General features: G+C 41.5%; 6 protein-coding genes and 1 long non-coding RNA gene across 10 annotated transcripts; 5 read left to right on the plus strand and 2 right to left on the minus strand.

Annotated features, from left to right (window-relative positions):
• Positions 1–18,958: 18,958 nt before the first annotated feature.
• LOC311018987 lies at positions 18,959–27,336 on the minus strand. Its single transcript, XR_014597771.1, has 4 exons — positions 26,823–27,336; positions 24,261–24,333; positions 19,876–19,971; positions 18,959–19,250 (listed from the first exon to the last, which is right to left on the minus strand). It is a non-coding gene; the product is annotated as an uncharacterized lncRNA (long non-coding RNA).
• Positions 27,337–27,950: 614 nt separating this feature from the next.
• On the minus strand, positions 27,951–69,771 carry LOC311018991 (uncharacterized protein). Of its 2 annotated transcripts, XM_084018132.1 has the most exons (9): positions 69,627–69,771; positions 65,688–65,966; positions 63,821–63,981; positions 54,748–54,933; positions 47,313–47,357; positions 44,583–44,705; positions 44,371–44,386; positions 31,401–31,487; positions 27,951–28,030 (listed from the first exon to the last, which is right to left on the minus strand). In XM_084018132.1, exons 2-9 carry the CDS (start codon positions 65,932–65,934, stop codon positions 27,966–27,968), a joined length of 930 nt encoding a protein of 309 aa, XP_083874258.1. In that variant the 5' UTR covers positions 65,935–65,966; positions 69,627–69,771; the 3' UTR covers positions 27,951–27,965. The 2 variants fall into 2 exon arrangements, with proteins under 2 accessions (XP_083874258.1, XP_083874259.1); XM_084018133.1 differs by lacking the exons at positions 27,951–28,030; positions 31,401–31,487 and adding an exon at positions 41,468–41,512 and having other exon boundaries at positions 44,375–44,386.
• Positions 69,772–73,050: 3,279 nt separating this feature from the next.
• Positions 73,051–77,607, plus strand: irx5b (iroquois homeobox 5b). The gene is made up of 3 exons (XM_084018131.1): positions 73,051–73,507; positions 74,799–75,201; positions 76,756–77,607. The coding sequence occupies exons 1-3, from the start codon at positions 73,277–73,279 to the stop codon at positions 77,367–77,369; spliced, it is 1,248 nt and encodes a 415-aa protein (XP_083874257.1). The 5' UTR covers positions 73,051–73,276; the 3' UTR covers positions 77,370–77,607.
• Positions 77,608–91,177: 13,570 nt separating this feature from the next.
• On the plus strand, positions 91,178–94,256 carry LOC311018508 (uncharacterized protein). Of its 2 annotated transcripts, none has more exons than XM_084017506.1 (3): positions 91,178–91,971; positions 92,696–92,813; positions 93,266–94,256. In XM_084017506.1, the coding sequence occupies exons 1-3, from the start codon at positions 91,193–91,195 to the stop codon at positions 93,710–93,712; spliced, it is 1,344 nt and encodes a 447-aa protein (XP_083873632.1). In that variant the 5' UTR covers positions 91,178–91,192; the 3' UTR covers positions 93,713–94,256. The 2 variants fall into 2 exon arrangements, with proteins under 2 accessions (XP_083873632.1, XP_083873633.1); XM_084017507.1 differs by having other exon boundaries at positions 93,269–94,256.
• An 859-nt stretch (positions 94,257–95,115) lies between these two features.
• rbl2 (retinoblastoma-like 2 (p130)) lies at positions 95,116–110,211 on the plus strand. 2 transcript variants are annotated; one of them, XM_084018128.1, is made up of 22 exons: positions 95,116–95,421; positions 96,585–96,715; positions 98,235–98,435; positions 98,526–98,590; positions 98,957–99,085; positions 99,907–100,067; positions 100,940–101,004; positions 102,682–102,853; positions 102,948–103,111; positions 103,331–103,443; positions 103,529–103,632; positions 104,266–104,403; positions 104,796–104,960; positions 105,045–105,153; positions 105,451–105,699; positions 105,778–105,977; positions 106,357–106,533; positions 106,614–106,685; positions 106,897–106,996; positions 107,353–107,609; positions 107,942–108,115; positions 108,259–110,211. In XM_084018128.1, the coding sequence occupies exons 1-22, from the start codon at positions 95,284–95,286 to the stop codon at positions 108,424–108,426; spliced, it is 3,252 nt and encodes a 1,083-aa protein (XP_083874254.1). In that variant the 5' UTR covers positions 95,116–95,283; the 3' UTR covers positions 108,427–110,211. The 2 variants fall into 2 exon arrangements, with proteins under 2 accessions (XP_083874254.1, XP_083874255.1); XM_084018129.1 differs by having other exon boundaries at positions 107,356–107,609.
• A 1,895-nt stretch (positions 110,212–112,106) lies between these two features.
• On the plus strand, positions 112,107–116,414 carry sall1b (spalt-like transcription factor 1b; the record flags this gene model as incomplete). Its single annotated transcript, XM_084017880.1, has 3 exons — positions 112,107–112,176; positions 112,605–115,576; positions 116,190–116,414. 3 exons carry the CDS (start codon positions 112,107–112,109, stop codon positions 116,412–116,414), a joined length of 3,267 nt encoding a protein of 1,088 aa, XP_083874006.1.
• A 7,501-nt stretch (positions 116,415–123,915) lies between these two features.
• snx20 (sorting nexin 20) lies at positions 123,916–130,974 on the plus strand. Its single transcript, XM_084018378.1, has 4 exons — positions 123,916–124,050; positions 124,708–124,771; positions 125,241–125,383; positions 126,171–130,974. The coding sequence occupies exons 2-4, from the start codon at positions 124,714–124,716 to the stop codon at positions 126,840–126,842; spliced, it is 873 nt and encodes a 290-aa protein (XP_083874504.1). The 5' UTR covers positions 123,916–124,050; positions 124,708–124,713; the 3' UTR covers positions 126,843–130,974.
• The last annotated feature ends 13,154 nt before the right edge of the window (positions 130,975–144,128 follow it).

Genomic DNA, 144,128 nt, shown 5'->3' on the forward strand with positions numbered 1-144,128 from the left:
AAGCTTCCTAAGAACTTCATAATTTCTGTCTGCAGTCACATCCTGAACCGTCTGGTTCCCCCTCAACGTAACACTGCCAGGTCTCTCAGCACCTTTGTCAGTTTGTATTCTTACACATTTAACAGTTAGCTATAGGTGCTAGCCGCCGGCTGTGTGGATGTTCTGGCCTCTCGCTCCCTCTCATGTCTGATGTTTTTCCTTCCGTCCTGTCTAAAATGGTGGGACACTGGTACATGGTATACTACCTGTTTATACCTGCCCCCACCACAGTGAATATTCTCATCTACCACAGTATATTTTACTCCTATACATTAACAGTGTTTTGTGTCTTTGTCATTTTTACTGGATGATTTTGAAAATAAAAAATGTTTTTTTTATTGATGTTCATATTGTAAGTTGTAGGAAGCGTTTTTAGTCCTAGCTTCCTAATATGGTTTCCACCTCCCTCCCTTCCTGCTCCTCATCCACACCGGCTCACATCTCGGCTCATGTCCTCTTCCATCTCTATAAGACGGCCCTCTTTGTCAGGCAGCCGTCACACGGCCTCTGCCTCACCGCGATAACCGTCCTCATCCGTGGCTGAGCTATGGAGGTTCAAGCTTTAGCTCGCCATCACTCTCAGCCAAACAGACAGCCTTTATGCTCATTGTGTCGGTGTGCGTTTCCCCCTCAGGAGGCCTTTACAGGCTGCCAGCGTGGACAGGGAGCCGGTCTGTGTCATTATTTCCTATTAGATAAAGAAATAAATGGCTTTGATAGAGACAGAGGAGGTGACAGGTGATCTTTGCGGCGGAGCCTCATCTCCTGTTTCATTAACGGTCACATGAATTCATCAGCAGAGAAGATGAAGATTAATACTGGCATGTAACAGAGTACTTTTACTGCAGTACTTTACACCAGTAGTCATCCATAATTCCAATACTCTATTCTGTTCAGTAAAAGTACTAATACAACAATGTAGAAATACTCATCGACAAGTCCTGCATTCATAGTATTATCAGCTTCATGTCAGCAGTAACAGTACAAGTACTATACAACACATTCTCCCTCACAACTGTCCAAATACCGACAAACTATGATGATCTAGGATCAGTTCTGGACAATTATCGTGGTTGAGTAACGTGTAAAACATACAATGATGCTCTCCTCAAAGCCAACAGACTCCAGTCAGAAAACATTTTACTTTGCTGGTCATTGTGAAACACACTTCATACAAACTCAGAAACAGAAAGAAACTCATCAAAACCGCCGCTGTTCCTCTCAACTGTTCCAACAATCACCAACTATGGTCAAAAGAAACCCTTCATTCAGAGAGTTAGACGTGAAAAGAAACAGCTCTCCTCAAAGCCACCAGACTCCATTGACAGAAACAGTCATTTTACCTCACTGATCATTGTAAAACACTCAGGAACAAATACAACTGATCAAAAGCGCTTTGTTTGTGTGTCCACAGTTTCAACCGTCACCAGCTCTAAGTCAACGCTTTAAAAGAGAGACTGAAAACATTTTTATAAAATTAGAAACCATACTTAACATTTTCACTGTTAACCCTGTTTTCCGTTGAATGTGACACATCAGAAAACAACAAACAGAAAAACATTGCTGCTGCACTGGGGAAACGCCTTTCCCCTGATTTAAAACACCTGCATGTACGAGCTTATGTGGGGAAAGACACAAACAGTACTTCATTTACTGTTGCACTAGTACTGGAGTACTTGGGTGTCAGGGTTATCGCCAGCGGAGCGCCGCTTCCATCATCTTAGGTCACATACTGAACGCTCACTGTGTTAGTATGCGTTTGCAATCACAGTCAGTGTGTTGACGTGTAAACGGGCGGCGTGGTGAGTCCTGACAGGCGGCGCTGAGGGAGCAGCAGCTAATGGTGCATGAAGGGAGCGTATGGCTCGCCAGACACCGGCCCGTTATTTACATGTGACAGATATAGGCCTACGTCCGAAACCTCGTTTCCACTTATTATCATGTCAGCCAGATTGACTCCACTCCACTCTCGTCGCTCCCTCTCAAAAGGTAAATTAGCCGCAGTTTGATTTACCTCCTCATCGGCGCCATAATGCAGCAGCAGCTTCACGGACAATGAGGCAGATTGACTTTGTGGTGGTTAAGCAGCAGATGTGAGCGAAGAGAAATCACTCCCATCATCATGAAGAGGAGCAGGGTGCCGTGTTTTACTCTAATTCTTCTGTCTGTGACAAAGTGGATCATTATGTTGGGCCTTCGTCGGGTCAGAGGAAGAAGCTCGAGGCCACAGTATACGAGATAACATGCAAATACACACAAACTGCTGGCTGTTATTTGTAATGTTTCCTCCTCTGGCGTCGGCATGATTACTTTCTGCTGGACAAAGAGAAAGTTGTTATCAAGTCATCAGCTGTTTGTGTTGGAGCTTCGCTCCTCTGATTTTACGGTTTTAGATGAACAAAATTTGGCAAAAAAAGAGGAAATTCTGCTTCTTTCTTAATCATCCCACTGCAGTGTGTTTACATGCAGTTAAAGCCTCACTAATTCATGTTTTTGATATTAAGACAATTAAATAATAGTAATCTGATTTATAAGGACGCCAAAGATGACGATGAATGATGAAGGAAGTCACATGAATTCATTATTCACATCGCCTAGTTTAAATTAAGGTCTTTGCGTACATTTTTTTTCAGCAATTTCGATCCATCTGACTTCTGGTATGGAGATGTTAACAAAGTTAGTTTCCATGATTCAAGGTCAACTTTATTGCCTTGGTAGGAACGGTAGCGGAGGCCGCGGTGACCTGTCAATCAAAAGGTAGCCCCGCCCTAAAGCATAGAGCATGGCTTTATGGACTATTTGACTCTAAATGGACCATAATGTACTAAATGAACATCATGCTGGATTGAAGAAGACTTGAAAATAAAGATTTAGACCATAAAACTCATGTTTACCATATATACTGATAATATATCAAGTGAGAAGTAGGGTCATTTTCTCATAGACTTCTTAACAGTCAGAGAGGAGTCTCTCCCTGATGGCCACCAGAGAGAATGCAAGTTCAAGGCACTTCAGGATTGGCTTCACTTTTCAGAACAGGAGGTTGAAGTCAACAACATTGTCAAACAGTAAATATAATCTGACAGTGTTGTGGAAAAATGAATCTGCCCAATAAAGATCAACAACCAGGATCAGCTTTTTCTCCGAGGTTTATTCCACTAAGTATTCTCATCTGCAGAGGAGAATACTTAGTGTTCACCCCTGCCTTCTGATGCAAAGGTTCAGAATCAGCAGGAACGACCCTGAGTCCAACAACAGTCTCCCTTTTAAGGAGGAGGAACCAAAGGACGGATCATGTCCTATCTTACAAAGACAAGATGTACAGGCAAGGTCAAGATTTACAGAACACAGGCGTCATAGTCCTGAAATTATCTTATGTCAATGTGGCACTCATGTTCATATCATCTACAAACAGGCATTCATTTTCGTCATAGCATAACAGTCAGATGAGGAGATGCGGATCGACGTCTGGCCTGACAAATATTCTGATTATAAAGTACAAACATCCAAAATTCCAATTACAACAGTATGTTTAACAACAACAGCCATGTTATTGTCCATACATTTACAATACTTCCACAATATTTTGAATAGCATAATACTTAGCATAAAGCTAGCGTTATGGTAGCAAGATATAGGCTAAAGTCAATAGTGTCAATAGCTATTATAATTTGACAGTATGTTTAACAAAAAGACTAGCTAGCTATCTAGCCATGTCATCGGCCCTAAATAAAAATCGATATTTTCACGATAGCATAATGCTATCATAAAACTAATGTAATTGGGGGCCCTGAACGCCTCTAATTCACAATGCAAACAAGACGAACACTATATTGCTATGAAGTTCATGTATTCTTCATATTAAAAGGGAACTCTTTTTATTCTGTCATTATTCTCTGAGAATACAGGGCAGGTTTCACCTCAGCGGAAAAATCGATATTTCTGTTTCCTGTCCTACACCAGCCCACTCTCTGTGCAACGTTTCTGCAGTACATATTTCAGAGATTTGTGTGTAAAGAAAGAAAGTTTTCAAGCAACTTCTTGACTGTTTTCATGCTTTTGTCCAGCGTTAGGAAAGTTTCTCTGAGCCAACATCGTGATGGTAATTAAGTTAGTAAGCAACGCTGCACTTCACACCGTTTTATAACTGTGCTGTAATTACAAGGAAAGCCTGAACATACGCGCCTCAAAGCAACATTTGTTTCCTCTCTGACAACATTTATTCATCAGATGCTAATTTCATCCGACAAGTTCCTCAAAGGGAAGAGAAATGAAGGGAACATATGTCAGCTGTTTGATTCCCTGTGTGAGCACATTTGGCTGTCAGCGAAATCTGAGGAGCTCTGAGCAGCGATTGATCAGGAAGAAATTGGCCAGTCTCCACATCTCGAGTTGGCCAGCGTGTTTCTACCAGAGCAGCTGATGAGGCCGGGAGGTCAATGCGTTCATGAAAGAGCGGCCTGACAAATCTGTACGGAAACATAGATATATGTATATTATTACGATGTCACGATCACCAACACCAGCGTCTGATTCATGATCAGATTAAATGAACAACATGAAATGAAACGAAAACTGACAAGAAAGACACCAAATCGACAACAAGGAAAATGGAGCCGCAAAGCCAACAGGCCTCAGCGACTTCACTGACGGAGGTTTAATAAAATCGCTGTTTACATTATACATCAGTGAATATTTGATGTGTGAGAGCTGCAGCCAGAGGCTCATCATCATATCAGCTGTGTGCATCTTCCTCCACAACGACACACTCAGAGGATCCTCACTAATCTGCTTAGTTTCCCTTTATCTTCATTATCAGGCGACGAAATCAATCTGTGATTAAAGACATGAAAAGGTTTCTTACACATGTCACACACTGTATCCAATTTACTTTACACAATGTTTATGCTTTCGTATCTCCAAATTTGTGTGTATTTTTTTAAGATTAATAATTCAGTGTCTATTTGACCGCTCGTCAACTCAGACACATATTTTGCCAAAACATTAAACTATGACAAATGATGGTATCGATGTAAAAACACACCCGACGGTGTTCTACGAGAAAAGGTCAAAAGTTTAAACACATGCTATCGTTATGACATGATTTCAAACTGTCACACTTCACATTCAGATTATTGTCTGTTAGATTTGCATTAAATGGAAATACGTCTTTGGTAGTGGAATAAAAGACAACACACCAAGCTGCAGGAACAAAGAACGTGCTGTGTGGACTGTTGTTCGACTGGCATGTAGTCCATTAAAATATCACAAACATGATACGCTAATAAATAAATAAATTAATTAATTAATTAATCACGCTTCAGTGATATTACACAACCATGAAAAATGACAGTGCTGATGTTATCCAGTTATCAATAAAAAACACCTTGTAAAAAAATTAGACCCTCAATGTTAAGTTTCAAGAATTTACAGTATGTGTTATCTCTTCATGAACAGACTATTATCATGTTATTATTTCTTAGCTGTCGTGTAAAGTGCATGAACAGTTCAAGGACTCTGAACAATGAAACAAAAGAAATGTCAGTAGTCCTTTTAAATAATCCATGTTTGCTTTTTGTCTTTGAGTTTACATTGTCAGTGTGATTATTTTAAGATGCCGCTGTTCAAGTTGTTCAAATGTTAAAGAAAGTTGAAATCTTCCCAACTATAATAAACTATAATCATCAGCTGGGAGTCTCTCTGGGTAACAGTATCATTTCTCAGGTGTGAAACCAAACATCCAAACATTTTTATCAGTGAGTGGTGCAGTCTGTTTTTCTCTCAGTTAGTCCACTTCTATTTACAAGTTGATTGTGAAGGGAATTTGTACCGAGTTGTTTTTCTTTAATACTTCCTGGAGAAACAGTTTTCTCTTCATCTCCGTGTTTTCCTTCTCCCCCGGTCCGTCCTGGGACTGTTTACTGTCTTGCTGAATATTTCATCCACAGGACCACAAGTTTCACAAACCACATGAATATTTGAGGAGACAACAGGAGAGGCCGGTGGTCGGAAACACATGTTTTTCCTCAGCAGGTGAATCCACATCATGACCTGCCGTGGACCTCAGCACTGCTAGTTTGGGGTCAAAGTTCAGATTGACACGTTGTGATGATGAGCTTCCCTCCTCACTGTTTAACCCCCGAGGGAAAAACTGATCTCAGATCTTTTCATAGATCCACAAGCCAGAAATCCATTTCCTCAGGAATACTTACAGCCACCAGAACGTCTTTCATTTATTGTTTAATTGAAAAATTAAGATAATCCCAATTCTCCAAATTAATTTCCTCTTTAACATTTAAAAAATAAAATAATACTTTAAGTAAAATATGTTAGGCTACAAAATAAAGTGCATTAATGTGTCAGAGTAAACACATATGCAGCCCGTTCATGCAACTGATCATTAATTATAAATATACTGCTGCCTCTTCAGTGAAGCTTCACCAAAATAAACTAGAAGCGAGACTAAACTCAAACTGACCGTCAACAAATGAAAGTCTGTGGACACCACAGCGGGTGCAGCAAGCATTATTAAATAAAAATAACCTGCCACAATAAAACATCCCCAAAAAGTACTATTTGTTAAAACAATACAAACAACAGTAGCCAAAAACATACAGGAAACCAAAAAGAGAGCAGTAGCCTACAATGTTTGCACACGCTTTCTCACATACACACATACACACTAGGCAACACAGTGTGGTTGTTGACGTCCTCCTCTGTATAGAGTTACAATATGAAGGACAACACTTGATAGCCTACTGATTTTTAAAAAATCTTACCCCAAAAATGTTACACTAATGTTAGCCCCCCTTTGTTACACTAATAACAGTAAATGTTGTAATGCTTTGAGCTAACAGCTAACATCAGCATGTGAGGATGCTCACGATGACAATGCTAACATTAATTTAGTGTGTTAGCATGCTAACATCAGCATACTAACATAATCACAATGACAAAGCTCACATTAATTTAGTGTGTTAGCATGCTAACACCAGCATGCTCACATAATCACAATGACAATGCTAACATTAATTTAGTGTGTTAGCATGCTCACATCAGCATACTCACATAATCACAATGACAATGCTAACATCAATTTAGTGTGTTAGCATGCTAACATCAGCATGCCAACATGCTCACAATGACAATGCTAACATTCATTTAGTGTGTTAGCATGCTAACATCAGCATGCCAACATGCTCAATGACAATGCTAACAATGAGTCATGAGTGCTGCAGGTATTTGAATGATGAACCACACATCCAGTCGTTGAGATCATTTAGACTGAATGTCAATACATAAATAAACTCATAAAGATGACTTGAACGTAGATGCCTTTTTTCACCGCACAGCACCTTGTTTAGAGTATTGAATGAAAAGTTACAGCAGCTTCAGACGCACAAACCGGACAAATAATAAACCAGCGACCCCATTAACACATGAGAGCTTCTCATGAGCAGAGAATCTCTTTGATTTCAGTCATCACGCTCTGATTGAAGCGTGTAGACGCCATGAAACCACATTATATACGGAACTTCTCACGATCTCATGGTGGATTTTCAGCTGTTCAGAATAGATATGGTTCAAATTTTAAGGAGGTATTGGACAATCGACCGAACAAACAGTGAACTGTGAACATTACTTAAGTTGTGTGTCTGGAAATTACCATTTCTTATCATGTGCTGAGTACTGAGGTAAGAAAATACAGAAAAATCCATTATTTCATATTTTTACATGAAAACCCAATATTTATTCTTCCTGGAAAACAAAATGTGACGCGTGCTACATCAGCTAGTCATATCATGACATCCAACCATCAATCAGAAACGTCAGCACAGCTAGAGAAGGTTGTGCGTTATTCTTTTCAACCATCAATTGAAATTCCTCCCAACATTATGTCCTGCCTCCTATCCTGTTTCTCTGGAAATACATCACCATATGGAAGATAGATACTCTGGATATTATACTTTTCAGCTCTACTGCAAAACTACGTCACTCTGGATGTTGCACACTCACGTTGATCCGTTTAATTCATGTGTCCATCATGAAAAAACATTCTTATTAACTTTCCATTGACATGCTTTAGTGCTGAGAGACTCCTCTGTTATAGTAGACGTACTCATACCACACTGTCAAAGTATTCTGCTGTAGCAAAAATACCACACTGTCAAAATACTTTGCTATAGTAAAAGTCCTCATACCACACTGTCAAAGTACTCTGCTATGCTAAATACTACACTGTCAAAGTACTCTGCTACACTAAATACTACACTGTCAAAGTACTCTGCTACGCTAAATACTACACTGTCAAAGTACTTTGTTATAGTTAAAGTCCTCATATTACACTGTCAAAGTACTCTGCTACACTAAATACTACACTGTCAAAGTATTCTGCTGTAGCAAAAATACCACACTGTCAAAATACTTTGCTATAGTAAAAGTCCTCATACCACACTGTCAAAGTACTCTGCTACGCTAAATACTACACTGTCAAAGTACTCTGTTATAGTAAAAGCCCTCATACCACACTGTCAAATTACTCTGCTACACTAAATACTACACTGCCAAAGTACTCTGTTATAGTTAAAGTTCTCATATTACACTGTCAAAGTACTCTGCTACACTAAATACTACACTGTCAAAGTACTCTGTTATAGTTAAAGTCCTCATACCACACTGTCAAAATACTCTGCTACACTAAATACCACACTTTCAAAGTACTCTGCTATTTTAAAAGTACTCATGCCACACTGCACCAGCAAATGGTTTTACTACCTCAAACGTGTACTATGTACAGTACTGTAAATATACTTCTCACATCTAGTGATTGCACTAATCGATCAACAACAACTCAGACACAAACCTGTGATGGACACCCTTTAACAGATGAAGAGACTGGATGTATGAATCATCATTTGGCCATTTTCAATTCAACAATTTCTTATAAAAAGCCGTTCTGCTGACTGAGTCTGTGGAGGATTTAGAGAAATGGTTCCATTTGACTCCAGCAGCAACATATCGTGCCCCGTGTTGAGCAGGACGAGCAGATTTGCGAGTGGACGAGTGAGGACAGAGACGGTTCAGAGGGAGCCAACCAGCAGGCGGCGGCTCAACAGCGTTTACGTCTCACAAGTGATGATTCTTAATCATCAGACGTTGTGTTGCTGCTCGCTTCGTTTCTGTTGAGTCGAGATGTGAGTCTGCAGGAAACCACACTTCACCCTGATAGGCCGACACAGACGTTTATCCAGCAGACCCGCCCTCCTGTGACATGTTCTTGACCAAACACTGATTGATAAGATAACCATGGTGACACATTAAAAAATGTGGAACGTACTGATGCCCCAAAAAGTTTATATGTCAAGATAGAAATTGTGACTTCAATAAAGTCAGTTAATTTTAAATGAATACTGTGAGCGCAGACATGGTCACACCAGACGTGATGTAAATGTTTCACCTCTCGTTTGAGTTTGAGTTCATACAGCTGTGGTCAACTAGCCGATGGGAATGTGCTTTTGGTGTGAACACACCTTTACGTGTTGGTAAGGTGTCCACTTAGCTGTTAGATGTGAAAGAAGACAGGACAGACTGGGTCCACTCCAGTCTTGCTCTTGAAGTACTAGTTTACTCAGATGAGGACCTAACACTTGTTCTATTTTTTAGCTCTTACTTTATCAGCAATGATACGTTGTGGTTTCTTTGTTTCCTTCTTTTGACAAATGTACTTATTGTAAGTCGCTTTGGACAAAAGCGTCTGCTAAATGACCTAAATGTAAATGTAAATGTCTCACTGGTCGACACAGTAACAGGATATTCATCAATCAATCATCTCATCATCAATATCTGAATAAGTAGCTTGCTGCGGAGGCAAATTCAATTTGTGTGAGTAAATAAAGCTTTGTTCAAATTCCTCTTTGGAGGATTTCGATTTCAGGAGTATTACTCATCCCAAGTGTGTGATGGATGTTTGACTTTGTATTCAGTTTGTCGCAGCTTTAAGAATTTAGATTTGTAGTGATCCTCTTAGTGAGGCTGATCCTGACTGTGACAACTCCATTACCCAAAATCCTCTGATAGCCAAACATATGACACCGGTTTGACCTGAATCAAGTCATGTGATGAAGAAACGTTTCACAGTTTCTCATCCAAAAATCAACATACTTTACTTTACTGTAGTTAACACCATGTCACATTTCACTAATTGTTTTCTTATGTTTTTTGCATATCTGTCAGCATATTTGATGTATTAATGGGACAATGATGGAACACAATGATGGATGACAATGATGGAAGACAATGATGGATGATAATGATGGATGATAATGATGGAAGACAATGATGGATGACAATGATGGATGACAATGATGGATGACAATGATGACACCAAGACTACGATGAGACAACGTTGATACAAAGATGAAACAGCAACAAGACGGTGACGCGAATATGAGATGATGACGAGGTGATGTGATTGTGTTTTTATATATATATATATATATATATATGTATATATATTAACACATACTGTATATGGCTGCACGGTGGTGTAGTGGGTAGCACTCTCGCCTCACAGCAAGAGGGTCCCGGGTTCGATTCCCGGGTCGGCCCGGGTTCCTTCTGTGTGGAGTTTGCATGTTCTCCCCGTGTAAGCGTGGGTTCTCTCCGGGTTCTCTGGCTTCCTCCCACAGTCCAAAGACATGCAAGATGGGGATAGGTTAATTGGTGACTCTAAATTGCCCGTAGGTGTGAATGTGAGAGTGAATGGTTGTCTGTCTCTATATGTTAGCCCTGTGATAGACTGGCGGCCTGTCCAGGGTGTACCGTGCCTTCGCCCAATGACAGCTGGGATCGGCTCCAGCCCCCCCGCGACCCTAAATACAGGATAAGCGGTAGACAATGGATGGATGGATGGATATACTGTATATCTCACGTAATACTTAACAGAAGTAAAAGATGGGATCATATAAGAATAAATAAGAAATAAAATGTCTGTCAACAAAACAAAGAAGTAAACAAGCAGACAGTGTTCCTGTGACCTCAGAGTGATGAAGTGAACCCCAGTAGAGACCAGAGACTAGAAGCCAGACCCTCTAGGTCTCCAGGTCTCTGCTGAACCCTACAGTTTTGCTTTGTTCATCAGACCATGTGATTAGAGAGCAGCGAGCTCCGCCCGGCCAACTCTCTGTTGATAAATATCCCCATCCAATTACATGATGTAATACTTTTGCACTCAGGTTGGTAATGAGGTCTAATGCCGGCCCCGTGTGATAATTCCCCCGCCGGATGCCGGCTTGATCAGATGTTGAGCTTTGTAATTAGACTGGCAGAAAATCATTATTTGGTGTTCAAATAGAAAATGAGGTTGGTGGGAAGTCAATTTGGCGCGGCTCTGTGGAGCGTAGACAGGAATTTAATGATTTAATTACAGCTGTAAGCTCCTTGGATGAGACTTCAGTGGAGATGAGACTCTGGCCTGGCTGTACCAAGGCCTGGATGGGGGGGGGGGCTCTTGACTCCTGTTAGAGGGACATGATGGAGGTCTCACTGAAGACATGTCTGAAACGTCTGTCTAATTATATTGTCATGTAATATAATAATACAATATTATATAATATCAGAAAAGTATATGTTTAATCAAATAATATGATTAAACATTAGAATAATATAATGCTGATGTTTTCATATGAATGGTTTCAAGGGTCACTTCACTCCAATTCAAAATAATTATTTGAATATTTGATTAATGCATCCAAACTGTACAAATTTAAACTGAGTTTGTTTTTTGCCAGACATTGCTCAGATACCTGAAATAAAGTGAGTCAGTGTTAATGTTGTCTTAAAGTCCTCCTGACTGCCAGGAATAAAACTCATCATCTTTTATTCGCGTATACAAATCTCCGATCTGCTCAGCAGTTGATGATGAACAACCAGGAGACGTAAAAACGATTAGAGGTCTGGAACCACTGAGGAGCTTAAACAATAAATTGATTGTCAAAAAAAAATTTTGTGATCAATGAATCAACAAGTTGTTTCACCCTAGAGACAACAGACATGTTCTCTCACTTACCTGTGCTGTCTGTCCATGCAGATAGATTTTGAGCTGCAGAGACTTGAATCAACAGGATGAGACACACCTGAGCAGGTGACACCCAATGTGTGTGTGTGTGTGTGTGTGTGTGTTGTTTTACACTCTGAAATTCAATATCATACTATATATATTTACTTCCCACTTTAAAATGCAACTACTGCACAACAATTCCCCTCGTTTTTTTTAATCGAATCACCCCGACCTGTGAGAGGCAGCAGTGTGCAGCGTGGCATCCAGGCTGCAGGAAATCACAAGAAGAAATAATAGCCTATACTTTCTCTCAGACCGACAGAGAGTGTATCCAATCAGCAACAGGGAATCATTGTCTAATACATAACCACCGTTTCCAGTTTCAGTCTCACCTTAATGGTGTTATGTTGTTTTCTCTTTCGCTGCTGTGTTTCCTGAAATGTCCTTGTTGAGTTAAAACTCACTACAGACACTAGTCATACTCTACCCTACAACACAGGTGACACTACTTACACTACTGACACTACTAACACGAGTGACACGAGTGACACGACTGACACTACTAACACTACTGACATGACTAACACTACTGACACAACTGACATAACTAACACTACTAACACTACTAACACTACTAACACTACTGACACACTGACACTACTAACACTACTAACACTGACATAACTAACATTACTAACACTACTGACACTACTAACACTACTAACACTACTGACAACTGACATAACTAACATTACTAACACTACTGACACTACTAACACTGACACACTGACACTACTAACACTACTGACACTACTGATAAGATTGAAACTGCTAACTCTACTGACATGACTGACACTACTAACACTACTGACATGACTGACACTAGAACACTCCTACTGACACGACTGACAGGCCCATTACTGAAACAACTGACACGACTGACACTACTAACACGACTGACACGACTGACAGACACATTACTGAAACAACTGACACTATAGGCACACTACTGACACTACAAACAGTTCTGACACTTGTACAGATCCCGCCCTCCAATTTGTTTGGATTCTATAGTTACAAATAAATAACTGACCCGCGTGTCTCTCGTCTCTGTGCTGGACTAATTGTTGTGACTGTCCACACGTGTTGCTCAGAGGCATTTCAGCAGGTCACATGACCCAGAGTACAGGAATGAAGCCGGTGACATTCAGCCTGCTCACTGTGATGTATAATCCTGTACGTCTGAAGGTAAACTGCTACATCTGTGGTCGCTGTCTCTCAGTGACTGACTGTAATCAGATGCTTCCTCCGCTCACTATTCCTTTATGTATCGGCCCAGACGGAGGTTTTAGTCTGCGTGAGTCCCTGTCAGCAGACAGTAACGGCGTGCATGAGACGGATCAGAGCTGTGACACTTACAATCATCAATAATGAGTCTCTGTCATTCATTCACCGACTGCAGCTGAATAAACACACAGTCACCTGCACTCAGCTCACATAAATAAAACCAGCCCTGCTCCATTTACATAGAGATGGCAGATTTAGTGCATTAATCATCAGAAAGCAAACGGCGGCGTGCAGCTCGTGAAATAAATCAGGCAGCATTTCAGCGAGCATTATCCAGATAGGCCCAGCAGAACATAATGGAGCCCTGATTGCTTTCCTATTGAGGGTATAAGTGCTTTCATTTTCGCCTGTCATCTCTCATAAACGTTTACTGCACTTTGGAGGTTTCTGTGTTCATGTGGGACTGCGGCTGTATTAAATAACCATTCCATTAAACAGCAGCTCGGCAATACGGAGGCAGATCTGCCCGACTCTTCTCTGTTGGACAGTCTTCATCAACGACACACATGGACCAAGAACAACAACCCCTCAAGTCTTTAAATGTTTGATAAATGTGTGTTGTTCATATAAAATGAGAACAGATCAAACAGGGAGGTTTGATGTGTAGAATATAATTAACCTTTCCCACTTACAGTACTACAGAATTTTGGTCAGTAAAGGTTTATTTGAATCGATAATACATTATTTTTTTTATGATATGTTTAATTCTTATTCAGAATCTACAAAGTAACTAACACTTCCAGAATATGGTAGTAGAGTAAAAAGTACAGGAGCAGGACATTAAAATACTCAAATACAAGTACTTTAAAACTGTACTTGAGTAATTACTATACACTGATCCTCTTTCCATTGGTAGTCATATAAAGCATTTTTCAGGCCAAGGACCCCTAGTCCTACAATGACACGGTGGAGGGACCCCTATTACATATCATATAAAATTGTGTTGCTGATTAAACTAGTCAATAATAATGTGTAGCAGCCTACAATGCCATGTAAAAGTACTTTGTAATTATGTATGTATACAATTCTAAGCCGTTAAAAATTATAATTGTTGACAGATTCATATTTTACAGAACATATTGTAATTATTGGCATTTCAGCTCACAACATTGAAGAAATATAATATTTGCTTATTATAGGTTGTATTCATGTTTTCATTCATATTTAAATTTTTGGAAGAAATAAAGCTGCAGTAACTCTGCGGACCCCTAGGGGTCACGGACCCCCTGTTGAAGAGCTCTGGTATAAAGTATTCTAAGATGTTTTATATTATGTGGGATATATTGACTTTTAGCAATATTGGTGCAGGAACTCATCATCACTGTGTTTCAATATTTACCTAACAAATAACTGAAGTTGAATTAAATCCTTTTTATTGTAATTAAATTCTGACAGAAATACAGAGAACATGCAGCAGGATGAACCTTTTATTCAAGATGAGGATAATGAACTGCCACCGTCTCCTCTGACCGTTCATTTCACTGTTGTGAAAGAAAGTTGTGTGTTATTTTCTGAAAGTGTTATTCTGTGACAGTTTACACCGATCAGCTGGTTCTTCCTCCCACATGGCAGCAGCTGAGAGCGTCCTAGTGTGCAGTAATGGCGTCCAGGCCCGGTCGTCCTCTGTAGTCAGCGCTGTCTGTCAGGACGCTGCCCGCGGCTCATTAAGAGCCTCACTCCTGGCTCTCTGCAGGCCTGCTGGGCACACCTTTACACGGGAAAACACATCGCTGCATGGCGGCAGCAGGCTGACTGACAGCCAATCTGTCAGCCGCCGACACTCCGCTGTGAAGCGCTTCAGCTCATTGATGGAGACGGACGATGTCACAACCAATACACATAACTCAGGAGACAGCCAATCAGATACACCGACAGTCAGGAGGACACGGATCAAGGACTGAGGTGTCAAAATCATAGAGAACCATCAGCATCACCATGCAGATCTGGTGAGTTTTTAGTCTCTTTTAGCTGATTGTCTTGTTTCGATTGTCCTGCTCAGGTACTCTGTTCTCTACGCAGTACTCTGTTCACTACCTGCTCAGGTACTCTGTTCACTACCTGCTCAGGTACTCTGTTCTCTACCTGCTCAGGTACTCTGTTCTCTACCTGCTCAGGTACTCTGTTCTCTACCTGCTCAGGTACTCTGTTCACTACCTGCTCAGGTACTCTGTTCTCTACCTGCTCAGGTACTCTGTTCTCTACCTGCTCAGGTACTCTGTCTGACTGGAGGGAGACAAGGCTGACGAGACAATCAGACACAGTTAAAACAGAACACTACTACACTACTAACTATGGAAATACTACAAAATAAAACAGGAAACCAAGACAAAAAAACAAACAAGGACGCATGACAGTACCTCCAGCTATGACAGATTTGAAAGAGGTGATGTGATTGGCTGAAAAAAGTGAATGACACCAGACTCCAGAAATGGAGGAAACAAATGTTGTCTCCTGTGTCTATGGTCCCCCAGAGGTCTATCATATTAGACCAGAGACCAGACCAGACCAAGTGGAGAAACCAGAGACTTTCTATGGTGTTTGATGTTATTATTGACTTTTTACTAATCCCTATCATTATGTAGTTATTTTGGCATCCTTTTTGTTTGTTAATTGTACTTGAATCACAGTTAAATAGTGTATTTTGGGATCTTCCAGCTGTAGTAAACCAGCCGAAGTGCGTCTTACAGTGACTGCAGCTTGAAGTTCACAGAGCTCCTCTGGAGGATGTTATGAACTCAGGCAGGACAGTGTTTGGTTTCCCAGCGTATCTGGGACTTGTACAAAGCAGTAATAGTGTTGATTTCAGCCATGATGGATGAAACCTGGTTGGTCTACATGGAGGTAAGCCCCGCCTCCTCTACAGTACATCTAGCATGAGTGCACGTGAATAAAATGCACGTTGACAAGTGTGTTCAAGGGAGAAACATCACAATGTTTCAAAGGTTGGTTTTTGTGATGAATACTTTCACACAGGACACAAATACAACACGGTGAAGGCAAAATCATTTCTTTTGAGACTGACATTGATTTTAAAAGCTTAAAAATAAAAGCATCAACCCACCACGTTGTGTTGACATTCAAAATGTGTACTATAGCATACAACAACATACACGTATCGTTCGATACCATATGTACAATTTTAAAGTATATTTATTTTTTAGTTTATACTTTACCCTTTAATTCAAGAAAAATGTTGAGTTCCTTTAAACTGTCCTCACAGAGACACTCTGAACAATGGCATCATTGTGGATGCAGTAACACATCAGAGGCCGCTGTCGACCTTTGATGTTGCCTTCAGCTCATTAGGCCTCATCTCCTATTGACTGGGCGTCATGGTGACGGCCAACAATGACTCACTAATGAGTTAACGCCCCTGTTTTCCTTCTGAGCCGCTGCGTCCTCGCCGGACGGCCTCTCACCGCGCTTTGTGAGAACTGACAGCTGTGGGAAAACACGGAGGTCAGAGGTTGGCGGGGCCTAGGAGGAGGTCAGAGGTCAGCACATTGTTGTCCCATCGAGGAGGAGGGACACACAGACATCCCTCATCTCCCTCCCGCCTCCTTCCCCTGCAACGTCTTTGTACGCCATCATGACTCATCAGGACGCCCACTTAGCTTTGAAAAGGATCCATCCTGACGGCTTTGTTGCTAAATAGCTGTTGATTAGCTGAGGTGGTGAAATGAATGGCCGCCAAGGGCTGTAAAGTGGTGCTTCTTGTTCGGAAACGGGCTTGTAAATGCAGATTGATGCCGCTGCAGCTTTTCACTGTGAGGCTGCTAATGAATCTCTGCTACAGACAAAACAGGCCTCTATGAACGCTGGTGTTTCCAGTGAGGACGAGGTCACCAGGATCATATTACATAAGTCACATGTTGTTGCAAACGGACCTCTTATATTTTGGTTATTACTTATTCTGTTTAATGTATCTTAATTATTGTTACAGTATTAGACACTATTACTGTTATGCTTTGTTCATACCAAACACCATCATTTCTCACGTGATTCTCTTCAGAGCCGGCCCTGACCAATTATGTTCTCTTGGCAAGATTTCAGCTTGGGATTGATGGATGGATGTCATGATAATTCTGCTTGAAATTGGTTGGTGCCAGTTGATGTAATCATGCATTTTTTTTTTCCAGGAAGAAAAAAATATTGGATTTTGAGTTCAAATTTATTTTTTCCCAACATACAGTGTTAAATAGTGAACAATATAACCAAGGGTGTGATTTTAAAGGGTTTAAAAGGCATTTAAAGGCACCATATGTAAGAATGTGGCCAAAAACGGTATGACACTCAAATTCAAAACACTGCGGCTAGTCGTATCCGCCTCCCCCTCCACCCCCTCCCCTCCAGACTCGAGGTTGCCAGAGCTGTTGGCGTATCCTCCGTCAGCAAGCTGGACGGCGGCCGGACAGCCGGATGCCCGTAACAGGACAGTGCTAATGATGCTAGCGTTAGTTGTGCTGCTAACGTTTGTTTCTGTGATCGAAATGAATAACGTTGTTCATGGACGTTGGAACTATTTTCTGGGAGGGGGGCGGGATTTTTGTTGGGAGGGTCGGGGGAGAGACGCACACAATGATTAAGTGGATAAACGGTCCGTCTAGGCTACGTTGCGGACATCCGACTTTCGTTTTGAAGTCAACAATCGCAAAAAGTACGAGTCCTTTCCCGTTTTTCGCTTCAAAATAAAAGAACGAAAAACGGAAAAATGACTTGTATCCCGTTATTCGTTTTAAAAACGGAGAAACGGAAAACGACTCATTAACTGATATTAGATATTGTGTTAATGAATGGGATTTGGGGATTAAATAACATTGCCATTTTTCATTCCAGATTTTGCCGTAGGCTACGTCTTTTTTACCCGGAAGGCGCTGTTATGCCGCGAAATTACCTGAAAGCCTACTTTGAGACATTTAGGAGGAGCTCTAAAACAGTGTTCATAAATGCTCTGACAGCATCTGATGCTTGCGTTTTGAAGTAAACCTACTGTTTTAAACAGGCACCAAAAGCGTTATGACGCGGACATAAAAGCGGAGCCTCTGCCTCTTCGCTGCCGCCACTCAGCTGTTGATCCCGGGAGCCGCTCCGTGAGTCGGTGTCCAGCTCATGGAGCCTGCTAACAACAGCGATTAATTAACATAGTGTAGAGTTATGATTAGTAATGCGTAAGTCTCTCCTGCTCCTATAGCTCTTTTGGGTTTCGTTGCCTCCGCCATTGTGGCTCAGTCGAAACTGGCAACCCGTGGTTGCTCGGCAGCTGAGACTCTACTGACTGCAATGATTTGTAAACGCCGGTGGGTGGCGCCACTTGCCAAAACATGTTTTCAAAACATAAACATGATTTGCGGTCCGCAAAAGATCTTTTTAAATGCGAATATTTTGGCTGTACTGTTGTTGTTGGTGAGTTCAGTATGTTATATGATCATTATCCTGAGTCTCTATGACATGTTAGGATGATTTTACGGCCAGTTGCTTTAGATTTCTTACATATTGTACCTTTAAGTCAGGCATCTCAGCCTGACTTAAATGTTCGATTATTTCACAGCAAACAGAAAATTAGACAACAACATTTGAATTTAAATGAATGTTAGCATTGATCAGTGCATTCGGTCCCAGTGGAACCCCAACCCTGCCATGTTGGTCGCTGGTTTCAGTCACACCTGGAGGTCCAACACGTCATAAAACGCAGACTGAGGCAGCGTCCCGAACTCCAGGTTGAGTTGTCCCTGACTGCGAGAGCGAGTCAGAAGCAGAGACGGCAGAGCGTAACGCTGCGTCCGTCTTCCACGGAAAAACGTCTCACCTGAGGACACAACAACGTCCTGATTGATCAATACGCAGATAAACAGTTGTTAGAAATACATATAATATACATTTATTTATTCAATGGAGACAGTTTCACTAGTCGCAGTTATTATCCGTCATTCCAACTGGGAAACACAATCAGTGAAATAAGATAAGTAAAATGTTTATTGTTACATATTAAAGTGGCTACTTAACTACTCCATATACAATAGGGGTGGTTAAAAATATCAATACGGCAATATATCGCAATACTTTGCCACCCAATAAAATATTGATTTTTCAACTACGAAGATCAATTTTAAAAAAAGATCCATGTTTAGACGCTTGTGAATGCAGTACTTAATCCATTTTCATTATATTTTCAATATTTATTCCAGTGAATTTCATGGGAATTCATAAAATGGGGGGCTGTTTTGAATGAAATAGTTTTGACTCAATTTGTCCTTTATTTATATTGCAAAATCTTGATATCGTGATACATATCATATCGTGACCAAAGTATCGTGATACGTATCGTATGGTGAGGTTCTTGCCAATACTCACCCCTAATATACAACATTGAATATATGATGTTCGTTCCAATGACATGGACATAAACTCTGAGTCACATGATTGCTGTTCACCTGACGGAGCGTCCGGCTTGTTGAAGACGGCGCTGCAGCCGCTCCAGTAGTGAACAGCCATCTTCCCATGATAATCCCTGATGTTGCTGTTAGCATCTGATGGAAACAAGAGAAGAAGAAGGTGTTGACGATACGGCGACTCTTCCTTCTGGACTCAACGATTGTTTTCATACTTCAGCTGTGAAGGTTTTGCCGTATGAAGCCGCCATAAGACACTTAAATAAGGCATCTAAAGCATAGACTACAAGAAGTGGACGTCACCCATTGGTTGGTTAACTACGGGTTGAAGCCTTTAGTTTGGCTCTTGCCATCTTGGAATTTAGAAACTTAAATTCAAATCATCTTGGTAGCTTACTGCAGTGATTCTTCTCACCCTGAGCACAGTTTTCTTGCCTGAAAGCCAAACTGGATTATTGGATTTTATAACGACATGTGTGTGCAAATGTGACTGGAGTGAAAATCTCAGTACTAATTATGGGATCCGAACTGCAGGACTCAAACCTCCGGAGATAGAGAGGAAGTTAGTGAAGCAGCCTCCACGTATGGATCCTGTATCTCTGCAGCAGGGAGAAGAGGATTCCTGCAGGATGAGATAAATGAAGGAGGCTAGAGACTGAACACACTCATCGTGTTGCAGCACGGAGGAAGATGCTCCTGAGTTCCTCAGTGTGACGTTGAAAGCTAATGGTTTCACTCTGTAACCGACTCTGGTCATTACAGACAGTTAAACTCCCACCAAACACAGTTTCAACTGCCGCCGCAGAAATCAAAGCTCCCCTCGGCTGCAGCGGGCACGCCTCGCCTCAGCTAAGCTTCAGGAAACTCGAGCACCGCAGAGAACTTGGAGGACCACTTAACTGAGGAAGGTTCTCCACGTCAAACAATTAGGAGCAAAAGTTTGAGCCTTTAGAGTAGAGTTTGGTCCGTGTTCCTCTCCTCCATATATTCTAAATAGATCGTCACTATGAAACCCTAGACGTGATGTCATGAAGGTCGGAAATTAGTCACTAAATGCAATCTATTGGCTTCATGTTCAGGGACACGAACGCTGCATGTCTCACCACTAAAACAAACCCACTGGAAAGTTAATTAGGATCTTTTTTCGTGGTAGACATAAAAATGAAATGCATTGATGTGGTTATAGCATCCAGAGCTAGTGACGTAGTATTAAACACTGAGAAAGACAACTGGAGTGGGGAGGTGGAGGAGTCCAACAACGGAGGACTTTCAACCAACAGACTGGTGTTGGACACATTTATATTTACAATTTGGGCATTTAGCAGAATCGTTCGTCCACAGCGACTTACAATAAGTACATTTGTCAGAAGAAAGTCGAACAACAATATATGGCTGTCGGTACAGTAAGGATATCAACAGAACATTTGAAGCACTCCTAATTGTGTTAACCCATTACTGGTCTACAACGAAGATAGCTAGGGTAAGATGCTACACGATGCTAAGTACTATCTTTAAGTGTCAGGACCTACTAGTTAGAGAGGCGGTGGGGGGTAAAGGAGGAAGGCTAGTAAACAGGACCACTAAACAGGACACCAGTAAACCTGACTAAGTTTTCTTACCGAAACCCAACGTTTGTTCAGTTACTAAATATTAATTTTGTTGCGTAATCCTAACTCAACATAGTTATTTAAAACCTCACTATTATGTTTTTCCTAAACCTGACGTTCATTTTGTTGCCTAACTTCCGTTTTGCTTCATCCCAATTTACGTAAAAAAAAGTAGTTTTTTAGAATTAGTTTGGAAAGTTTTTTTTGTTTGTTTTTTGTTTCCATTGAAGTATCTGGTCAGTTCAACGGTCAGTTGAACAACAACAACACATTCTAGTTGGACTTATACCCAGATGTTGCATGAGCGAAGGTGTAAGGAATGTTTAGGTTAGGAGGAAGATGAGAAGAGGCCTAGCTGTAAATTAAGCTTAGCTGTCTGATGAGGCCCTGAGGCATATATTAGTGATGTCTCTCTTTGTGTGTACATTACACACCGGCTATAGGAAGTAAAGCCCATATAAGGGAGTAACTAAGTATCATTTTCCAAATGTCTTATAAGGTCAAACATGACCTTATAACTACAAAATATAGCTTTAGGATGGAGCGCCTGGCAACCTCGCTCTTCCATTGGAGAGGAAGAGGATAAATTTACTAAGGTGTCAGGAAGAATAAAAAGAAGGCCGATCAGGAAGTAGAGGGCTTTAAAAGACAGACATGAGGTAGGGAGAGTTGGATTTCCTTAGATTCAAGGGTAAGTAAGGACTTCCCAGGTGGAACAGGTGCAGAGACTCTAGGAAGGACTGCCAGGGATTCGGAACAACCGGGTGTGGCTTCGGACGCAGGCTTGATATCTGTTTAAATAAAGATCATTCTCATTCCACCTGCCTGACTCCGAAGATTCATTTATCACCAATCTACACATCCACATCTTTAGGGAACCTGCCTGGGAAACCACACCATGTACACGAATCAGTAGATGGCAGGTTTGTCACTATTTCATGAGACTGTGTTTGAATGTAAGCCTTTCATCAGTTATGATGGATGGTGACGTTTATTTAAATAAAACGTTCCAGATGATTTCTTTACTTTTGTAGCCAGAGAGCAGACGAAGCAGAGGTAAATACATTTCTCTTCATTTATGACACCATAATGGATCTTTTTTTATTCTTTTTGGGGTTGTCATTTGTTTTCGATGACTCCTCCGTGTGGTTCGTTAGTGAACTGCTGCTGTACGAATAATTACGTAGGGACCGTTAGGTATTGATGGAATGGACCACGGGAGGAAATATCAAGGTCATGTCTTAATATTCTTTGTTGAGGGATGGGTCACCCAACAATATTTAGTCTGAGCTTGGTGCGCGGATCGTGATCAGTGTTTTATATGAGAGATCCAGATTCTCATTGGAGGGAATGACTTATCTGTGTAAAATTCATTCTGCCATGTCGATTGCAGGTTCATGTCAAAATAAATCATATCGCCAGGGGGGTTATGCATAAAGTGATCAGAGGTCCGAAAATCCCTCCGTTGTGGCTTAAAATAAATAAGGAACAGTCCCTAAGGAATCTGTGTCGAAGCAGAGAATAACAGGAAGTGAATCACTTGAGAACTAACGTTGGATTGACAGGTGGCTCTGCAGGATCACAGACACATATTCATATTGTCCATATGGAGACATCTTTTGTGTGGAGACGGCGACCCTGCAGACCACATGTGTGGACGGTGAACTGACTGGCAGCATCTGGTCGTCTGCGGCTCAACGTAAGGTGAGAGGAGACGCCGGAGCTCATTATGAGTCGGCCCAGGTGATCCTCATTAGCAGCAATATGAACTTCCATCTGGGGGGGTCTGGGAGGTGTGTGTGTGTGTGTGTGTGTGTGTGTGTGTGTGTGTGTGTGTGTGTGTGTGTTGGGGGGTTTGACTGGACTTGTCAGTCTGGCCGTTGGTGGGTCTTTTGTCTGGCAGAAGCGATTTGCATCGCTGCTTCCTGCTTTCAGAGCCTCTGAGGCGTAAAGACCAAGAAGAATCCCTCGCTGTTTAATTCTCAACGTGTGAATATCAATTTCATACCTTAATATGAATAAAATCCTCACACACACACAGCCACATTGGCAGGCAACAAAATAAAAACACTTCATCGTTCATGAGATGACAAATGACCTGCAAATGTAGGTCTTTAAAGGGGATTTTATATCAATTCTATGTTCATTATTTGTCAGAATATTTAATAGTCATGTTTTCTCTCTATGAGATATTTAGTGTAAACTGTAGTTTTATGTATATTGATGTACTAACAGTAAAACATCTTTAATATCTGAATAGTGTGTGCTAATGATGAAATATTAGCCACTCATATTAAAATGCTGCTCATTAAATATCACATACCTTGTAATTCTTATGGGCTTCTATTTTTTAAATTCTACTTCCTGTATCTGTATGAATTTCTGTCTTTGTGCTGCTGTTACAACTGAATAATAGAATTAAATGATAATTCACTTTGTATTAGCCTATTAAAGTTACTGTATTAGACACTAGTTAGTATCACCTCACACGTTATATTTTCTACTCGTTTTTTCAATTTACTTTTTTGTTTGAGTTAACGTTTTTTAATAATGTCATACTATGCACTGTTATAATTATTACTTCTTACACTCTTTATAGAGAGACTATTTTGTAACAAATATCTGGTCGACTCAGTGACTCACTGTCCTGATTCGCTTACTTACTGACTCACTGACTCGAGGACTCACAGTCCTGTTTCGCTGACTCACTGACTCAGTGACTCACTGTCCTGTTTTGCTGACTCACTGACTCGAGGACTCACTGTCCTGTTTTGCTGACTCACTGACTCAGTGACTCACTGTCCTGTTTTGCTGACTCACTGTGAGTGTTGATCAGAGCGTTGACGACGTGCTGGTGTCCGTGGATGGAGGCCAGATGGAGAGCTGTGTAACCCTGGAAATGACACACAGTATTATGGTCTATACTACTACTACTACTATACACACATTATCATTCTAAATGATAGATTTATAAACTATCCACTACAGACAGAAAGTGATGAGGAGGAGTTGGAATTAGCCCGAATTTTGATTTTAGTGTAGAAATCCATCTTCTGTGAATCATATCATGAGCATATTAGACGTTAATAGGCGATAATAATTCAAACGCGTTGCGTGACTTTGCTACCGGTCCAGTTATATGGCTGTGGGTGATGATGAGATAAGAGAATCAGCCTGTGTATTACTCTGAATGCTCTGAAATTCATGCTATTTGTTCTTTCCTATGTTTCACACGTTGCAGCTGAAAGAATGAGGCCAAAATATTGTCTTTCACACAGTCATTTCCCCATAAGGATGAATAAAATATGATCTATTTTATAAGGATACATCTAAGCATTTCATTTATTCAATATAATACACAAATGTAACTTCTAACTATAGTTGATGCTTTAGGCCGTGATTTTATAAGTCTATTCATTTACACATCCACACAGTCAATGCTTTATTTCCATCTTGCTTTTAGTCTTGATTATCTGTTTAACGTCTTCATATATTTATAAAATACGCTCCTCGCTGACAGTAGACTTGTCCATGTTTATGATTGGTCAGATGCTGTAAACTCCGCCCATCCATGTGAATGTGCTCACGGCCAGATGGTGAAACCCTGGTTGACTTACTGAGATGATAACCAGCATTGCAGGACATCTGCGGGATCACAGTCACTAGTGTTAGTTAAACCAGGTAGCTGGTTTGTCAAAAGTGGGATTTGGGATTCAATCTTAAAAATGGGGTTTTCAAAAGGAAAAACAGATTCTGAAATCGGATTATATCACATAATCCAATCTTGGTTTTGATCTGGATCAAACCTTCAGTCTAGTAGGATTGGGATAGCTTTGATCCCAAAAATCAGGATTAACCTGATCCAAGTCAGAAAGATTCAGAGTGGATTTCAGGAACAGAATGTAATAAAACTTTAAAATTGGTAAAAACTTCTGAATCAAATACAATATAAACATGTATTTATATTTTGTAGGAGATTTGTTTCATCGTGTTGAAGGTACAGTGATATAAAGTAAATACAGTATTATTATTTTTTAAATGTAATTTATCACATAATATTTTACCCAATCAAAAGTAGTTCCTAACAATTGCAGAATGACAAATATACATTTTTATATTTTCTTTTGTCTATTTTGTTGCTGTACTAAACATATTGAAAATATCCAGGACTAGATTTGTTTCTATAAGTCTGTTGTTGAGTCCGACTGTTAATATTGAAGGGAAGAATGTGTGTATAGTTTTGAGTTGAGCTGACTCAGAAAACACTTGACTGAACAAAAACACGTCAAGTGACACGACTGGTTGTTGTTGTTGTTGTTTAGCTCGTAGTTAAGGTGATATGTAGTCCAATTCAGAGCACCTGCAAAACCAAGAGTGATCTAATATGATTTCAGAATCTGTATTTTCCTTTTAAAAAAAACAATTTTCAAAATTGAATCTAATCCCAAATCCGATCAGATTACTTTTGAAAAACTGGGCCCTGGACATACCAGCAGGATTCATGACATCACTACTGTGAAGCCAATCAGGGTCCAGTATGAAACCTGAGACTCTTCAGTGAGGCAGAAGACATCTTATGTCCTACTGTTGAACTTAAAATAATGAACAATATTCATTCACATGAACACATTTTAACGAAGAAATTGAAGTTATTTGTGTAAATGTATTCTTATTATCTTATTACTGTCTAATCATATAGATGTATTTAATAGTGAGCAACAGCTGAAGCAGGGTTATGTTACCGGCTGGTTTGGAATGTTTTCTCAGCTTCCTCAGCTTGATATAAAAATAAAGTTGTGTTACTATAAATAAAAGACTCTTTAAAGCTGCTCAATTACGTCACAGATCAGCGGGGAGGATGTTTGGTTCCTTTCTTCAAAGTCGTCCATGTGAACGTGTCGATCTGGTTTCAGAACTGAATCTTAGCGGTTGTATTGATTTGTGGATGAAGCAGCGATAAGCGTGTCTCCGGGTGTCCATCAGTTTGACAGAGACTCTCCGCCGTCCATGTGAGTCTCCATCATTTGTTCACATTAACACCAGCGAGTCCCGGTGGAGCCGCTGCCCGTCATCCTGAGCCGCTGTCAGCGTCACACAGGAACAAACGCTTTAGTTCAGTGACGGCGAGGGAACAGGAAGCGGTTTGAAGTCAGAGTCGCTTAGGAGAAAGAGTCATTCACTCTCATCACCATGGCGACTTTAAATGGGCCCTGGAGGCCGTCTGATGTGCCGTCACACTGTCAACGTCTTTACCTTCACACTGGCATGTTCACGTCCATAAGCTGCACGCGTCGTTGACGTGATCACATGCAGGAGACGACGGATGGTGACGTTTGGACAAATAGCAGGTAAACACCTCAGACGGCCTCCTAATTATCTCACCGTGGAAACGTGAGGCCACAAACGCTGTTTGACATTTTGTTGAAAGGTTGAGTGGCTTTTAGGAGTTCAAATGCACTTTGAGCTTCACATCAGCGGTAAAGGCCACTTCAGCAGGAGGTCCTGAGAGTCCTGATCCATGATGATAGACCAGAAAACGGCTCCGGAGACGTCGAGAAACCACAAAAAGACTCAATGAAAACCTGTCAAACATCATCTACATTTGAACGTCGTCTTTTATGTGAAGAGTATGTTGTTTTATTATTAAGGCGTACCCCGCCGTTTCCCTTTGCTTTCAGCTTTTGTGCTAAGCTAAGCTAACAATGTCCAGGCACTCATTTGTTTATAGTCAGAAAACAAATGGATTTCCCCAAAAGAATTGAGAGCTACTTGAAGCGCTGCTAGCAGTGATGTCATGCTGTGATGTCATGCTGTGGTGTTTTAGGTCATATATGAAATGTTAAAAAGACGTGAAACATTTGCTGCCATCTTGGCAAGGATTCCCTTCAATAACAGATTTTAAATCTCGATGCGAATATCCTGAATAAATACATATAAAAATAAATAAAATACAAGAATTTACCTTGTGTTCCCAAGTTCTCAGATGTATAAATGACAATAAAAAATAAGAATATTAAGAATAGTAAAAACTAATGATATCAAAGTTGTAATTTACTTGAATTGATCCTTCAAAATATTGTGTATATGATGAAACAATCATTTTAATTTTGAAAATGAACCAATATATTTAGAGTTTAACTGAAAACAACATGCATCATGTTTGAGGGTCTGAAGATCAACAAATCACTGACTCAGCATTCTTCTCAGCACCTTTAATATTCTGGCTATTTGTTTGGACATGAATCTGTAAATGACTGAGTCAGCGGTAGACCACAGTCCTGTTTGATGTGAACGGACCTCCGTCGTGAAGAAACGTGACATTCATGACTCCACTTTAACCACATTCACATTTGTGTGGATTTGAAAGGTGCATTAAAACATGACTTACCCCCTTCAGAGAGACGCAGGCATGGCAAAGGTTGAAGAAATGCACAGTGAAGATCAAACACTGAGGCAGCAAACTCATTTCACAGCACCGCCGGAGATCATTGCACTTAGGGAAACATTTGTCGGAGCTCTATTTCCTTAAGGAGCGTCACATCTAAAGGGTTTGAGATTAATGGAGCAGCAGCGGTTCACAGACTTACATGCTGTCAGTGGCAGACGGAGAGGAGGATGATGAGGATGAAGAGGAGAGAGAGAAAACATAGTTTAGTAACAGCAATCATTACTTATTTTAGCTAATTCTTTTTTCTTCATATTTATTTTGTGAAACCACAAATGTGCAAACATTTTCCCACCAGAATGGAGTGTGAGGGACGTTTACCCGTCCCAATGAACCGATAGACTGCAGATACGTGGACACGCTCACTGTGACGTCACTCGCTTGCCACCATCTTGGTTTTTGCTCATGGCCATCTTGGTTTCTGGATATTACTAACAACCAAGTTGGTTTTGGTCATGGCTGTGGTCATCTTGGTTTTTGTTTGTCACAATCATGGTCTTTGTCCGTTGCCTTCCTAGTTTTTGGCCATCGTGTTCTTGGTTTTATGACCGCCACCTTCTTGGTTTTTGGCCGTTGCCATATTTGTTTCTTTTTCACCATTGCCTTCTCGTTTTTTTTTTTTTTAACATTTCAAGGCGAGTTTCAAGTTTGTTTTGGATTGATCTTCGTCAAATTCTGACTGTCAAAGGTAATTAAAACAATTTATTTTATTCAATATCAAAAGAAGGGATGGGTATTGAATCATGTGGGTGAGATTGTTTTATTTTGATTATATTTGTTTTATTAAAGTCATTGTGCAGTTGCAAGATAAAATGTTTATATTTGTAAAAGCTTAAAATTGGCAACATATTTCACTTTATTTTTGTGCTGTAGATTATAGAATTATATACATAATTTACATTTAACAATCCATTCTTTGCATGTTACAGGATCCTTTGTTTCTATTGTTCTTATATTTCTGTACTGTAATTAGACTGATTGTGACTCAGGTGTGGTGTTAGCGGCCGTGGCCCTTTTTTGTGAGAAACTGTGATAGAAAAAAAGACCCTGTGGACTGATGTTGATGCAATTTGACACGTCTGGATTATAAATTTGTCAAGTTTGTCTGCATTTAATTCTTGTTAAAAATGGAAGTTCTTGGATCAATGACCAAACATCTGGACACATTAACGTGATGAGTGTCTGCAACCAGCGGTTTGATGATATACTGTCTGATGCTACTGTACGGCTGCACTGCAGCAGCATAGAAACATTAACCACACTGACATCCTTCTTTCCAGAGAGGTGCCGAGTCGGAGATAGATTTTCCTGTCTCTCTGCTGATGTGCCCGGTGGAATCTTTCCTCCAGTAGGGGGCGCTGCCTTGACGATTGATGCCCGTCTGGTCTACAGGAACATTACTAACAGTTCAGACCAGGAGTTCAAATAACGTTTCAAACACATCCAAAATGACATCATTTAAGGTAGAAAAGCTTCGATGCACACTGAACAGTTTAAATCTCACTTTGCCTTTTCTCTCTAAAAAAGTATCATTCAGGTTCAGGTGAGTATGTAAAGCTCTGCACATGGAGAGAAAATCCATTACAGAAGCATTAAAAACCCCTCCAGCGAATCCAAAGCGTTCATGAGCGCTGAGCTATTTTTCTCCTCTTAATGCCGTTCTATGGATTATTGATTTTTGATTTGCTCGCTGCGCTAACTGAGGGTCTTTTTATCAGAGCCATTACCTCCTTAACGATTAGAGACAAAAAGTTAATTATGTAATTATGGAGCCAATAAGTGACTTGTCTGCTCTGCTTTGCTCTGGTGGGGCTTAAACATTATCTCCTGTGTGCACATCATCATCATGAGCAGCGAGGCAGCCGGGGAGGGGAGCAGATTAACACTCACCGAGGCAGATGCTAAATTGAATTCTCCAGGCCTACGGCTGTCTGGGAAACCATTAAGTAATCACAACATTGGCCCTTTCCAATCAATCCACTGCACACTGACGCTCGCTGTGTGTGTGTGTGTGTGTGTGTGTGTGTGTCTGTGTCAAACGGCATATCATCACTCTATTTCTATCGACTGTGAAAGCAGAAAGAGAAACAAACAGCCAACAGATATCTTTGAAAGTCAGAATCGACATTGATTTCTTTCTTACAGTGGAAACATTTGATCTATTAGATTTGATATCGTATTGCAACGATGCGAGCGCAGTAAAGAACCCTCGTTGTCATCTCCTCTGTCATCACCTACATCATGTCATCATGTGGTCAAGTATGTCCTTCCGTCCCATCATCACTGCCTACGTCCCGTCATCATCGAGCCTGAGCCAAGTGTGACACCGACGAGATCAGGTGCCCTCTGCCCCTGGCCCTGAAAAGTTGAGTTGATTTAACTTCTATGTGTGTCTAAAAAAAATTCCGGGGCACTTTACAGGCATTTCTCGCTACATGTCTCGGTGCAAGGCCTTATCCACTATTGTTGTTCAACGTATGAGCATTCTGACATTAGCTAATTAGTAAACACTGAGGCTGACGAATGTATCAGCATCAAAGTATTGGACACATTAACATTACAGCTGTTAGAGTTCATCCTGAATGATGAGCCACAGCTCATCACCATCCAGTAGTTGTTGGGACGTTTCCCCTGCTGCTCCGGACTACAACTACCATGTGTGAAGACGTTTCCCTGCGGCGGCAGCCGCAGCAGCAGGATTATGGAGGTTAACAGTCCTCTGCTGTTGTTTGTAGTGTCGACAGCCTCTGGCCGGCGGAGGCCGATGCTGTGAACTTGAGAGGCTGAGGGAGTAATTGGAGGAGAAAGGCCTCGTGGGGAGACGACTGTACGTAACCTCGTGGTTAAACCACAGCACGGACGATATAATTGGATAATGAAAAAGCCCCTTCAGGCTTCAGAGGGTGTTTCTGTGAGTGTGTAGTATGTTTGTATGTGTGACTGTGTAGCAGTGTAATGTACTATATTATAAACAGAGCCTTGGGCATCTATGTAAAATAATATTAGACTTGTATTTTGAAGGGCATGTTCTGGTGTGATTTTCTACTTTTGACCCATTCCTAAAGTGTTGTTAATATATCTTTATAGTATGTATGAGGTCATCATTAAGAAGATTCAACTACTTTCCTAAAGCAACCAACAAACTTTTATTGTTGTATTTTTCTGTTTGCAATTCTATAAAATGGTGAAAATAAAGCATGAATGATTGTTGCTTCCATCCTCTGCTGTTGTGTGAACACGAGTTCATTGGTTGGTGGAGACAAACATCCGCTGATTTGTTGGTTATGTGAGAAACTAAGTGTAAAGAAGAAGATGACGTCGTAAATAAAATGAGCTGTTCCTTTAAGGAGGGATTTAAGTTTAGTCTTCAGTGTTGAGAAGGCGAAGACAGGTCGGATGTTATTGTGTTTGTTTATGCAGCGAAGGTCCGGCTGAAGTTGTTAAAGTGCATGACGGGTGCTGATTCTGCCGCACACACACACACACACACACACACACACACACACAGCTCTCACCGATCTGACGTTGACGTCGGCTCCAGACCGAAGCATCATGTCCACCGTCTCCTGACGGCCCTGCTTGGCTGCCCAGTGGAGCGCCGTCTGACAACACACATACACACACATGAAAATGTTAACACACACACAAACACACACACACACATATACATATAGTTATATAGTTGATAGTGTGGTTGTTTCCGTCCATGTACCTAATTCACCGTGTGTTTCTGAGGACCCACAAATAGCTCCACAGAGAAACAAGCACAACTTCATAGCCATCACTCTGTTTGTTCCTGTCACTAAGCAGCTGCAAAGCTGAACATGAATGCTCATTGACAGCAGAGAATATGAAAAGGTTTTACTGGATCTACTTCTATCGCTGCTAACGCTAACAGGCTCTACCAACAGACACAGAGTAAAACCACTGAACTTACAAACTTGATGTGTCCGAGAGATTTCAGGAGAAGACGCAAAATAAAAAGAGACGTTAGACTTTCTGTCAACATTATAGGAATCTAATTCCAATAGCATGCATGAATAGTATTACTAAAATAAGTCTTCTTAATATTATATCATGTCAGTGTTTTTCATCAGAATCAGTTTGCTCGGAAAATGTCTTATTTTGAAATTAAAATCAACAGAACACACATCTGGTGATCAACATGTCATAAGTGATCAATAAAGTCTCAGTAATCTGACTATTGACAGAAATGAAGCCTGTAGGTGTGAACATGTCTCCTGTTATCCACAGTTTCTGGTCACATGTTCATCCGGCCCTCTTCAGTCCAGATCTGAACTGGATTTAAGACCAACATGAGCCTGCTTTAATCTGCCTTTTCACATCAAGATCCTCTCCTTTCAGTAACCAGTAACCATAACAACCATATATTGGCTATAACCATAGTATTTATAATAACCATAGTAATCATAGTAATTATAATAACCATGGTAACTGTAGTAATTATAATAACTATAATATTGTAATAACCATAATAACCATATAGTAACAGTAATAAAACATAGCAACCATTGTAATTCTAATAGCCCTAGTAATCATAGAAACCATAATAACTATAGAAATTGTAATAACCATAATAACTGTAGTAATTCTCATAACAAGTAGTAATTGTAATGACCATAATAACTGTAGTAACTTTAATAACCATAGTAATTGTATTAACCATAACCATAGTAACAATAATAACCATACGGTTACAACTATAGTAACCACAGTAAATACAATAATCATAGTGACTGTAATAACCATAATAACCATAGTAACGGTAATGACCACAGTAACTGTAATCTGCTCAGTTTACACCTGTAAAGCCTCCCATGATTGACCAGACACCATCGTCCAACCTGTCACCTCTGGCTAAAATAATAAAATATAAAATAAATAATCTGTAACGCGCATAACAACATAAACATTTGCTACCAAGTTGAGTTACCATCGTTATCATGCACAATCACACTCTGACTGTAATGGCAGTGAAGTGTAACGTTGTGAGGACACCATATCTGCAGAGACACCATGTCTCCAGCGTCCAACACAACCTCCGTCTGTTTATGTCGTCTGACCTCCGTCTCCTGCAGCTGCTGCACCCTTCACACTGTGATGCTCTACCACGTCTAGCTTCAGTCCTGGACGTGGTTCCTACTTGTTCCATGCATTGAATAAATACGGACACCTGGTCAGCGTCTGGTACCGATGCAGCGAGGCGCCCTTTAACATCTGTATAGGACGCACCAGGCTATCGACTGACTGATGTCTTCATTAGACGACAGAACAGCTGACGTAGGAAGACAGAGAAGGTCCATGTAGGAGGTTGAGTGGATGGACGGGTGGATCTGATGAACACAAGCAGCAGAGCAGCAACCTTACTGGATCTGGATCGATCTGGATTCTGGTGTGAAGCTGTTAACACAGTTGGATTCATAATTCAAGGTCAACTGTGGACTGACTTCCTCCTCTAAGATGCTGATATATTATCATATTCAAGTCTCCTCCTCCTCCGGGTCCCAGCCCGTCCTGCTCTGTGGACCTCATGTTGCTCCTGTAAACCGGATCAAGCAAATGGAACACTGTTTTCTGCTGTTTCTGCGTCCATTTAATTCCACTGCTCTGATGTTCCTCATTCAGCCAACAACGAGAGCGTGAAAACAGAGCCGTCATCCGGAGGACGGAGAAAGGATGTTAATGGAGGTTTATTTTGGCGGTGTGTCTGATGCAGACTGACCGCTGAGCCCAGAGGGAGGGGGGAGCTTTCATTAGATGGTGTTAACTGAACCCCACCTCTTCTGACACTGAGATTGTTTGGGTTCCACATGAGTCTCCGACACACCTTAAGCACCACTGACAGCAGGTAGGAGCTGGACTTAATGAGATCTAAACTGACCGCCAGGATTTAATGGGCCATTTTTTTCGTCTCTTCTTGTTACAGATGATGTTGTATTCCTGTCTAATTTCTTCTTTGTTGATGAGGTTTGGGACCAGCGGCGGCACCAGAAAATTATTATTGGGGGGGCAATGAGGGGGTCTGATTGTTTATAGGAGGTGCTAGTGAATTCTGACACCAACAAATAATACCATAATAGATATAGATGTATACTGTTCCCGTGGCCGTGCTGATACACTACATATTGTCGAATGCATGTTACTAAACGTTTATCATAAAACAAGCATATTTAACTACTTTTAATGAAATGAAGTTCCAAACAACAAGCACAAAAAACAATACAAATCCACCACAGAGAACATCTGTGGATTTACAAGAGTGTAACTGAGAATTGTAGCACAGTGTATAGTTGTATACAGTATACTCTTACAACTGTCTCTTAACTCACTAAATATGTTTTCTCTCTCCTTCTGTTCTCCTCTCCTTCACTCTCCACTCCTGTCTTCCTCCTCTTCCTCTCCTCTAAACTCCTCCTCCTCACTCTCCACTCCTGTCTTCCTCTCCTCTAAACTCCTCCTCCTCACTCTCCACTCCTGTCTTCCTCTCCTCTAAACTCCTCCTCCTCACTCTCCACTCCTGTCTTCCTCTCCTCTAAACTCCTCCTCACTCTCCACTCCTGTCTTTCTCTCCTCTAAACTCCTCCTCCTCACTCTCCACTCCTGTCTTCCTCTCCTCTAAACTCCTCCTCACTCTCCACTCCTGTCTTTCTCTCCTCTAAACTCCTCCTCCTCACTCTCCACTCCTGTCTTCCTCTCCTCTAAACTCCTCCTCCTCACTCTCCACTCCTGTCTTCCTCTCCTCTAAACTCCTCCTCCTCACTCTCCACTCCTGTCTTCCTCTCCTCTAAACTCCTCCTCCTCACTCTCCACTCCTGTCTTCCTCTCCTCTAAACTCCTCCTCACTCACTCTCCACTCCTGTCTTCCTCTCCTCTTCCTCCCTTCTTCTCCTCCTCACTCACTCTCCACTCCTGTCTTCCTCTCCTCTTCCTCCCTTCTTCTCCTCCTCACTCACTCTCCACTCCTGTCTTCCTCTCCTCTTCCTCCCTTCTTGTCCTCTAAACTCTGCTTCACTCGCTCTCCAATGCTGTCTTTCTCTCTTCTCCTCTCCCCTCCTCCTCCTTTCTCTCTTCTCCTCACCTACTATCGCCCCTTCGTCATCCTCGCTTTCATCCTCATCCTCCAAGTCCGTCATCACTCTGTCCTGCGTCCGTAAATCACCACCACCATCGTCCACTCTTATTTGCTTTTTGGCACAAATCACAAATCGGTCCATTTCGCTCTGTTGACACAATCGCTAACTAGCCGCTATGCATCAACCACCGCTAACGTGAATGTCAAATTCAGCCTGCCGTCTGCGTGCAAACCAGCCAATCAAATCGCACGACACAGGAAAAAAACAACCCCAATCATCATAACGTTATAAACAATATTTCTTCCGATGATTGATTGTTAATGTCTCAGTGTCTTAATTTGTTCTATATCTGTTATAGTTTTTAATCCATAAATATTTCGAGGGGAGGGGGGGCAAATGGGGGGGTTTGACAGGAGGGTCTTGACCCTGCTTGCCCCCCCCCCCCGTGCCGTCACTGGGTGTGACGCTACGATTACCCAGAACACCTTTCTCTGTTGATGGTCACAAACACATCTATATCGGCCGTGTCCTTTGAAGATGGCGAAGACCGAACTGAGCGGTGAATTGAGACGGCCTGGGGCCCGTTTCACAAATCAGGTTCAACAAACTCTGAACCTAACCCTGAACTCTGAGATGGGCAACTCTGAGTTTTCGGTTTCAGAACAGCGGTTTTGAACGAGTTCAGTCAACTCTGAGTATGTAAACTCTGAGTTACGCGCGTGCCTGCCGACTCTATAAAGCCATCATCAATGGAGCTCCGATACTACGATTCACCATGGCAACCGGGAGAGCGTTATTAGATATTACTGAGTGTTTATGTAGAAAACGAGCATATCCTGAGAAAGCGGAGCAACGTAACTGCAGCAAAGTAGCGATAGTTAGCGTGGCAGACAATTACTGCCCGATCTAATGTGTATAACTGAATGAAACAGTCGATTGATCTAAAGGTAATAAGTGTTCATTTTCAGGCTTGCAGAGCAACGCTGTGGTGTAATGGTTAGCAACGCTGCCTATGGTGCAGGCAACAGCAGTTTAATTCCCGTAGTTCACAAAGTAGCGCAATGAATGAATTATCATTTTCATTGGGTGTAATCCCCCCAGGCACAGAAAGAAAGTGTCTTCAGTTGAAAATTAAGCATAAGAATATTGCAAATACGTTGACTAAGGCATATGATTTTAATCATATTTCACATATTAAACAGTAAATATAAGCAGGTATTTCAACACAGGAATGTACTTAAACATTTCATAAATCTCCCGTTCGCAAAAAAGCTAGCTCCGCAAAGAATCTGGTTGCGGATTATGTCCGCGATATGAAATGTTGAAAATGTCGGAGAATATTGTTTAGATAATATCTAATGTGATTGGAAGGAAAGGTAATCAAAATCCTCTCCCAACGCAAAGCTGCTAGAATCACTTTTATTTCCGTATCGATTAGGTTGACGATGAAAGGACGGCACATTTTTTCAGAGTTGGTTCAGATTCCGGAAAAAGACATGTAGGGAGAAACTCAGGGTTTGTTGAAGCAGGTTAGGTTAACGGAGTATGTTACCCGGGTAACTGACTCAGATTTATGCTGAACTGGCTTTGTGAAACCGAAAAACCAGAGTTTCCCTCATCTCAGGGTTAACTAACTCAAGGTTTTTACTAAACCTGCTTTGTGAAACGGACCCCTGGTCTACAGAGGATTTCCTGTTTGCGTCACCAGCTCTTCCCGCCCTCACCCTTTGCCAATCCCGTCACCTAGCAACCAGCTGTGGTTAACACGATATATTTCAAGATATATTTCAAGAGAGTAATAATGCTGCATCTCCTGCTGCTGATACACTCGTGGACGCCATGTTGATTAAAATCCAATTGCGTGCAAGGAATCTTGGGATAGGTTGGATCGTGAAGGGTCTAACTGATGGATCCCAAGTAACAATTGGAAGGAAAAGAAGGCTGCACTGGAAGGAGTCTTTGAGAAGGGAGAGCCTTGATTCAGCCGCTGTGACACATTCAGTCTTCAAATACAGCCTCTGTAGGATGCTGTGGATCAGGACTCTGTTTTCATAGCAACTTTACACAAATAAAAAGATGCATTTAAAGTTAAGCTGAAATTAAAAATGCCTTTTCAACCCTTTGTTTTTCACAATCATTTTTTCCAGGATAATCATGACATGAAACTTTCATATCCTCCCGATGCTCGCTTCGCCCTCTCTCCCGGTCTGAAAAGTGCCTTAAAACTTGCATTCTCTGTAGTAGCCATCAGGGGGCGACTCCTCGGTTGATTTATTATCCCAGTAATCATTGTAAACATATATTTCAAGTCTTCTTCAATATAGTATGATGTTCATTTAGTAAACTATGGTCCACTAAGAATCAAGTAGACCATAATGCAGGGTATGCTTTAGGGGGGGCTACTCTGTGATTGACAGGTCACTATGTCGCTGCCGTCGCTACCACACTACCAATGCAATTACCTACTTACGGTGCGTACCCACCAAACGCGATGAACGCGATTGAAACGCGCGACAAATGAAATCGCGTCGCGCTAGACGCTCCAGTTTTGACGCCGGTCCAATATGCCAAAAAACGCCTCATCGCGGCATCGCGTCACGCGACGAGCCCGCCCAAACAACAACATTTCTTCCGCCATTTCATTCTCTCGTCGATCATGGCTGAGATAACCACCATCGCTGCACTGTATCTACTCTGGAGAAGTTCCCAGCTTCGTCTGCGGGCTAGGCGCCGACGTCGGTTCTGGGTGCATGCTACCCTACGGAGGCGGCGTGAGCTCGGCGAGTTCCACCGTCTCCTGCAGGAGCTGCGCCTGGACGACGGCCGGTTCCAGCGGTACTTCAGGCTGACTGTTGCCCAGTTTGGAGCGGCAAGCCGGCAAAAAGTCCGTACGACAGCACGTCGGTGACGATCTCAACGCTGATAGGCTGTCGCGGCGCGTCTTCACGCGAATTCGCCGCAAAAGTTCAATTATTTCAACTCGAGCGATGGCGCGATGGCGCGATGAAGCGATGGCGCGATGAAGCGATGAAGCGATGAAGCGATTTTTCGCGTCCATCGCGTCCATCGCGCCGCGCTATCGCGTCCATCGCGTCGCCCGGCGCGATGAAGCGTCTAATCGCGTCGCCCGGCGCGATGAAGCGTCTAATCGCGTCGCCCGGCGCGATGAAGCGTCTAATCGCGTCTTTGCATTGACTTTACATGTAATCTTGTCGCGCGATGAAGTTTCATCGCGTTTGGTGGGTACGCCCCGTCACACTTAGCTGTAAAGTTTAACTTGAATTATAGAAGCTAACTACAAAAAATGTACAAAAAATGTACTTATTGTAAGTCGCTTTGGACAAAAGTGTCTGCTAAATGCCCTAAATGTAAATGTGAATGTCAATCCAGATCCAGTAAGGTTTCTGCTCGGGGTCCAGCTCTGCCACTTGTGTTAATCAGATCCCCCCCGTTGCTCCTCCACATTCCAAATATGGTCACTTCCCTTCACTGGTTGCAAAACATCCAAGATAGTGCCGATCAAAATCCAAGATGGCAACGGACAAAATGCTCAAATCAAAGCTTAAAAACCGCCGTCCACAAACTAATGTGTGACGTTATAATGACCACCTCCTCTTATAAGCCTGAACCCACCCGACCCGTCTTGAAAACACGGAGCCCGTCTCGTTAATGTCTTTGTGGGTGTGGTTTATTTCCTTTCATATCTACAACTCGTGAGTTTATGAATATATTTTTACGAGAGCACAAAATTGTTTATAAATCTAGACACTTAATATAACTATCAAAATGCTTAAAAATGTACACATTTTTTCACCACCCAGTATATATTGAAGGGAAAAAAATGACTGCAATGTCAGTTTTGTTACAATATCGCGTAAAGTGAGAAAGTCCATGAAGAGATGTTAAAAGTAGTTTTGCAGAATGTAACATATTGCTGATTCGTGGTAAATGCTTAATGTTGGTGGTTTAACAAACGCAGCGTGTGACACATTCACACACTCGCAAACACGATGGACACCTGTCTGTCTCAGCAGGAAGCTCCAGTCTCCATAAACAGTCCAAGCTATCGCCCTCCAACAGATCCAGGAGGGGAGCACCCACAGTGACCCGGCACTAACTCCCAACAGTCGGCGGCGGTGCGGCGGGCATCTGTTGGCCCGTTGGTGGTGGTGGAGTGACGGGCGGGAAGAGTTAGCGCTGCTCGTCTCAGAGCAGCAGGGAAACGGCACATCAAACAGACGTAAATCTCTCTCCTTCCGTTTTGATCAAGTGAAGCATGAAAAGGAGTGTAATACTCTCAAGTGGCGCGAGGGTTACACCATTGATGTTGTTATTTCTGCATGGGGAGGCCCATGAGGAGGGGGGGGGAGGCCATATGGAGGGTCCTTTTGCAGCAGCTCTTGAATAGGAAGCTTAGAGTCTCATAATGCCGTGTGAAATTCTACTTCTGGCATCGGTGGGGAGTTTTCAAAGGCGGCCTGCAACAGTTCCACCATATGTGGCGGTTTTGAAAGAGCGTCTTTTTATTGGTGCAGAATCACACTTTGACTCGACAATGAATCTGAAGAACATATGTTGGGACTGAAGGAGACGGAGAATCAAATGCTGCGTGCAGATTAGCGCCTAAACGAGGACAATCGGCCTCCATCCCCCTGTTGAGTAAATCCCACTGTCACACCGCTAAACTGTGAAATCAGAAGAGAAAGTACGAGGACGGTGGAGCGAATGAAAGATCTTCTGGCTGATTGTGTGATGATCAGTCCTCCCATCTGCTGCGTCCCTTCAGGCTCAAATATTAATTACCATGTAATTACAATATCATTACACATCCCCATCGTCTGGGCTGCTGGACGCTCAAATCACACCACCCCTAATGAGCATGATCCTACATCCTGCTGCCGTCCCACCGCTCATCACGGCCAGGTTATGAGACAACAGGCGTGGAGAAGGTCCCCCGTCCCCCTTTCAGAGACCCAGCCCGTCCCCACTCACAACTGGTCTGATACAGGCCCTTTGTCGGGCCCCTCACCAGAGGCGTGGCCAGGTCATTCTACCAGGGCTTAAGCCCCGGATGTTTAAGTGTAGCCCTGAGTATATTTATGAATGTAAGCCTGTGAAGATCCAAAAAAAACATATGTTGAGTAAATCCATGTCTGTAAACCAACTGACGATCAGCTGAGTGACGGCGGGCAGGAAGAAGAAGTGAGTCTATGTAGTCTGATTTAAAAGATGAAGCCGGCTTCAGTTCCCCTCGTGATTGTTGCCTTTTAACAGTGAACGAGTCATTGTACTGTCAGTAAAACTCTGAGTGGAGAGAACAGAACGGAAAGTACTCACATCTCTACTTAAGGAAAAATAGTAATACTACAATGTAACATACACTGTAGTATTACAGTGTAAAAAACATTGTAAAATACATTTTACATTTTACACTGTGTAAAATACTAAATACTAAAGTCTTGCATTCAAAAAAATACTCAAGGAAAAGTATTATCATTATAATGTACTGAAATAACCAAAAGTATTGTATTTCACTATGCAGAATAATATAGTGTATATATTATATAATATATTATTATGGTGTAATAATTGATGCATTAATGTGTGAACAACTTTATTAACTGCATAAAACATAATTCTTTATTAATTGATTATTAATCTGTGAAGTACTAATGCTGTGAGAAAAGGTAGGGAAGTGAAAGGTACAGTATTTACTCTGAGATGTGGAGTTTAAGAAATACTGGACATACTCAAGCACAAGTACTTCAAGCACAAGTACTTCAGCATTGTACTTAATTGAGTAAATGTTCTCAGTTAAATTCCACCCGTTAACATGAATACATTTCCAAATCGAGGCAATAAATGCAGAGTAGTTGTGTTTCTACTCAATATAATAATAATTACTAATTACTTTACTAAGTACAAATCTCGTTGTCACGTGTTGAGAGACACAAACAACCTCATAGAGACACAAATGACCAAAAAGAGACACAAAACAACAAAAAGACACACAATTGACACAAAGACACACAAAACAACAGGGACACTTTGGGCCTCAGTGTCCCTGTCACCGTTTGGGCCCTATCTCCCTCTGGGCCCAAGAGAGGTGCCCAGCAACATTAGCATGAGGTTGCTGTGTATGTAGGACACACACACACACACACACACACACACAGCGTTCTGCTGGCGTCACTGAGCTGTCAGACTGTTTGAAGAGACGACTAAACGCATCACAAAGCTGCTGGTTCTCTACACAAACATGCCAGAAAACTGGACGTGTGTTTGAATCCTATTTACATGAGCTGCATGTTGCAACACACACACACACACACGCACACACACACACACACACACACACACACACACACACACACACACACACACACACACACAGAAAGAGTGTTATGCAGCCAGCCAGACGGGGGTATCAGTGCTGAGCTAATTGAGGCAGAAGTGAGTGTGTTGTTGTGTCCTGGTTGTCCTCCGTCTTTAGATGATCAGTGTTAAAAAGCAGACGAAAGACAACTTACCCCCTTCATGTTCAGAGATGTTCACATCACACCACCAGGTCGTCAGTGGAGGAAGAGTTGGAAACACACAAAGAGTACGTTAACACTTAATTTATACTGAAACCGTCTGAAACACTGGAATAATTATTATAAATAATTATAGGATCACAACATGTTTACTGACACGATTTAAAAGATGTCTGGTCTTAATTCAATTTGAGATTATTGGGCTGGGATTTGAGGTTTCAGTGTAAAGACAGCTGGTTTCAGACCGTTAATTACCATCAAGCTGCATTAATCACAGATCTCACTGCATCTAACACACAACTTTACTTGATGGAATATAAATATTCTGCTCTATACCCTAAAATTCTGTGTCCGTGCTTGATTTAAACGTCAGTCTGTTGGCATCACTGACACAGTTCACCAGGTTTTATTAACGCAAAGCTAATTTTTCATGGAGCACAATTCCGAGAGAGAGAAAGAGAGAGAGAGAGAGAGAGACATTGTGTGGTCTTGAAAGCCTATCAGCGTTGAGATTCTCCTCCTGTCATCCCGACGTTGCTGAAGAAATGGAGGAAACAAATATTGTCTCCTGTGTCTGTGGTCCCCCAGATGTCTACCATAGTAGCTCACATTAGTCCAGAGACCAGACCAGACCATGTGGAGGAACCAGAGACTGTTACTTTGTTTTTCTAGTGTTCCCCAGTGTTTTGACCTTGTTTAGTTTTGACCACTCTTTTTTTGTGTATTAGTTTTCTCTGCTGACTGCCTTCCTGTGAACCCATCCCGTTTTGCCATTAATGATTTCTCTAACTCTTTGTCCTCGTATGAGTGCCACACAAAATAGCAATAGTGTTTATTTCAGTCACGACTGATGCAAGCTTGTTGGTGGCTACATGGAGGTAAGCCCCGCCTCCTCTCCAGTGTGTCTGCTGAGGAGAAAATTCCCTTAGCCTCCGGTGTGAACGCGACGTGTAAAGTGTTGCTGAGCTTTGAGGTCGTTTCTCCGCGTCTCTTCCTGATGCTGGACATTATCGGATTCCTCTTCAGCTGCTGTCCTGATCCAAACTAATAGGATCATTACTTTCTCTTTCAGTTATTTCACTAAGGAGCTTACGAACTGGTTTACTGCTCTTTGAACGCTTCATTTCCTAAAGCCAATTGTTTTCTGACTAAAGCCGTTGATGGAGTCTCACTGACAGACTGAAGGCTGGAAACTGACACATTTATCTCCACGTCCAGGACTGTCAGCCGCCAGATCTGATACTATTTAAATAGACAACTAGAATAGAATGATCTTTACCTATTACAGACCTCTAGTGTATTTATTTCACTATACACAATACAAAACAGAATAAAATATGCCTAGATCATAGTCTTTAATTCTGGAACATTATACACAAAAAGGAACTAATGGGTTTAACCCTTTAAAGGGACAGTGTGTAACATTTTAAGTAATTTATTAGCTAAAATCAATACCTTCATTCATAAATAGGTCCCCATAAGTGTATAATTACCTCTGCCAATAATGTGATTTATCCTCGTAAGCAAAGAATTTCTTATTTATCTTCTTTATTTTATTTATTTACATTGGACGGGTAAGTCCTCAGGACGCTTCCATGCCTTTTTGAAGACTAAAACCGCCGAGCAGGGACAAAACGCCTAAACGTGATTTAATTCAGAGCCAGCGTGAATGAAAAGAGATCACATCAGCGAGAGGCGCTTCTGGACAAGAAAGGTGGCACACAGGGGCGAACAGCGACTTTAACTGAGTTTTTATCCGTCCCTGGTGCAGAGGTCCCCTCTAGAGCTCCAGAGAGCGACTTTTACCAAGCTTTTCATCCGCCCAATGGTGGGCATCCCGGACACGACCTCTGACCTTTTACAGTCAGAGTTTTAGAGCAACATAAGCACTTTAGTCACATTTGTTTGTGTTTGTTGTGTGTCTAGTTGTTAGCTGATGCTATAGGCTACGACATCGTAATGGAAGGATACCAAAAATAAACCAATAACAACATGGCAACATAAATCACCATCTTGCTGGAGGAGTAATGACTTCTACATGCTCACACATGTTTGAAATATCAACCTCATCACTTGAAAGAATACTGGTGAAGTGGTGTTGGACGACATGTTGTCATAGCTTCTTAGTGCATAACGTGGTTACAACAAAGCGATGCGCTAGAGAGCACTATTCATCTGAATGCAAAATACAATTTCACCACTAGGTGGGAGTAACTCCTACACTGTCCCTTTAAGATAATAATAATAATAATAATAATAATAATAATAATAATAATAATAATAATAATAATAATAATAATAATAATCAGGTCAACAGATGAGGTGCAGAAAGAAGAAATATCAGGTATTTAAAAATCAAGCAGTGAGATTTGGATGTGTACTGTTGTACTGTAAAGTAAAATGACCAACCCAGTGAAAGAGGGTTACTAGTATGAATATGATATTTGATTAACAGTATCTGAAATGGTAGCATCCAAGTTGTCCTTAAAATAAATCAACATAAGTAAAAGATGGAATGTTATCTATTTTCACTGACACTATTTATATCTGTCCACAACAAGCAGGTGTAAGAACAATTAAAGAATAAATGCTTCATAGCTTCACCTTCTAAAGAACAAACGATGGAGGAGTCCATCTCAAACTGAAATCACTAACACGTTTAATGTCTATTTATCTATTTCTATCCTCTGATGACCAGTAAATGTTATCTTAACTAAGTAACTAGTACATAATATTTATCTAATAATTCAGGCCAGTACATACAGAGGGCTGTCAACCCTTTGAGATATGGGTGTTTCCTTTATAGGAAATTGACTAAATAAATGAATACCAAATAAAACAGCATTATGTTTTACTTACAGAGACGAAATCCTGAGGAGAGCAGAAGAGACGTACGAGAGACGTTAGAGAGAAGACGAACTTAGTTTGTCTCTTTGATTGTCGTCAGCTTGTTGCTCACATATCATCTCTTCAAGTCAATACAAGGGTTATTCACAGTAAGTTTTATTTCACCGTAATGTAGATGTGGCAGTCGTCTATAGTCGGCCTGTGATCTGATGTAAATTACCTTCTTCAACACAAGGCTGGGCTCCTGAGCAAGCAGCTGGCGCTGGGCGGCCATGTTGCCCAGAGCGGAGCTCCTCCACCAGAGCTTCTCCAGAGGATCCAGCTGCACCCTGTGGAACAGGGACTGGGAGAACGGGGAGGAAGGTGAGCTCCACCAGGCGTCTTTCATTCACAGCACTTAAGTGATGAATGAATGCACGTTCTGGTTGAGTGGAACAGCCCTCTGATCAGCTCTTCTCTATGTAACCACAGATCTAAGTGGTCCATCGCCTCTGAAATCCCTTAATATATCGTTTGAGTTTGGACCATGTTAAACATCCAACTCAACGCCAGTCAGTTCTGTCTGGATGTGTTGTGCCCATGAAGCCTTCCAGGCCTTCACACTGTGAGTATAAATAGATGTTCAGTCGAGTATTCCTGTCAGATTTACATGTGTTGATATTTTCCACCACAGACCAGCGTCCTCGTTGTCCTCTAGTCGTGGTGGGCCCGTCATGGTGCCATTAGTGGTGTTTATTGTCCAGCAGGGTGCTGTGAAGCTCCATCAGGCCTTTAATCAGAGGCCTGCCGGGCCGTCCTCACTGTTCACCTCAGACATCGCCGTGTTAATTACACAGCCTCGACCGGCCACAGAGGGAGGCTGTCCTTCAACTGGCGATACACACAGAGCTGAGAGTGTGGACCACGTTTCCTCAAAGAGACATGAGACTTCCTGCAGCCTGAAGCTGAACTCAAGACTTCCATCTGGTTCTCTTATAGATTACAAACAGTTACTCTATGATTGATTTAGTGTCGGATCAGTCAAAGCAGAGGCAATATTATCTATTACAACCTAGAACATTTCTAATTATATTTGGCTTTTATATGTCTACTTCAAGCAGTAACCTCCAGTTCTGAAAAGTGAAGCCAATGCTTGAGTGCCTTAAAGCGGAATTCTCTCTTCTGGCCATCAGGGGGTGCCTCCTCTCTGATTGTATAGAAGTCTAGGGTGAAAATGACCCCGCCTTCTAACTTGATTTATTATCTCAGTAAACATTGCAAACGTGAGTTTATTGTCTCAATCTCTAGTTTTGAGTCAAATAAACAATCAATCAGGGGATGCTTTGGGCATGCTACCTTGTGATTGCTACTACAGTGTCGCTCCTAATATACCAACTACTACTAAGATTACTCCCATAGACCAAATATGGTCAATTCCTTCACCGGTTGCAAAAATCCAAAATGGCAAAAATGCCAAAATCGAGGCTTCACAACCGTAGTTTTTTTCGTAGTCACTTTTCCAGAAAACATTTGCAGGGTTTTAACTTCCTGAACATGAACATTATATGAAAATAAACTGAATCTCTTTGCGTTCTGGTCTGTGGGACAAAACAAGACGTGTGAAGGAACTGTTTACTATCACTTTATATCAAAGTTGTATCTCATTTTAGTTTCAGTTCAAGCCAGTCGAGTAGTGGGAGGCCGTCATGGCCAATAAGCAGCCACTGCTGCGTCCTGTCGGGGGATATATCACCATGGGAACAGTGTGGGAGGGAGGGGGGAGGTTTGTGCGGATGATGACGGCTCTCCACTGTTCAACACACCGACGCTGTCGGACGGCTGAGCATGTTCACTCACTCACACACACACACAGACACACACACACACACACACACACACAGACACACACACACGCGCACACACACACACACACACACACACACACACACACAGTTTTGCTTTCCTTACTTTTGGGGATTCGTTGACTTAAAGTCATCCATCTATCCATCAATTTTCTACCGCTTATCCTGTATTCAGGGTCGCGGGGGGGCTGGAGCCGATCCCAGCTGACATTTGGCGAAGGCGGGGTACACCCTGGACAGGACGTGACTTAAAGTAATTTCCAGGATAATTACCACAACCGCTACCAGCCTAAACCTAACCTGACCCGAACCTTGAACCAAGGCATCACCCTCAAACATCCATAAATCAGCATAATGTCCCCATAACACCGTTTAAGGCCCCCACACACCGCCCAGACGTCCAACTGCCTTATCCGACCACTCTCCGCCCACTCTGTTGCCTCTCGTCTGACCCGTTCGGCAGAAAAGTTGCGTTGTACACACCGCTTCGACGTGCTTCCGACAACACAGCAGCGTGTACGTTCTGCGCTTGCACGAGATGCAATAAGCCTCCTTAACAGCGGGTGGCGCTACTCTCGTGCCAGTACTCCAAAACAGGAAAACAGGAAATGACGGAACGGAGTGCAGGAGTAGCACTGAAGAGTTATATTGTACAGTGGTGGTCTCTCCTCCACCAGTACAATCAGCTGCTCTTCCGTCTCTTCGCTCCACGTAGCCATTGCTTCGATAAATGTGCAGAAATAACCAAAAGTGTGATGCAACGACGAAGTAAAATCTGTACTCTGCGCCATCTCTGTTTATGTGGTTTGTTGTTTACCATCGTCACTTCCGCCCCGCCCACACACCGCCATTGGATACTCTGATTCACTAGCACACCGCCAATCAGAGTATCCAATGGCTCAGACGTCTAACAGCCCACCTCCTCAGACTTCGTATGCTCAGTCTGATCAGACAACGTCCGCGCGGCTCCGAAAGCTTCCGACGCAGCTGTACACACCGAACATAGGTTATGTGTTCCCGACCTCGTCCGAGCCTCTCCAAACGCTTCAGACGTCCAACGGTTGGGCCGGTGTGTTCCTGCCTTAAAACACACACACACACAGACTCACCGTGACAGAAGAGGCGGTGACGCTCCTGCTGTCGTCCTCCTCACTCTGAAACACAAACAACAACATCAGTACAGACCGTTAACAATGAAGCAAACACTAAACTCTCACTCTGAGTACTGGACATCAGCATGTACATTTACTACTACATAAATGTGCATTTATTACCGGAATATTACCGTTTTACGCTCCTTGTATTTTTATACTTGAACAAGTCGACAGTTTACAGAGCAGCTGCTTCTTAATGATGATCAAATCTGTATGAAAGTGATCAGTCAGTTCGTTCTGGTGACAAAACTCCTGTTCTTGTATTTCTTTATCTCGTTCAAGTCAACAAAAATAAATAAGAAACACAACAGTTTACTTCAGGAATGACATTACTACACATATTACACATTAAATGCCATAAACATATTTAACAAAGATGAAGGTGAAAGTTCCTGCATGCTCCACTCTGTGTATTTGCTGTATTACAACAATGGTAATAATAATACAAATAATAAGTATTATTATTATTATTTTTTCTTTTTGCAACCTGACTCAAGGCTCTGATGATCAGAGATGTTGAGAAAATAATCATCTGGTCACATAGCAATGAAGTCAAACCCTAGGCCTATTTTACTAACAAAATATTATAGATTTATAGATGTATCAAAATATCACAATGTTTCAACTCTAAATATTCTGGGGTTTTCTTCAAAATATTGTAATATTTTAAGTCGAAATATTCCAGGGATTTAGTTTTTTCAAAATATAAGTTTTACTGTAAATATTCTGGAAGTATCACACCGACTTTACTCTAAATATTACAATGTATCTATTGAAATATAATGTTTCCCTGTAAATATTGTGTTGCTCCCTGTAAATGTAAAGACTTTTTCCTCCTCCTATTAGTCTGACTTTATTCTGGACTGTATTTTCTCCTGTAAACCTTCACTGCGGTTGAAAGTGAAGATGCAGCTGATTAATAACACTGACTGAGATCAGCTGTGATTACGTGTATGTACACTGAATGAAGATGCGTGTGTGGACTCTATTGTTGTTGGTGAACGCTGATATAAGAGTGAACCTCCCTGAAGGAGTGACAAAGGCTCAAATCTAACGCATCCGTTAAATCCCTAAAAAGACGGTTACAAGTCTCAAAGGCTCATAAAAGAGACTTCAGAGAGGACGAGGCAGCTTTCATCTCCAACCTGACATCTTTATTTACCGTCTCCTGTCAGCCGGTTAATGAGCACCGTTATATTACCTCATTTATTCTCTGAATAAATCTCTTTCATGTTAGTCTTTGTCTCACAGTCCTTCCTTTAAGTTCTCCATTAGCTGTTGGTGTAATTTCTCCAACTGCAGGAAACAAACGTACAACGAACACCTTTCTGATTGTAGTGATGAAGGCTCAGTGAGACCTGGTCCTGGACTGCCAGAGGACTCCTTATGATATACTGACTCTCTCTCTATCTCTCTCTGTCTGTGTGTGTGTGTGTGTGTGTGTGTGTGTGTGTGTGTGTGTGTGTGTGTGTGTGTGTGTGTGTGTGTGTGTGTGTGTGTGCGTGTGCGTGTGTGCGTTCCCCAGAGTCCCTATGCTTTCTCGTCTCGCTTGTTGTTGCTATGTTTTAATTATTTCTTCTTTTTAGTTTTAGGGTCTTGTTTTAATGCAGGATAGTACATGTACAAATTGATACAGCTCATAAATGTACATTTTCAGATGAAAATGTATGAAATTGTTGTTGCAGGTTTTAGCTGCATTCTTTAGACCTGTGTTCATTACATTCACAATAAGTGTCTCTGTGTAGGTTTGACCTGCTGCTCTGTTTTTCCGTTTAAAACCAGCTCTATGTGTTAAACTCCAACCAAACAGCAAACTGTTTGTAGAACGAGATGGACGCCCAAAGGAAGAGAAGGAGAAATTGACTGAAACATTATGAAAGACTTGGACATCAACAGGACAATTACGTCAGGTGGGTGCTCTACGTTAATAAAGAGTACGAACGGCTGCACATAAAGAGAAATATGATTGGAATCTTAATTGCCAATATAATATTGGAATATTGTTTTGTTTTTTCAAGGGCAGAAACCTCAATGCTTTCTCAAGGATTGTTCATTTAGCTTCATGACACACATACGGTTTGTGTTGTCCTCTGTGGCAAACACTGAATTGTGGGTAATACTGGGTGATGCTCTGCTTGACGCAGCTCTGCTGTCTCACAGCAGGACGACTGAGCGGTGGAGAGTCCTGGTGGAGGAGGAGGAGGAGGAGGAGGAGGAAGCACCTCATTGGTAATTTACCAACACAAACAGTTACTTCTCTAAATGATTTCAGCTGGTTGGTAAATTTAAGACAATGAAGTTAATAAAGGCATGTGGTTCATCAGCATCTCTTCATCTTTTGATATTATCATATATGTATAGAGTATATTAAATGCTCATATTACTGGATGGAGTGTTGAGTGCAGCCCCAAAGTCCGGATTGAACCATGTTCAAAGAATTGGATTTATGTAGAAATGTGAAAGATGGCCACTGCCAAAATAATCAATATGGTGGCAATCAAAAACCAAAATGGTGATGGCCAAAAATCAAGATGGAGACTGTCAAAAAAAACAAGGGGGCGGCAGTCAAAAACCAACATGGCGACGGCCAAAAACCAAGATTCCAAAAATGCACAACTTGAGGCTTCGTCAGTCCACAAATCATTGTGACCTAAGGATGACGACGTCTAGGGCCCTATGAAATCCGTTTTATTTTTTCCCAAATTCTGTGTTTTCCGTCTTAATTTTTCTAAATTCTGTGTTTTACATTTTGAGAGCATATTTCCCATCAAATTGTGTCTAATCATGTGGTTGATGAATCCAAATTAAGAAGTTTACTGAAGAAACAGTCTAGTAGTTCTAATTCTAATTCCTTGTCATTCAGAGACCAAACACATGTGCAATCATTTATGGAGGGGTCACAATATACCACCACTTCCTCTGAAGGGTCCCTGAGTCGACTGCTGGTTTCAGATCGGCACAAACAAAGTACAGACCAGAGTCAAGATTCAGCCGGACTGAGCCAATCAGGTTTCATCGTGTGGTTGTCCTCTCATGTGTGTCCCCCTCCTCTTCCCCCAACATAATAAAACCCACTGGTGTGTTTTGGGGACCTCAATGGGCTCCTGTTTCTTCCCCCAGCTCCCCGTAACAAAGTGGCCCCCGTTAGCATAACAAAAGCCTTTTCCAGCCACTTCCACTCCTCCATCTATTCATCCTGTCAAAACACTGCCTTCCCCTCCTCCCCCCCAGACCCTCTGACAGCCTCCCACCTCTCATCACCCTCTTGTATGCCAATTGCCTGTCCTAATTGGTGGCGTTTACAAGCCGCTTCGTCAAACCGTCGAGTGTTGGGGGGGGGTTAAAGGATGGTCAGGAGGAAGAGGAGACGCAACATTAAAAAGAGAAGAAGAAGAGGACAGTGAGTGACACCAACTTTGTCTGCTGACATTTTCATTTTGGTTGAATTAACCTTTTAAATCTCAGCTGTCTTTTGTTGTTGTTGTTTTTGTCTCTATTGGAGATCAAGAGGAAACAAAGACATCCTTGTAATATTCGTCTTTGCAACTTGCTGGTGGAATAAGAAGAAAAAGTTGTTCATTAGACTAAATCATCTCAGTGTTTGTTTCATCTGTCAGAACACTCTCGGCTCTTTGAAGAAGGTTATTAGCAACATTAATGAGATCAAAAGACATTTGTGAAGAATAAAGTATAAGGAAAGAAAGAGATATTGATCCCTCGGGTTAACTCACAGAGACTAGGAGGGAGGAAAGCTCAAGGAAAACAGGTCTGACATTTAAAAGACTTCACAAAGCCAGAGCTGCTTATGGAGACAAATGTCTGTATCAGAAGTGTCTGTGGCTTTTAATCATGTAACTGAATTAATCAAATCATCTGATTTGATTTGATGAAAAACATGTACAGGTAACAGGCCGTAATATTACATCATTTTGAATAACAGCAGCTTGTTGATGGGAGAACATCCATATGAGAATAGTGATTCTATGGCGTTCCCATAGAGAGCACCTGCAGCCATAAATGATTCATTATTACAATGAGGCAGAAACCCAGGAGGGCGGGACTTCCCCTTTAATTACACTTGTCAAATCAAACAGCCGCCTGCAGTCACGACTCAGCAAGTCTGTCTGAAAATTAAATGTTCCTAAACAGTCCAGTGAGACGGATAGAAACACATTAAACACTGTGATGAAGTGGGCTCCACTGATGCATGACTAAGCTTTATTAGTGACTCCTTAATCCCACTGACTCCTCTCTATGAATCTACTCCAACATGATAGAGGTGGTACTTTGATTAATTATTTATGACGTTGGCAGAAATGGATATTAAATCACACACTTCATTCTAACTGTGTGTGTGCTCTGAAGAAAGACTGTGGATTATTAAAGTAGTTTCACAGCAAGCACTGATTTTCCTCTGAAAAATTCCCATAGAACTTCATGAAAACTGATTTTGTGGGTTCTTATGGATGCTTGCACAGCAAACATTTGTGCAGGGAAAATAAATTGTTCCATACCTCAATTTCAGTAGATTTCTGCATTGGGAAATTTGACTAATTCAATCCGTAGGTCCAACTGATGTCATAAAAACTATCGCTGTCATTTTGCATAATAATCAGCCAATATTTGTATTTTTAGTTGTTTGTATCTTCAGAGCAATAAGTCTTTGGAAAAATGGCTGTTTGTTTTCGAGATAAGAGGCTATTTTCTGTCCAAGACACATTTTTCAGACTATTGGTGGGCAATGTGCAGACAACACCGCAACGACTACCTCAACAACCAGGCAAAGGACAATTTATGGACTGAGATCGCCCAATAGTATGTTGGTCACAGGCAAAAGCAGCTTAGCCACTTTAGCATTTCATCTGGATCCGACTGTCTGGACTGATTATTGTTGTTGATTATTGTTTGTTGTGTGGAGTGGAAACAGGCAACGGGGATCATTTACACCAGAACCAGTGTGCCTGGTACAAAAAACCGTTTTGGCCAAATTCTGTCCAGTTTCAGTTGGTCCAGTGTGTCAGGTGTGTATCTATTTGATTGTTTTTATTATTAAGCTACATCTTCACATTAAGCTCAATGTGTTTTACTGGCTCCTTGTCCGTCACCAGTAAAACACGTTGAGCTGCAGGGACCTGGATCACGTGCAGAGGATGTTAGAGGGGCAGCAACTCAAATTCACAAGTCATTTATTTTTTTCTGCTGGCAACATGAGACCGTCCTTAATTTCGTGTGATGTGACACAAGAACTTGTACGTATTCCACCTATTCCATTACGAACTAGAAGTAACCTAGCTAGCTGGCACATTTCGAGTTGCTACTTGGATCGGCAGAGACTCACTCGCCTACTTGCCCAATAGTGACACTGTCAAGCAATTCCTAAAAACATTAATATAAAACGAGCCGAATGAACTGTATAGGCTGATGTTTGTGAAGCGCACTTGCATATGCATTCAACTTCACATGCATGCAGTTATGGGCATCGCCCAGGAACACCGGAAAAGAAAAGATTATGATGAAGATTTTATCTTGTGGGTAATGGGGGCGGGACTAGATAAGCTTTGGCTTCTCCCGCTTTCCCTTTCGGCCATGTGTATTGTACTATTTGAACAAAGATGGAGTGTGATGATGACGATTTCATTGACATGCCCGAAATAAACAAATAAACAAAATATTTTGATTCAATTGATATTTCTGGGGCTGAAAACAAAATCCCATGCAGAAAAAGTCCACTTTGTCTCTACAAGGGCAAAAGGCAGGGGCTCAAGCCCTGATTTGATCTATGTGTGCACATGGCTGGTAGGGAGGTTGGATTTTAAAAACACAATAACGGTGATATTATGATGACACAGAGAGGATGATGATGTAATGAAACTTCTTGGTCACATTAACATATTAATTGAGATTTTTCCAACAATCCTGCTTTGCCGTTGGATGCATTCAGATGAGTCTTTGAGTCAGAGAGGACATATAATGAGAGCGGAGGAAGATAACGACTTTGCAGGTTTGTGCACTTAGTGTCCATCTCTTTGGAGAAAAAGCTCTTATCTCACCCCGGGACCCTCAGGTTTGTGTAATTTGCCCTCTCATTCACAGCCGCTACCGTCTGATTGTTTGAGAAATGAAAAAGCCATTTTGGATCGGGCGGCGCGTTGAAAGGAGTCGCCCGTTCTGCAGCGTGGCCCTTGTTGTCACAGCCTCCGAGGGGTCACCGGAGGTCAAAGGAATTATGATTACGCCGCAGCCTCGGCGCTCATTCGTCGGGCTCCATATTCCCCCGGTGACCCCTCCATAAAGAGGCTGATGATGAAACTCGATAGCTCTGCAGAGGAACATGAATGTTTTGTTAAGAGGGGAGTATCGCTGTTGTTCAGTTCAGAAGGTTCATCTTGACAAGATGGAGGTCCTTTCTTTTATTTCTTTTCTCTGATTCTTGACAAGTTGTCTGACAAAATGTGGTTTCAATTTTTTTTTATCAGAGCAGCGTCGCAGCGAGCAGAAGGATGGATGGATGGGTGGATCTACTGAGATCTACAACACTGAAAATCCACAGTTACATACAGGACCACATTCCTGAAATCCCATGCTGCCACATGTGAGCGCCAAAATCATAAAAAATATGGTTCATCTGAACGCCTTCTCTAATTATCTGACTGGTTTTCCAGCAGAAGTTGGAGCCGTACTCACTGAACAGATCCAATCTAAATGGACTCAGTGACCGAGGATGGACATCTTCTATAAACCCAGTATCTATACAAAAGAAAAACTCAAGACATCGAAATCTGTCAACACGTATAATGTTGTACTTGTCATGTTCAGCACATTTAATACGGAGATTCTTTGATGATTTTTATATTACGGACCGTCGTCCTACATTATAAGCCCAATTATATTATGTGTCTTAAGGCTGAGCTACATTTCTGCTCAGTCATAATGAGAAGTAGTAGGTAGTAAAACCATTTACATGCTACTTCTGCTAACTTGCTAATAATGCTATTGTTGATCAGTGGTGTTTACCATTATAAAATATCCTACTGAGAATGTTGGTAATGTATTATCTCTTCATTGAGTTATCATTGTGACAAACTGGAGAAAAATGATATGAAATGAGCTGCAGAGACCAGGCTGTGCTTTGCTTCAAAGGGCGTCTTTGATGGCAATATTATATAAAAAAAATAAAATTATCTTTTGTTGCATTCTTATTCTCACATTTTACAACAATACAAAAGCAGTGACATAAACGTGAGGTCCACTCCAAGTCAGTCTATTTAAATCAATGAGTTTGTTTATTGCAGTACTGTTGGAATGACTTAGCTAGCTGTACCTAATAAACTGATCACTGAGTGTGTGTCTTTCCTAAAATATTTGTATAATTATTGTATCTTCCACTCACCATCCTGGAGATGGTCAGCTCGCTGGCCAGAGAGAAGGAGTCGCTGGTCAGAGACAGGAGGTCGGAGCAGGCCATATCTCCTCCATCGCTGCTGGGACTCAGACTGGGATCTGGGGAGGTCACATGGATCAGCAGGTCTGCCGGTCTCTGTGGTTCGGCTGGTCTCACTGATGCTGGTCGCAGGGACTAGAGAACACAGAGAAGAAAGCCATCAATGGTGGCTGGTTTAACTGGATAAATAATGCTGGTAGATATTACAAATAAATAGGAGACTAAGCCGTGGACTTATGCCAGAGTATGATGTGTGTTGTGACAGATGTTTTAGTTACTTATATTAGTTGAACTTTGACCAAAGATACTTGACCTTTGTGGACGCAGCTAATCATTGTTGACCACTGCTTGAATGAAAAATGGAAAAAAAAAAAACTTGTGTTTCTGAGTGTACAGTGAGTGTAGCAAATTTATGTAGAAACTACACTCAACAAAAATATAAACGCAACACTTTTGTTTTTGCTCCCATTTTTCATGAGATGGACTTAAAGATCTAAAATTCATTCCAGATACACAATATTACCATTTCTCTCAAACATTGTTCACAAATCTGTCTAAATGTGTGATAGTGAGCACTTCTGCTTTGCTGAGATAATCCATCCCACCTCACAGGTGTGCCACATCAAGATGCTGATCTGACATCATGATTAGTGCACAGGTGTACCTTATACTGCCCACAATAAAAGGCCACTCTGAAATGTGCAGTTTTGTCTCACAGCAAAATGCCACAGATGCCACAAGCATTGAGGGAGCGTGCAATTGGCATGCTGACAGCAGGAATGTCAACCAGATCTGTTGCTCGTGCATTGAATGTTCATTTCTCCACCATAAGCCGTCTCCAAAGGCGTTTCAGAGAATATGGCAGTACATCCAACCGGCCTCACAACCGCAGACCACGTGTAACCACACCAGCCCAGGACCTCCACATCCAGCAGGTTCACCTCCAAGATCGTCTGAGACCAGCCACTCAGACAGCTGCTGAAACAATTGGTTTGCATAACCAAACAATTTCTGCACAAACTGTCAGAAACCGTCTCAGGGAAGCTCAACTGCATGCTCGTCGTCCTCATCGGGGTCTTGACCTGACTCCAGCTCGTCGCCGTAACAGACTTGAGTGGGCAAATGCTCACATTCGATGGCGTCTGGCACGTTGGAGAGGTGTTCTCTTCACGGATGAATCTCGGTTTACATTGTTCAGGGCAGATGGCAGACAGCGTGTGTGGCGTCGTGTGGGTGAGCGCTTTGCTGATGTCAATGTTGTGGATCGAGTGGCCCATGGTGGTGGTGGGGTTATGGTATGGGCAGGCATCTGTTATGGACGAAGAACACAGGTGCATTTTATTGATGGCATTTTGAATGCACAGAGATACCGTGATGAGATCCGGAGGCCCATTGTTGTGCCATACATCCATGAACATCACCTCATGTTTCAGCAAGATAATGCACGGCCCCATGTTGCAAGGATCTGTACACAATTCTTGGAAGCTGAAAATGTCCCAGTTCTTGCATGGCCAGCATACTCACCGGACATGTCACCCATTGAGCATGTTTGGGATGTGCTTGACCGGCGTATACGACAGCGTGTACCAGTTCCCACTAATATCCAGCAACTTCGCACAGCCATTGAAGAGGAGTGGACCAACATTCCACAGGCCACAATTGACAATCTGATAAACTCTATGCGAAGAAGATGTGTTGCACTGCATGAGGCAAATGGTGGTCACACCAGATAAATGCACATTTCAGGGTGGCCTTTTATTGTGGACAGTCTAAGGCACACCTGTGCACTAATCATGATGTCAGATCAGCATCTTGATGTGGCACACCTGTGAGGTGGGATGGATTATCTCAGCAAAGCAGAAGTGCTCACTATCACACATTTAGACTGATTTGTGAACAATGTTTGAGAGAAATGGTAATATTGTGTATCTGGAATGAATTTTAGATCTTTAAGTCCATCTCATGAAAAATGGGAGCAAAAACAAAAGTGTTGCGTTTATATTTTTGTTGAGTGTAGATTCAAACAAAAATATACACATGCAATATGCTTGCAGGTTCAGAGGTTGTTATATCCACATCATTGATCACGATACAAATAGAAGACGACAACGTCAACCTGTAGTTGCCGCAGGAGGTCGAGTGATGAAACAGTGTAGTGTTAAAGAATAACACAATTAGCAAGCTAGTTAACTAGCCAACTATCTGCTGTCTAGCTAGCTAGCTTCCTAATTCCACTGCTTTAACATTGCACTTGTTACAGAAATGAGATGAGCCAACCAAAGTTGTTACTGATCTGACAATAGCTATGTATTTGTAATTAGTATTTTGTAATTTGTAAGTTAAAAGGACAGGGACTACATTGTGTCTATAGGTAATGACACAGCTGAGTGGACAAATATGACGTAGAGTTCACCAAGGCACCATTCTTGGGCCTTTTCTATTTAATATCTGCATGCTCTGACTGGCTCAGATTATGGAAATCAAATAAATAAATGACCATTATAATGCAGATGACACACATATTTACATAGCCATATCACCAGGGGATTATCATCCAATAAAAAGCACTCAGTAAATGCATTAAACAAATCAATGTACCAGAATGTGCAGTAGTGTTTCATACGGTCTGATAAGAATGTGTGGATGAATCATTAAGTTGTTAAATTATTAATGAAAAATGTATATTTAATAAATGATTGACTATTAGCTATTATTAACTAATGCTTTTTGCCGCCGAACCTCCAAAGATCCTGAAGTGTTTTCTAAGCCTGATTCTGTTCACTGTGTTCCATTACACCGGTGATGAAATAAACACACTTTCCTACCTGCTGTATGAGTGTGAAGCCCAACCCAAACAACACAGAGTGAACTCCACACAACGTAAACCACCACTCATCTCTTCCAATATTCACTGGTGTCCCTCAAGCAACTCTGAGGTGCCGCTGAATTAGCATATGAGAGAGTGTTTACAACTCAACAAAATGTCCGTCTGCCTCCCTGAAGGTGGCGTTCATCTTCACAACGAGCGGGCTGCCTCAGCCTGTTGACTACAATTAGGCCCCAGTTGGCAACAGACATCAGCAGCAGCAGTTTAACATCTCACAGAGCCAAGATCGTCCTTTAACTGTTTAGGACTGGAGTCCCAAGAGAGCTAATTATACCTGAGCAGTCACTATTGTCCTGCACACACACACACACACACACACACACACACACACACACACACACACACACACACACACACACACACACTGAAAGGACCATAAAACACGTCACTCCTCTCATTCTGATTTCAGCTAATTATTTCAACATCACTCTTACTGTAAATAATAATGACACTATTTTGCACTTCAGAGAAGGTTCCTGCTTGGCTTTTAATTCAGATGTGATCATCACATGGAGGTTTACAGGTTTACATCGTTTCACTTGTTCAGTGGTGAAGCTCAGCATGTTGTGTGTTTTACTGGTGTCATTGGGGTTTACAGGAGGAACACACAATATAGTGTTGCTACAGCTTCACAGTATTACCAGTGGAACGGTTGGACTATTGTAACTGAAGAAATACCAAATGAATTATTGATAATAAATACCTGGACAGTGAGAAAAACATTTGAATATAACCAAAAGAGCACCCATTAAAGAAGCTGAATCGAGTTTGGTCCTGGCCATGTTAGCTTAACTTTAGCTCAACACAAGCACTAAAGCAGTTAGCCTTTGTCACAGGAGAAAACATCGTAAAAAGAACAGAATGGTTTGGCTTAAAATGATGCGTCAAATAAAGCAAAAAAGTACTGAACAAAACTATTTGGTTTTAACAGGACACTATCAGCACTCTCCTGGTGAGTGTCCTGTGTTTTTCTTTTACCCGTTCACCACCCTCTCTGTGTGGACTTCTGCAGACCCAAGGTCTGGTGCCTTGGTCAAGGGCACCCTGCCTCCTTGGTCAAATGCACCCTGCCTCCTTTGTCAAGGGCACCCTGCTTCCTTGGTCAAGGGCAACCTGCCTCCTTGGAAAGGGCGTCCTGCCTCCTTGGTGAAGGGCAACCTGACTCCTTGGAAAGGGCACCCTGCCTCCTTGGTCAAGGGCAACCTGCCTCCTTGGAAAGGGCACACTGCCTCCTTGGTCAAGGGCAACCTGCCTCCTTGGTCAAGGGCAACCTGCCTCCTTGATCAAGGGCAACCTGCCTCTTTAGTCAAGGACACCCTGCCTCCTTGGTCAAGGGCAACCTGCCTCCTTGGAAAGGGCACCCTGCCTCCTTGGAAATGGCAACCTACCTCCTTGGTCAAGGGCACCCTGCCTCCCTGGTCAAGGGCACCCTGCCCAGGAGGCAAACTGGCATTTCTCTAGCTACAAGTCCATACTCTGTACTCTTACTGTACGAAACTTAAACCGGCAACCCACTGGTTCCCAAACCAAAAATGCCCATAGATTGAGCTACTGCTGCCCCAATACATCATGCAGATATTCTTAGCCTCAACAGAACCAGTTCCACCCCTCAACCTAAACCTAAGCACCCTAAGCAATGAAGGCAATGACTACCAGTCAATCAGAGGCATGGGGCAGGTCATGCCTTTGCTATTGTAAAGTGAGACAAATGTGGCCCCAGGAAGGTCCAATGACGTAATTAGCCATGTGCTTCTCTTTGTTGCAGGGAGAGTATATTTTGGTCGAATGGGACATTTTTGTAAATTATGGGCCATCAGTACGACGGGCAGTCCCTGAAAACATTATTAGGCTGAGTAGGGTAAGGTGTGTGTCAACTAAACAGGAGTGAACTGAATGTAATTGCCTTGTTACCCAATGGAGAATTGAAAAATGGAGATGAAAACATTTGGTGACAATAGGTTATACACTCAGGTACACTACTCCATACAGAACGCTCTACACTACCTACACTGTGGCGTACACGCCATCATACAATGCTTACACTATGCTGTGCACTACTCCATACACTACATAATGTTGTATAGAATCTGTCGTACAATACAGACATTAATTATATTGCATATACTACACTGTGGACTACAACACACTATGCTGTACATCACTCAATCATCAAAATACTCAATACTTAAGTGTAGAGTTGAAGATGTTGTCATGGTAGTTTTCTATGATGGTCAGCTAAGAATCCTCCATACAGAGGAGGGGTTACTATCTGAAATATTTGACAGTTGACTTGTATAAATAAACGTTCAAAGTCATGTAGGAGGTTTGGTTGCTTTTGATTCAAATGTGGTGACGAAGGATATCTTACATGTCGCACTGTTCTTGTTTAAGTGTTTCTTCATGTGGATATTAATGAAAACAATGTTTTTCATTCTTTTTCACGTCTTTTTTCTTGAACATCAATATGTATCTGAAGTGGCACAGAAACATAAAACCAAACAGTGTTGTGGTTTTAATTAACGATCAGATCAGTGAGGGAACAACATGTTTGATGTTTAACAAGCAGGTTGTCCCTGCTGGACGTAACCGAGACACGTGACTGTCACTGGATCTAATGGCTTTAATTGGTGCTGCTGACTGTCACGCTGCATCAGCATCACAAACACCACGTGCATAAACACACTGAAGGAGGGAAGAGTTGAGGTGTGAAGTTTAACAAGGAGGACTCAGGTATCAAACGTGACGAACCAAGAACAATGGGTGGGATTAGTTCTGAGGTAAGAACTAATTCTACGCACACTCAAGAGCATACTTATGCACATTTCAGTGCCGACGTGTGTGTGCAAAATAATTGGTTATTGTGTTTTCTTCTATTCTACAGTTGTATAATACTGTAGGATTGAAATTACAATAATATTTTCAGAATTTATAATCTTGTTCAATAATTATTTTCATTATATTACAAAGCATTATGGTCTTTTAAATAAAACTAAACACTATATGAACACATTGATTCCTATATATTACTAAACAGTTCTGTGGGTTTGCACCTTGAACAAGGACTTCCGTGGTTTCTTTCTTTCAACAAATGTACTTATTGTAAATCACTTTGGACAAAAGCATCTGCTAAATGCCCTAAAGGTAATGTAAATGTAAATTGAAATGGTCATATGCTCATATACGCATCTTTGAGGCATTCATTATAAAGTTCACCAACACTGGGCTCTTTTCCCATAATTACTTATTTTATGAGTAGATGGAGGCTCTGCCCTGGCACCCTGGTTGATGATACCACTCACTAACCCTCAGACTCACCCGGAGGTGTACTCGCTCCATAGCGCACAATCAGCACCTTGAAAAGACGCTTGATGTGTTTGGACACAGCAGGTGGCGCTCTGTTTACAAACCGGAGAAGGTTTCTATAAATACTGGTGAAAATGGTTTTAATCTTGCAAAACCATTACAGCCTATAGACGACCACAGGCAAATGCAATTTTTCATTTAAATTTTTCTTGGGTTTGTAGAATAATCATGGCTGCGTCTTTCACAACATCACCATCAAACATGGTGTAACAGTTCCCCTTCATCTTCATTACGTTACAAACCAACATCCTGACGACGTCCTCATCATTACTTTGTAACAGCAATTATATTATGTGTCCTAAGGTTTAGCTAAGTTTGAGCTCAGTCATATTGTAAAGTAAATGTCATATCACAGATATTAGACTTCATTCACTGAATGCTGTTATCATGTTAGCTGGCTTAACTGTTTATACGTCTACTAACACGCTTATGTTGCTGAGGTTGATCTCCATCATTGATTTATCACTGTGTTTGATGAATGTGAGAAAACTGGAGCGGCAGAGACCAGAATTCAGTCCAGTCAGTCCATTTAATGGCTGCGTTAGCTACAATGACTGTATTCTATGAAAATGAAGATCATCTTTTTATTGCATTCCTTTTCTGACATCCTATGACGCAACAATATTGTCTGTTTCAACTTGCTTCTGGTGTTTTTCAACCAATACAATGATGCAACTGCAGTTACATATAAACATGGAGTCTACTCCACAATAGTAGTAGCTTCTTAACCTCCCCCCTCCCTGGCTGGATTGGCATCTCCCCCAACCCCACACCCAGTGGAGAGCGTATCCCCCTGTGAACACTCAGGCCTGTAAATTGTTTATCAGACACTAATGCAGGAGCCTAATCCTATTTGCATTCATATTAGTTCCCCCGTATCGCCGTCTGAGGGAATGACTGATTTGAATTCTTCTGAGGGGTAAATAACTTTATGCATGATATCAGTATCTTCATAATTCACATCAGTAAAGTCGATTTGGTTTAAGTGCTCCTGAGGAAACTTATTTGGAGGCGGTTTGGATGGCTGAGCGTGTACACATGAGGGCGGTAATGGAGTCCATGAGAGAAGTTGATAGAAGAAGAGAGACTTAAACTCAGTCAGGTCTGAGCTGCAGGGCTGTGACTGGACCCACATTTGTTCATTTTCTCCTTCATACAATAACGTTACAGTCTGGTTTTGTCTTTTAACTTCCTATTGTCCCTTTATTCCTAACTCTTGATCCTGATAGATTCTGCTATACATGAGTAAAAGAAGGGAACACATTGGATGTTTTAGAAGTCATGTGACCTGACACATCCACCACACCATCATGCAGTGACTATCTGACTGTGTTGATGTTTGATGATGCAGGCTATTGGATTAATACAATTCATATTATTATTCACATTATTTGCAATCAGACATGATCACTGAACCAGCTGATTTTGACTTTGTTTTATTATGGAAGCTGATTTATAAATATGAATTAAAACACAACTTGCCTGTTCAATTTAAATTCATTTATAAAGCCAGAGATGGTTCCGAACAGAGACAGCCCGAACAATCACGTGGCCGGTAGCACCCATGAATTTCGCTACAATTTTGTCGTTATTCGTTTTTTCATGCACTTATGTCATGCATATGACAGAATACGCTCATCAACACCGTGGGAGGAAGGGACGTGGTCGGATTAAGAGCAGCCATTATGATCTGCCGGACATGCCCGACCCAACGCCGCCCAAAGGAAGAGATGGAAGCTTAGCTAGCTTTGAAAGGACCACAGGCTATTTCAATACCCAGAATGCTCTTGGCTGTCACGAAAATAAGATGGATGACGCTACAAAACTAAATTAGGTTTAGGCAACAAATCCTCTTAATCAGGTTTAGGAAAAAACTGGGGAAAAACTTTGGGACACACGGTGTCCAACACCAGACTTCTGGTTGAAAGTCCTGCATTGTTGGATCTTTGATAGAAAGCATCATCGCTTGAGTCGTGTGAAGACTACGTGTTAAAGAAACAAAATTATCTAGAGTTGTGGAGTTAAAACGCTGCGAAACCTGCAAAGCTGCTGCAGGCTTCATTAGCTGCTAGTAGCAGAACACACCTGGGTCATAGACTGTGCAGTGCCATTGGTTAGTTATCTCTTGACCAGCAGATGGTTGGAAATAATTTTGCTTTATTGACGAATCGCTTCAATTCCCCTCCATCTAAGGCTAAACAAACCTGCTAAATTATCTAAAAAACTGACGTCACAAAGCTTCAAACAAAGCTGTTTCTGTTATTTCATGAGAGAGAGAGACATGTCCGCCATTGGACCAAATGGTTTTAAAGACCTCCATGATTAGTAAAAATTGTTATTAAAAACATATTGGTGAAAGATAAAAGAAAACTGTGGAGAATGCTGTGTGTTTGTGATGAAAGTAATAATTTCTCATCTCATCAGTCAAAACATATTTAAAACAGTTCACCATGAACAAATACATTATTGAAAACATTCTCCATTCGTCTTAAATCCACAATGTGACGTGTGGAATAATTACGTCTCTAAATATGAAGAAATGGAGAATGGTTTTGAAGAATCAGAAAAAAGAGGGAGTGTCAGGCTGATGAAGAAAAGCTGTCAGGACGTCGTGGCTTTGAACTTGATCAGAGACATCGTTTAAACAAAGAACAAAGGCAGCAAATGTGGAGAAGAAAGCTACCTGAGAGAAGTGAACACAAAGAGAGGAAGACGAGACGTTTGGCACCGCCAGGCAGCCATGAATATACATGATTCTGTCTCTGCACTCACCTCCTCCGCCTGAGTGATCACCAACGCTGGGACGCTGCCACCTGACTCCCCCACTGCCTCCTCATTGGCTGTTGTCAGATCCAGATCCCGGTCCCGGTCCTGGTCCTGGTCGGAGCCAGTGTGTCCATGGTACGCGGCTCTGTCCGTATCCTTATGGGACGCTTGGTAGAGCAGGATGAATCATAGTTTATAATCCAAACATCTTTTTTTTTTCTTTTTTTTTTGAGGCATGGACGCCTTTTATTAGCAATGGATAGATCGGAAACATGAGGAGAGAGAGAGGGGATGTGACATGCAGCAAAGGACCTCCAGCCGGGATTCGAACCGGGGTCGGCTGCGTATGTACGTTCGTACATGGCATGCGCTCTAACCACTCCGCCAACTGCGCGCCAATCCAAACATCTTTGAGAATGAATGAAACGCATTAATAAGGGAGTGAAGTATGGGGAGGAGAATCTCAACGCTGATAGGATTTCGCGCCAAATGCACTATTGTTTGTTCCGTCATATTTTAGAGATTATGGGCCCTAGTTTCGTGGCGCAGCGCAGGGCGGCGGAGGGTGGCTGTGCCGGCGTAAAGGTACAGACACACCAACTCCGGCAGCGACGGATACGGACGGAACGGACGGTCGAACGCACCGGCGAGTGGGCGGTTCTGTGTTCAAGTTGGATCAATTGGATAGACGTCCTGGGAAGTGGGCGGGACTTGAGTTTCGCTCTGCCGTTTCCAACATGGCGGCCGGGCCACAAACGATCTCATTTTACAGTTAAACTACACGCTAAAGCATGTTTCTGAAACCATTTGAGGCGGGAAATGTGTAGTGCAGTAACAGAATCTGGATTCATATTTGATCAACACTGCCTAGTTTGATAGTTTGAACGAAGTTTCTGGAGCCGGCGGCATTGCGTTGGACGGACGTAATTTGCATAAAGTTCAATCTATCGAACTTTATGCAAATTCACATACGGCGACTGGGCCGTCCACTCGACGTGCCGTATCCATCATGCGGAGCTCCTGCTCTACATAGACAATATGTTGGTGTACCAACTCCGGCAACGGACGTCAAGTCAACGGATCCCATTCATTGTCTATGTAGAGCAGGAGCTCCGCATGATGGATACGGCACGTCGAGTTGACTGCCCTGTCGCCGTAGGCCTACGTGAATTTGCATAAAGTTCGATGGATTGAACTTTATGCAAATGCCGTCCGTCCAACGCAATGCCGCCGGCTCCAGAAACTTCGTTCAGACTATCAAACTAGGCAGTGTTGATCAAATATTAATCCAGATTCTGTTACTGCACTACACATTTCCCGCCTCAAATGTTTTCAGAAACATGCTTTAGCGTGTAGTTTAACTGTAAAATGAGATCGTTTGTGGCCCGGCCGCCATGTTGGAAACGGCAGAGCGAAACTCAAGTCCCGCCCACTTCGCAGGACGTCTATCCAATTGATCCAACTTGAACACAGAACCGCCCACTCGCCGGTTCGTTCGGCGGTCCGTTGCGTCCATATCCGTCGCTGCCGGAGTTTTGACTGTACCATCAAGCCTTCTTCTCCTCCCTCTTTCCCACTTGCGCCGGTGGGCGAGACGGGAGGAGTGCCTGCGCGAGCCTGCGCGAGCCGGCGCGGTGCACGAAACTTGCAAAGTCCAGGCGGACACACCCCGTCGGCGTGGCGCAGGTGCGCTGAGTGCTGACTGCGCCGAGTGCTGACTGCGCCTGGTCTACGAAACTAGGGCCCAATAAATCAAGTGAGAAATAGGGTAATTTTCTCATAGACTTCCATGCAATCAGATTTCCTTCTGCAACCAGGGCCTGGTCCGACACACTCACCAATCTGCGATGGTGGACCTGGTAAAGAACCTCACCTAAATCCCCTCCTGCTGGATTCTGGTCTAGTCCATGCCCTCCCAGCTGGTCCTGAGGTGGATCTGGATCACATGTTGTATGCTCTACTTTATCTTGAGAGCGAAGCCCTTGTTGCTCTGGATCCTGTCTGAAACTCTCAGGGTCCTGGCACTTGTCCGGATTCAGGTCTTGCAGAGAATGCGGATTCTCCGTTTTAGAGCTCTGAAGCTCACCGACCAGAGAGGATTCTGGGAAATCGTCTTCCATTGTACCGTCTTCTTCTGTCACAGAGTTCAGCTCTGGAACATCAAAATGTCAAAATATTCACATAGATTGACTTACATGACTATTATTTATAAAACAGCTCTTCAATATTATTTGTTTGGGGTTAATGAATTAATTACTAGTGATATTGGTATCAGTTACTGAACCACTTTGTTAGAACTGCAACAACTAAACGACTAATGGGTTAGTCCACCAGAAAAGTAATTCATGTCATTATTATGCCAACTCTAATTTTTAATGCAAGAATTTGACAAAATACAGCTTTCAGCCTCATATATGAAATGTTGTGCTTTTCTCTGTTCATATTAAACTGCATGAATTTGGATACTAAGACATTATAGATGGAAAATAATGAAATGAATCGTTGGAGACCTACTACTACTGTATCTGTTTATCCACACTTTGCACTATATGTTCACTATACATAAATATATATATGTTCATCCACTACAGTATTTTATTTTACATGTATAATATTTTAATCTTATGTTCAAACGTTTGTATTCTGTTATGTCTTTTTACTGTTTTTTTCTCGTCCCTTGTAAAGAGCAGCGTGCTCCCATGCCGTTGTCCGGTCTGGGAGTTGTCTGTGTTTTTATCTTACAACTTTCACAGTGGCTTAAAAAAGTTCTTATCTCTGACTCAATAACAAAAACTCTGAACAAAATGTAAAGTGATCCCAGTATGTTTTAGTGCCACTTTAGTGTGAGTTTTAAACATATTTTGATGATAATCGGGATAATATTGTGAATCCAATGCCCACTCCTGCTCCTCCTGCACTGTGATTTTTTTCAGCTCTCGACAGCCAGAAAAAACTCTTAATTCACAGTATTCTACGCAGAATACACACCCAGCAAATACAGAATACACTCCCACTACACAGAATTAAAAAGAAATATGCTGGCCTCTGGGAAAACTTGCTTTGACAGAACATCTCTGCTGGTGACCTGTGTTACTTTTATTTATTTATTCATTCTCCACCGTGTTAGCTAACCTGGTCTATGCGTCTTGTAGCAGCGTTGATGGAGGGAGTCTGACTTCCGTCGCCTGCTCCACGTTGTGGTTGTACATAGTACGACAATAAAGACTTATAATGAACCAGTTGTGAAATCATCTTTTGTCACATTTCAGTCAGGTGGGATGTCCTAAAGGATTTTCTTTGTTCAACACATTTGAATCTTTGTATTGAGCGTCTGACAGATAGCACTGAGTGAAGTGCACCAATGTAAATCCGGTCCTACGCTCATCTGAAGACATTATCCACTGAAGTGAAGTCTAATAGAGAAGTCCCACGGGTGGTAATTATGTTTGAGCACAGATAACAAGGATTACATTTCATACTGGGATAATAACTATTAAAAAAAGTGTTTTCCAATTAATTAAACACACTGTCTTTAAGTAACCTCTGGACATTTGGCCCACGGGCTAAGCTAATTTATGAGCTACTGGGGGGAAAACAAACGAGTACTCCTTTCATGTGGAAACCTTCACAAAAGAGTCAGTACCACGGAGAATACGGGGAGAACATTTCCCTGAATATTCAACTTTGTACATGCAAATTGTTAACATAACTTTTTGATATGATGAAGCTGCACCACGGTGTCGTTTCAGGCCTACTGGGGGTCTCGACTCACTGATGATGAAAGAGTCATCTGAGCTTTTCCGAGCCATTACTTTATCCTGCAGGAAGCTCACAGTGTATTTAATATGAGGCTGAGGAGGAGCCTCTGGAGTATCATTACCAGCAGAGGAGAATAAGAGGTGCAGCGCTATAATGAAAGATGCTTAAAAAAGCGTGAAAATGCCATCCCATAATCTGCTCGACCCATCTGTAGAGGAGCAGCTTAAAACGCACCATTTCACCCGGCGGTGCAGTCATGCTCATGATGGGCTTTTAGGGCCTCCTTAAGGAGAATGTTTTCACATTACTCAGGCTTCATTACGTCAAATCAATATTCGTTTAGCATCGCAGGTTAGAAACTCCACCAAGAACCGTTCTGCTCAGGACAAATGTGAACACTTTTAATTTAATGGTGCTCCAGCAAAAAAAACTGCATCCTTTAAATAGGACAATCAGTTTATTTAAAATAGGGAGTCCACACAGCAGAAGGGGGATACGGTGGGGTCGACACCAGACTACTGTGGACTGCAATTTTGAAGCAAGTTCAGCATTTTGGCCGTTGCCATCTTGGTTTTTGGCTGTTCCATCTTGGTTTTTGGCTGCTCCATCTTGGTTTTTGGCTGTTCCATCTTGGTTTTTGACCATCGCCATCTTGGTTTTTGGCTGTCGCCATCTTGGTTTTTTGCTGTTCCATCTTGGTTTTTGGCCGTCGCCATCTTGATTTTTGGTCGTTGCCATCTTGGTTTTTGGCTGTTCCATCTTGGTTTTTGGCTGTTCCATCTTGGTTTTTGGTTGTTGCCATCTTGGTTTTTGGCTGTTCCATCTTGGTTTTTGGCTGTTCCATCTTGGTTTTTGGTTGTTGCCATCTTGGTTTTTGGCTGTTCCATCTTGGTTTTTGGCTGTCGCCATCTTGGTTTTTGGTTGTCGCCATCTTGGTTTTTGGTCGTTCCATGTTGTTATTGAGCATTGCAATCATGCTTTTTGGCCATCTTGCTTTTTGACTGTTACCTTTTGGGTTTTGGCTGTCACTATCTTGGTGTTTGTGCATAGCCGTCTTGGTTTTTGGCCGTCATCTTTTCTTTGTCGTATCGACATGTAGCAGTTGCAGCGACCTGTCAATCACAGATAGCCACGCCCTAAAGCATACCCAGCTTTATGGTCTATTTGACATTTTTCATTACTTTAAATGGTTGTCCAGAAGAGGAAAAAACGTCATCAGCAGCTGTCTTTAATGAAGACGATCACAGTTGAATTAAAAGATGGCACACAGCAGAAGGCAACCAACGGTGTCATCGTGGAAGCTAAACTAAATTAACTAGATGATATTCCTATATAACTAAACTGCACTCTCAGTTATATTTCCAGGGTAATATTTTTTTTTCTGGACCAAGCTGCTGTTTTAAAAAGTTTGAAACATGCGGTTAATTAACAAATCAAAACAAAACAGCAACACTACTTGGTGCCGTTTAGTAAAATCATCATTTTTTTTACTTTAAATGAACAAAACAAAAATGCAACAATATTTGGTTCTTGGGACAATAACACCAGTCTCCTGTGTCCTGTGTTTTTTGACCCGTCCACCACTTGACCCTCCTGCTCCCACAGACTCCAATTTGTGATACGGCAAATTAGATGTAAACCACAACAAAATAGGTTGCCCTCAAAACTTAATTCACAATACAATTTAGTTGTGTGCTGTCATTTTTACGAGACTAGGCCGCCTATTTGCTTTAAAGTTAGGCTATGTCGTCACGACCAAGATGGCGATGGCCAGAGGGATCCGCCCACTTTGAGCTTCACTCTTCAGAAATGTGTGACATCATGGAGACTACGTTCATATTTTGCACAGTCTATGCAAAATTAATCAGATCTTGTTGCTCCATGAATTGATCAAGCAAACACTCAACACACAAATCAATAATGAAGGATTATTAGCTGCAGCCGCTGCCAATATCACACAGAGACAAGCTGTGCAGACACGTCTGCCACCTGAAATAACTGCTGGAAAGTTTAGTAATCCGGACCAAAAGCAATCAATCAGTGAAGCTCTCACCTGGAGGTCCCTGCAGCAGCAGAACCTGGTCCTCAAACACCACCAGACCCCGGGTCCATGTGGAGGAGGGACGGCTTCACAAACACACCCAAACAGACGATGATGAAGAAGGAGACTCGGCGTACTCTCACTCTTCAGTCCTCCTTCAGACACGCTGCTCTTCTAATTATAGGACGCACAAATCAGATTAGACTGTGGCTGAGTGAGCCCGGCTTAATCACTGACCTGCTCGACCATACCACGTTAACCCAGAAGCACAGAACTATTGCACTGAGATCTCACCTGACGGAAGACAGGAGCTTCTTTAATTACACTATAATAACTTGAATCATCAATGAGAACGCAACAGCGTGGACAAATGTATAACTTTATAAGTTATGTCAAACTGCTCTAGCAGCAGTGACACATTATATATGAAATATGAAAAAAGTCAATGATCCGAATCAGGTTCATAGAGGCTAAGTCCCGCCCCTTCCAGTGTCCCCCATGGAACCTTATTTTGATAAAATGTGTACGGTAATCAATGATGAGAGACAAACCATTTTTGATCCTGTTTGAATTGTACCATGAATTACACATGTGGTGTTTGTCAATATAAAAGATCATTTTAAAATCAGGAAAGTCTCAGTGTGTCGTATGGTTTATTGTAGTATCATTTAGTTTCATGTGAAACCGCTACATCTCTCGTCTCACACAACGTACGTCACCAACACGGCCTGTCAAGTAACATATAAAATAGGAAAAACACAAACAAATATTAAAAACATGTTTACAATATACAAAGAGAAAGACAATAGATCTATCTCACATAGTGGACAGCTGTGTTGATGCACACATCAAGACCAGGAAAAACATCTAGTATATAAATCAAGTCAATTTGGAAGTTTCCGACAAGGATGCATTCAGTGATCTCAACTATGTTAGATCACAAGAGCAGAAGTATTGACGTGATGGCCCACCCTCACTGCTCGGCTTAATGTCTACCTGAGCAGTGTGTGTTGTTATCAGAGCTTCTCTTCTCTTTGTTGACACAGCCAACAGCATGCGCTTTGAGTGCATGTTAACATGCACTGCTAGCTCATGGCCGTCGCTCTGCTCGTATACAGGTGGCAACTTCTGGTTCTGAAAAGTGAAGCCAATGCTGAAGGGCCATAAATTTGCATTGTCTCTGCTGGCCATCAGCGGGCGACATCTCTTGTTGCAGAAATAAGTCAGATCAAGTCAATGAGAATGACCCTACTCCTACCTTAATTATGTGGGGTTCCTCAAGGCTCCATTCTTAGGCTACTTTTGTTCAATATCTACATGCTCCCCCTAGCTCAGATTATGGAGTATAACAACATCTCTTATGAAACATATGCGGATGAAACACAACTCTATATTACAGTGTCACCAAATGACTACAGTCCCTTATGTTCACTGAGATAGTGTATCCAACAAATCAATGTGTGGATGAGCCAGACTTTCCTCAAGCTCAATGCAGAGAAGACACAAGTCATTGTTTTTGGTCCCAGATATGCAAGGTTGGAGGTCAACTTGACTCAGTGACACTGAAAACTACAGACAAAGTCAAAAATCTTGGTACAATGTAGGGTTGCACATCTCTCCTTTTATTACAGACTGATTCGATTCCAATCGATTCCATACAGTGTAAGAACGATACGATTTGATTCTACGGTTAATATTTGTTGTAGATATATTATAAAAAATAAAGAAGCCAATTCTATGAAAGTGACAGTACAATAGTTTCTATTCAGATATGTAAAATACGACATATCCCCAAACATTGTGGCTGTATGGCACTGGCAAAAAAAAAAAAAAAAAAACAGAACAACAAAATCACATGTCAATGTATTTATTTTTAGACATGGACCAAAAAAAAGTCTGATTTGTTGGATGGCGGTCACAGGACAGTGTCGTGGACGCACCCGTGCTGCGGCCGCCTTTTGTGGCGCAAGTTGAGACACAAGCGATTGACATTCAAAGCCATCCGTCTCTCACGTGCGGTCGTGGAGTGCCTGCGGTCACACGGCAGCGTCGCAGCCGCCTACCTGTGCTGCGCCCGCCTCTCCACCTCCACCTACTCCATGTTCCATGTTGTCCCTTGTTTATCACTCATACCAGCTAGCCAGCTACGGCGTTTCGCTGGCAGCTTCAGCCCTCGCGTTGTTTTAGAGACGCTGGTGTAATGCCGCCAACCGCTTCAAAGTCTCGCGATACCCGATCCATGACTCTATAACCAATAGGAATTCATTGATAATTTGTATCGGTATGTATGAGGAGGCTGCTACCGATGCAGCCGTATCTCTCACTTGTTGAACCGAATATCCGGTCGCATCGGTTTATCGTTCACAACCCTAGTACAATGATGGACTCAGAGCTGAATTTCAACAGCCACTTATACACGATTACTAAATCAACCATTAACACCTTAAAAACAGAGTAAGAATGTCGAAACAAGACACACTTGTTAATGCATTAATTTTCAGTGGCTTAGATTATTGTAATCTGTCTTTACAGGTCTTAGTAAAAACAAGCATGCGGCTGCAGCTCATCCAGAATGCTTCTGCCAGAGTCCTGACCAACAGGAAGATGGACCATCTCACACCTGGCCTTAAATCACCACACTGCCTTCCTAGGTGTAAAAGGCTAGAGGATAGACTAAAAGGATTTTATAGTAAATCCTGTTAAAAGGCACTGAATGGTCTCGGGCCTAAATACATCTCAGTAACTTGTTTGCTATAAAGCATCCGGACCCCTCAGGTAATCTGGGACAGGTTCACCCAGGATCCAGAACCAGCAGGGGGAAGCAGCATTTAGTTTCTATGCTCCCACCTGTGTAACAACTCCATGAACAACCCGTCTCCAACTAAAGTTTTAAACACGTGGTTAACAAATGTTTGTGGACAGTTCCACCACCCACACCTACTCCCTACGTGGACTACTACAGATTTGTAAAACATCAAGAGCAAACGTAATCCACAAAAAAAAAAAAAAACACGTTCCCCTTTACGCGTACCCTCACATTTTTCCGTAATGTGGAAATGTAATTGTTAGGAGACCAGGCTGCACCCACCCTCCGGTTCCCCCTCAAGTAAACTCTGTTAGCTGCTAGCTGTGGGCTCAGCCTTCACCATGTTGAGAGCCTTTGAGAGACAATCAAAATGCTCATATCTTGCACATTTAATCAAATAAGTAAACAAACATTTGTGTGTTTGATGTGCCAGTTTAAAGACGCACCTGATGATGTTTGGTCAGGGGAAAGTATAACTAATTATTGGGCAATTATTGTATACTATAAACAAGTCTCCCCTCCCCCTCGCTCTCTCCTCCCTCTCCCCCCCCCCTCTCTCTCTCTCTCTCTCTCTCTCTCTCTCTCTCTCTCTCTCTCTCTCTCTCTCTCAGTCAGTCTCAGTCAGTCGTGTTGCGTTCAGTTGAGTAGCAGCGGAAGTAGAAAACTTGCAGTAGAAACACACAAACTGAACTCAGCAGCACCTGCGATGCTCCTGGATGCTCCTCCGGTTTTAAACCTCCGCTTCTCCCTCCTTTTCTTCTTCTTCTTCTTCCTCTATCGTCTCGGGGAAACGCGCGCTGCGGCTCTCCGATGTGAATTCCCCCGTGCGTAATAGTCCGGCTCCGTGCGCGCCGTCATGGCTTATCCTCAGGGTTTCCTCTTCCAGCCGTCCGTGTCCCTGGCTCTGCACTGCTGCCCGTCCTTCAGCTCCGGGGTCATCTTAGGACCGAGGACCGAGGAGCTCGGCCGCTCCTCTTCGGGCTCAGCCTTCGCTCCGTACTCGGGATCGGCGACCTCTCCCGGATTCAACTCACACCTCCCGTACGGCGGGGAGCCCCGGGCCGCCGCCACGCTCGGCTCGTTTGTGGTGAGTGTCCGCACCGGAGTGGGTCGGTCCGGCTGGAGAGGGAGTGAGTTCTGGTTCTGGGACTCTAGATGGTGATCAAGTGTCACTTCTGCTGCGTCAAAGTTCATTTTAAAGTGGAGTGTTAGTGTCAAATAATGACAATGAATCATCAGGGACATGTTTTATGTTTACATCCTCGCGCCATCACTTATTAAACGTCTTTATGATTTCAGGTTTGGACATGTTGGTGAAAATATTAAAAGGAAAACTAAAATCCGCCAACTTCATTTCAGATGATAGTTTTTTGCTTTTCAAATTAAGATGATAAAAAAAATCCCATTTCAGTTTTTGTTGCTCATTATTTTGTCGAATAAATTTAATTTGTTGAAGGATGTGTTGTGAGATTTAAAAAAAATATATATAATGTATTCAAGAATGATCTGAAACAATTGAATCAATGTTGAATGTGTGAATTTAATCTAATAACTGAAAATAATGTTCAGGGTTGCAGATTGAAAGATGTAAGTGAGACACAGAAGAATATATATTATAATGTGGAATAATGAAAGAAAAGCATTTTTAATTACATTAATTAAGGAAAGGCTGAACAAATATTGTTAAATTGTTATTAATGTAATTTAAAGACATGAGAAGAAATTGACATAATAATACTGTGAATTAAAGACAGAAGAAGAAACATAATCATTTGAATGAAAGATAGTATTAGAAACATAAACATAATAATTATTAAATAAATATACCAGTATGAGTAAAAGGCATAAGAAGAAACAATAATGTGAATAAAAACAAGAATAAACAATACTAATGTAAATCACAGACGCAAGAATAAACAATAATAATGTGAATTAAAAACAGAAGAAACAATAATTATGTGAATTAAAGACACAAGAAGAAACGATCATTTAAAATTAAAAGCACAAGAAGAAACGATAATTTAAAATTAAAAGCACAAGAAGAAATGATAATAATGTGAATTAAAAACAGAAGAAGAAATAATAATAATGTGAATTAAAAACAGTAGAAGAGAATAATCATGTGTATTAAAGACACAACATGAAGAAACACTCATTTGAATTGAAGGGGTTTCTGTCTGTGATGCAGACCGTCTGCCTGGTTCTGGATCAGAGCGCTGCTCTACAAATTAAATTCTGTTTGTGTGCTTTAATTAAACCTTTATTTAACCCGCCTCATTCAGATTAGGAATCTGTTTCACGATTCTGCTGCCAACAAAAACAAGCGAAGAAGAGCTCAGCTGGAAGGTCATGTTTAATGCCATCCCTTTCTGTTTCAGAGTCCGGGCTACGATCCATCCTCCAGCATCTCCGGCTCCTTAGACTACCACCCGTTTGGGGCCCTGGGGCCCTACCCGTACGGAGACCCCACCTACAGGAAGAACGCCACGCGGGACGCCACAGCCACACTGAAGGCCTGGCTCAGCGAGCACAGGAAGAACCCTTACCCCACCAAGGGGGAGAAGATCATGCTGGCCATCATCACTAAGATGACCCTCACCCAGGTGTCCACCTGGTTCGCCAACGCCCGGCGGAGGCTCAAGAAGGAGAACAAGATGACCTGGACGCCCAGGAACCGCAGCGAGGACGAGGAGGACGAGGACAACATTGACCTGGAGAGGAACGACGACGACGAGCCCATCAAGTCCAACGCCGACGACACGCAGACCAAGAGCGACGCCGGTGAGTGAGGGGAGCGAGATAGTCTGCTGCAGCAGCCATAGTGCTTTAATAAATCCCCTAATCAATAACATAATCAGTACTCTAATCATCCAGCCTTTAATCAATCACTTCAACATTTATTCAGTCAGTAATTTAATCAATCATTAAATCGATCTGTTGTATAATCGATCCACAATTTCATCCAGCCCTCCTTTAATGATTTTTCTGTCTGTTAATCGATCGTTCCTTTAATTGATCTGGCCATTAAACAACGCTTTAACTGATAGATCCTTTTATGAATCAATAATCGATCGGCCCTTTATTGCCCATTCTGTCTTTGAAACAATTGGTATGTTAACTGATTTGTAATCGATCCATCATTTGATGAAAATTTGGCCCTTTAACAATTAGTCCTTTAATTGATCTAGCTTTTACACAAGCATGCTTTAACCGATGGATCCTTTAATGAATCAATAATTGATCAGTCATTTAATGATCATTCTTTCCTTTCATCAATTGTCCGTTAATTGATCCAGCCTTTACACAATCCATGCTTTAACCGATCTGTCCATCCAGCAATTAATGAATTGTTTAGTAATTTCTTATTAACTGTGTTGATATTCTAATTCGTCTTCTACGTCTCAAATAAATCTCTTGTTTTTCAACGGCTGGACATATTTACTGTCACAGTTAAAACTGCTAATCGGTTAATCAAGAAATCGATCAAAACACGAACTAATAAACCAGAAGGCAACACTGATGGAATGTTGTGACCTGCACATACTGGTAGTTTTATATGATCAAACACATCTTTACTTCAGTAAAAGTACTATGAAGTACAAGTAAAACTCCTGCCCTGAACACATCAATCAATTAAAAAGATTTAAATATTATCAAGAAAATGTACTTTTACAGATCATATTTCATAAACTGATGGCTATATAAACAGTTCATTAATCTGTGGAGAAACTCAGATAAATGTGGTAAAAAGTAGCGTGACAAGGAAATAAAAGTACTTTAAATATATCTTTGGGTAATAAATCAAAGACGTTCAGCTGTTCATAGAAACAACAAGTAGTTTCTTTTGGATCTGAATCTCTATCCGTTTTACTGAAACCTAAAGAGGACAGATGGTGAATGTTTCGTAGAACTAGCCCTATAAATCATTATTAGTGATAATTATAATTCAATGTCACATCGGATCATGGCCTTTTCATTTACTTTTACTACCAGTGTTTTTCTTTTTGCAGCTAATGATTGGTCTAATTATTGAGTCTCTGTTAATTATTTCTAATAAACTCATTAGTCTGTCTGTTAATGTCAGAAAATGTGCTTCAAATGTCTCATTTTACCTGAGACGGAATCAGAAGCATCATTTACATTTAAAAAATCTGGAAAAAGATGTTTAAAAATGTCTTAAAATCAATGATTATCAAAAAAGATAAATCTTCTATCAATAACGTAGTTTTGTTTAGTTTGTGTTTGTTTGTTGAATATGTGTAAAAGTGTGTCAGTAGTTTTAAGATCCAATCTATTGATTTTTGTGTGTGTGTGTGTGTGTGTGTGTGTGTGCAGCTGCTCGTCTTCCTGCCTCTGTGGGGACCTCCTGTGTGTTGGTGTACAGAGAGGACAGCGGCAGCAGCAGTGACACCGACCGGAGCTGCACCGATCCAGATTTCAAAGAATCGGGGGACAGGAGGCTGTCTCTGGTCCCAGACCCCGTCTCCACAGGGGCCTCTCCCCAGAATGCACTGCAGGGGACGGTCAGAGTGTTGGAGCCGGAGGGACTGCCAAGCCCACCGTCTCAACATGTTGACTCCTGCAGTGCCATCCAGGGGCCGAACCCGGCCCCTAAACCCAAACTGTGGTCCCTGGCTGAGATTGCCACCTCTTCGGATAAAAGTAAAGGATCTAGTGACTCTTCCCCAGCCCCCCCCACATCCGCGTCCCGGACCTTGTTCCCACACAGCCCCGCCCTGCCACGACACCTGTACTACAGCTCCCCCTTCATCCCCGGATACTCCAGCTATGGCCCTCTGGGGACCTTGCACGGCGGCCCCGGCTCACACTTAAACGGATTACACCAGACGATGCTGCAGAGAGCCGAGGCCGCCACCAGAGACTGCAAACTACGCAGTCAGAGCCAGCTGGACCTGCAAGAACTCAAGAAAGGCATGACGAACGTGTAGACCTGGACCTTTAAACACTTTATTTACTGGGACCAGCGAACCTGGAACAGTGATTCTCCTCTGAAAGGTCCTGGAAAACTTTATTCACCACAGATAACAGGCCCCGCAGAGGCCTCTGACTTTCATTTAAAAACACAAATATTCAATTTTAGACAGTTTTTCTATGTTGATAAGATGTAATCTTTGTAGTGCGTTTCTGCACAGAACATGAAGTATCATTAAAAGCTAGTTTTATTAATACGGAACTGACCTGACATTTGTCAATGGATATTACGCTTAATATACGTTCTTATTCACCTCAAATCAAGGCTCAGGAAAAACAGAAGCTCTTTAATTTCCAGAAAAAACCATCAGCTGCAGAGTTTAAGGAGAGAAAACGGAGCGTCTCTCCTTCTCTAAATTGTTCATAAAATTCATAAAACATGAAACACATGTTGATATTATTCAGTGTGACTTCCACAAAAAACGTCAATGACAAACAAAGAATCATCACATTCATGTCTTTTAAACCTATATTGGATAAAAAGCAAACTGCAGTTAATGTTAGACGCATTAAAATGTCTCTTGGCTGATAGTCGATGACGTTCATTATGAAATGTTTCAGCTACAGCAGTTAGCATTACCAATAACCTATTATTAGCTAACAGTAAAAAGTGATTGATATCAATCAATCAGGTTACAAACAGTAACTCTGGATTACAGGCTGCAAAGTTTCCTACCATCCCTTGTGTGGGAAGGCAATCCAGCGGGAATGCAGACTCTGCCACTGACTATTTAAAGAGGATATATAGAGAAAATAATTGTTAATAATGTGATTTGATTTAATACGAAGTTTTAGGGTTTAAACGAATAGCCTTTGATTGGTTTAAAATCAATCCACTCATTTTCTCACACTTGAGGTCCCATTCATTTAAGTAATGATGTCATGAGGAATTATTGTTTTTTACTACTGGGAAGTACTGAAAAATGCTAGATAATATGTATTATTATTATTGTTATTATTAATATAGGTCATATCATCCAATGCAAGTGTGCCCATGAAAAAAAGCACTAAATGCCATTCCACGTAAGATTAAAAATAATATTATTTAAAAGTTTATTTGTATTACTCCATTCTATAACAATGTTTACAAAGTGCTTCACAGGGTTAAAACAGGAGAATCAGGAAAGTGTCAATCACAAAACAATAAAAAACAATAGATAATTAAAACAATAAAACGAATGGTGTGGGAAAGGGGAGACAGAAGGATCACAGAAAGCCTGTACCATAAAAGTGTTTTAAGAAGAGTGTTGGAGACTCATCCAATGCTCCAACACTTTTATTATTATGTTTCCTCATAAATCACGGTTTTGTCTGATTAATTGATCAATGAATACACAGACATTTAATCTCAAATCAACATTTTCTGGTTTCTGCTTCCAAAAAGCAAGCTTCTTTGGTCATCTCAACCATTTATAGATTAAAAAAAGTTTGAAGGCCCCAAAAATGGATTCATGATTAATTTCCTGAAGTGCTTCACATTAAATGACAAAGTAAATAAATAAAATAGAGGCACAGTATAGAAATAAATAAAATAAGATTTGCAATGTAAATCTTTTTAATTCACAGTGTCACTGTTTTATGTACCAGTTCATGTTGGTAGAAGATGTGAAGTAAGAGAAGAAGGTAACAAAGTTTTTTTCTGGTGTCATCATCGTTAAATGGAACGGGAAGTTGGTCAGTCTGTCTGCTTAACTGACAACTGCACAATTTGCAGTTGAAAAAAGGTAATAAATCACAATATATACTATCACAATATTCAGCATATCCATATATAAAATCTGACTCAAGAATTGTAATCATATCATATCATGGGGACTCTGGTGATTTACACAACTAGTAAAAGTACAGAAGTTTTCCGCTAAATGACATTATCAGATGTTAAAGTCCTCATCGTGCAGAACTTCTATTTGTTTTATGTAACATGTTATTGAGCGTTTATCAGCTGTGTATTTTAATGTGAGTTGATGGAGCTGGTATTAACTATTTTATATTGTGTGACTTGAACACATCTGACAGTCTAGTTGGATCATTTCAACAGAGCTCAACTGGTTTCCAGAACATTCAGTTAGAAATGAGTGAGAATCAGGCAGCAAAGTGAAGCCGAACCTGAAGTGCCTTAAACTTGCATTGTCTCTACAAGCCACCAGGGGGCGACTGCTCTGATCACGAAAAGAAGTCTGATTGTATAGAAGTCTGTGAGGAAAATGACCCAAATCCTAACTTGATTTATTTCTCAGTAAACATTGTAAACATGAGTTTATGATCTCAATCTCTAGTTTCCACCCAGCAGTGCCGCTAGCGTTTTTAGGCCCTATGAAAGAATCACCACTTACAGCCTATACACGTCGCTCATTTGCGGTACAAATATGGTCACTTCCTTCACTGGTTGCAAGATGGCACCGTCGCCAAAATGTCTAAATCTAGATTTCAAACGGTAGTCCACAAACCAATGTGTGGCTTCAAGATGACTATGTTCACTTCTTATTTAATTTCTATGGTGAAAATCTTAAAAAAAGAGAGAATTCAGGATTGCTGCTCAATAATCAGGACAATGTTGATGACAAATTATCATTATATTTCTTTACTTCCAGTCAGTAGCTACAAAATACTCAATAGTCCAAAATACCAAATACTGGACACATTTAGACTACGTTCAGACTGCAGAAAAGCCCATTTGTTTCTCAAATCACATCTTAAAGACACCGTCCGCAATTTAATTTGCAATTGATGAGATCGGATTTGTGCATCCAGATATCCATCTGCATGGTTGCTGTGGTAATGTCGTCAGCTGCCCTTGTGACGTGGCTTTCTAACTCAGAAGCATCAGAAATGGAGGTCCATCGTTTCACCTCCAAACGATCACACTGCCATGAGGCAATGCAGAGATTCTCCGTTAGACCACTCAAACTCAGTGACGCAAAAGACTCCTTGAAATCCGATTTGACTACAAAATTGAAACAAAACAAACAAAAGCAACACAATTACTTGGTTCTAAAGCACAGAAACACAACATCTCATGCGGGACCATTTGTGTTTATTTGCAGGATCATATATGTTTATTTGCGTCACCGGCTAGACGTGCCTGGAGAGGAGGCAGAGCTTACCTCGATGGAGACACCAACAAGGTTTCTGGTTTTTGGTTGAAATAACCTCTATTGCTGCTTTGTACATGTTGTGGATTCCCAGATACGCCGGGAAACCAAACGTCGTCCTGTCTGAGTGCATGACATCATCCAGAGGTGCTCAGTGAACTTCATACTATTCACTGGATCTAGGAAGACACTCGTCAGCTGGTTTACCACAGTGAGTTGAACCCACAATAAACTATTTTGTTGTAAAAAAAAGTCTGAAATCATGCTTTGTTAGGTCTGTCTGCAAGAACAACTTTTAAAATGCTTGTTTTCTGAATAGAGTCTGGATTCATGGGAGCCAAGCTATGCTAACATTGTAGTTTCTCCATCAACGCTCCAAATAAGGTAATCTAGACATAAATCCAGCAGAGACCTTGTTGTTTGGACCACAGACAGTCTCTGGTTCCTCCACATAGTCTGGTCCGGTCTCTGGACTAATATGAGCTACTATCGTAGACCTCTGGGGGACCACAGACACAGGAGACAACATTTCTGATTGGCAATCTCAATGTTGTCATTTGAAAGTGTCATTTGAATTTCTCGCTCAAGTTGAAATATTTCCAGTCACACGAATAAGCGTCATTTGTTGCGTTCATGCCACCTAGCACAAATGAGCGTCTTAGTCGCTCCTTTGCATTGACTTTTTTTGTAATCTTTTCTCAGAGGCGGAGTTGACATGAAGCTGGCCGTCGTAGGACAACATTTAGGATGTAAACCTAAAGAAAGATATCTTGTCTTACAAGTTTCATCTCTAATAACATGTAGAGCAGCAGGTCTTTGTAACAACAGCAGCACGTCTCGTACACAGAGTCGATGACGTGAGGCCAGTAGGTAGCTTTAATCTGCCTTTTGAGCTCCAACAGCTGGAGGAAGAAGCTGGAAGCTGTTCAACTTAAGAGGCTTATATTTCTCACATTCCTTACATCTCTTACATTTTCATGGGGCATCTCCGAGGAATTAATTGTGTAAATTTCAGATGGAGTAGCTTTTTCTGAAGCGGGCGGATTTGATCCTGATCCCACAACAAACAGGAAACGTGTTCACTCGCCACACTAACATGTTTAACGGGCTCCATGTTTCATGCTCAGGAGGAGGAAGAGGAGGAAGAGGGTGCCGAGAGCCCTGTGGATACAGTTTTTATTCATGTTCATCCAGTGGCTGGAAATGTACTCAGGAAACTCACCACATTGATAATTGTTAGTAATGTCAGACAGCCCATCTTCTTCTACATAACCAGTCAAATAGAGAAGGAGGATCCATAATGCTTTGTGGTTTTTGCACTCACATCTACTACAGAACTGTCACTTTCTGGCACCAGTTTGGCTCCGCCCACAAAAAAATGTCCTCGCTTACAAACATAAAAAATGTCAAGAGAATAAAACTCAGCTGGTTATGTCTCCAGGAAGTCTGAGAAGCAACATTTTTCAGGTGTAAAATTTTCATTTCATGTTAAATCTCCAGTTTAGATTGAGTTTCTGGTTTTACTGCAGCCTGGAAGGAGATATTTTGTGACAAAACTGCATTTTACTGAAGTAACTAACAAAGAAGTGGCACATGCAATGGCTTCATATCAAGGTTCACAGACCATTACTAAAAGTAATAAAGTACTGGCTGTAAAACCATGCTGCCAAACTAAAAAAACTATTCAGAAATAATAAAAAATAATTTGACATGTATCATCAACTGATCTGAAATCATGAAAGCGGTTACATTTAATCTTCACATGAAAATGGACATTTAATCAACTACATTTTATTTTTAACTAGGGCCGGGACTCGATTAAAAAAAATATATAATTAATTAGAGGCTTTGTAATTAATTAATCGAAATTGATCGCATTTCATTCGCATATAAATATTTGACCTGAGAACAGTGAGAAGTAATTTTTTACATGCATTTTATACATAAATATTGTTTATTTTTGTTCAACCAAGTCCAACAGACCAGTGCAATTTTTGCCATTAAGTGTAGCGATAGCATATTTAGAAATATAGTACAATTCCGAAATTCAGGTAGCCTATAGGTAGGTAGACCTTCTGTAAACTATAACACTTTGTTTTTTTAAGTAAAACACAATACTTTCAAGTACATTCAGAACATTATAAACCCTGACTATTGGAAAACATCTCTCTGTTGGCGAGGGTTAACCCTCTGACGCTAGCTGCTATATGTTTTGCATTGTGTGTGTGTGTGTGTGTGTGTGTGTGTGTGTGTGTGTGTGTGTGTGTGTGTGTGTGTGTGTGTGTGTGTGTGTGTGTGTGTGTGTATTTGTCCGTTAATGACTTTTGGACATCCAGTGAATGAACAGTCTCCTCTAACCACCAACCAACCCAATATTGATTAAAAGAGAATCACAAGAATCACAGGCTGCCTTCACTATATTACACTATATATATTATTACACAATCAGCAGCAGCTTGTAAGTCTCAAGATGTCATTGATGTATTTAAATATTGAGTCCTTTAAAGAGAAGATCAGGGTGTAAAAATATCAGCGAGTATTTGAAACTCTGTTGTTCATCCTTTAAATTTAACCATCCCAATGTCACAAGATTTATACTTGTTCTGCAGTTTCAATTATTGTCATGATGGGAAAATCATAATCGATGTTTATGGTGTATTTTATGTTTTTACTATATTCTGGCTGACTCAATGCTGAGGAAACGACCTTAAGTTACATCAATACATAAAAAGGTAAAGGTTTGAATCGTATGATGACTTGAGATCTCAGTTTTGTTTTTGTTTTTTTATTGTATATATTTCATTTGGGATATTTTAGATATTTTGTATGGATTTAATGTTTTTATGGTATAATTTATATTTGTGTATGTTTTTATTTTATGGTTAATTTTATATTTTTGTCAGTATTTTATGTTTTTGGTGTTTTTATATACAGTATATCTTATGTTCTCTGAGTTCTTCCTCCTGGTTTGAAGCAAGAGCTGATGTTGTTTTTGATGTATTTCCATGCACCAAACAGAATTCAGCAACATTTGATGTTTTGCTCTTTTTGACAGATTTTATCAGACTCTTTATTAATAATAACTAAGATGTCAGACTTCAAATTAGTCAGGGATATTTAATGTTTTAGAGAAACAGATATGAACCAAGATGTCAGGAGCTTTAACACAATCACAAGACTTCGACATGTTATATCAACAGACAGCAGAAATCACATTACTTGAAAATAAAATGGATTATTTTGGATTTTTTCACAGCTACTGCTGAAGGAAGGGAGGATTACTTGAAGGATTTCTTCCATCTCAAAACCAAAATATTCAAACAATGACACGTGACATGAATTGTTTCACATAAAAAATAAAAAATGAAGTTAAAGATGAGGAGGATGAAGAAATAATGAGACGTGGTTTTACTGGTGTTAACATACAGTGTTTCTGAGTGAGCTGTAGAAAATAACTGAACTTACCCGTTTGGATTCTCACAAACACAACATGTCACGCCTCCTCCCCCATCTCCTCTCCAGTCTGCTCCCTGCTTCCAGCTGTGTGTTGACACCGAGCTAAACGCTGTCAGACAGCAGCGGGCGCGGCGGCGAGCAGCGAGGAGCCAAGCCTCGGGCCTTCTAACCCCCAGGACTGGCAGATGTCGCGCTGCTTCACCCCACCACCACCAGCCACAACAGCTGGGCTCACAGGCAGACCAGCAGACAGCTCCCAGTCATGTGCTGTCCCTCAAAATACACCAGTGTCCCCAGTGACTCAACCAGTCTGCTGTTTGACCTGCAGTATAAAGCGTCCTCTCATGAAGGTGTTTAACATCAGTCACACCGGTCCGTCTGCAGCAGCAGGAACAACATCGAGCTGGAAAATGAAAAGTCTCTGCTCTAAATGTAAAAGCAGAATGCTTCTTTCTCCAAAACAACACGTTAATATATCGAGGTGTCATTTCCAGCTGCCAGCGCAAACAATGATGAACGACAGAAAAGAGTGTGAACACGTTTCTCGGGGTCGTGACTGCGGTGCGTTCGGGGATCTTTAATCAGGTTCATCAGCTCTCTTAATGCAGAAGAGTTAAATACAGATCAAGTTAACAATGTTTTCAAGAGCAGCGACATGATCTCAGAGGCACCGATGACTGATCATTTGTTTTTAACGATGTTTAAACACAAGGGTTTGTCTTTTTTATATTATGTTGGTAAAAACCTGTTCACAGACGCACGTGAGCTGTAAGTGATGCTGTAAATGTGTAGAATTAGAAAATAATATAGACCAGGTCGTAGTGAGAAGAATGTGTCTGAAGCAAGATGAGCAATAATGAAAGAACTAGGTCTTAAATCAAATGCGAATTAACATATAAAGAAAAATAGAAACGTGGACTGTTAAAGAGAACTGACTTAATCGGGACTACAAGTTTAAATTTAACATTTGTTGTGATGTGAAACTTCACAATGAGGTCATGAAAACACGGTTCTCGTGTTTTATTCACAGCACTCTAAGCAGCTTCAGCTGGGTTTGCTTTGCATGGAGCGCCCCCTGCTGTCCCTCGTTTATTAATGTGTTCAAGTCAGAAAAGGTCTGCTGCCAATCATTTAAGGAACTTGACATGGTGATTGGTGCAAAACTATAAACACAGCACAACAATATAAGACAAAATAATATAAAAACAATATACAAGAACAATTTAAAGCATGTACGTTATTAAAGAAGGCATGGGACAATATGAAAGTTCTGTGTCTGATTATCCTGAACAAAATACATGTGCTTCACAATATTATCCCGATTATCATCAAAATATGCTTAAACTCTTAAAATGACACTGTAACATACTGGAATCACTTAACATTTTGTAAAAAAATTATATATTTTCATTGCATCACAGATAAGACACATATTTTAAGTGAACATCAGTATTGTAAATAAGAAATTGTTCTTAATGTTTTATCTGGAAAAATAAAGGTTTAATAATAAATAAATAAAAAACATCCTTTTTACTGAAACACAATCAAATAATCTTAAATAAGGTCTCCACCTATACAGTTTATACAGCTCCTTTATCGTCATCTATTTGTAATATGTCATAAATGAGAAGTCATCATGAATTAAACTGTTATATATATTTTATAAATATCAAACATTATATCGCAGATCTTGATAAAAACAATTCACAATATGTTGATTGTGGTGAATTTCCCTTATCAGGATATTGAATATCATCACAAGTGACAGTGAAAGAGCTGTTTAGTTCAAGAAGTGAAAAAATAGGACCTGATATATTTATATTTTTAAATGTACTTATCCTTTATTTTCCATCCATCCATCCATTTTCTACCGCTTATCCTGTATTTTTTAGGGTCACGGGGGGGCTGGAGCCAATCCCAGCTGTCATTGGGCGAAGGCAGGGTTCACCCTGGACAGGACGCCAGTCTATCACAGTATCCTTTATTTTGATAATCCTAATCAAGATTATCTGATAGTGTGGCACAATAAAAATATTTTATTCTTAACAAATGTTTCTTCTTGTAAATTGAGTTTGTTTTAGTTTTCAGCATATTTTGATGATTATCTGGATAATATCATCAAACACAATTATTTTGGCAGGATAACGCTGAAAGGTTTTTCATATCATCCCAACATTTCTTATATCTTATATCACATGTGCAATTATACGATGTGTGGTTACCTATCATTAGTAGGGTAACGATTCATGCGATGAATCGATTGTCAATCCTATCGATTCAACTAAAACCATCTGCTAAATTAAATAAATAGAATGAATCGTTTTGGCTTCACCAATAATCTATATAAATGTGTTAAATCTTATGAATCGTGATTCCTAATTATGATTGTTTTAATACGTTTAAGACACTCTCTCCCCCGCCAGCATGTATTGAATAATGTTAAAAAATAACTGAGCATTACATTTTTGTATTCAGTATAAAATATTATGCAGGACTACTTTTTTATAGAATAAATATGTTAAATAAGTAATTCTGTGGTCTGTTTATTTTTTCACCTTTCAGAAGAATACAGATAGTCTCACTCACATTATTGCATGTTTATTTCATAGATATAGAATTTTGGTTACAAGTTAATGAATCGAATCGTGGTTTACAGAATCGAATCGTTCCAGAAAGAAAAAATTGTCCTTGAATCGAATCGCCAACTGTATCATTAATCGAATCGAAATGAAGCCAAAGATTCACACCCCTACTCATTATACTTGTGTGCCTCTTGTTGTGGCACTACCCTCATTGCAACTATAATACTGTAAAGTTCTCCAACACGGGACTAATAAAGGATCATGCGACATGCCAATCATCCTCTCATTTGAGAAGCTGGGTCCATCAGCTGTTTGGAATTGTTGTTGAAATGTTGATGAAGGGACTGATGGGCGCAGCTCTGAGAATCGGGAGTGTACTGCACTAAAGTGAAGGTCAAATCAAAGAGCTGCAATGAAGTGCAAGCCATCGTGAGGCTGAAGGTGTGAATAAAGGAGGTGCTGCGCCACCTCCTGCAGGCCGCTGGAGACTTGGCTGAAGCTGTGTGACAGATGGTGCCATTTGCTTGCAGTCATTCCTCCAGTGACCCTTACTGGTGAATATCACCCAGCAGGAGGCTGCGACATGTGTTTTACTAGGTAACAACAGCGTTCAAATAAGAAGGCTGACACTATTACATTCAGATCGCTGTGAACCATCGATAAATATCAGGCCGACCACACAGGAATGTTATTGTTCTCAGTGTCCCATGTTTCAGCTGACCTTCCTGCAGAAGGGCAGGGGTTACACAGTTTGAGTGAAAACCCCTCTCATAGTCCATAGTGCTGCATGTGAGAGCAGAGTTTAAAAATACAGGTAGAATTAAGGACTAACTGTTAATGGTCCATGATAAACATCACAAGTTAACCATTTTTTAAAATCATTATTACTGTTGTTATTATTTGAATCTATCCGTCTGTCTATCGATATAGATCTATATCGATATATCTATATCTATAGATCTATATGTGTGTGTGTGTGTGTGTGTGTGTGTGTGTGTGTGTATAAATAGATCTGTATATATATAGATCTTTATATGTATATATAGATCTATATATAGTTTGTTCTTGTCCCTTTGATTGTCTCTTCTTTTTAGTATTTTTGTTTTGTTTGATTGTCATTTTCTTTCTTACGTTGTATAATCTCTTTCAGTGGTTTTACATCCCTGTACTTGTCTTCATCCGTTCTGTAATCATATTGTCACACAATAAAAAATTATATAAACATCAGGTTAACAGAATAAGAGATCACTATGTACTACCAAGAATAAAACTTTAAAATTATGAAATTCATTACAAAAACGAACTAAACAATGTTAGCTGGATTGATTTTCAGTTTGGAGTCTCAGGGGTCTGAGCTGCAGTGGCCCGGAGGAAGAGGGCCCCCCGCAGGCAGAGCCTCCCCACAGCAGACGGTCCAGCCTCACGCTCCACCTGAGTCAGTCAGATGCATGCTGGGAACAGCGGTGGCTCAGACTGCAGACATCAGTGGATTGGGAGCCGGTTCAGACTGCAGCATTCCTCTGAAGCTTCACCTGTCGTCTCTGCTGGGAGCCACGACACCTGCGAGCCCGCGGGTCGGCCCGTAGACCGGATCAGCACCGCCATCACCTCCGCTTGTTGACCAGGAGCTGGATCCTTAAAACCTGGACCCAGCTGAGACTCCAAGCAGAGCCGGCCCTATGCATTAAGTGATTCAAGCAGTTCCTTAGGTCTCTGGGGGACCCATAGAAATGTTTTTTTAAATGACAAAGAGACAATTCTAAAACAAAAATATAATTTTGCACACGTACAACAGCAATGTGTGTGCTGATCACAAATAAGCGGTTGTGAGTCAAGCTTAAATATTTGTAATGATATTTGGTGGATTAGGGGCGGGTCAGTTAAAATAAATCGTAAGCATTCTAATCAAATATTACCTAAAGGTTCATATAAATATTTAAATAATTGTTATTTTCTAAAACATCATTGGTTGAAGGACTCTAATCACGAGAAGATGCAACACGTGCTGACCACAGATACCTGTGGGTGGATATCATTTTTTATTTATTTATTTATTTTTTCATGACTGAAGTATAGAAGAACAGAGAGGCTTCTGAATGTGATCCACAAAATGTACTACAATTTAACAAACACACACACAAGAAAAACACACATGCCCTTTAAGATATGATGGTGCCTGACAAAGGGCTTTGTGTGGGTGAGGAGGAGGATTTAAACCTATATTCTGGATTTTACAGGCAGCCAGGGCAGAGAAGCTAAAACAATAATGCAAAGAATTGCAATAATCTAGTCTTAATCTGATGGACCAATGCTTGTTTTGAGACAGGAGTTAGAGGACATATCCTGATCAAAGATAACTCAGGAGATAATTTATGGTTGTGCTGGAGGCCAGGGCAATGCCATCTAGAATAACTCCATCATTAGATCATCTGTTTCTCAGATGTTTGGGTCCAAGTACAATAACTTCAGTTTTGTCATCATTTAACATTAGGAAATTATAGGTCATCCATTCTGTAAGTCCTTAAGACATGCTTGGAATTTAGTTAAAACCACAGCAAAATGTAGTTAAAACTACTAATTTAATTATATTATTAGATATAGTTAGTGTCGGACATTTATTAAGAGTTAATCAGATTGGAACAGAGCGACAGGATGTTATGAAGTTAAATCTATCTAAACATCATTCATCATTATGTACCTCAAAGAATATACCCGGATGTAAACCCCTTTGTGATCCCCATTGTTTGATTGGTAACTGTAATTTAATTACATACACGGATATCTCATACTGTAGCCTGATAACTCATAGATTTGCCATTATATTTTTGATGAACCTCTATCTAACGAAAAAGTACAACCAGTATTATTCTGCTCTATGGATTTAACTTATAAACGTAACGTATGAATAAACAATTGAAATGTTAGATAAACGTACCGTAAAGATAGCTAAAAGCTAACGGTGTGGATGATACACAAAGATGGCCTGATAGATTAATTGTGGCGCAAGCTGCTACCCTTACCTTACCCACCGCCGGGTCTGCAGTCCGCTACGGTGTGCCTGGCTCAAGTGCCGATGGCTCCTGCCTCCCATGCTGGTTCTCGGGTCCTCGTGGATGCTGGTCTCGTGGGGTTAGGGATTCTGTCCTCCTCTTCGCTATCGATGTTAGCATCATCCTCCACCGGCTATTTGCTAGCATGTCGACTTTTGAACAACTTCAGTGAGTCCGTTATGTTTTTCCAAAGAACAGCCGCTCCAGCGTTCTTGTCCAGGTTTTTTTTTTTTTTTTTGCAGGTAAGTAGCCAATTAACTTAGTATCAGTCAAACTTTAAAACGTGCCGCCCTCCAAAAATGCCCGTTCACCTCGTCGTCATCAAGACACAGTCAGCAAAACAAATATAATAATGGTCTTATTTGCAATTGATGTAACTCTGCATTGATTGATTTGTATTTCGACAAACATTAATACTATAATTTAAAGGGATAGTTCGGAATTTTGGACATAAGACCTATTTTCCAACTCAACCGGTGTGTTGGAGACGTCTGGAGACGTTTTCAAGACATTTCATTCAGTTCTTCTAATTGCCGAGTTTGCTGTGCTATGGCTAGCGCAAGTCAATGGTTCTAGTTAGCATGGCATTAAAAACACTCATACCGACTCCCAATCAATTGTAACGGCAGACTATCGATGTACATATCTGTGTTGATACAATGTTTGAAATAAAACCAACCTTGCATTTTTAAGGATTTATGCCTCAGCAGCAGCAGCAGCGTGTCATACTTTAGTAGGCTATGGCAGCGGCGGACTGATATCACCTAGCACTTATAAGTTACCGGTTCTATAATAGTTTACCTGCTGTCATTGCTACAGCAGAGTAGCCTGCAGTGCTAGTTTCTTCAATCTCACAGAAATGGCCACTTTTGGAGAATATACTGAAACTTTTGAAGACTCTGATGAGGAGTTTTTTTCCACCCAAACCCAACCGTACCGGTACGAGCCTGAATATACAGAGGAAGAATTGTGCGAGAGGGATGCTCAAAGGGCAGAACCTGAACAAGCGTCTGTGGAGACCGAGATAGCTGGAGCTGAGAACCGGGACCGAACAAACAGAGACTGGTGGTGCCAGGAGGGGATCCCCCGCAACGCGTCCGAGGGTTTATGGTTCTCCGGACGGAGCAGAGGTTCGGGTTCGCGGTGCGTAATTGTGGGTTCGCGGGGCCGTGGGCTGCCCCGTGTTTGAGTGAGCTCCAAGGGCTTTTCAGACAGCCTTGGGGGTATAAGGGCCAACTAACTTCGGGCTGCTGTCACACGCGCTTCTCTGTTGCAGTGTTATGGTTACTTCACAACTAACCAGAGCAAAGTAAAATTCCGCTGCTGCTGAGAAACTAGTCCCTCAAAAAATGGATGATTCATGCGATGCGAGGTTAGTTTTGTTTCAAATATTATTCTATCAACACAGATATGTACATCGACAGTCTAGTGTTTTAATTGATTTGCCTCGGGTGCACTGTGGAGTGGGCAAGACTGTTTTTAATGCCTGGCTAAAATTCCGAACTATCCTGTCAATAGGTGGCGATATGCACCTTATCACTAACGGTTGCAACCCGCCATTAAACCAAGCGAGGAAGAAGACGTTTACCGCCAGTTCAAAATGGAGCCGGGCACGGAGGACGGCTCTTCGCTAAAGGCCACTTTACTTTGCTCCGTGTTGAGCCTGAATGTGCCTCCAGTTAACGGTACCCAGATATCCGAGCTGTACCTGCTCCAGACAGCGCTGCTGAGGCGGAGGAGGGCGCGGGAGATGATGGAGCGGGACCGGCGGCGGCGGCAGTACCTACGGAGGAGGAGGGCGTTCCTGATGTCCTCCATCGCAGCGATCTTGAGTCTCGTCACGTCAACCAGCAGGCACATCTGGGTCCGGAACCGGAGCCCCGGGCACACCTTCTGGACCTCGGCCCAATTGTTCGACGATGAGGAGTGGAAGGCGCAGTTCCGCGTGTCCCGGGAGACGTTCGACTACCTGGTGGACCGGATAGGGCCGGCCATTAAACGCCGCAGGACGAACTACCGGGTCCCGATCGAGCCGCGCCGCAGACTGGCCATCGCCCTGTGGTGGTTCGCCCGGTCTGGGGAGTACCGCTCCATTGCCAGCATGTTCGGGGTGGGGATAGCGACTGTGTGTGTGATCGTTCGTCAGGTGACCTCGGCCATAATGGACCGGCTGTACCGGCGTGTCGTGTCGCTGCCGACCGGACAGAGACTGGAGGAAACCATTACGGCGTTTAAGGACCGCTGCTACCCGCAGTGTGCCGGGGCCATCGGCCGGACTCACATCCCCATCGCTCCGCCGAGGGAAAACCCCGACCACTACCTGAACAGGAGGGGCTGGCACTCCGTAGTCCTGCAGGCTGTGGTGGACCACAACGTCTGGTAAATACCGTTTACCTGGTATACGTACTCAAGTTAAAGTACAGGTCTGAGGTACTCTACTTTACTTGCTACTTTCGACTAATACGTTACTCCGAAACATTTCAGAGGTAAATATTGAAATTTTTACTGCACTGCATTTATCTGACATGTTGAGTGATTAGTTTGGTGTGTGTGTGTGTGTGTGTGTGTGTGTGTGTGTGTGTGTGTGTGTGTGTGTGTGTGTGTGTGTGTGTGTGTACATAAATATAACTTGTTTTTATTTGCTGTTCTAGTATCCAACAGGTGATCTTTCCACAGTCTAGGGCCATAAAAACAGAAAGCATCTTCACAAAGTATTGCAGGACACAGGAGGGAATTTTAAACGAAAAAGAATAAAAGGCAGTCACTAATATATGATGGTGCTAAATTATGGGTAGGCTTTGTAGATAATTAGAAGGACTAAATTATACAGCCAGCCAGTGTAGTGATATGGGGGGTCAAATCAGAAAACAAATGTGTGCATCAGAAGTAAATTTTTCTTTTTGCCTAACATTTATCTTGGGAACCGCTGGACTAAATAAAATATTTGAATATGACTTCCTATATCTATATACTTTTTACTAACGTAGGATTTGACCAAATGTATTTTAGTTGTAATGAGTATTTTAACATCATGGTTGTGGTAGATTTACTTCACTTGTGAACATGTATTTTTTATTTATTTTTTACATTTGGTCCCTTACAGTTTCACTGATGTCTACGCTGGCTGGCCTGGCAGTACAAGCAGCGCAACAGTGCTGTCCAGTTCAGACCTGTACCTGAAGGCAGAGGACCGCCCAGATGGTTACCTGTTCCCCCGACAGGTGAGCGCTCAGTTCACTCTAACATAGGCTGGCTATTTGATGGAGAACTGTTTCTAAGCAATGAAGCAGACGTGACATGAATCTAGTAAACACTAGACATATTTCTAGTAAACACTCGGCCTCTGGATCGGCGCATGTGAGCAGTGAGTGAGCGCCAGTGGCCAGTGGCATTTTTATTATAAAATAAAGTTCCGCCTCCAACCTTCCCTATAGGCAGGTTGAAAACATGAGGAACTAGTGTTGAAGTCTCACCCCCTCTAACCAAAGCAGCCTCCGTTGATATTTGCGTCATTGGAGGCTCTTTTTCAGAATAGAAATACAGAGCTCTCCCATCTCTGGGGAAAATGAGGGAATGATGCACGCCCATTCAAAAACACTAACGGGGTTCTAACAATACAAAGCTTAATGCAAATGGGTGAAGTATCCCTTTAAATCGGAAGTCTGTCTTTCAGAAGTCGGTGGTGTCTGATGACGTGGAAATTCCCATCCACCTGATTGGCGACGCGTCGTTCCCTCTGAAGCCGTGGCTGATGAAAGGATACACCCAGGAGCACCAGCTGTCACCCGAGCAGCGCCGCTTCACCTACACCCTCAACTCGGCCTGGTCAGTGGTCGACACTGCATTCACACGCCTGAAAGGACGCTGGAGGTGCCTGCTGAAGAAGAGCGACATCGACGTCTCCATGATGCCCAGGGTCGTTGCCGCGTGCTGCGTTCTGCACAACATCTGTGAGAACCGCAGAGACACTTTCCTTCCTGAGTGGAACATTAGGATGGCTCCTTCAGCATACGATCTGAGCCAGCCGGAAACAGAAGCGTACGAAGGAGACACATACTGCACTGCTGAGGTCATCAGAGACACGCTCACTTATAACCTGCTGAATATACTGCAGTACTGAACCTTAACACCCCGCTATGCTGTGGCACCATCACTCAACACTGGGTCTGTGCATGGACCAGGTTCAGCTTAGTTTCACTTTGGGTCATAATGTTTCTTGTGCTTCATTTAACTGAGAGAGGCACAGATACATCTTAATATGATGCCAGTTGAACCCCAGTGGTGATGAACCTGGGTTAAACCCAGGGAGAATCTGCGCAGTACAGTACAACCCTGCTGAGTTTTCTCTGTGATTGCAGTATTATCATATCTAGTGTTGTTCTGTAACATCAGACCTTAAACTGTTTACATAAAAGCATCGGCACACAATATGAAAAATATTGACAGAACTGCCAAAAGTTTTCAGGGTTTTTTTTTAGCATCAGCAGTCTGTTATTAAAGAAGGCACAATACATATTGTACCTTAATTATATAGAATATTTGGAGTTTAGTTTATAAACTTTTGTGTGTGTGTGTGTGTGTGTGTGTGTGTGTGTGTGTGTGTGTGTGTGTGTGTGTGTGTGTGTGTGTGTGTGTGTGTGTGTGTGTGTGTGTGTGTGTGTGTGTGTGTGTGTGTGTGTGTGTGTGTGTGTGTGTGTGTGTGTGTGTGTGTGTGTGTGTATATTACACATACATACATCAGACATTAGTGGGAAACTGCTACTGCAAAAGTGTGTAAAAATAAGTACTCAGACATCAAATATATGACTTTAGGAATAAAATGTAATCCTGCTGTATAAAAAAACAAAAGTACTGACAGGATAAATACATACAGTATTTAAACTGATGTGTGGAGGTATAAACATATGGTAAATGGTCTTCATTTATGGTATAAACGGGTAGTAATATATAGATATAGATGTATATCTAAAGATATTTACAGTATTTATTAATGTATATGTGTGTATACAGAGGTCAAGTGTACCAGTGCAGTGCTGAGCTTAAGAGTTACATACAGTTAAGTACAATATCTCAATGCTTCTTCACCCACTGTGTTCTATTCAAATAGTTTTGTGTCTGTGAAGCTGATTTTTCGACGGAATCTGTATTATTTAAAGAGACTGCATTAAAAACAAAGTGTTTATAATACTGTATTACGGAGATTTTAGTGATCATAGGTTTAAAAAAAAAAAAAAAACACCATTCGAAGACGTTTTAGGTCTTTTCCAGAAAGACGTCCTGATAAACTGCCGTGAGGACGGTGAGGAAACAACTGAAAACAACATCAACCGGAAGTAGTAGTATTTTGATTGACAGAGCCGACCCACCCATTCATGCCGAGCTACGCACGTTTAGTGGGCTGGGGTCAGAGCTGCTATTCTCTACGTGGAGATACGCACAGAAATGACGTTTGACGCTGTGGCTCGTGACGGTCTGTACGCCCATAGCGGCTACGCGCCGTAGTACCTGTCAGTCAAAGGACATTTAAATGGCCACACTGTACGGAACCGTCTGCGATACAGCAGTGTAATAACGCTGTTACGGTCGTATTCTGGCTAACAGCTGCGTGAAGAACGTCCGTGTTTATCGTTGGTTCAGCTGCCTCTAATCTAAACCCACATTTCAACCGATACATTTGCTCAAGAGGCGAAAATGAGCGAAGAGGACGAGTTTTTGCAGAAAGCCCGAACCGGGTTTGAAGATCTCTGTCGAGCCTTGAATATGGACGAAGAGGCAAGCGGCGAGGCGTGGAAAACCTACGAAAACATCAGCAGAAACTTCACATTAGAGGTAAAAACTACGACTTGTCTGTTCTGTTTATTCAACGTTGTGTCGTCGTTTCTGCCGCTGCTTCCCGCTGCCTGTATTTACCGTAACGTCACTGCTAGCTAGGTTCATGTACTAACAATGCTAACGGTTCTCTTAGCTCTCTTCTGTCGTTTTACCCTGATAACATTATACAAATATTCATTTAATATAATAGAATTAGGTTTGAGGGAATCGTTAAAACCAGGAAAACACCGCAAACAGTTTCTAAACTACTGTAAATGTGATGGTTACCCTTCTACAAACACGTCACTGCGCTGCTAAACCAACAGAACGTCAACATTAAGACGTTGGGATGAAAAACTACATGTGATGACATAACTTGCTATTAGTAATACTAATAATAACAATAAGCTAGTGTTTGACCAGAAGGAAGCCACTAGAGGGGAGGATTTCCAACATGGCTCGGTGTAACTGAATACACCAGACTGTCTGTTGATGAATGACGCTACCTGCTTATTTAATACGTTTATTTATAGCGTAACTTCCACCGGAAACATCGCTGCACACTGCTGTAACTACTTAAGTAGGTGACGGTTGCTTTTGTTTCTATTTTACTCGTGCTCCACTACATTTCAGAGTCAAACATTACATTACATGTATATTTTTTGTTTTCTTTTTCTATTCCTCTATATTAAAAAACATAATATACAGTGACACGCAAAAAGTAAAAGAGAGGATAAAATAACGCTTAAATGATATAAAATCATACTGTATTTGTGTTACTTTCTGAGACAAAGCACAGAAAATAACATGTACATGCATAATCATATACTGACACATGAACTTCAACATTCATGTGCACATATATAGGTTGTACTACTAAACATACGCTGTAAGAAACGCCTGTGATGGCCAAAATGACACAAGGATGCACAAATTCAAGATGCACATACAATCATCATTCATCGAAAATGAAACGTCCATTTCAACCCTCATATATTCAACAGAACAGTTTTTCTGAATTAACAGGTGTAGCCTACTGTTTGTCTCTGTCACACTGACACACTCCTCGTCTTCCTCCCTCCTCATTTCTATCTCCTCACACAATGACGCCTTTCATCTCTGTTCCTCCCTCCCCTCTTTCATCGCTGGTTCACCCTCTTGTGCCCCGTCGTCATGTGCAGGGCAGCGAGCTGCACTGGCTGGCCTGTGCTCTGTACGTGGCCTGCAGGTCCTCGGTGCCGACGGTGGGGAAAGGCACCGCCGAGGGGAACTACGTCTCCCTGACCAGAATCCTGCGCTGCTCAGAGATGAGGTGGGACCATCAAGCACCTGTGCACTCATCTGCATCTTTGTCTTTTTTTGTTGTTTTTTTTCTGCTTTTTTTCTCTGTTTTATAAGAAGTAGTCAGATACTTGCTTCAGTACAAGTATTAATACCACAGTGTAAAAATACTCCGTTCCAAGTTCTATCAGTAAAATACACTTGTACTTCGAAGATGCATTTATTATCACTTTAATGTAATGTGGAGCTCATTTTAATGACGTAACTACAGTATATACACTGCTGGTAGTTTAATCTATAATAAGTAGGCAGGCACAATACCACTTTTTCATGTCTGATACCTTGACCTTGAGTATCTGTCGTAGTATGATATCGTCTTTTTCTGAAAACAACTAAGCTGTTAATAATACATTTTATCTGGATGCACTCTGCTTAACCTACCCACCTGCAAAACATCATGCTCAAATTGTGAAACAAATAATCTACTCCCCTAACGGAAGAAATACAAAGCCCACAACTCAGTCATGCAATACTGCTTCTTCTTTTTATTTAAACGTTTTCAGGCATAGAATTGAACTTTTAGTAGCATTTTTGATTCACGTTTTAACAAATGGTAACATCACATATGCTGCTCACCTGACATCTCTTTCGGCATCACACACATTTTTACATAATTAGGTTAAAAGGTCAGATAGGATACAGTAATTTTGGCCAGTATCAGACCAATTCCAATGACAAATCAGATCAGCGCATCCATAATAGTAATACATAAAAAAGGTCTCTTCAAAAAATAAAACTTACATTAAAAGGCCACATGATGCACTATTTCAGTCGGATTGTACTCAGACAAAACGTCCAAATTCCAGGAAAGACTCATACTTTGATTTAACTGACCAGTTTTAAAGCTAAAATAAAAAACATGTATCCAATACAAACCTCTTAGATGATGAGTAGAAGTAGAAAGAGGTAGGGAAAGTAAAGTATAAAACCTACTGAGACAGTCGCCACCAAATCATCATGATCCAATTTGATTACATTAGAAAATAACAGCTGTTAGATTGTTAGTTGCAGCCCTACTATATTCATAGATATATAGACATATATTCCAATGCCTAGAGTCTAGTCTAGGCATTGGATGATACGAATATTTCATGAAGCGATAATAATATTAACCAGAAAATCATCAAAATATGCAAACTCTTAAAATGGCACCAAACATCCCGATATAAGTAAATATAAAAAAACTGAAACCAGTAGTAGTAAAAATGTTTTGTTCCTTTCTATAAATATTATTGAATTTTTTTTTATTGTGTGAAAAGGTGATTACAGAATAGCTGATGGCAAGTACAGGGACACAAACTGTTAAAAGAAGTTTTCTTTCTTACACATTAGTTCTGACAGACGTGCGCTCTGCTGGTAAAAGCTATAATTAATAAAGTTAGTGTGTGCAGGTGTTTCAGTTTGAATGTTAATGTGGGAAAGAGAAGTAAACACACCGAGGACCATAAGTCAGATATACAAGCTCAGTCTCTGTCTCTGTTTCTTGCCAGCCTGATAGAGTTTTTCAGTAAGATGAAGAAATGGCAGGACATGGCCAACCTGCCGCAGGATTTCCGTCAGAGCACCAACAAGCTGGAAAGGAACTTCACCGTGTCCGCCGTCATCTTTAAGAAGTACGTTCCCATCTTCAAAGCCATCTTCAAGGCGCCGTCGGAAGAGCCGCCCCGAGTTCACCGCAGCCGCAAACAGAGGTGGGACAGCATGACCTTTGACCTCCATGTTCTAAGGTTGATGTATTTCAGGATCTGTGACTTAATTCCCTTCACGGCTTCTCTCTCCAGACGTCATCCCTGCACTGTGACCGAGGTCTTCAACTTCTGCTGGGTTCTGTTTGTCCATGCTAAAGGTAAGGATGTCCCTGTCCTGCAGTCTGTAGCCTCTTGCACACAAAGTAACCTGTAAATTACTGGATCGACTGATTTCCACCAGTCAAACAATGAAGCAAGGCAGGAGGCAGTCCAGCTGATGGTGCTAATGCAGCACTTATGCTGTGTTCACACCAAACGCAAAGTGAATTTTTCACGGGGCACTATAGCATAGAATACACTGAATTTGCATATTTGCTTGGCTTGATAGCTAGCTAGCTAACTAATCAATGTTCCATGTAACGTCTTCAGTACTTTTGATACTTGAACCACAGTCTTTTAGCTGAGGAGAAGAGTTTAAAACCACATGTGTGAAGCTGATATGATGTTGTTTCTGTCTCGTTCAGGGAACTTCCCCATGATCAGCGACGACCTGGTGAACTCGTATCATCTGTTGCTGTGCGCCCTCGACCTCGTCTTCACAAACGCTCTGCTGTGCAACGCCAGGAAGGACCTGCTCAACCCGAACTTCAGAGGTGACCCAGTCTGCTCTGATCTGGATCGTCAGCCTGGTTACATAGAAACGCTACATGTTGCCCACCAACATATGGCTCAAAGCAAGTCTGAGGGTTGAGAGTTGTAAAGCATCGAAGAGTGATAAAATGACACCAGCTCGAGGGTATAGGAAGCCTGCTTATCAGGCCTCTACTGCACTAAATCAAACATGTAAAATAAATCACATTTCTGTTGAACAAATTCCAAAGAGAGGCTGCAGTCGTGTATATCAGCGCTGACCTCTCTTCCTGTTGACACCTGGTGTTTCCTCCGCCTCCCTTTCATAACATGACTTTTATTGTCCCGGGAACTCGCTGGGAGGAAACTGCTCTGACAACCAACCAAGCTGTATCCACCCAGGAAAGAAACTTTTTTTCTTGTCTATATGTTGGTTTTTAAAATTGTAAATGACTTAAAGGGACAGTGTGATGTTTTAAAGTTGTGGTTGTGTGATAGTTTACAAACTTCTGAAGTAGATCAACCTCAAAGACAAAACAAAGAGCACGGTGGAAAAACTGTCATGCTGTGTTCGCTCGGCACAGATGGATACAAAGTCACTGCAAAGACACGAACGGATGCAAATATGTGAAATATTAAAATTGTATTGCACTATCATGCAATACAATTAGCTACAGTGTTTTAAGGACATCAGATCTCTGGTAAAGTTTTTCAGTTTAGCTGGCTGCTCAACTGACGTGGCTTGGCAGATGGACAACTTATTTCTCGCTGTATGTAAGCAGGCCTTGTGAGAGATCAACATTTACCGTTATTTTAACTTAATGTCTGTGTGTCTGTCCTCCAGGTCTACCCGAGGACTTCAGCAGTAAGGACTACAGGCCGTCCTCTGGGCCGTACTGCTTCATAGAGCAGCTGTGTGAGCTGCATGATGGTCTGGTGCTGGAGGCCAAAGGAGTCAAGGAGCACTTCTGGAAACCCTTCATCAAGAAACTCTTCCACAAGAGGGTGAGACTCCATTAAAAATGATTACACAGGGCAGATATCAGACAACACCGTCTTTTATTCCTTCATTCATTTAGCTGCTAAATTAATCAGTAAATCAGTTTAGATTTCAAGGGTTGGGGTGCATTTCAGATCATCAGGACTTTTGTGCAAAAGACTAGACTATCATTAATTTCTGTACTATGTGAAATAGGAGTGCCATCAAAATGAATTAATCTGGAAAAGAATAAGAAAAGAAAATAAAGACCGATACTTAAAAGAATACATAAAATAAGTTTTAAAATGTGGAAATACAAATAACAAAATATGAATTGCAAACATTTTTTTTTTTTCAATTATAAATATAATATAATATAATGTTTTTTTTTTTTTTTTTTTTTTTTTCCTTTTCTAATTTCTAAATATATATTTATTATTATAAAGTTTGTAACAAAAACCTTGGACTTTAATGTGTATGAATTACATGACTATTTATGAATCAGACCTTGAGAGTTTTAACTGATATTTATCAATGCAAATTATATTTATACCTTCCACTATTTCTGCTCCTTAGATATTAGTCTAAACCAGTATACAGTCAGGATATTGTGTTTTTAGATGCTGGTGGGTTTAAATTTCACAGAGTTTGATTTGTTTTTAATAATTCAATCAACAATCCACCATGTTATGTTTTGGTTACATTATTTTTCATTATTCAACAGTTTAATCAACTGATAATAAATCTCATATAATATTTGTCTTATTTAACCCTGCAGGCTTGATTGCAGTGCTAGATGTCTTTTCTAATTATACTTTCTCTTCATGATGTAGCCTCACAGACATCCACACTGTTCAGATGGTGTCTGTGACAAACTCACTTCCTGTCTGTCCCACAGATTGTCAAAGGAAAGGAGGACAGTCTGACCGGCTTTCTGGATCCCATGAACTTTGGAGACAGTTTGTGAGTGCGCCTGTTTTAAGTTTTAAAATCACACGTGGCCATATGTAACTAATATTAGTATAGTATTAGCTTAGTATGAAGAAAGAAATAGAAATAGAGTCTAGAATTAATTTCAACATGTTTTCTACCAGAAAAAAATGGTAGATTTTAACTGCATGTTAAAAAACAAGTTGAACCTGCATTGGACTGTAGTCACGAACAAAAAGATCTGAATGAATGAATGAAGATTTTTTATTTTGAACATGTGAGTAATACAAAACAAAATAGTTCAAGCAATCAAAACTATATAAATTTAAGATTTAAGTTGTTTGAAGCCAACGGTTCATCATTTCACTAAATCTGTGATCATCATTCAGTGTGTGGATGTCATCATCTCTGATTCCATCCACACTAAACGTCCATAAAGAAGACGTTTTCTGTCCAGTGATAGTTGTCTGTCTGTCCATGGAGACCCTGCAGTCATGAGCTGGGGCCCGTTTCAGAAAGCAGGCTCAACCAACTCTGAACTCTGAACCTAACCCTGATCTCTGAACCAAACCCTGATCTCTGAGTTGACCAACTCTGAGATGGGCAACTCTGAGTTTTCGGTTTCAGAACAGCGGTTTTGAATTAGTTCAATCAACTCTGAGTATGTAAACTCTGAGTATGTAAACTCTGAGTTACGCGCGTGCCTGCCGACTCTATAAAGCCATCATCAATGGAGCTCCGATACTACGATTCACCATGGCAACCGGGAGAGATATTAGATATTACTGAGTGTTTATGTAGAAAACAAGCTCAATAACGCTTTATGTTCAGCTGCATTGAGTGACTCTGTGGTGTAACGTTAGCAACGCTGCCAACGGTGCAGGCGACAGGGGTTCGACACCTGTAGTTCACAAAGTAGCGCAATGAACAAATAATCATGTTGTAATCCCACAGCCACAAAAAGAAACGGGCTTCAGCTGAAAATTAATCATAAGAATATTGCACAAATACGTTGACTAAGGCGTATGATTTTAATCATATTTCACATATTAAACAGTAAATATGAGCGGCTATTTCAACAAAGACAATGTCCTTTTTCAGAAAACTCCCGTTTGCAAAAAATCTAAAGAGCTCTGCAAAGAATCTGGATTATATCCCCGATATGAAATATTGAAAATGTCGGAGAATATTGTTTAGATATGTGATCGGTAGGAAAAACTGTAATTTCCTTTTAAGTAATCAAAATCCTCTCCTGACGTGAAGCTGCTAGAATCACTTTTATTTTATAGTTGGTTTAGATTCATGAGACATGTTGGAGAAACTCAGGGTTTGTTGAAGCAAACCTGCCAGCGAGCAGGTTAGGTTCATGGAGTATGTTACCCGGGTAACTGACTCAGAGTTTTGCTAAACTGGCTTTGTGAAACCGAAAAACCGGAGTTTCCCTCATCTCAGGGTTAACTAACTCAAGGTTTTCACTAAGCCTGCTTTGTGAAACGGACCCCTGATCAGTCACTCTGACGATGTGTGAACTAATGCAGGCTAACAACAACTATCTCCACTCATTGGACTTCATGTTTACTTCCCCCCAAAGATCATGGGAACTGTAGTTGCAAAGCAAGACTGAAACAACACAGTTGATACACAGAAAAAGTCAAGCTAACAGGAAATTAACAAAACAAAAACCCAAGACCATGACCCGTCTCCCCACAGTCTATCTCTGACTCGGGTCTATGAGGAACACATTCTGGCCACCGGCAGTCTGGACGAGAGGATCTTCACCGGCGAGGGGGCGAGCGAGGACATCGGGACTCCGGGGCCCTGCCTGTGTGAGGGTCTGGAGAACCAAGACAGCGCCACCTACAGGCTTCACACCAACCTCACCGTGAGACAGCATGTTTTTGTGTTTAAAGCAGGACTAGGCAGCCTCTAGTCTGGGTTTTTATTGTTTCTATAGCTGTTGTCTCTCCTGTCGGCAGGCCTCGGCTCTGAAGGTCTCCACTCCTCTGACTGGGAGGAAGTACGTTCAGGAGAACAGCTTGGCGTCTCCAGTGTCGTCCGCCATGAAGAGCGTTGGGCGACTCCACACACTGCTGTCAGGAACCAAACAGGGGCCGAGCGATAGGCTGACAGAAACCCTCAGGTTCAAGCATACTTTAATCTGAATGCAGTTATTACGACTACCTACTGTTGAAATGATCAAAACATTTCAGCAAAGAGTCCAAAACCCTGAAAGCAGATTTGAGAATCAAGACTTTTATACCTTTTTGTATAATAATACATAAGTCACAGCCGGCTGTTTTACTGGTGACACGTTTAAATGATCTTCTGCAATCTGATGACAGAAAGTGTGTCCCTGCAGGACCTGTGCCAGAGACCCCAGTGATGTCATCAGCAAGCGCCTGAAGGACATGTTTGAGCTCCTCTGTCAACATTACGAGGGCAGCGGGGCAGAGAGCAGCGGGATGGGGAGAGGTACATGCACACAAAGATGATTGATGATCGATATATTGATAGATGAATTCCTCTCTGCCTCCATTAATACATGCCGCCCTTGTAGACATGGCAGTGAAGTTTTTCCACCTGGCGGAGGCGCTCTACTACAGGATCCTGGAGTCCATCATTGAGAGAGAGAAGATGATCCTGGGAGACGCTGACCTGTCGGTGAGTGTTTTCTTTAGTACTGTGGTTTCATGAGGATCTTTGTTATTTTAGTCTAGTTTTTCCTCTAGTAAGAAACAGACATTTTATAAATGGACACCTGTCAGTTAAAGCTTGTTCTCTACTCCCCACTTACCAAATCTAACATCTAAAATGTCTTTAATAGATGTATATAAGGGGTTTATTGTCTGTAGATGTCTAGGTTAAATTCGGGTTATTCAGGGTTGGAAAGTGAAAGCTTAATAAACGTCTGCAAAAGCCTGGATGGTTCAACATCTTCTTTTTTTAACTGCATTTATTATCTTTTAGTCATATCGTACAATATACACAAACCCCTACACACATACACACGTACAGACAAGGCATAACATTCATGATAACATAAAATATCATGATGAAATAAATTAATACAATTAATTAATAGGAAATACGTTTTAAAATTAATGGGGGGGGGGGGGGGGGGGGTCAAATACAATTAAAAAGTCCATAGTACATGTACATAGACAATACAAACTGGATCAAAATAAAATGTGAAAGTTGACCTTGAATATGTTGTTATTATTACAAGTATGCACCAGGAAAGGAGCATATTGTCTGCATGTGTCAGTTGACTGTGGTTACATTGGTGTGTCTCAGTGTATTCTGGAGCAGGACATCTTCCATCGCTCCCTGCTGGCCTGCTGTCTGGAGATCGTCGTCTTCTCCTACAGACCTCCAGGAGATTTCCCCAACCTGATCGGCATCTTCCAGCTCCCCGCTTATCACTTCTACAAGGTATCAATAGAGAGGCTTAGTCCCGCCCCTTCCTGTGTCTCCCATGGGACCTTATTTCGGATAAAATATGTGCATTCCTCAACGGCAAAGGACAAATCATTTTTTGACTCCGTTTGAATTGTACCATGATCAAATGATCATGGTACAAACCTGCGTGAGTAACATAAGGTGAATTCCCTCTTTAGCCTCTCTATACAACCAGTCACCCCAATTGGACTGTGTGTCAGTGTGTTTGTGTTACCATAAGATGATTTTGGTTCAGCTGAATAAATCGAATTAAACCTTTAAAAACGGCATTTATATCACAAACAAACCTAATACCTAAGTGATACCTTGAGTGATGTGAAAGTTATTTATGTATATGTAGAGCTGAATCAGTCTGAACTGTGCAGGTGATCGAGGTGTTGGTGCGGTCGGAGCAGGGCCTGTTTCGGGAGGTGGTGAAGCACCTGAATCAGGTGGAGGAGCAGGTTCTGGAGAGTCTGGCCTGGACCAGCGACTCCCCGCTGTGGGAGAGCCTCCGCGGGGTCAAAGACCACGTCCCCGCCTGCAAGCAGGTCCATAAAACACAACGTGTGCGATGTTTACTGTGCATGGTGTTTATGGAGCTTCACTCCTTCCTGTCTGTGGATGACTTTCAGGTGATGCCTCCTCAGTATCTGGAACAACACGATGAGAGCAGCACCGGCAGCGCTCCCGTCACTCCCATCAACCACGGCCCTGAACTCAACACCAGCAGCATGGTCAAAGGTGTGTGCAGCTGTTTATTCATGATGCTAATTCATCTATTTGTCAGACACATAGTTTGGTGGTTTCATTTGTCTAATATACAAGCTGCCTCACAGAAATTTAACAAAAGTTGAAATATTGACACAATGTTTTGGTGAAAACTTTGAGAAGATCATTCACACTAAATGTTTTTTCATTGAACGTATTTAATTGATGCTGGTAATATTGGAGAATTCTGAAAGGAAATTAAATATAAAATTAAATAAAACATTAAGTGAAAATTGCGTGAGTACTCAGTCTTTGTGTATCTTTCTGCAGGTGTGTCCCCCTCCCCCACCACCCTTCTGGACCGCTACAGCTCTCCTCCCACCGGCTCGGCTCGCCGCCGTCTCTTCATCGACCCGGTGGATGGCGAGCCTCGACTCACCACCACAGCCAGCACAGCGCTGCCCACTGTGACCAAGACTGGCCTAGTCACAGCCATCCCAGCCGGGCAGACGGTGGTCACCATGGCAACCGCCACCGTCACCGCCAACAACGGGCAGACGGTCACCATACCTGTGCAGGGTGAGTCGCTGAGGATGTTACGCAGAGTGCGAAACACAATGATGACGAATTAGAAACGCTGACCTCTGACCCCTGCAGGTATAGCCAACGAGAGTGGAGGCATCACCTTCATACCTGTCCAGGTGAGCATGACTGGACAGGGTGGGGCCACGCTGCAGCCGCTGTCTGCGCAGACTCTAACCGGCACCCTCACCGTCCAATCATCTGTCACCAAACCAGCTGCAAAAGTAGCCAGCAGTCCGCTGAGGAAAGGCTCGCTCTCGCTGTTCTTCAGGAAGGTACGACGTTCACAGCTTATTAGTTATTGTGATTGTGATATTGTGACATGTAAGAGGGAAGCTCTTCCACCTGAGCCAACTAGTCCACAAACCAATGAGTGTCGACACGATGACCATGTTCACGTTTTGTATACGGTCAATGGGTGTCAACAGTGATTAGCATTAAATATTACATGGTCATTATTTTTAACCAGCAGCTTTAAATATTTTTATAATACTTTATGCATATATAGTGTTGTGTCCACTAGAGGGCAGTGTCATGTTTACCAGAGTTTACACAATGAAGATTAATAAAGGGGTTCATTTTTAAGCTTCTCTCAGTGTGTTATATATTAACAAAGTGTCTGTTGTGATGTTTCACCGGGTACCTTACCTTCAGGTGTACCACCTGGCCAGTGTGCGTCTCCGAGATCTTTGTGCCAAACTGGACATCTCATCAGATCTGAGGAGGAAGATCTGGACATGTTTTGAATTCTCCCTGGTTCACTGCAGCGAGCTGATGATGGACCGCCACCTGGACCAGCTGCTCATGTGTGCCGTTTACGTCATGGCGAAGGTTTGCATGTTTTCACATGTGTACTGTGTGTGTTTCTCTACTCCTGAAGTTAATCTACATGTTTACTTTGTTTCTGCCAGGTGACCAAAGAAGACAAATCCTTCCAAAATATCATGAAGTGTTACCGCACACAGCCCCAGGCCACCAGCAACGTAAGATTCCCTCACTCGGGTCTGATAAGTATTGCTCTCACAATGTCTACTCAATTAAAAGCACATATGTATTAGCATCAAAATATACTCACAGTACCAAAAGTAAAAGTGCTGTAGCAATAATAATAATAATAATAATAATATTAGCAGAGTTTGGAAATACTCAATTAAAGTACTAGTACCTTAAACCGTAGTTGTAATTGTGTCTCAGGTGTACAGGAGTGTGCTGATCTCTGGGAGGAGGAGACGTCACTCAGGCAGCAACGACAGCAACAAACACAGCTCGGCTGCTGACAGCAACCAGGATGCAGGTAGGAAACACACCTGGTTCAGTGAGGAAACACTCTTCACTGTCTGTCGATCCGTTAACACACAGAGCATCGTCTCTGTCTCTTCTCAGCCTGTCTGAGCTGCTAGTTGTGGTTGTGCAGCACATTTCCTGTCTAGTTCAGTCTTTCAGAATAAAAGCTGCAAAAAGCCAGCGTCCAGTGCAGTCGGTAGCGAGCAAACACTGAGCTCAAAGAAAGACGAGCACGAGCACACATTGTTACCCACAAATGAGCCAAAACATGAATAAATGCAGCTTTATTGTTTGTTCATCATGCGTTTATGTGGACAACGTTTGACTGTTTGTTGTTGACGGACGTTTCCACTGATGTCCTCCCAGCAGCTGGAGACATCAGTCCAGTTCCTATTCGCTCCAGCAGCACGTTGCCGACCCCCCAGCCCGGCAGTGCTCCCTCCACCCCGACTAACACCTCCAACAAGACCTCCTCTTCCTCTCTTTCCTCCTCGTCCTCCTGCTGCCGTGTGGGCGACGGCCAGGAGGAGCGAGGAGACTTGATCCACTTCTACAACAACGTTTACATCAAACAGATGAGACACTTTGCTCTGAGATACTCAGCCAGCTCCCCGTCTGCAGCGGTACGTCCACCTCACATGTGTGGGCCAGCTTAGTACTTTGATTTGCATGTATGACAATGAGTTCATCTGATTCAGTCATTGATCACTCACATAATAATAACAATGATGAAAAAAAATAGATGATTATATTTACTTCATCATCTGAATCTGTAAAGTAAATAAGCCTATCACATAAATAATGATATATTGATGTAGTGGAGGAAAAGTAGAAAATGGAAAAACTCAAGTACAGTACCTCAAACAAAATGTACCTAATTAGTTTCCACCAACGGGAAGAAAATACCATCAACTGAAATGAAAATGAAATGCTTTGTGTTTGTGTGTGAGTGCAGGTGGAGACCCCCCCTCTGTGTCCCTACCCCACCCTGAGGACAGGCTCCCCCCGTCGGATGCTCCTGTCCAGCAAACACTCCATCTACATCTCACCTCATAAGAAGGGCTCAGTCCCCGCGGGAACCAGCCCCCGAGACAAGATCTACTACTACATCTGCAGCAGCCCCCCCAACGTGAGAGACAACGGACAACACACAGCACATGACATGACAAGACAACGCACAACAGTCTCACTCTAACATGCTAAATGTGACAGTTAATCCTCCAGGACCAATACATGACTCATATCTCCGCTCTTTGACCTCTGACCCCTCAGCGTCTGCAGGAGATCAACAGCATGATCCGGACCGGAGAGACCCCGACCAGGAAGCGCAGCATGCCGCTGGAGGAGGAGACGTCCCCCAAGAGGGTGTGTCCCGACAACCACTCCGCCCTGCTCCGCCGCCTGCAGGATGTCGCCAACGACCGCAGCTCCTCCCACTGAGACGCACACGCACTTCATGACTTGTGGGGACATTACATGACTTACGTTCATTTCTGTCTGATCCCAATCCTGACCTTAAACCACCCAACACACAGGAGTTACATTATGGGGATGTGCAATTGTCCCCATTTTGTCCCCAAAAGGAAGGAGACACACACACACACACACACACACACACACACACACACACACACACACCATCATGCTACGCCTTCACTGTCCTGGCGCATTAGTAAGAGATCAGAGGCCTGTACTGCGAGGCAAGTTCAACAGACCCAGGTTATCTTCTGGGTGTCTGTCTTAACTTACCCGAACGACTGTGACCCCATGAAGCGGTCCTACGTCTGGTTATCGGCAATAAATCAACCGTAAATCAACCCAGGGTTTCTCAATCTGGCGGATGGGTGGAGTTTACAGCATCTGACCAATCATAAACATGGACAAGTCTACTCTCAGCAGAGTGGCGTATTTTATAAAATGAAGAGCAAACTATAATTTAATAGAATAGTAACTCAAATAGGAAGATGTTAAATGCATAAGCTGCTGCTACCAGATGCAGGAAGGAAGTCTAGCAAAACATCATCATCATTATTTGCTGTCCTTTTCTCCATTTGTCAGTTTAAACTCAGCATTATGACTTTAACTTCTTCTTATTTGGCTAATATTGTGTAACAATTCTCACATCGAGCTCTGATTAGTCAGTAGTTGGCGCTTTTATACAAGTTGGCCTCTTCTTGTACATCACCTGCTCCAGAGTAGGTGTGCAGCATCAGTTGCCATGGTGATCTACGCGGTAAATGCACCATCGTCATAGGACAGAGTTAAACCTGAGGTTACCTCGATAACCTCTAATCCTGCTTCCTAGTACAGGACTGGTCACTTCCTGCTGCCAGATGACATCACCAGCTCTCAGTTGTGATTGGCTAAACAGTTACATGTAACTTTGTTATTAGCAAGGTCAAAAATGCCTTAAAAAGGTCGGGAAATTATAGACAAAAAATTGTAAAATGCGGAGGCAAAGAGTTGTATTTTGGATTTTTGTTTGTTTTAATGTGTTTAAAACATTGTGTTTTAATTGTATTTTTATTTTTAGAAAAAGTTTGGATTTTAAACATTTTGAATTTGTGAGACAGCTAGAAGATGTTTTTCATGCTAAATTTAGCATTTGTTTCTTCTTCAAATTTTCAATAATAATTCGATTTTCCTGATAAATAAATGCATTTCTTTAATGTGCATCTCCACATGCATTTTTGTGAACAAACTCTGACTAATAATCAATTAGAAGTTGGTGATCAATCAATCCTGTTCCTGTTCTTCATTCCATCCGTTTTGTCTCCGATACCAGGATGTTGGTTTGAGCGTTACTGAAGGTGTGATGAGGTTATGAGGATTAATTTTGTCTTTATTCTTTGTGTTTTTCAACATATTAACTTCTAGTTTCATTACCATCAGTGTAACATCTGTCATTCAACATTAATAATAATTCAATAATGTGCTTTTTATCGAACCTATTTGTATGTTTGTCTCCATGTAACTCCTGTTATCATGATGACAAGTCTGTAAATATTTGTAAAAAGTAAAAAGAGAGAAAGAAAAAAGAAGCTATATTATGGAGGTGATGTAAGTTAAGTGCCTTTATTTTTTACTCCTGAATCTGTTTGTTTGTTTGTTTCTCTCTGAAGAAATAAAAGGTTTTGAAGTGACCTGGTTGATGCTGTGTGTCGCCACTAGATGGTGCTGTTGGTTTATTGTGTAAAATAATATTGTGCGTTTTATAATGTATGAAAAGACTGGAGAAATCTGAATAAACAATCATTGTCCTTTTATTATCACCTGCTTGTATAGATTATCAATTCAAGGATAAATTGTCTGAAATCACTGGTTTGTGATGCCAAAGTGCTTTTCTATACGCAAAAGATTTACTATTCACAGTTTGTGGAATTTCTAATCAAACAGAGTTAAGCCACTTTCTCTGTCGTGTAACCTATTAACCACAAACCAAAATGTGACATTCATCGACGCAGTGGCAAAAGACGGATTGCTCCTTCAGAGTCTCCTGTGTGCAGTCATGTCTTGTTATAATACCTTCTGCTTAATTACACCTGAGGTCTGTACAGGAAGCAGTGAGAGGCTGGCGAGGTAGCTTAAGGTTTGGTCAGTTTAAACTCTGTTGCTTTTAGTCTGATTATCTGTAAATTTTTTCATATTTGTCTGATATTATCGTTTATAAAATACATCACTGCTGACAGTACTTTTCAGGATCACAGTTGTTAGTTGAGACAGATAACCAGAAGATATTCTGTTGAACTGGTTTATAGTCCAGACCTCTGGATCTTCAGATAAACTATTGCATGGCTATTGGCTGACATCCTCCAGCTGACGTCCACCTGCAGCTCTATCAACACCTCCATGCTCTGCCGACCAGCAGACACAGCGAGGTGGAACTCATCGTCTAAAATAAGGGACTGCTTCACAGAACCTTAATGAACTACTTCACCTGGTTTTTCCTGCTGATTTCATGTGTGCTGTCAGTTTGCTTTAAGTCTAATACACATCAACACCTGGCTACTACAGATACAATCCAATACTTTTAGGCTGTGCAGTGATTTATTTAAGGTAGGCCTACTGCAGCCAGAAATCATGCACTTTTCATAACCATTTTCATCAACTTGGCTAGCTAACATTTTCTCTCTCTCGCTCTCGCTCTCTCTCTCTCTCTCTCTCTCTCTCTCTCTCTCTCTCTCTCTCTCTCTCTCTCTCTCTCTCTCTCTCAGCAACCATTGGTTATCCTGTTTAGACGTAGAAACCACATCAAGTTCTCACTGGATTGTAAAACTGGGAAGCAATCTCGTTGTGGGGGAGCTAGAGGAATGGCAGAAGTCTGTGTATGTAGTATAAGCGTTTGTATATATGTCCACGTATATATGTCCATGTGTATGTATATATGTATGTATAAATGTATATGTGTGTGTCAACGTACTCAACTAGGTTTTAGGACTCGTTTCTGCAGCATCAGCACTCTGATCTATGATCTGTCATAGTTTTAAACAACCAAATCTTTAATGGGCCAAAGAGAGCTCTTATTATCTTATTATTGTTGTTGTTGTTGTTGTGATTCATTTTATTAGTATTATGAGTATTGCCATGCTGAAATACACAAACGTTTGACAGAAGTTACTGTTGATGAGTAATTAATGAGGTATGTTTTATTAATATTTGTATTGATATGTCTCAAGATGTTGGTTCACTTATTACCGAATGTAAATAGAGTTGGATTTAAGGGGTATATTTTAGTTTTGTTTGTGCGTGTGTGTGTGTGTGTGTGTGTGTGTGTGTGTGTGTGTGTGTGTGCGTGTGTGTGCGTATGTGTTTGCGTGTGTGTGTGTCGGGAGTCGTGTGTGTGCATGTTTGTGTGTGTGTCGGGTGTGTGTGTGTGTGTGTGTGTGTCGGGGGGGGGGGGGGGTGCGTGTGTGGGTGTGTGCATGTGTGTGCGTGTTTGTGTGAGTGTCGGGGGTGTGTGTGTGTGTGTGTGTGTGTGTCGGGGGGGGGGGGGGGGGGGGGGGTGCGTGTGTGGGTGTGTGCATGTGTGTGCGTGTTTGTGTGAGTGTCGGGGGTGTGTGTGTGCGTGTGTCGGAGGTGTGGTTTGTCTCTTTTTATCCAGTCGTGTCACAGTTGGAAACATGTCACGGAGGAAGCAACTCAAACCGCATCACGTCCAGACTGATCATTTATCTTTGAACACAAATACAGGTAGGCGTACCACTTTTATTAACTTTGACATTTTAACGTTGGAAGAAACCATCTGTGTGGTTTATATTCCTGTGATTCTCTTAACAGAAGTAGAAAATTAACTATTGTGGATGTAACATTAAAAAGTTGAATATTGTTTTATCTTTATCATATAAACATTATACTTTGATTATAATAATAATCTGTGGTAGAATTATTTGCATAGTTTAGTAGTACAGTAGTACTATAATCTAATGTTGTAGAGCATTTCTGTAGTATTGCTGTTACGTTCTTGACTTATTTTTAAGATTATTATAACTAATTTCATGAAGAGGAATCAAAGCTTAAATTAAACCTTCAACATATTTAAATTGAAATTCTTGTATGTATATTAGAGATTTTGCAATATTCATTTTAATGTCTTTCAGATGCCATATCTCCTCCTGCAGTGGATCTCTGTGTTCATGTCTGCAGCCGATGTTGTGCTGAGTTCAGTGCGCCATCAGACCTGGAACAACATCAAACAGAATGCTCTCCAGATCCTCCAGTTCTGATTGTGAACGAGGATCTGCTGTCCTGCAGCAAAGCTTTCCCTGCAGCCTCATTACCAGCGAGTGAAGCCAGAGGGGCGGGTGGAACAGTTCATAACACCCAATCACTGGACAGATCCAGCAAAAGTGCAGAGCTCATGGGTTGTTTCAGCAGCAGAAGAAGAAGTGTGGAAAGTCCAGGGAGCTCCAGCAGCAACCAAAGCATCAGTGGTGCTGATGCTGTACATTGTACGTGGGGTTTCCCAGAATCCTTATGCACGAAGAGCAACATCCTTACTGAGAACCTAAAAGTTGCTCTGTTTTCACAGCTGGCACCCTCAGACAGCAGGACTGACATCTGGTCTCTGTTGCAGCAGCTCCTTGCCCTGCAGATACATCAGATCCACCAGCTTGAGCTTGTCGATCAAATCCGACAGCACGTTCAGGTGTTTGCTTCTCACCAAGCCCAGATACCAGAGACCCTGATCTGCTCCAAAGACCTATCATCTGCAAAATCCATCAAGCAGCTCAAAGCTCTCGCTACTTATCTGTCTCAGCAGCTAGCTGCAGCCACTCGGTTAGCCAAGAGCATATCAACTCAGTCTGCTACCATACATGACTTCAAGCAGTTTACAGTCACGCAACAGCTAAATCAACAAGACAACGAAGATGTGCTACCAAGTTCAACGTCCTCACAGACTTTTAGGGAACTCATGCGACACATGGACTGTGATTCTTCTGACCCCCAACTTAGTTTGTTGTCCCTAACCAAGATGTCCTCGCTGGTGTTAAGCAATACTTCCTTCATTGGTAGGACTTCTGGGAACTTACCACAACCATCATCTTGCAGTGAGCAAGCCGTTCCAGATTCTAAACCAAACATCACTGTGGAGGATATCGATGCCCTGGCAGCTTTGGCCCAAGAGAGGAAAGGAAATGCACCCTTTCTGTCTCCAAACGATTCTCTCTACAAATGCAAATTTTGCACCAAAGTTTTGGGGAGCAACAGTGCCTTACAAATTCATCTGCAATCACACACTGGAGAACGGCGGTACAAATGTGGGCACAGGTTCTCCACTCGAGGGAACTTAAAGGTTAATTTCCAGAGGCACAACGAGAGGTTCCCACACATCCAAATCAACCCGTATCCTGTTCCAGAAGGCAAAATCCAATCCAGTGCTGGGACTCCTTTTGGTACAACCTTGTCACCAGAGAAAGGATGGCTTGATAGGCCACCATCCCCAACTACAATGACCTCTCTGGAAGAGTCAGACTCAACCAGTCTGTTCACTCTCATCAAGAAAGAGGACAAACTTATCTCAGTACCCTTTTCCGTTACTCAAGATCTTTACTTTGATTCAGCAGCAAGCATATACTTCAGGTCAAAGGAAAACCCTACAAAGACCTCTGACTCAGTAGAAACCAGGCAACAAAGATCAATAAGTCTTAAAAGTGAAGATGTAAAACCATCTTATAACTTTGTCACTAAAATGATGAAGTCAGAGAAATCAGTCGCTGTTGCACCCAAATCTACCTCGTTTTCAGGATTCCTTTCATTAAAACATTTTGATGACCCCAAACTCCAGCTGCCATCAGACACTGCTGACAAAAGAGTATCAGACCCAAACGAGTGTGTCATCTGCCACCGCATACTAAGTTGTCAGAGTGCTCTGAGGATGCACCATCGGACGCATACCGGAGAGCGTCCCTACCAGTGTGAACTCTGTGACCGAGCCTTCACAACCAAAGGAAACCTCAAGACTCACCAGGCTGTTCACCGTGCCACACTCACATTGAGGGTTCAGCACTCATGCCCAATGTGCCACAGGAAGTTCACAAACGCTGTAGTCCTGCAGCAACATGTGCACATGCACATGGAAGGTCACTTACCCAATCAGGACCTTACACATCAGAAATACTCAGTGGATTGTAATGAAGGATTCAGGGACAAAACTATCATGAATAACAGAAAGAACCCTTCAGATGACAATGATGAGAGCTTTCGTGACAACCAATTCAAATCCTTATCCACCCGTATGTCCAAATCAAATTTAATTGATGCTAACGAGAAGACAAGCTACCATAGGCCATATGGGGAGCTGAAATGGATCAAAACGGAGAGGCCAAATGAGGAATGTAGTCAACCAAATAACCACCAGGCTGCTGACAGTTCAGCTTCCAAGCAGCCTCTGTCCCCCAATGACCAAGCGTCAATGTATTATAAAACTGCAAAGCTTGAGGAACCATTCCAGATGTGGCTTGACTCAACCTCTTCAGCACTCCATGCATCTGCTACAGCGCCCAATGACCTAAACTTATTTATGAACGGCGAGGATTCTCAGAGCTTCATCCCCAATCTGAGAGAAAGGGGGGTCCTGAAAAACACTTACTGTGATGTATGTGGTAAACGTTTTGCCTGCCAAAGTGCCTTGGACATCCATTACCGAAGCCATACCAAGGAGAGACCGTTCCTCTGCACAACATGCAACAGGGGCTTTTCGACAAAGGGGAATCTCAAGCAGCACATGCTCACACATCAAATGAGAGACTTCCCCTTGCACCTGTTTGAACCCTCTAATCCTGACCAGGCACCCAACCATCATGGCTCCATGTTGTCCATTGGCTCACCAACTGTAAAGACAGGGATGGCTGCTTTCCTGAACTCATCTTCTATGAATGTCAAGGGTCTTTCTGATCCTTACAATTCTCAGTCTCCTGTATGTGTTGCAGCTCCACCTCGCCGGACGCCCAAACAGCACCACTGCAAGACTTGTGGGAAGAGCTTCTCTTCTTCCAGTGCTTTGCAGATCCACGAGAGGACTCACACCGGGGAAAGACCATTCACCTGTGCTGTCTGTGGACGAGCTTTTACTACCAAAGGAAATCTAAAGGTTGGTTTCACCGAGATATCTTTAGGCCTTTTCCACAACAGAGATTTTGTTTGTTTTCCCTCTGCTCTGGTGTGAGTGTCTGAATCTAAATTTCAGCACTGCTCAGCGGGTAAAAACAATGCTTTACAAAACACAGTGGGAACTCAAGATACAACCTAGAATCTGTGTACAGCAAACTACGTTCATGGTAGCTGGGAAATAAGTACACAGGGCTGGTTTGCCTGGTTTAAAATCTGAACTGATTTTCAATGAGAGAAGGACCGAGTCTCGTATGGTCTAGCAGTCAGGATTCCTGGTTTTTCCCCAGGCAGCCTGGGTTCAACTCTTGGGAAGGGAATTAATGTGTCATGCATGAATAAAGAGATGCAATTTGCATATACAGTAGTTCTCCTAAATACAGAGCTGTTCATCTAGAGCTTTGTTGAATTGGTCAACTCTGGTTTTATTGAGCATTACAATCAGCTTACTCTTGTAGTTTCATGCTACATCACATTAAACTAACTGGCTAGGACTACAGGAACACATGTTTAACTTTACCTCCATTCCAACAGCAACACTTATATAAACTGACTCAGCTGATCCAAAATGTTAACCACTGCCTGCCTGCTTGCAGGTTCATATGGGAACTCATATGTGGACCAGTGCCCCCAGCAGGAGAGGACACAGACTGTGTGTGGACAGATCATCAGTGGGACTCAGGACTCGTCCCGTTAAACTTCCTGAGCCGTCACAGAAGAATCCAGCGATGGTGGACCACTGGAACCAAAGTCCAGATCTGTTCCCTGCAGGTTTAAAGATGACGGATGTTTGTTTGTTTCAGGCGTCCTTCCCATCGTGACATTTCAGACTGAAGGACACGGCACCTGTTCAAAACACCTGTCTAAATGAACTTCAGCATGCAGAGACCAGCTGTTAAAAAATGTGCTGTGCACATGTCTATGCTGTGTTGCTCGGCTTCTAAAGATTTATGTTAAAGGTTAATATATTATAGTATAAAGTCATCATAGATGTATAAACATGCTGAACAGTGTGGTTATCAGTCTATAAGTCATCTTTGTTTTAGATGCTTCATAAAAACCTTGTACTCTTTTATGTCGTATAGTTCTGTTGAAGTTTAAGACTGTTTAATACATAATTAGAAAGAGGGCACACCCAAAAGTTGCATAAGTGACATTTTCTCTGTGTGTTTAGTACCAGAATGTAACGTTACTATAACAACAGGTCTCTCTGTGTGTTGGGTACCAGGATGTAACGTTACTATAACAACAGGTCTCTCTGTGTGTTGGGTACCAGGATGTAACGTTACTATAACAGCAGGTCTCTCTGTGTGTTGGGTACCAGGATGTAACGTTACTGTAACAACAGGTCTCTCTGTGTGTTGGGTACCAGGATGTAACATTACTATAACAACAGGTCTCTCTGTGTGTTAGGTACCAGGATGTAACGTTACTATAACAACAGGTCTCTCTGTGTGTTTAGTACCAGGATGTCACGTTACTATAACAACAGGTCTCTCTGTGTGTTGGGTACCAGGATGTAACGTTACTGTAACAACAGGTCTCTCTGTGTGTTGGGTACCAGGATGTAACTTTACTATAACAACAGGTCTCTCTCTGTGTGTTGGGTACCAGGATGTAACGTTACTATAACAGGTCTCTCTGTGTGTTGGGTACCAGGATGTAACATTACTATAACAACAGGTCTCTCTGTGCGTTGGGTACCAGGATGTAACGTTACTATAACAACAGGTCTCTCTGTGTGTTGGGTACCGGGATGTAACGTTACTATAACAACAGGTCTCTCTGTGTGTTGGGTACCAGGATGTAACGTTACTATAACAACAGGTCTCTCTGTGTGTTGAGTACCAGGGTTGTAACGTTACTATAACAACAGGTCTCTCTGTGTGTTGGGTACCAGGATGTAACGACGTTACTATAACAACAGGTCTCTCTGTGCGTTGGGTACCAGGATGTAACGTTACTATAACAACAGGTCTCTCTGTGCGTTGGGTACCAGGATGTAACGTTACTATAACAACAGGTCTCTCTGTGCGTTGGGTACCAGGATGTAACGTTACTATAACAACAGGTCTCTCTGTGTGTTGGGTACCAGAATGTAACGTTACTATAACAACAGGTCTCTCTGTGTGTTGGGTACCAGAATGTAACGTTACTATAACAACAGGTCTCTCTGTGTGTTCGGTACCAGGATGTAACGTTACTATAACAACAGGTCTCTCTGTGTGTTGGGTACCAGGATGTATGGTTACTCACACTAACAACAGGTCTCTCTGTGTGTTGGGTACCAGGATGTAACGTTTCTCACTCTAACAATACTCGCTCCTTCTTTCTTTTGTCTGCTGATGGGAGATGTATTTCACTTTCATTATTCACACACAGATGTAGTTTCACACTAAACTAAATGATACTACAACAAACCTGTCCCAAACTGAGACTGTAAATTATCTTTTGAGTTGTGTTATAGTACATATTTTTCTCAAATGAGGTCTCATGGGGAACACTGGAATCGACTTAGCCGGTCTATAGAGAGGCTACGTATTTCAGATCAAACATGTCCGGTAGTCAACAGACTTTTTCATCCCATTTGAATTGTACCATGAATTACACTTCTTTCTGATGCAATTCAAAAATGCACTATAGGAATGCACTATTGTGTTTGTTTTGTTTGTCATATTTTTCTTCTGAAGCAAATGGGTTACAACTTAATTTCATTGTGTATAAATGATCCGTGTGTGTCGTAGGTTTGTCCCAGTATTATTTATCTCTGGTCGCACACAATGTACGTCACCAACACAGCTGTTAGCTTGTCTAGCTAGCTAACGTAGCTACCTTCTATCTCAAATGTAACGTTATCTTACCTGATGTGTTTTATCCAACAGGTGTGTCATCTTTCTAATGTCATATTTTCACAATCTTATAGTCAAAATGAGATTTTCTTGACCTGAAAAATGTTCTTATCAATTGAAAAAATCATATAGGCCTATGTGTAGTTCATGGTACAATTCAAACGGGAAAATGTACACATTTACATATTTGAGCTGAAATAAGGTCCCACTGGAAGGGCCCAGTCTCTCTATATAACCCTGACTACTCCATATGCCCTGCTTGTGTGAAAAAATATGAAATTGTTATGGATTTTTTACAGCTAGAGGCAACATTTGTTTTTCATTCATTTAGGTTTGGTAACAATCCTCTTGCACAGACTTGAAAATACTCTACTGAACTATATATTTATTATTACCTTATTAAAAATCTGTAAGAGCTTGATGCTAAATGCAGTGTGTTTGTGATTGAATCGTTCTTTCAACTCACTGGCTGCTGCAGTCAGCTGATTTATATTCAACATGGAAAGTAAACTTCTGTTAAGATGCTGGTGGAACAGAGATTTGACAGAAAGTGATGTCAGCTCTCTATATTAATATGCTACCTTCACTGTAACACATGCACATCAGTGATGTCAGCTGAGTGGTGTGTTCATAGCTGCTGCCTCAGACTGATGAGTTCAGCTTCACACTGAGAACTAAAGCCTGAAACAAAACCTGCACAAAGCCTCCTAAAGATGGATATCTGCAGCAGACGGACATGAATCACTGCTGCACACACACACACACACACACACACACACACACACACACACACACACACACACACACACACACAATGTGAAGAAAAAAAACACATAATGCAAAAGTATCAAGTAAACACACTAATAATAATAATAATAATAATAAAGATGGGGAAAAAGGCAGAATAAAATGCAATTTCAGAGCAAATCGATCAGAGATCAAAGTGACTCTGCTTTTAATGATTATTGTATTATTAGTTTTATTATTATTATGATCTACTTGAATTTTAAATATTCACATCTTCAGTAGGAACCAAAGGACAGCAGAGAGAAACCTCTTTGACAAAAAGAAAAACATTGATTATAACAGCAGTCTGTCCCTTCAGGACCCGGTTAGGTTAACCGGTAAACCTTATCTATTATGGCCTCAGTAAACTGGATCACTTTTGTCATGATGATATCACCACTATAACAGAAAGGCCTGGATGTCCACGGTGAGTCATCCCTCTCCTGGTTGTGTTCACATGTGTAGTGTTTCTCTGCTACATGACAGCAGCACAAAGCTCCCAGCAGCACACTTAAACACACAAAGGTGCTTTTCTAATGATTGCATATTTCACATCAAACTGCCCGACTCAGCATGCTGTTTGCAAGAAGGCATTTCCTTTGTGAGCATTTCAGCTGTGATCACAGCTCCTTTGTTGTTCTGACAATGGAAATATTCAATAACAAGAAGACCTGCCAAATTTGTGATGGCCCCCATTCCTATGGCGCCCCATGAAGCCTTGTGGAGCTCCGTGGAGCCTCATCAAGCCTGTTGAACCCAGTTCAGGCCCAACAACCCATTGAGCCCCATCAAGCCCTGTCAAGCCCTTTGAGCTCCTTCAAGTCCCATCAAGTCCATTGAGCCCCATCAAGCCTGTCAAGGCCCGTCAAGGCCCATTTAGGCCCTTGAGGCCTGTCGAGGCCATTCGAGGCCCGTCGAGGCCTGTCAAGGCCCGTCGAGGCCATTCGAGGCCCGTCTAGGCCAATCGAGGCCGAGGCCTGTCGAAGTCAGTCAAGGTAGTTACCTCGACTGGCCTCGACTGAAATAGAATTAGGTTTAATACATCAGATTCATATTAAACATATTCCCAAGACAAGAACTAAACCCTGGTAATCATTTTTAAATATATATTTTCATATTCATCACCACGTCTTAATGTAATGTGGATAAACGTAAATTAAAGACATCCAGGGAGTGGGCTAAGCTAAGAAAATGTTTCCTTAAAAACCTTCAAACTTCAGACAGAAATGTGAGAACTAGAGTAAAACCATCTGAGTCTGAACTTAATATACCCAAATAAAATCACCAGAAGAAGAACAGCAGCAGGTGGATGTATTGATGAGGACGTCAGGGTCAGGTGACCTTTAACTTGATGAAAGTTGCTGTTAAAGATCACCTGTCCATCTAAACTGTCAGCTGATTGATTATTGATCAGTGGACTGGCTGCAGTTTCCATTAGTGAAGCTTCATCTGGTTATCAATCAATGCCACAATGCTTCTGACATTTGATGTGACCTTCATGTTCTTTTCCAAGTGACTACCATGATGCATCACACCCAATGGATTATTAGTTGTACATGTGTTTATATGTGTGTGTGACCAAGCACACTATTTCTCCAGACATAGCCCTTTAATAAATTACTGATCTAAACAAACTGGCTTCAAAATAAAAGTTCTGGAGCTATCTATCTATCTATCTATCTATCTATCTATCTATCTATCTATCTATCTATCTATCTATCTATCTATCTATCTATCTATCTATCTATCTATCTATCTATCTATCTATCTATCTATCTATCTATCTATCTATCTGTGCTATCTGTTGAATTGTATTCATTATTATCTGACCTGTAATCTTTGTGTTTTTATCATGACATTCTGGATATTTCCCATCTGAATACAGTTTAAATTAAACAGTGAAAAGTGAGAGAGAAATGTATAACTTGTGTTAAAATTGAATTTAAAGTCAAAAACATTTTTTAAAAAAGATTTATTTCTAGAATAATTCAAACAAGCTCAACCCTGATTTTTGATTCAATCATTTATCTTGATTCAACAATGAAGTGTTTTTTTTGTGTCAGGAACTCTTAACATGTTGTTTGTTTCTGATTAACTTAACATGTCTGCTTTTACAAAGCAAATCATTTTTCTGCTTCCGGAGTCGTTAAGAGCAACGTTGAATTTCAATTCAGTCTCATTAGATTTCTGTTGGGTTTGTTTCACACTTCATTTGTGTGGAGTGAAAACCGACTTGAGGAGTGTCGTGTTTTATGTGTTCTGTTCTGTAATGCAGTAATGGTGTTGCACAGATGACTGGTTAAAGCATCACTTCTTGCAGGTCTCTCAAATGTATTATTTGCCTGTGCTTATATAATAATAATAATAATAATAATAATAATAATAATAATAATAATAATAATAATAATAATAATAACAATACATTTTATTTGTAAAGCACTTTTCATAAAGTAATCTCAAAGTGCTACAGAAACCAGAAACAAAATAAACGACTAAGACTAAGAGAAAAATCAGACACGTTAAAATCAGTAGTAGATAAAACAGCTTAAGGAGGAGAATAAAATGCAGATAGAGAATAAAAACATCTAGGGTCAACCTAGGAAAGCCTGTCTAAACAAAAACCTTTTTTAAAGGTGACCACAGACTGGGGTTGTCGTAGGTGTTCAGGGAGGGAGTTCCAGATGTGGGGGGCAGCGGGGCAGAAGGCTCGGCCTCCCATCGTGCGGGGCTGGTGGAGGAGGTTGGTACTTTGGGACCGGAGGTTACGGGTCGATGAGTGAGGGGTAAGGAGGTCTTTGAGGTATTGCGGGGCGTTGCTGTAGTTGCAAAGGTGGGTGATGAGGGCGATTTTGTATTGGATTCTGATGTGGTCGTATTTGCGGGTTTTCATCAGAGTTCGGGCAGCACAGTTCTGAATGAATTGAAGTTTGTGAAGGTGTTTGTTGGGAATACGGATGAGCAGGCTGTTAACAGTAATCAAGCCTGGAGGAGATTAGGGCGTGGACGAGTTTTTCTGCATCAGAGAAAGTGAGGAATTGGCGGAGTTTAGAAATGTTCTTGATATGGAAAAAGCAGGTTTTGTACAGATGTTTGATGTGGTTTACAAAGGTAAGTTGTGAGTCCAGCTTAACACCGAGGTTGGTAACGGAGGTAGAGAGGGGGATGCCTTGACCAGAGAAGGAGATGGTGGTTATGGGTGATGACTGAACCTGATGAGGGGTGCCAATTTGTATGGCTTCAGTTTTGGAACTGTTCAGCTGGAGGAAGTTGTGACTCATCCACGCCCTAATCTCCTCCAGGCAATTGGAGAGGGCTAGAGTAGGTGATGATGAGCGGACCGGGTTGAACGTAGGTTGGGGTCAGTTCGGAGGTACAACTGAGTGTCATCGGCATAACAATAAAAAGAAATGCCGTACCGGCTGATGACACAACCCAGTGGCAGCATGTACAAGATAAAGAGAAGGGGTCCGAGGACAGATCCTTGGGGGACACCGCAAGTAAGCTCATGCTGATGGTTCAGTTCAGGCAAGCAGGATGCGAACCATTGTCTCCCATATCCCAAGTCAAAACTCTACTGACTGAGCTAAGTAGGCAGTCAAATTATTCAATAGCAGACTCTGACAGAGTTCACAGGTTATGATATCCCAAATGAGACTTCTCCCTGAACGGGAACAGGGCTTAATCCAAACCGCACAAACAAAAATCTTTCAAAAGTTAATAAAACTGAAAAAGGCATAAGTCCCAAAAAGATATAAAAGCTAAATCCCAAAGGACCAACAAGCATTTTAAGAGGTGAATTAATTCCATTTGAACAATAACAGGATTTATGTACTGTTCAATGGTGAAGACTGAAGAGAGACTGACCCAAAAGCAACTTAAATACACAGAACAAACAAACACAGGTGAGACACACCAAATTAAATATTCCATGTTCTTACCTATTTGATCATAGCACTGTTGTTCTTAAGGTATGTTTGCTAACAGCTACTACTTTACTCAGACGAGGGCCTAACACTTTTTTCTATTTTTTAGCTCTTACTTTATCGGCAATGATATGTTGTGGTTTCTTTCTTTCTTTTGACAAATGTACTTAATGTAATTCGCTCTGGACAAAAGCGTCTGCTAAATGCCCGAAATGTAAATGTAACTAAATCACTACACAGAAAAGTCCAAAGAGTCGCCATCTGGTGGCCTACAGACAATACAGTCCAGATCCTGACAGTTTGACTCTAAATGGACCATTGTTTTCTCTTTGATTTCCATTCAATCAGACTTATTTTTTGCAACTAGAGTAGTCGCCTCCTGATGGCCAGCAGAGAGACTGCAAGTTTAAGGCACTAGAGTGTTGGCTTCACTTTTCAGAACCAGCCACCTGAGTAGTAGTAGTAGTACTATTACTGTTATATGTCCACATTTAGTTACTTTGCACACTGTTTTAGTCTGATTGAATATGACACGTCTCTCCCCAGAGGAGCAGAGAGGACCTGCAGGTGAAGAAATGAAACAGGCCGAGGACAGAAGAAGGATGGGTCTAAACCACAAAAGTGGGAACTTCAGGTTCTGTCAGCCACATGAGTATTTTACATATTTGTTGTGTTGATAATCTTTCATACGGAGCAGATTATCTGGATTATCAGTTTTCACTGCAGCTTTAAACAGTGAATGTCTACCACACACACTTTTCTTTAGTTTCACTTCCGTTTCTCCCTTTTTGTTTGTCTCTCATGCTGGTGTGAATTTACTTCCTCCTGTTAGCACAAAGGATAAACTGACTTTTCATTTTTCTCTGGAGCTTTTCAACAGCTGAACTGCAGGACTGAAGGTGAGATATTTTATTGTTCTGTCTGTGAAGTCAAGCTTAGAGTTATATTACAGTTTAGTATTTGTATACTATACATATGAGATGTACTTGCACTTGAGTGCTTGAGTACGTTCTACTTCTCCATCAGAGGTACATTTTGTGCTTCTTACTTCCACTTCATCTGTCTGAAAACTTTAGCTCCTGTCCTGGTGTGTTGTTGAATATTTGTGATGAACTGAAAGATTAATATTTTATTTAGAATATTAAAAAAATATATCCTACTTGAGGTTAATACACTCATATCAAAATGCATCACCACAAAACTGTAAACAGAGCTGTTTCACTTCTTAGAGAGACGTGGTTCTCAAAGGACAGAAATTAATGCATCAGTAATATGAATCCAGAAACATCAGATATAATAGTGAAACATTTTACTGCACCAACAATCTTTTATTTTAAGTACTTTTACTTGTATTTTCTCAGTGTGGTATTAGTACTTTTACTTGTAGTAGAGTATTTTCTCAGTGTTGTATTATACATTTACTTGTCATGGAGTATTTTCTCAGTGTGGTATTAGTACTTTTAATGCAGTAAAGGCTCTGAGTACTTCTGGTACAATATGATATGAGTATGTATTGATCATGACTGTGTGTTGATGTCTTCGTTGTTGTGGATCAGTCTGTGATGTCAGAACCAGAGAGGTACACTGAAGACCAGACGGAGACGGACCCGATGTCTCCAGGTTCTCACTCAGTCTTTCATGTCTCATTCTGTTGTGTAATTTTGAACTGTACATGATGAACTCTGTGTCCCTTCTTCTTCTACTTCTTCTTCTTCTTCTACTTCTTCTTCTTCTTTTTCATCTTCCGCAGATTTCAACACTGACCCAAATCCTATACTAGTATAGGGCAGTATCTCTGCATAATGGGTACTTTTAGCTAGGAACTACTCCTGCAACACTTTTACTGTTTCACTGAAAGCTTTTCTGCTCTTAGACGTAATCGTCTTTGCTTTAAATATCTGGAGGTGACATCACCAGCTATTATGAAAGATTATTATTTCTAAAAGAAAACTATAAACATTCATAATCTAGAGTCTAAATAGTGTGTGTGTGTGTGTGTGTGTGTGTGTGTGTGTGTGTGTGTGTGTGTGTGTGTGTGTGTGTGTGTGTGTGTGTGTGTGTGTGTGTGTGTGTGTGTGTGTGTGTATAGATGAACCTCCCAGTTGTTCCAGTCTGACCACTAAGGAGCTGCAGCAGAACTGGAGGGAAGTGAAGAAGAGAGAGCGACCCATCAGGCTGCTGTTTGAAATCCCATCGACTCGTATTATTCAACATGTTCTGTCCAAATATGTGGTGAGACACACATTTAGTACAGGTGTTCATCTGTAATCTGTATTTATTCATTGTTACAGACACATCTTTTAAATGAATGTCACAACGTGATAAATAGAACAATAACATCCATCCAGTGGATCATTACAACAACAGCAGCTGCTATATTTAACCTACAATCATATAGCTATGATTAGAGGAATAAATACACCAAAGAGTACAATTACAAGTATGAAGCTGCAGTCAGCAGCTGGTTAGGTTAGATTAGCATGGAGTCTAGAAACAGCTAACTTAGCTTAGCATTAAGAATGGAAACAGATGGAACCTGCTAATTTACCTCAACATATAGACTGGAAACAGAGGAAACTGCTAGCTTGACTTAGCATAAGACTGGAAACAAGAGGGCAAAGCTAGTTTAGCCTAGCATATAGACTTGAAACAGAGGGAAACAGCTAGCATAGCTATGCATAAAGACTGGGAAGAGCTAATTGAGTTGGCTTATTTTAGCATTTTCCAGGCTTTAAGATAGCTTAGCTTAGTATAAAGACTGGGAACGTGGAGTAACAGTCAACTTAGCATAACATAAAGACTGGAAACAGAAGTTAACAGTTAGCTTCGCATCACATATGGCTTGGCAACAGGGGAAACAACTGGCATGGCTCCGTGTAAAGAGGAGCATCCACCTACCAAGTACTCTAAAGCCAATGTGTTACATATGGTTTGTTTCATCTGTACAAAAACTCAAGTGTAGAAGTTGTGGTTATATTCACTGAATGATTGCTCTGATTTGTGTTTCCTCTATCTCCAGGTGTATGAAATCGTGGTGATGCGGTCCGGCAGCTTCGACTCCCACCGTGTGTCCGTGGAGCGCCGTTACAGCGACTTTTCCCACTTCCATCAAAAACTGCTGGAGGAGTTCGACGAGGAGCTGGAGGAGGTGGTTTTGCCTCGAAAACACCTGAGCTCCAATTTCTGTCCTGCATTCATCTCAGAGCGCCGCCTCGCCCTTCAGGATTACCTCGCTAAACTCTACGCCACACGTTGCGTCCGACACTCACCTCACTTCGCCAAATTCTTCACCGAGCAGGAGCAGAAACAAGCGTACAGTTTGCTGCGAGCGGGACAGTTTCAGCTTGCCGTGGAGCAGTTGCAGACTGTTTTAGAGGTTCAGGAGAAGCTGTCGCCGTGGCAGAAACCAGGCCTGACCGTACCCACCCTTTCAGCTCTCGCAGTCTGTTACCGGGACCTCGAGGAACCAGATCAGGCATTTGCTGCAGCTCAGAAAGCTCTGCCTCTGGTGAGACGCTACGGACTAAAGCGCTACAGAGCCTCGCTGTTAGAGCTGCTGGTGGATTTAGGTTATCAGCTCAGACGTCCTGTGGCTCAGTTACAGGAGGAGTTAGCTGTCCTGAGGGACGCCGAGAGGGGCAAGGTGTCCTCCTGCTCTCTGAAGGAGTTAGTGGTCCAAGAGTTCACCTGAGGCTCTGAAGGAGTTTAAGGTCTACAAGATCACGAGAGTCACATTTTTAAAATGTATCCTCCAGAGAGGTATCACCACTGGCACGGCTTAAAGCACACGTTACAGCGCAGGTGCTAACCACCATATTAGAAGTGTTGGAGAACTCAGCACCATCTACTTGGATTGGAAAACTCTCTTGCATCACTTTTGGCCAAATTCAGTAATTTCCTAAGATGACCTGTACTCCCCCCATAGGCAAAGAAGGACGCACACCCATGACCACCTTGCCTTCCAGCAGATCTGAAAATAGTGTCAATTTATGTTGTGGAGCAGAGAAAACTGTCAAACCCATCCCTCAGACCTCAACACTGGAACCAGTGGCCGTCTCAGGAGAGAAAGGCAACACAGACTGTACAATAAAGTGATAAAGACTCCAGAGCCTCTGAATCTCTTAATATCTTTACAGGTACTTTACTTCCACTCCCAACCAGTGAAACATAACCATCTGACACAAATGCTTTGTAACCTGGGTCTATCTCATCATCTGAACAATTTATCTGCTCTCGGGCAACAACAGGAGCTATGAGACTCCGAAGAAGTTTGTGTGTGTCCTCACGGCAGCAATGACTTTGGCCCTTTCTCCTGCACGCCGAGATGCCACAGCCCCAGATGGTTTTGCTGGCACATATCCAGACCGTGATTTTTTCCTCAACACTGGACACTCATTTCACCAGTGTCCCTTACCAAAACAAAAATTACAGATGTTGTTAGGGTTAAACTTTCCCTGTAACCCACGGTCTGCCTTTCCTGAAAACTTATCTGTCCCACCTGTCAAATGTTTACTGTGATGAGCCCCCACATTACTCTCTCTGAAAGCAGAATCTCCACAACTGCGGTTGTCAACAAAAAACCTTTATGGGTCAGTACAAACTCCTCCGCTAATTTAGCAGCCTCTGAAAGCTTGCTTACTTTTTGTTCAACACGATCAGGCATAGTATTTTTAAATTGCTCAAGTAAGATAAGATCTTGCAGATCCTCCAACGTTTCTACCTGAGAAGCAGTGCACCAGCGGTTAAAATAGGTGGCGAAATCACGCACAAACGCCTCCTGGGTTTTCCCAGTATATACACACTGAAGCAGGAGGGTACGATCAGCATCAGTCCATTGTCTTGCCTCTGCTAAATGTTCAAACAACAGAAATAAAATGTATGGATCTTTTTCGTTAAATTTTGGCACTAGCCTCAAACTATCAGCAATGTTAAACGATGGAGTAGGAGGAATAGAGACTACTGGCTCTTCAGCCTTTTGTGACCCAGGCAAAAATGTACCCTCACTCATAAGATCCAATTTATAGCGTTCCAAATCCATCTTTTGTTTTGACTCAGCAAAAGCAATTTCCAGGTGGGCCTTCTGTCTTAACCTTTCTAACTCTAGATTAGTCTCCTGATCCCTTTGTAGTTGTAAAAGGAGCAGTTGCTTTTGTTGATCAAATGTTAACCTAGCCCCAAGACCAGACAGAAGCGAAGCAACAATGGACTCTTTACTTAGCCCAACAACTGGTGGGGAAGGTAAATCAGAAGAACCAGGCCCGGCCCTAACCAATCTGGAGCCCTAGGCAAGATTTTAGGTGGCGTCCCCTTTGCATCGGCAGTGTAGTGAATATACTCACAAGAAACCGAAGAGCTTTGTCTTTGACCTTTTTTTTACTTAAAAAAAAGCAAATTCACAATCAGAATAGTTAACAAGATAAAAAAATTATGAATAAATAAATGAATACAAAAAATAAAATGAATATATGAAATACAATCATTTTTACATACATTCATAAATAGGCTTAAGTATAAGATCTAACTAAACACAAAATAAAATGTGTCAACAAGCTGCATAAAATAAATAAAAACAATATAAATAAGGCACTGCACAAAACAAGATATTAAAGGTGGGGGCAACAGGAAGACCGCTTGATGCTGCTGCATCATGGCTGGGTTGTGCTGCTGAGGTGGAGGCAGCAGTGGTAGATGTGGTAGATGGCCCAGGGGTGGGATTTAGAAACTTCAACAGTGCATCTGAAGAGAGGAGTATGTGACACCATTGAGTATTACAGTCTAATAATAAAAACATATGATTCCAGGAATAAAATGAAATGATATAATTCTAATGTTCTAATGTTGTTACAAATATTATTTCTATTAAATAGGCTTTGCTTTGAGTTTTAATTAACGTGGGATTATTTCTTGTACCAACTTTTTTTTTTTTTTTTTTTACCATTTGCCACGGCCCGTCCCTGAGAAGAACTACCCAACTCTGAAGGTGTGCTTTCACTCCCTGCAAATTCAGACATGATTTCCATTTTTACCAAGTGGGTCTTTAATGTGACCAACAATTCATCTTTATTCAACTTTTTAGTTAATTCCAGATTATAATAGTCAGCCAATTTCACGAGCTGGTCTTTTTTGTATGAATTTAGCAATTCTTCATTTGGACACTCAACAAAACCTTCAATAGAAGACATTTTGAATATATAAACGGGTATCTTAAAGTCCCAGTCTGCAACATTTTTTTAATCATATTGACCGAAGCCAACACTATGCTCCGATAGAACAACATAAATCATCCGGTTTGAGAAAAAAAGCGCACCTCTACGTGCATGTAGAGCCTGTTTGTTTTGCAAAAAAAAAAAATGACAGAGCCCGGGTCATCCTGTCCAATCAGCACGCAGGGCTCTGTTGGTGCACACACAGAGCCCCTCCCCCCTCAGGTCGTTCCACTATCACAGGGGGGAGGTGGAGGGAAGTAGCAACAAGCTTCCAATTCCTCGGTTAAAAACTGAAACGAGGAGGTCCAAAACAACCAAGGAAAAGAAAACACCGGTGGAAAAGAAGGAAAAAAAAAAAAGAACGATTGCGACGGTGCCCGTGATAAAATCAGGGTCAACATCGGACCCGCGTTTCAAAGGTGGCGTGATCTAAGGGATTTCAAAGGGCACGAAGTCGAGGGGAAGGAGCTCGGTGGCCATGGGGGAGGAGCGTGAGAGTTGTAAACATTCAAAATCTGACAGAGTGCCCTCGATCCGCCAGACTTGCCGACTGGGACTTTAACCTGCACATTTAAATCACTAGATTTTGTCACCAGTTTCTGATTTGTCAGATGGCAACTTTAAATGTGAAACCCAATCCCTCTGACTAACTGCTAACCAATACTAGCTCACTCACTTGACCCTAGTCTTCACTGAACCCAGCGACTCGGTTGAAATCCAGCGATGTCGTAAATCACCTGGACAGCCCTGAAGTGCACCAGAGACAACTGCTCTACCCACTGACAGCACAAAAATAACAAACTAAAACAAAAAAGGGGTCAATGGAGGCAACTAGTGCCACACATTGCTTGTGCCTAACAGGGATGAGAGTTCCAAATGTTTGCAGTCAAATACCATCATGTCAGAAAACAATAGTGACAATACCAAAGCCAGCACATGCAACATAACCCACATACTGGAACAGAAACCAAAATCTGTGTTTTTTTCTTACCAGCTTCCAGAACCAGATCCTGAATGGGCAAGCCCCCATTTGTTACCATCTGGCTCAAAGATAGCAACAAAAAGGGAGGCCACACAGACATCAATGTTTAAAAAATAGTGTATTAAACCAAAATGTACCAAAACTAACTATTAATAGGTGTAGAGTATGTAGGTGTATGATATCAGTTGTGTTAGCAGTGTGTGGATGAATGGAAATATGGTGTAGGCATGTTGAAAGGTGCATCAAACCAAACAGAGTAGCTGGTAGTCGTGCTGCAGCAGGCCTGAGTCAGAGAGTGAGCTCCCAGCTGGCAGGCCTCCTATGCCTTCTTGAGGCCGCGCCTAAAGAAGGTGTGGTTAAGTAATCAAGGCTCTCCATACCTGCCAGTAAAGCAGTAGAGAAAAAGACTGGCAGAGAAGAGAGGCTGTAACACTTAATTCTGTGTTTTCTGTTTTAATTTTTCTAAATTCTGTTTTCCATTTGAATTTTTCTAAATTCTGTATTTTCCGTTTTAATTTTTCTAAATTCTGTGTTTTCCATTTTCATTTTTCTAAATTCTGTTTCCCAATTTTTTTCATCCAATGGTGTCTTATCATATAGGTGATAAATCTAAATAAAGAAATTTACTGAAGGAACTTCTAGCAGTCAAGTTGCCACTCTTCAGAGGAGAGTCAAAGAGAAGAACAACTTGCAATTGGCCACCTTAAATACCTTTTCTCATGTTTGGATGCACCTGTCTGTGAAGTTCAAGGCTTAATGAGATCACCAAACCAATTGTGTGTTCCAATGAATCAGTGCTTAGTAGTTGCAGGTATTCAAATCAACAAAATGACATGGGTGCCCATTTAATGTCTTAACTTAAGACTTTATTTTTTTTTCATAACTTAATATTGCTACACTAAAAATCTTTGTCTGGAAAACAGTACTCAGCGTTTATTAGAAAATGAATGGCATACCACTGTGATCATTTTCTGTGATGACAGAGTACATTTTTATGCAGCCTCAGAACTTTTTCCATACGATTGTAGGTTTTTAGAGCTGTCAATTTTACAGGGTGCTGTGGATTTCATGTCTGCTGATTGGCAGTGTCACCTGTGACTCTGTGAAAAATAGAAAGACGTATCCTTGGTCTAACTAAAATAACACCTTCTTTAAACCACTGCAAGGCCTGAAATGAATGCTGGTTTTTCTCTCCTACCAAATCAACCCAAACTAAGCTCTAACAAAGCTACTGACCTGCTGCTGAGGAGGTCTTTATCAGTATTGGACCTGGTGGTTACAGCGCACCAACATGGCTGTGGGTAACACATGTGGCTACGTTACTTTTGGGACTGAACGTGACAACGGGCCTTAGGCCGTATGGGGCGGGTTATGGCTATGACGGCAGTGTTCCAGGTGGATGGTTGCCGAGCTCGGCTGGTGCTTATGTAGGGGACAGCTGGAGCTCTGGATCTGGTAATGGTTATGATGTTGGTGCTGAAAACCTCTCGTTCAAGCTACCAGCGTGGAAGAACTGTATTAACTCATACCCGGTACGACCCTGGAGAGCATGCTCCCCAACGCATACCAGTACGCGTCAGCACCATGTCTATGAAAAGTGTGCCAGCTAACGCTGCAACCGAGGGGCCTTCTGGTAAGACATGAGTCATGCTTTGTGGGGGGTTTTCTTTTAATTCAGCCTCACTAATGTTTTGCTTTTTGCAGGTGTCCACCTACATGATGTGGTGACAATAAATTACTTTCTAAATCAAATTAATTCAATAATAACTAATTCCTCTTGGTGCCTCAACTTCTGATGTCTCCCATGATCAGACCTCCCCTTGGGCAGGATTTGGGGTGGTTCGCCTTCAAGTTTCTGCTGCACAGTATTATTTTTTTGTTTCCTCTTGTTCTTCGCAGAGGGAACAGATGGTGATGTAGGATCTAAAATAGCTTAGATATTAATAATTTTCCTCCTGAGTTCAGACGAAGTCCCTCCAAGAGTCGCCTGTGGTCAGAAAAGACTGAAATTGTGGCTAAAGTGCACTGAATGGCCACGTGTTAAGTGACTGCACGCTGGCATTCACTGGATTTCACAAGTCTTTCAGTTTGGGTTTTCTGTTCAGTTAAATAATAATAACTAAAGGTGGTTGGTTTTCTGATTGTGTTTTGAAACTAAATAAACAAATGATCCACGATCCACTATGGTTCCACATGGACAGGCACAGCTGTCTTACGCTCATAAGCCTGAATATAAAGCAGTATTGGTGTGTTGGTAGAAAAACAAGGATTATAAAAGACAACATGAGCCTCTTTCAACACAGGTTCCAATTACAGTAAGGTTTAAACTACACCAGCTAAGACGTCCGCCATATGGTTCCATATGGAGTTCTAGGATGGAATGTTAGAATAAACCCATTGTGTAATGAGTGGGGTTAATCAAACACACGGAATCGTTTGTTTTTGAAAGTTTACATTTGCTGTCAGCTTGTGGGCGGAGCCTAAAAGCATCATGGAACACTGCTTTAATGTCTTTGATATCACGTGATGTCACAACAGGTCTGTTAAATTGTTTATAAAAGTCCAGACATCACAACAGGTCTGTTAAATTGTTCCATATGACCACAAGTCCAGACATCACAACAGGTTGTTTCATAGGAGTCACATTTGACAGACAGAGACGACAAACAATGGCAGAATTATTAGCAGCAAGTCAGGAAATTAAATCCCTCGAGACTGAAGTGGGAATTGTCACTGAACGATTAAAGGATTCCTTTGATGGCCGGGATGAGGGGATCTTGTTTCTCTGCAACCAAAACAAATCTCAAGATGACAAAATCAAGGCTCTCCAGAGGAGTATGGAGGAGGTGGAAACCAAACTCAAGATCAGTCAAGATGAGTGTGAAAAGCATGCAAAGGACAAGTCTTGTCTGTTGGAAGAAAACAGGCACTTGGTGACAGAAGCAGAAGAGAAGCAAGCAGATTACGCCCAGTACATACTTTACATTGAGGAAAAACACAAGTCAGAGATGGAAGAGACGCAAGCACGTTCTGACATGAGGATGCGGAAGCTACTTCAGGAGCACAAAGAAGCACTAGCATACCATAAAGATATGCTGCACCTTGACAGGAAGGGACGAAAAGAGCTTGGAAAAAAAGACAGAGCCATCCAACTGGGAGTAACCAAAAAAGAGAAGAGCCAGGAAAACGTGAACCTTCACAATGCAGAGGTGGCTAAATTCATGGAGACAATCCAACAAAAGGATGACTTGATCAGAAACCAGAGTAAGAAGATAGCTGAGTTGCGGAACACAGAGCATAAATTAAGAAAATACCAAATCACAAGTGAGTATCAGGAGAGTGTAAACAAGGAGCAAGGTGAGGTGATTGACATGCTGATGCAAGATAACAAGAAGCTCCAAGAAGAACTAAAAAACAAAAAAGAGGGGCCTATGAAGAAGGTAAAGGACTGGGTAAAACAAAAAGTCAGGCGAAATCCCAAAGTTTTCCCGGAGGGTGTAGAGGAAACACAGTACTTTTGTGCAGGGGAAAAGGAGACAAGAACACAGGAAACACAAACAGACACAACAGTACCCAAGAAGGTAATCAGATCGATATTGAAGCGTCCCCAAACAGAAGTCGCCACGTCATCCTCTCGTCATCAGAGCGCCGCGATGCCAACCATCCCAACCCGTACCTTAGTACTAGGAACACCTGACGCACCACCATTCCTCAGTGCAGTGTCTCAACTTTTGAAACGTTTGAGCATCTCGAGCCAGAAACAGGGTGTCGCAGTACCGCAAACCTCAGAGCACCATGGTGAAGCTAAACATGTCTCAGTACCACAAACCTCAGAGCACCATGGTGAAGCTAAACATGTCTCAGTACCACAAACATCAGGGCTCTGTGGTGCAGCTAAACATGTCTCAGTACCACAAACATCAGGGCTCTGTGGTGCAGCTAAACATGTCTCAGTGCCACAAACATCACAGCACCGTGGTGCAGCTAAACATGTCTCAGTGCCACAAACATCACAGCACCGTGGTGCAGCTAAACATGTCTCAGTGCCACAAACATCACAGCACCGTGGTGCAGCTAAACATGTCTCAGTGCCACAAACATCACAGCACCGTGGTGCAGCTAAACATGTCTCAGTGCCACAAACATCACAGCACCGTGGTGCAGCTAAACATGTCTCAGTGCCACAAACATCAGGGCTCTGTGGTGCAGCTAAACATGTCTCAGTGCCACAAACATCACAGCACCGTGGTGCAGCTAAACATGTCTCAGTGCCACAAACATCACAGCACCGTGGTGCAGCTAAACATGTCTCAGTGCCACAAACATCAGGGCTCTGTGGTGCAGCTAAACATGTCTCAGTGCCACAAACATCACAGCGCCGTGGTGCAGCATCACATGTCTCAGTGCCGCAAACACCAGGGCGCCGTGGTGCAGCATCACATGTCTCAGTGCCGCAAACACCACAGCACCGTGGTGCAGCATCACAACTCCGTGCTGCGAATGTCTGAGCGTGTGTCTGACCACCGTCTTAGTGGGTTTTCCCCGAGTGCTTCGGTTTCTCCCACATGTTAAATTCAATTAATAATATCTGAATTAACAAAAAAAAAAACAAGACAAGACAACAATTGATTGTTAGTCAATTTCTATAGACTAAAACATAGGTTGTCAAAGTGCGGCTCGCGGGCCAATGGTGACCCGCAAAAACATTTCTGGCGACCCACAGTGAATTACAGTTGTTAGTTTTAATCCAACTGTACATTGCTTTGAAAGCATTAAGCTCCGTTTCGTGGTCTTTAGCAGCATTTATAGGGATAAGCGGTAATATCAGGTGTGGTTTAGATCTCACTTGACCTCACTCCCAGAGGTCCACGGTGCAATGTTTTTTTTCACCACTGGGATACTGATGGTGTCTCGCGCCTCAGTCACTCTGCCTCAGGGAAGAGACAGTGAACGCAGCTGTGAAGATGGAGTCAAAGCAGGAGCCGGAGCCCCTCAAGAAATTTTTTTTGTGTTGGCGAGGAGAAAAGCTGGTTTCAAGATAAGTTGACATAGGCTTACTTTGTCGTATTTCACGGGTAGGGTTGGGCAAGTTACTTCAAAAGCGTAATGCATTATTTATTACTTGTTACTGTCATTTCACCTGACGCACCACCATTCCTCAGTGCAGTGTCTCAACTTTTGAAACGTTTGAGCATCTCGAGCCAGAAACAGGGTGTCGCAGTACCGCAAACCTCAGAGCACCATGGTGAAGCTAAACATGTCTCAGTACCACAAACCTCAGAGCACCATGGTGAAGCTAAACATGTCTCAGTACCACAAACATCAGGGCTCTGTGGTGCAGCTAAACATGTCTCAGTGCCACAAACATCACAGCACCGTGGTGCAGCTAAACATGTCTCAGTGCCACAAACATCACAACACCGTGGTGCAGCTAAACATGTCTCAGTACCACAAACATCACAGCACCGTGGTGCAGCTAAACATGTCTCAGTGCCGCAAACATCAGGGCTCTGTGGTGCAGCTAAACATGTCTCAGTGCCACAAACATCACAGCACCGTGGTGCAGCATCACATGTCTCAGTGCCGCAAACACCACAGCACCGTGGTGCAGCATCACAACTCCGTGCTGCGAATGTCTGAGCGTGTGTCTGACCACCGTCTTAGTGGGTTTTCCCCGAGTGCTTCGGTTTCTCCCACATGTTAAATTCAATTAATAATATCTGAATTAACAAAAAAAACAACAAGATAAGACAACAATTGATTGTTAGTCAATTTCTATAGACTAAAACATAGGTTGTCAAAGTGCGGCTCGCGGGCCAATGGTGACCCGCAAAAACATTTCTGGCGACCCACAGTGAATTACAGTTGTTAGTTTTAATCCAACTGTACATTGCTTTGAAAGCATTAAGCTCCGTTTCGTGGTCTTTAGCAGCATTTATAGGGATAAGCGGTAATATCAGGTGTGGTTTAGATCTCACTTGACCTCACTCCCAGAGGTCCACGGTGCAATGTTTTTTTTCACCACTGGGATACTGATGGTGTCTCGCGCCTCAGTCACTCTGCCTCAGGGAAGAGACAGTGAACGCAGCTGTGAAGATGGAGTCAAAGCAGGAGCCGGAGCCCCTCAAGAAATTTTTTTTGTGTTGGCGAGGAGAAAAGCTGGTTTCAAGATAAGTTGACATAGGCTTACTTTGTCGTATTTCACGGGTAGGGTTGGGCAAGTTACTTCAAAAGCGTAATGCATTATTTATTACTTGTTACTGTCATTTCAAAGTAATTAGTTAACTAATTTTACATTACTTTTGCATTACTTTTCGCCAAAATAAAAGGAAATATGGATTCTGTGTTCTCAATAGATCTTCTTGTGTTCAATGCAGCTCATTACATGTATGGCGTTATATTTGTGCCACATTTATGAAGGAGCAATGTGAGATTTTGCTTATAAAAATATATAAAAATATATTTTGCGAGCACAGAAATTATATTTTGAAGAGAAATGATACGCGAGCAAAATATCATGTCATTTGAGCAAGCAAAAATATATTACTGTCACTCAGTTTTACTCAACTCAATTCATAACTCACCTGACGTTGTGGCGTATTATTGTTTTCACCATTTGATTCTGCCATTCTGCCGGCTGGAAATCTAAAATCCCACTCGTTCGGCGTGTTATGGAAGCGTTGTGATTGGAGACGAAACAGCCAATCAGAATTGAGCTTCTCCAAGTCTCTGATTGGTTGCTATTGTGTCACCTTTGTAACGCTGTGCAAAGTTGAGCGAGCGTACAGACAAAGTTGAGCGCGCACAGAAGGGACAGATTGAGAGCGCGCATGCAGCGGTCTGCAGCGCAGCGAGCAAGAGTTTGAGAGAGGGCATGAGTAAAACTGAGTGAGAGTAATATATTTTTGCCTGCTCAAATGACATTATGTTTTGCTCGCGTATCATTTCTCTTCAAAATATAATTTCTGTGCTCGCAAAATATATTTTTCTGAGCTCAAAATCTCACATTGCTCCTTCATAAATGTGGCACGAATATAACGCCATGCCCATCTCGCGATCGCGAATGTAGAGTCCGACTCTGCTGCTGCCGCCGTCATCTTTTCCTCAATCGCTAGCAGTAAGAGGAAGTAAAAATTTGCGCAGATTTTTTCTCCTCTGTGGATCGCGAGGTGATGGCAAATTTGTATAAAAACAACACACCGATTGATTTCAGGTTTAAAATGCATTGTAACGCACTCGGTACTGAGATTTGTACCGAGTAAAATATTACCAAATTTTTTTTTGTAATGCCTTACATTACCGCGTGACAGCAAAACGTAATGCATTACAGTAATGCATTACATTACCGCGTGACAGCAAAACGTAATGCATTACAGTAATGCATTACTTTTGTAACGCGTTACTCCGCGGTTCATGACCGCGGTAAAGTGAGCCGCTGTTTGCGAGATAGTGGTAAAGTGAGCCGCTGTTTGATTTTCGTTGGGCGCGCGCTACAGTAAATACGGTAGGCACGGTTCTCGAGCAAAGTGAAGGTCCTGAAAGATACATAAAGCTTATGTGCTTTTACTGGAGAAATGTGGAGGAAAATCACTTACAAGATGAATCAACTTTTTAGTTATATTTCACTGCCGTAAAGGGGAGAAAAATCACCTTTCATCGACATTTTACTGTAGAAATGTGGAGAAAAATTAATTTAAAACGACCCCTATAATAAAAGCCATTCACAGTATGCTGACCTTTGACCTTACCTCACACCAATTCCTTCATAGGTGTGTTCCTCATTTCTTTTGAATATTGTTCCTGACATCTCACTCTACTTCTGATATCATTTTGGTGGCATTCTACTGTAAAAATTTGGAGAAAAATAACCTTAAAGTCACCCCTATAATAAAACCCAGTTACAGTATGCTGACCTTTGACCTTACGTCACATCAATTCATTCATAGGTGTGTTCCTCATTTCTTTTGCATACTGTTCCTGGGGTCTTATTCTACTTCTGATATCATTTTGGTGGCATTCTACTGTAGAAATGTGGAGAAAAATAACCTTAAAGTCACCCCTATAATAAAACCCAGTTACAGTATGCTGACCTTTGACCTTACGTCAGATCAATTCCTTCATAGGTGTGTTCCTCATTTCTTTTGAATATTGTTCCTGACATCTCACTCTACTTCTGGTATCATTTTGGTGGCATTTTACTGTAGAAATTTGGAGAAAAATCATTTAAAAAATCCCACCCATAATGACTTAACCCCATTTACTGTATGCTGACCTTTGACCTTACGTCACATCAATTCCTTCATAGGTGTGTTCCTCATTTCTTTTGCATACTGTTCCTGGGGTCTTATTATGACGTAAGGTCAAAGGTCAGCATACTGTAAATGGGTTTTATTAAAGGGGTGACTTTAAGGTTATTTTTCTCCACATTTCTACAGTAGAATGCCACCAAAATGATATCAGAAGTAGAGTGAGATGTCAGGAACAGTATGCAAAAGAAATGAGGAACACACCTATGAAGGAATTGGTGTGAGGTAACGTCAAAGGTCAGCATACTGTATATGGGTTTTATTATAGGGGTGACTTTAAGGTTATTTTTCTCCACATTTCTACAGTAGAATGCCACCAAAATGATACCAGAAGTAGAATAAGACCCCAGGAACAGTATGCAAAAGAAATGAGGAAGACACCTATGAAGGAATTGGTGTGAGGTAAGGTCAAAGGTCAGCATACTGTAAATGGGTTTTATTATAGGGGTGACTTTAAGGTTATTTTTCTCCACATTTCTACAGTAGAATGCCACCAAAATGATACCAGAAGTAGAATAAGACCCCAGGAACAGTATGCAAAAGAAATGAGGAACACACCTATGAAGAAATTGATGTGACGTAAGGTCAAAGGTCAGCATACAGTAAATGGGGTTAAGTCATTATGGGTGGGATTTTTAAAATGATTTTTCTCCAAATTTCTACAGTAAAATGCCACCAAAATGATACCAGAAGTAGAGTGAGATGTCAGGAACAATATTCAAAAGAAATGAGGAACACACCTATGAAGGAATTGATGTGAGGTAAGGTCAAAGGTCAGCATACTGTAACTGGGTTTTATTATAGGGGTGACTTTAAGGTTATTTTTCTCCAAATTTCTACAGTAGAATGCCACCAAAATGATACCAGAAGTAGAATAAGACCCCAGGAACAGCATGCAAAAGAAATGAGGAACACACCTATGAAGGAATTGATGTGACGTAAGGTCAAAGGTCAGCATACAGTAAATGGGGTTAAGTCATTATGGGTGGGATTTTTTAAATGATTTTTCTCCAAATTTCTACAGTAAAATGCCACCAAAATTATACCAGAAGTAGAGTGAGATGTCAGGAACAATATTCAAAAGAAATGAGGAACACACCTATGAAGGAATTGATCTGACATAAGGTCAAAGGTCAGCATACTGTAAATGGGTTTTATTATAGGGGTGACTTTAAGGTTATTTTTCTCCACATTTCTACAGTAGAATGCCACCAAAATGATATCAGAAGTAGAATAAGACCCCAGGAACAGTATGCAAAAGAAATGAGGAACACACCTATGAATGAATTGAACACACCTATGAATGAATTGATGTGACGTAAGGTCAAAGGTCAGCATACTGTAACTGGGTTTTATTATAGGGGTGACTTTAAGGTTATTTTTCTCCAAATTTCTACAGTAGAATGCCACCAAAATGATATCAGAAGTAGAGTGAGATGTCAGGAACAATATTCAAAAGAAATGAGGAACACACCTATGAAGGAATTGGTGTGAGGTAAGGTCAAAGGTTAGCATACTGTGAATGGCTTTTATTATAGGGGTCGTTTTAAATTATTTTTTCTCCACATTTCTACAGGAAAATGTCGATGAAAGGTGATTTTTCTCCCCTTTACGGCAGTGAAATATAACTAAAAAGTTGATTCATCTTGTAAGTGATTTTCCTCCACATTTCTCCAGTAAAAGCACATAGGCTTTATGTATCTTTCAGGACCTTCACTTTGCTCGAGAACCGTGCCTACCGTATTTACTGTAGCGCGCGCCCAACGAAAATCAAACAGCGGCTCACTTTACCACTATCTCGCAAACAGCGGCTCACTTTACCGCGGTTGCTCATGGGTCGGATATAGTCATTTGCCTGATCTGCAAGCAGGTTAATGCCATGCTCAAGGACTTCAACATAAAATGCCATTATGATACCAATCATAAAACCTACCCAAGCGAGAGAAAAAAAGTACTTTATTGTATTTCAAGTATATTCACATTTCCGATAGTATGTTGAAAAAGTATACTAGCATCACACTTTCACGCTAACACTTTTAACACACTTTAAAATAATTATACTATATTACACTTTATAGAAATATATTATACTAAAATATACTTTTAAGTGAAAGTTATGTGTACTTTCTAAGGTGTACTTATTTGAAATTTGTTTTTACACATATTTTTTATATATTTTTAAAAGTATGCTCAAAATTGTCATTGTAACATACACTGAAAAGCGTATTTTAAAAGTACACATTTTAATATCAACACTGTAATACTAAGTTTGAGTGTATTTTAAGTTACATTTGAGTATGATTTATGAAGTGAAGTTATTCATGCTAGTACTTTAGGACATTATTTCAGAAAGTGTTCAATAGTATTACTATGAAAATGCACTTAAACCCATTTATGACATTTTGTGCTGTGTGTTAAGTACACAGATAGCAATTATTTCAGCTGTTCTGTAATGTTTAATCAGTTTGGCAAAGAAATATGATACAATACATCTTACACACAAAATTACATTAAATAAAACATTAAATGCACACTTCAAAAGTACAGGTGCACAAAAAAACGTCTGTTGAATCTGACCAATCAAGTGCATCAGTTTCGTTTTACTTTCAGCCAATCAGAGCTGCGGACGTTCTCATCCGACATGGACCGTTGCATTTGAGCGAGCAGGTCAGTCGCGTGAAAGCAGGTGCAGGTTAGGAGGATACAATGTTCAAATTCGCCGTCTACTACTTATTTGATAAAAGACTTAAAGTGGAAAGTACGTCGTTCATTCTTATGGAGCTAGAACAGTCTCATAATTCATAAATGCACACAGAAATTCATAAATGCACAAAAAAGATTTACAAATGTATTTGGGGATTTGTATATACATGTGACTCAAAACACAAATACATTTTCAATGCACACACAAATATGTTTTATTTCATATGTAAGTAAAAAATATTCACATATAAAAAACAAGATTCATAAACATATTTCCAATGCACACACAAATCTAAAAAAAATCACAAATACATGAATGTTAAAGTATTTGCAATCTTCATCAAATACGCATTTGGGGCTTGTTACATTCATATATGAACTGTTGGACCTGTATTTACAAAGTGCTTTTAATTTGTAAACCTCCCTGCATTTGTGTGTGAAACTTTTGAGACTCCCCTGACGTGACTCTGATCCACAAATGCGTTTTTTCTAAGAGGAGGTTGTCTGTAGCCAATCAGATGTCTCCCTCCTTTACAGCCAATCACGTGACTGCGTTGCGTTGGAGGGATATGGGTGCTAGAGCCAGAATCAACCTTTTTTCTGGAGATAATTTCTCTTCTTCCTGTGCTCCCTGTCTTTATGCTGTATAGATTAGGTGTACAGTTATATAAATATCTATTTTTCTTTTATAAAGAAGCATTTTATGGAAGTAATTTATTCCCTCATTCTGGGGAAGATGAACCGGTGCGGGCGGAGTTGTGTTTTAGACTTTTGGGGAAGACACACATCTGATTGGCTACAGACAACCTCCTCTTAGAAAAAACGCATTTGTGGATCAGAGTCACGTCAGGGGAGTCTCAAAAGTTTCACACACAAATGCAGGGAGGTTTACAAATTAAAAGCACTTTGTAAATACAGGTCCAACAGTTCATATATGAATGTAACAAGCCCCAAATGCGTATTTGATGAAGATTGCAAATACTTTAACATTCATGTATTTGTGATTTTTTTTTAGATTTGTGTGTGCATTGGAAATATGTTTATGAATCTTGTTTTTTATATGTGAATATTTTTTACTTACATATGAAATGAAACATATTTGTGTGTGCATTGAAAATGTATTTGTGTTTTGAGTCACATGTATATACAAATCCCCAAATACATTTGTAAATCTTTTTTGTGCATTTATGAATTTCTGTGTGCATTTATGAATTATGAGACTGTTCTAGCTCCATACATTCTTGGTAGCGACCAGTTCTCCCAAGTGGCATCCCAGCCGGACCTCGATGACGACGCGAACTGGATTGAAATAAAGTGGCCCACGAGAAAAGAACCAAACAGGACGGTGCCTGCTAAGGTGCTGTTATTTGGAGGCAAGTATGGAGAATACGGTAATGGGTAATAGGCAAATCAGCTAGCTAGCAGCTAACTGTTTAATTTGGTCGTTGTTAGGAAAAATGTCTAGGCTAAACTTATTTGTGTACTCTTCTCGTTATATCAGATTCCTACAAAGAACTTGTGACGAAGAAGAATTTGTTCCTTCTCGGTAAGGATATCTGGGCCGAGGAGGAAAGCAGGGGTGCGCGCATGAAAAAGAAAATGTGTGAGACTGATGTAGTGAAGCCTAAAACGGCCGTACAGGTGAGTGCACGCAACATTCCTTAATGCTGCACTAGCTGACATGCTGTCTCCAATACGTTGGCTAGCTACACATCCAGGTGCTTTCTGGTAGAGGTCTTGACAAAATTCAAATCATTTACCTAAGTAAAGAAAGAAAGAAAAAAGCTAAAATTCTCCATTACAAATCATGCATGAAAAATACCACTCAAGTTAAAGTGCATAATTACAGTACAGTAGAATGTAGCTAAACTATTAAAGTAAATGTACTGATTTGCTCCCTCTGATTTATTGTTATATATGACAACATTAGATAGGCTAATCTTATATAGCAGTATTTTGTTGTTGTAGCTGCCAGAGGTAGGTTTACAGATAGATTCAACTACTACATGCATTTTTATGTACACAGACACCAAACATGCTATATCTGAGGGGTGGTGAGATAATTAAGGGAACTTTAAACAAGAAGAAATATAAAATATAAACTTAATTACACAAAGCTTTCTGTAGGATGCCAACATTTTTACGTCAAACATGTTTTTCACAGGCAAAGCAAACCAGGATTAAAGAGGCAGCCAGGGACCAGGTGTTACAAAACCTGAAGACTTCCCTGTCTCAGAAGAGGGCCCTGGACACACAAGATCACCTCTACAGTTCTGAGAATGAATCTCCACAACGTGTTCATGGGGTAAGGCATAATTCTTTCTTGAGCAGGGGGCTACAAAGTTCACAACAGCAAAAACTGTGGTGTCCCTCAGACACTTCACTAAAAGGTCTTGATTTGAGGAATATTGGACAGAATCTTTTAGTCCTGTGAATCACGTATTTTGCATGTTTCTTTGGGTTAATTATTAAGGTAGTTTGTCCATTTTAGTTTTTAAAAACTTGACTACAATTTTAGTTAATGCCAACATCAACTGCTGTGTTATATATTTTTCTTCTGATTAAATATTGTAGTTTCTAGTACAACTCAAATTTCAGGATATAACTAATAATTTTCCTACTTTTACCATTTAAACGTTTTTCTTCAGGGAAAGCGAGCAAAGAATAACAAGGAAGCAAGACCTGTTCTTTTACCCCTGGCATCCAGTCCAAGCTCTGATGATGCCACATACATAGGAAGTCCAAAACGGCACAACATTGTAAATCATACTTCTTTCCCA

The sequence above is a fragment of the Eutrigla gurnardus genome (genome assembly GCF_963514095.1).
Source record: "Eutrigla gurnardus genome assembly, chromosome: 9".
Taxonomy (NCBI): domain Eukaryota; kingdom Metazoa; phylum Chordata; class Actinopteri; order Perciformes; family Triglidae; genus Eutrigla; species Eutrigla gurnardus.

Bases quoted from the DNA above. Each gene is read 5' to 3' on its own strand.
- LOC311018991 (XM_084018132.1), bottom strand. From the start codon at position 65,934: ATGGAAGACGATTTCCCAGAATCCTCTCTGGTCGGTGAGCTTCAGAGC. The intron at 63,982-65,687 runs GTGAGGTTCTTT...TGCTCTACCAAG, and splicing joins TCCAGCAGGAGGGGATTTAG to CGTCCCATAAGGATACGGAC. The intron at 28,031-31,400 runs GTGAGAGCTGTG...TGCCACTGACAG, and splicing joins CCGACGTCAACGTCAGATCG to CATGTAAGTCTGTGAACCGC.
- LOC311018508 (XM_084017506.1), top strand. From the start codon at position 91,193: ATGGAGCCGGGCACGGAGGACGGCTCTTCGCTAAAGGCCACTTTACTT. The intron at 91,972-92,695 runs GTAAATACCGTT...GGTCCCTTACAG, and splicing joins GTGGTGGACCACAACGTCTG to TTTCACTGATGTCTACGCTG. The intron at 92,814-93,265 runs GTGAGCGCTCAG...TCTGTCTTTCAG, and splicing joins GTTACCTGTTCCCCCGACAG to AAGTCGGTGGTGTCTGATGA.
- snx20 (XM_084018378.1), top strand. From the start codon at position 124,714: ATGTCAGAACCAGAGAGGTACACTGAAGACCAGACGGAGACGGACCCG. The intron at 124,772-125,240 runs GTTCTCACTCAG...GTGTGTGTATAG, and splicing joins GACGGACCCGATGTCTCCAG to ATGAACCTCCCAGTTGTTCC. The intron at 125,384-126,170 runs GTGAGACACACA...CTCTATCTCCAG, and splicing joins ATGTTCTGTCCAAATATGTG to GTGTATGAAATCGTGGTGAT.
- rbl2 (XM_084018128.1), top strand. From the start codon at position 95,284: ATGAGCGAAGAGGACGAGTTTTTGCAGAAAGCCCGAACCGGGTTTGAA. The intron at 99,086-99,906 runs GTGACCCAGTCT...TCTGTCCTCCAG, and splicing joins GCTCAACCCGAACTTCAGAG to GTCTACCCGAGGACTTCAGC. The intron at 100,068-100,939 runs GTGAGACTCCAT...TCTGTCCCACAG, and splicing joins AGAAACTCTTCCACAAGAGG to ATTGTCAAAGGAAAGGAGGA.
- irx5b (XM_084018131.1), top strand. From the start codon at position 73,277: ATGGCTTATCCTCAGGGTTTCCTCTTCCAGCCGTCCGTGTCCCTGGCT. The intron at 73,508-74,798 runs GTGAGTGTCCGC...TTTCTGTTTCAG, and splicing joins CCACGCTCGGCTCGTTTGTG to AGTCCGGGCTACGATCCATC. The intron at 75,202-76,755 runs GTGAGTGAGGGG...GTGTGTGTGCAG, and splicing joins GCAGACCAAGAGCGACGCCG to CTGCTCGTCTTCCTGCCTCT.